This window comes from Nerophis lumbriciformis, linkage group LG15, assembly GCF_033978685.3.
Source record: "Nerophis lumbriciformis linkage group LG15, RoL_Nlum_v2.1, whole genome shotgun sequence".
NCBI lineage: Eukaryota > Metazoa > Chordata > Actinopteri > Syngnathiformes > Syngnathidae > Nerophis > Nerophis lumbriciformis.
In genome coordinates, this window is record NC_084562.2 from 34538395 (window position 1) to 34682573 (window position 144179).

Here is a 144179-nt window from a genome sequence, read left to right on the forward strand (position 1 = left end):
TTGGGTCTGGCATTCTGCATCTTCCTTTTCACAATACCCCACAGATTTTCTATGGGGCTAAGGTCAGGGGAGTTGGCGGGCCAATTTAGAACAGAAATACCATGGTCCGTAAACCAGGCACGGGTAGATTTTGCGCTGTGTGCAGGCGCCAAGTCCTGTTGGAACTTGAAATCTCCATCTCCATAGAGCAGGTCAGCAGCAGGAAGCATGAAGTGCTCTAAAACTTGCTGGTAGACGGCTGCGTTGACCCTGGATCTCAGGAAACAGAGTGGACCGACACCAGCAGATGACATGGCACCCCAAACCATCACCCAACCATGCAAATTTTGCATTTCCTTTGGAAATCGAGGTCCCAGAGTCTGGAGGAAGACAGGAGAGGCACAGGATCCACGTTGCCTGAAGTCTAGTGTAAAGTTTCCACCATCAGTGATGGTTTGGGGTGCCATGTCATCTGCTGGTGTCGGTCCACTCTGTTTCCTGAGATCCAGGGTCAACGCAGCCGTCACATCGGGAAGCAATCCGCCATTTTCTCAAACACATTACAAACACCGAGTCAAATCAGCTCTGTTATTTTCCGTTTTTTCGACTGTTTTCCGTACCTTGGAGACATCATGCCTCGTCGGTGTGTTGTCGGAGGGTGTAACAACACCAACAGGGACGGATTCAAGTTGCACCAGTGGCCCAAAGATGCGAAAGTGGCAAGAAATTGGACGTTTGTTCCGCACACTTTACCGACGAAAGCTATGCTACGACAGAGATGGCAAGAATGTGTGGATATCCTGCGACACTCAAAGCAGATGCATTTCCAACGATAAAGTCAAAGAAATCTGCCGCCAGACCCCCATTGAATCTGCCAGAGTGTGTGAGCAATTCAGGGACAAAGGAGCTCGGTAGCACGGCAAGCAATGGCGGCAGTTTGTTCCCGCAGACGAGCGAGCTAAACCCCCTGGATGTCTTGGCTTACACCGTCCCTTATGCCACCGAAGATGATCAAGAGAAGAATATCAACCCTCGCTTCCCTGGCCTGCTGACATCAACTCCAAAACTGGACAGATCAGCTTTCAGGAAAAGAGAGCGGATGAGGGTACGTCTACAGAATATATTAATTGATGAAAATTGGGCTGTCTGCACTCTCAAAGTGCATGTTGTTGCCAAATGTATTTCATATGCTGTAAACCTAGTTCATAGTTGTTAGTTTCCTTTAATGCCAAACAAACACATACCAATTCAAGAAAGCGGTTATTCATCCTCTGCTCAAAAGACCTAACCTTGATCCTGACCTCATGGTAAACTACCGACCGGTGTCCCACCTTCCCTTTATTTCGAAAATCCTCGAAAAAATTGTCGCACAGCAGCTAAATGAACACTTAGTGTCTAACAATCTCTGTGAACCTTTTCAATCCGGTTTCAGGGCAAATCACTCTACGGAGACAGCCCTCGCAAAAATGACTAATGATCTACTGCTAACGATGGATTCTGATGCGTCATCTATGTTGCTGCTTCTTGATCTTAGCGCTGCTTTCGATACCGTCGATCATAATATTTTATTAGAGCGTATCAAAACACGTATTGGTATGTCAGACTTAGCTTTGTCGTGGTTTAACTCTTATCTTACTGACAGGATGCAATGCGTCTCCCATAACAATGTGACCTCGGACTATGTTAAGGTAACGTGCGGAGTTCCTCAGGGTTCGGTTCTTGGCCCTGCACTCTTTAGTAATTACATGCTGCCGCTAGGCGACATCATACGCAAATACGGTGTTAGCTTTCATTGTTATGCTGATGACACCCAACTCTACATGCCCCTAAAGCTGACCAACACGCCGGATTGTAGTCAGCTGGAGGCGTGTCTTAATGAAATTAAACAATGGATGTCCGCTAACTTCTTGCAACTCAACGCCAAGAAAACGGAAATGCTGATTATCGGTCCTGCTAAACACCGACATTTATTTAATAATACCACCTTAACATTTGACAACCAAACAATTACACAAGGCGAATCAGTAAAGAATCTGGGTATTATCTTCCACCCAACTCTCTCGTTTGAGTCACACATTAAGAGTGTTACTAAAACGGCCTTCTTTCATCTCCGTAATATCGCTAAAATTCGTTCTATTTTATCCACTAGCGACGCTGAGATCATTATTCATGCGTTCGTTACGTCTCGTCTCGACTACTGTAACGTATTATTTTCGGGTCTCCCTATGTCTAGCATTAAAAGATTACAGTTGGTACAAAATGCGGCTGCTAGACTTTTGACAAGAACAAGAAAGTTTGATCATATTACGCCTATACTGGCTCACCTGCACTGGCCTGTGCACTTAAGATGTGACTTTAAGGTTTTACTACTTACGTATAAAATACTACACGGTCTAGCTCCGTCCTATCTTGTCGATTGTATTGTACCATATGTCCCGGCAAGAAATCTGCGTTCAAAGAACTCCGGCTTATTAGTGATTCCCAGAGCCCCAAAAAAGTCTGCGGGCTATAGAGCGTTTTCTATTCAGGCTCCAGTACTATGGAATGCCCTCCCGGTAACAATTAGAGATGCTACCTCAGTAGAAGCATTTAAGTCCCATCTTAAAACTCATTTGTATACTCTAGCCTTTAAATAGCCCCCCTGTTAGACCAGTTGATCTGCCGTTTCTTTTCTTTTCTCCTCTGCTCCCCTTTTCCTTGAGGGGGGGGGGGCACAGGTCCGGTGGCCATGGATGAAGTGCTGGCTGTCCAGAGTCGGGACCCGGGGTGGACCGCTCGCCTGTGCATCGGCTGGGAACATCTCTACGCTGCTGACCCGTCTCCGCTCGGGATGGTTTCCTGCTGACCCCACTGTGGACTGGACTCTTACTGTTATGCTGGATCCACTATGGACTGGACTCTCACAATATTATGTCAGACCCACTCGACATCCATTGCTTTCGGTCTCCCCTAGAGGGGGGGGGTTACCCACATATGCGGTCCTCTCCAAGGTTTCTCATAGTCATTCACATCGACGTCCCACTGGGGTGAGTTTTTCCTTGCCCTTATGTGGGCTATACCGAGGATGTCGTTGTGGCTTGTGCAGCCCTTTGAGACACTTGTGATTTAGGGCTATATAAATAAACATTGATTGATTGATTGATTGATAACTATACTTCTGCATAACATTGTAAGCTTATTGACAATGAAGGAAAGACACCGGTCTTTCCTCGTCTCCCACCGTGGTTACAGTGAATCCAAGTGCTACATACGCTTCATCATATTCTGGTACGGCAAACAAAACATGTTCCCCGAGGCCACACGGCCCGTTCCACTATTTGAGAAGGTATTGTACATATTACATGTTGTTATGAACGCGTGTGTTACTACTGAAGTGAATTAATTAACTCATATTATGTTTTGCATATGGTGACGGTTCATATTCACCTTGGAGAAAGCAAACCACCAAGTTGAAGTATGAAGTGGTATTTTAGTTTGAGCACAGAATAAGATAAGGCCCCTTCGTTTGACATTTGCAGGTGGATTGAATCACTTCTCGTAGGAAAGAGGCCCTAATTAGGACTTTGGAATGCAAAAGTGATAGCCCTATCCTTGAGAAGAGACTAATAAATTATACTAGCTCAGCGCCAACATTTAAGTTATGACTTAAAGCAATTGTTTTCTGGGCACTGACACACGAACATCTCCTTTTATGGTCAGGGTGTGCTCGCCTGACTTAGCACACACACAGAGACAGAAAGGAGGAATAAAAAACTGATGGCTTGGCTTCTCCAAGTTAGGAGTGCCTAATTTTTACGACTTGACCTCCTCTAGGTACTGCAGACCTGTATAATGACGCTCGCTCGTAATAAAGCAACTTTTGGTTCAGTATAGCGTCTCTGACGTCTCTTTTGATCCATCCGCACTGCCTTCTGTCCGGACGAGGATGACAAGACAATACGTTATTTATATACTTGCAGTGTGTGTATAAAACGTTGATGGAGGGTTTTGTAGTTGTTTTAGAGGGCTCTGAAATCCGATAGGGAACTCCCATTAGCTGCAATGTTAGCCCGCATTTTGCAAGCGTATTTTTGTAATTTTTAGAATCCAAAAAAAAAAGACATGTTTGTTCTTATCTCTCATAACGATTGTGAATGATAGACAAAATTCCCCCCAAAACATGCAGTTTTCCTTTAACAGACCAAAGGAAAATGTTTACCTTCAACACAAACCAATCGGATTCAGGAGGAACAGTGTGGTTTTCGTCCTGGTCGTGGAACTGTGGACCAGCTCTATACTCTCGGCAGGGTCCTTGAGGGTGCATGGGAGTTTGCCCAACCAGTCTACATGTGCTTTGTGGACTTGGAGAAGGCATTCGACCGTGTCCCTCGGGAAGTCCTGTGGGGAGTGCTCAGAGAGTATGGGGTTTCGGACTGTCTGATTGTGGCGGTCCGCTCCCTGTATGATCAGTGTCAGAGCTTGGTTCGCATTGCTGGCAGTAAGTCGGACACGTTTCCGGTGAGGGTTGGACTCCGCCAAGGCTGCCCTTTGTCACCGATTCTGTTCATAACTTTTATGGACAGAATTTCTAGGCGCAGTCAAGGCGTTGAGGGGATCCGGTTTGGTGGCTGCAGGATTAGGTCTCTGCTTTTTGCAGATGATTTGGTCCTGATGGCTTCATCTGGCCAGGATCTTCAGCTCTCACTGGATCGGTTCGCAGCTGAGTGTGAAGCGACTGGGATGAGAATCAGCACCTCCAAGTCCGAGTCCATGGTTCTCGCCCGGAAAAGGGTGGAGTGCCATCTCCGGGTTGGGGAGGAGATCTTGCCCCAAGTGGAGGAGTTCAAGTACCTTGGAGTCTTGTTCACGAGTGAGGGAAGAGTGGATCGTGAGATCGACAGGCGGATCGGTGCGGCGTCTTCAGTAATGCGGACGCTGTATCGATCCGTTGTGGTGAAGAAGGAGCTGAGCCGGAAGGCAAAGCTCTCAATTTACCGGTCGATCTACGTTCCCATCCTCACCTATGGTCATGAGCTTTGGGTTATGACCGAAAGGACAAGATCACGGGTACAAGCGGCCGAAATGAGTTTCCTCCGCCGGGTGGCGGGGCTCTCCCTTAGAGATAGGGTGAGAAGCTCTGTCATCCGGGAGGAGCTCAAAGTAAAGCCGCTGCTCCTCCACATCGAGAGGAGCCAGATGAGGTGGTTCGGGCATCTGGTCAGGATGCCACCCGAGCGCCTCCCTAAGGAGGTGTTTAGGGCATGTCCGACCGGTAGGAGGCCACGAGGAAGACCCAGGACACGTTGGGAAGACTATGTCTCCCGGCTGGCCTGGGAACGCCTCGGGATCCCCCGGGAGGAGCTGGACGAAGTGGCTGGGGAGAGGGAAGTCTGGGCTTCTCTGTTTAGGCTGCTGCCCCCGCGACCCGACCTCGGATAAGCGGAAGAAGATGGATGGATGGATGGACAAACCAATAGCAGTTGGATACGACCAATGCGGAGGCATCATATAAACAGTGGGGTTAGGGTTCACTTAGGTTGGTTAGGGGTTAATCCTAAACATTGCACGACACTATGCATCATGTAGTGATGTGCGATACCACTGATTTTCTTCCCGATCCGATTAGAGTCAAATTTAGGCTGGTATCGACGATACCGATTCAATACTGATACTTGATGCAAATAATCTAAATATGTCTGGTTCAATGTAATGTATGTCTTCAAACAATATCAAATCACAGGGCGGACCAAAGAAGGCTTTATTCTTTATTCTTATTTATAGTAAACTCTGTATGTACTGTCTCCAAATAGCCTTCAATAAAAAATACATACACTTGCTATTTTATAATTGACTTGACTTGACTTTATTAATTCATGCTTGCAGTGGAGCCAGGGCCCCACTGAAAAAACAGCTGAACTTTACAATGAATATCAAACAAACAAAAATAAAAAATAAATGAAAAGAACAGACAGTATTTTATATAAAAAACACATTTTCAGGGCAACAGTAGCATGGAAACTATTAGCATTCTGGTATATGACTGTATTACTTATTTAATTAGATAGTCTCATTATACAGTTTAATTGCAGTATGCAGGGTAGAGTTTTTAAGTCTCTTTGTCTTGGCTTTGGGCTCGGGTTTAGCCAGCTTATGTTGGTTCCTCAATGTCCTGGCAGTGCGGCTGCCTCGTGTTGGAGGTAGCAGGTCATGCAGAGGGTGTTGCTCATCATGCATATCCCTGACCAGCTTCACTGCAGCCTCCTCTCTCCTGGTCTGGAGTGATGATAGGGGTTGTGAGATGTTTCCAGCTCCCCTCGTAATGATTTTACAGGCACGTTTCTGGACTCGCTCTAGCTCTGCCTGTTGTTTTTTGGAGCAGCCCACTAAGAGCACTGAGCTACAGGTAAAAGCCAGTAAATTTGAATATTTTGAAAAACTTGATTTATTTCAGTAATTGCATTCAAAAGGTGTAACTTGTACATTATATTTATTCATTGCACACAGACTGATGCATTCAAATGTTTATTTCATTTAATTTTGATGATTTGAAGTGGCAACAAATGAAAATCCAAAATTCCGTGTGTCACAAAATTAGAATATTACTTAAGGCTAATACAAAAAAGGGATTTTTAGAAATGTTGGCCAACTGAAAAGTATGAAAATGAAAAATATGAGCATGTACAATACTCAATACTTGGTTGGAGCTCCTTTTGCCTCAATTACTGCGTTAATGCGGCGTGGCATGGAGTCGATGAGTTTCTGGCACTGCTCAGGTGTTATGAGAGCCCAGGTTGCTCTGATAGTGGCCTTCAACTCTTCTGCGTTTTTGGGTCTGGCATTCTGCATCTTCCTTTTCACAATACCCCACAGATTTTCTATGGGGCTAAGGTCAGGGGAGTTGCTGGTAGACGGCTGCGTTGACCCTGGATCTCAGGAAACAGAGTGGACCGACACCAGCAGATGACATGGCACCCCAAACCATCACCCAACCATGCAAATTTTGCATTTCCTTTGGAAATCGAGGTCCCAGAGTCTGGAGGAAGACAGGAGAGGCACAGGATCCACGTTGCCTGAAGTCTAGTGTAAAGTTTCCACCATCAGTGATGGTTTGGGGTGCCATGTCATCTGCTGGTGTCGGTCCACTCTGTTTCCTGAGATCCAGGGTCAACGCAGCCGTCTACCAGCAAGTTTTAGAGCACTTCATGCTTCCTGCTGCTGACCTGCTCTATGGAGATGGAGATTTCAAGTTCCAACAGGACTTGGCGCCTGCACACAGCGCAAAATCTACCCGTGCCTGGTTTACGGACCATGGTATTTCTGTTCTAAATTGGCCCGCCAACTCCCCTGACCTTAGCCCCATAGAAAATCTGTGGGGTATTGTGAAAAGGAAGATGCAGAATGCCAGACCCAAAAACGCAGAAGAGTTGAAGGCCACTATCAGAGCAACCTGGGCTCTCATAACACCTGAGCAGTGCCAGAAACTCATCGACTCCATGCCACGCCGCATTAACGCAGTAATTGAGGCAAAAGGAGCTCCAACCAAGTATTGAGTATTGTACATGCTCATATTTTTCATTTTCATACTTTTCAGTTGGCCAACATTTCTAAAAATCCCTTTTTTGTATTAGCCTTAAGTAATATTCTAATTTTGTGACACACGGAATTTTGGATTTTCATTTGTTGCCACTTCAAATCATCAAAATTAAATGAAATAAACATTTGAATGCATCAGTCTGTGTGCAATGAATAAATATAATGTACAAGTTACACCTTTTGAATGCAATTACTGAAATAAATCAAGTTTTTCAAAATATTCTAATTTACTGGCTTTTACCTGTATATATACACAAATATACACATACATATATACCTAAAATATATATATATATATATATATATATATATATGTATGTATATATTATGTATATATACATATATACATATATGTATTTATATACACGTTTGTGTATATGTAAAAGTACAAACCCCATTACCATATGAGTTGGGAAATTGTGTTAGATGTAAATATAAACGGAATACAATGATTTGCAAATCCTTTTCAACCCATATTCAATTGAATGCACTACAAAGACAAGATATTTGATGTTCAAACTCATAAACTTTTTTTTTTTTTGCAAATAATAATTAACTTAGAATTTCATGGCTGCAACACGTGCCAAAGTATTTGGGAAAGGGCATGTTCACCACTGTGTTACATCACCTTTTCTTTTAACAACACTCAATAAACGATTGGGAACTGAGGGAACTAATTGTTGAAGCTTTGAAAGTGGAATTCTTTCCAATTCTTGTTTTATGTAGAGCTTCAGTCGTTCAACAGTCCGGGGTCTCCGCTGTCGTATTTTACGCTTCACAATGCGTCACATATTTTCGATGGGAGACCGGTCTGGACTGCAGGCGGACCAGGAAAGTCACTCTTTTTTTTACGAAGCCACGCTGTTGTAACACGTGCTGAATGTGGTTTGGCATTGTCTTGCTGAAATAAGCAGGGGCGTCCATGAAAAAGACGGCGCTTAGATGGCAGCATATGTTGTTCCAAAACCTGTATGTACCTTTCAGCATTAATGGTGCCTTCACAGATGTGTAAGTTACCCATGTCTTGGGCACTAATGCACCCCCATACCATCACAGATGCTGGCTTTTGAACTTTGCATCGATAACAGTCTGGATGGTTCGCTTCCCCTTTGGTCCGGATGACACGATGTCGAATATTTCCAAAAACAATTTGAAATGTGGACTTGTCAGACCACAGAACACTTTTCCACTTTGCATGAGTCCATCTTAGATGATCTCGGGCCCAGAGAAGCCGGCGGCGTTTCTGGATGTTGTTGATAAATGGCTTTCGCTTTGCATAGTAGGGCTTTAACTTGCACTTACAGATGTAGCGACAAACTGTCTTTAGTGACAGTGGTTTTCTGAAGTGTTCCTGAGCCCATGTGGTGATATCCTTTAGAGATTGATGTCGGTTTTTGATACAGTGCCGTCTGAGGGATCGAAGGTCACGGTCATTCATTGTTGGTTTCCGGCGATGCCGCTTACGTGGAGTGATTTCTCCAGATTCTCTGAACCTTTTGATGATATTATGGACCGTAGATGTTGAAATCCCTAAATTTCTTGCAATTGCACTTTGAGAAACGTTGTTCTTAAACTGTTTGACTATTTGCTCACGCAGTTGTGGACAAAGGGGTGTACCTCGCCCCATCCTTTCTTGTGAAAGACTGAGCATTTTTTGGGAAGCTGTTTTTATACCCAATCATGGCACCCACCTGTTCCCAATTAGCCTGCACACCTGTGGGATGTTCCAAATGAGTGTTTGATGAGCATTCCTCAACTTTGTCAGTATTTATTGCCACCTTTCCCAACTTCTTTGTCACGTGTTGCTGGCATCAAATTCTAAAGTGAATGATTATTTGCAACAAAAAAAAAATGTTTATCAGTTTGAACATCAAATATGTTGTCTTTGTAGCATATTCAACTGAATATGGCTTGAAAATGATTTGCAAATCATTGTATTCCATTTATATTTACATCAAACACAATTTCCCAACTCATATGGAAACGGGGTTTGTATATACTGTATACACGTGTGTGTGTGTGTGTGTGTGTGTGTACATGTCTTATATATATATAATGTGTGTGTATATATATATATATATATATGTGTGTTTATATATATGAGTGTGTATATGTATGTGTGGAAATGTGTATATGTTTGTGTATATAAATGTGTATATGTGTTTATACATGTGTGTGTGTGTATATATACACATAAATGTGTATGTATACAGTACAAATATATTTGTATACACACACACACACATATGAGGCTATACAGCAAGACTGTGAGAGTTTGGACACAGTTAAAGCTTTTGGTAATCGGTGAAAATGAAACAGGGTCTATCTTCGCTTGTGAGTAATGTAGTGAAACGGATAACTCGCTCTGTGTCAGAGAGAACTGGTTTCCAATCACATCATCTCGGTTTGTTAATCGGATGTTTAAAAAGCCAAACCTGGTCAAGTGAAGGTGTTCACATGTGTCATATAAATCTTATTTCAAGCCAGTTCGTGCAACCGTTTGGTTTTCTTTGACGCATGTAAATGTACTGACTGTGTCGACTGCAGCTTTTAGTAAGAAGAAGGACTTCATGAGTTTGTTGATTTAGATCAGTGATTCTCAAACTGTGGTACATGTACCACTAGTGGTACACAGGCTCCATCTAGTGGTACACTAAAGAATTACTGAATAAATATTCGAACTGTGTAATGTTACAGTGGCCAATAATATTAAATATACATGTTAAATGAAACTTCTGCCTTGTTTTTATTCATATTTAGGCCTACTACGCGACTGTATTTTATATTTATGGTGGTTTTTGGAAAGCCAAGTATTGTCTGAGGTGGTACTTTATGCAAAAAGTTTGAGAAGCACTCATTTAGATCCATCCATTTCCTACCGCTTGTCCCTTACGGGGTCGGGGGGGTGGGCTGGAGCCTATCTCAGCTGCACGTTAAAAAAAATCAGCTTATCTTGATATTAACACTTTATTGACGCTGCTCTAAATGCCGACATAGACAAAAATGTATTTGAAACCTCTGACCATCCAGCCTCTTTACCGTCACGCTTATGAGAACATTTCAATCAATCTTTATTTATATAGCCCTAAATCACAAGTGTCTCAAAGGGCTGCACAAGCCACAACGACATCCTCGGTACAAAGCCCACATACGGGCAAGGAAAAACTCACCCCAGTGGGACGTCGATGTGAATGACTATGAGAAACCTTGGAGAGGACCGCATATGTGGGTAACCCCCCCCCCCCTCTAGGGGAGACCGAAAGCAATGGATGTCGAGTGGGTCTGACATAATATTGTGAGAGTCCAGTCCATAGTGGATCCAACATAATAGTAAGAGTCCAGTCCATAGTGGGGCCAGCAGGACACCATCCCGAGCGGAGACGGGTCAGCAGCGTAGAGATGTTCCCTGCCGATGCACAGGCGAGCGGTCCACCCCGGGTCCCGACTCTGGACAGCCAGCACTTCATCCGTGGCCACCGGACCTGTGCCCCCCCCCCACCCCCTCAAGGAAAAGGGGAGCAGAGGAGAAAAGAAAAGAAACGGCAGATCAACTGGTCCAACAGGGGGGCTATTTAAAGGCTAGAGTATACAAATGAGTTTTAACATTTAAGTTGTGTGAAGAGTAAACGTGTGTGCGTCTGAACTTTAACGGTTCTGTGGCTTCTCTGAAACTGATTTTTGTGTTTGTGTTACTTGACAGATGCTATATCATTACTGGAAACTAAAGGCCAGGGGTGTCCAAACTTGTTGACTGGGGAGGCGGCATTGGGCTTAAAAAATTCGGCTTGGGGGACGAAAGCGGATTGCATGCAAAGTAACTAACTTTTTATTGACATACAGTTGTGGTCAAAAGTTGACATACACTTGTAAAGAACATAATGTCATGGCTGTCTTGAGTTTCCAATCATTTCTACAACTCTTATTTTTTTGTGATAGAGTGATTGGAGCACATACTTGTTGGTGACAAAATACAGGTAAAAGCCAGTAAATTAGAATATTTTGAAAAACTTGATTTATTTCAGTAATTGCATTCAAAAGGTGTAACTTGTACATTATATTTATTCATTGCACACAGACTGATGCATTCAAATGTTTATTTCATTTAATTTTGATGATTTGAAGTGGCAACAAATGAAAATCCAAAATTCCGTGTGTCACAAAATTAGAATATTACTTAAGGCTAATACAAAAAAGGGATTTTTAGAAATGTTGGCCAACTGAAAAGTATGAAAATGAAAAATATGAGCATGTACAATACTCAATACTTGGTTGGAGCTCCTTTTGCCTCAATTACTGCGTTAATGCGGCGTGGCATGGAGTCGATGAGTTTCTGGCACTGCTCAGGTGTTATGAGAGCCCAGGTTGCTCTGATAGTGGCCTTCAACTCTTCTGCGTTTTTGGGTCTGGCATTCTGCATCTTCCTTTTCACAATACCCCACAGATTTTCTATGGGGCTAAGGTCAGGGGAGTTGGCGGGCCAATTTAGAACAGAAATACCATGGTCCGTAAACCAGGCACGGGTAGATTTTGCGCTGTGTGCAGGCGCCAAGTCCTTTTGGAACTTGAAATCTCCATCTCCATAGAGCAGGTCAGCAGCAGGAAGCATGAAGTGCTCTAAAACTTGCTGGTAGACGGCTGCGTTGACCTTGGATCTCAGGAAACAGAGTGGACCGACACCAGCAGATGACATGGCACCCCAAACCATCACCCAACCATGCAAATCTTGCATTTCCTTTGGAAATCGAGGTCCCAGAGTCTGGAGGAAGACAGGAGAGGCACAGGATCCACGTTGCCTGAAGTCTAGTGTAAAGTTTCCACCATCAGTGATGGTTTGGGGTGCCATGTCATCTGCTGGTGTCGGTCCACTCTGTTTCCTGAGATCCAGGGTCAACGCAGCCGTCTACCAGCAAGTTTTAGAGCACTTCATGCTTCCTGCTGCTGACCTGCTCTATGGAGATGGAGATTTCAAGTTCCAACAGGACTTGGCGCCTGCACACAGCGCAAAATCTACCCGTGCCTGGTTTACGGACCATGGTATTTCTGTTCTAAATTGGCCCGCCAACTCCCCTGACCTTAGCCCCATAGAAAATCTGTGGGGTATTGTGAAAAGGAAGATGCAGAATGCCAGACCCAAAAACGCAGAAGAGTTGAAGGCCACTATCAGAGCAACCTGGGCTCTCATAACACCTGAGCAGTGTCAGAAACTCATCGACTCCATGCCACGCCGCATTAACGCAGTAATTGAGGCAAAAGGAGCTCCAACCAAGTATTGAGTATTGTACATGCTCATATTTTTCATTTTCATACTTTTCAGTTGGCCAACATTTCTAAAAATCCCTTTTTTGTATTAGCCTTAAGTAATATTCTAATTTTGTGACACACGGAATTTTGGATTTTCATTTGTTGCCACTTCAAATCATCAAAATTAAATGAAATAAACATTTGAATGCATCAGTCTGTGTGCAATGAATAAATATAATGTACAAGTTACACCTTTTGAATGCAATTACTGAAATAAATCAAGTTTTTCAAAATATTCTTATTTACTGGCTTTTACCTGTACATTCATGAAGTTTGGTTCTTATATTAATTTATTATGGGTCTACTGAAAATGTGAGCAAATCTGCTGGGTCAAAAGTATACATACAGCAATGTTAATATTTGGTTACATGTCCCTTGGCATGTTCCTGGTGGACTTTTTGACCACTCATACAATAGAATGTAAAAGAACTACAGTAGTTTTATGAAATAATGTAATAATAATGTACAGTATTTACCTTAGTGAGTGGACTTCAACGGTATCTCCTTCCAGCTGCTTCTCCGTGAAACACACCATCAGCAGCTTCTCTATATTTTCATGGATAAATGTATGCCATTTACAAACACTGTTTCCATATGAGTTGGGAAATTGTGTTAGATGTAAATATAAACGGAATACAATGATTTGCAAATCCTTTTCAACCCATATTCAGTTGAATATGCTACAAAGACAACATATTTGATGTTCAAACTGATAAACATTTTTTTTTTTTGCAAATAATCATTCACTTTAGAATTTGATGCCAGCAACACGTGACAAAGAAGTTGGGAAAGGTGGCAATAAATACTGATACAGTTGAGGAATGCTAATCAAACACTTATTTGGAACATCCCACAGGTGAACAGGCAAATTGGGAACAGGTGGGTGCCATGATTGGGTATAAAAGTAGATTCCAGTCATTCACAAACAAGGTCACCACTTTGTCAACAAATGCGTGAGCAAATTGTTGAACAGTTTAAGAAAACTTTTCTCAACTAACTATTGCAAGGAATTTAGGGATTTCACCATCTACGGTCCGTAATATCATCAAAAGGTTCAGAGAATCTGGAGAAATCACTGCACGTAAGCAGCTAAGCCCGTGACCTTCGATCCCTCAGGCTGTATTGCATCAACAAGCGTGTAAAGGATATCACCACATGGGCTCAGGAACAATTCAGAAACCCACTGTCAGTAACTACAGTTGGTCGCTACATCTGTAAGTGCAAGTTAAAACTCTCCTATGCAAGGCGAAAACCGTTTATCAACAACACCCAGAAACGCCGCCGGCTTCGCTGGGCCTGAGTTCATCTAAGATGGACTGATACAAAGTGGAAAAGTGTTCTGTGGTCTGACGAGTCCACATTTCAAATTGTTTTTGGAAACTGTGGACGTCGTGTCCTCCGGACCAAAGAGAAAAAGAACCATCCGGATTGTTTTAGGCGCAAAGTTGAAAAGCCAGCATCTGTGATGGTATGGGGGTGTATTAGTGCCCAAGACATGGGTAACTTACACATCTGTGAAGGCGCCATTAATGCTGAAAGGTACATACAGGTTTTGGAGCAACATATGTTGCCATCCAAGCAACGTTACCATGGACGCCCATGCTTATTTCAGCAAGACAATGCCAAGCCACGTGTTACATCAACGTGGCTTCATAGTAAAAGAGTGCGGGTACTAGACTGGCCTGCCTGTAGTCCAGACCTGTCTCCCATTGAAAATGTGTGGCGCATTATGAAGCCTAAAATACCACAACGAAGACCCCCGGACTGTTGAACAACTTAAGCTGTACATCAAGCAAGAATGGGAAATAATTCCACCTGAGAAGCTTAAAAAATGTGTCTCCTCAGTTCCCAAACGTTTACTGAGTGTTGGTAAAAGGAAAGGCCATGTAACACAGTGGTGAACATGCCCTTTCCCAACTACTTTGGCGCGTGTTGCAGCCATGAAATTTTAAGTTAATTATTATTTGCAAAAAATGAGAATCAGCACCTCCAAGTACGAGTCCATGGTTCTCGCCCGGAAAAGGGTGGAGTGCCATCTCCGGGTTGGGGAGGAGATCTTGCCCCAAGTGGAGGAGTTCAAGTACCTCGGAGTCTTGTTCACGAGTGGGGGAAGAGTGGATCGTGAGATCGACAGGCGGATCGGTGCGGCGTCTTCAGTAATGCGGACGCTGTATCGATCCGTTGTGGTGAAGAAGGAGCTGAGCCGGAAGGCAAAGCTCTCAATTTACCGGTCGATCTACGTTCCCATCCTCACCTATGGTCATGAGCTTTGGGTTATGACCGAAAGGACAAGATCACGGGTACAAGCGGCCGAAATGAGTTTCCTCCGCCGGGTGGCGGGGCTCTCCCTTAGAGATAGGGTGAGAAGCTCTGTCATCCGGGGGGAGCTCAAAGTAAAGCCGCTGCTCCTCCACATCGAGAGGAGCCAGATGAGGTGGTTCGGGCATCTGGTCAGGATGCCACCCGAGCGCCTCCCTAGGGAGGTGTTTAGGGCATGTCCGACCAGTAGGAGGCCACGAGGAAGACCCAGGACACGTTGGGAAGACTATGTCTCCCGGCTGGCCTGGGAACGCCTCGGGATCCCCCGGGAGGAGCTGGACGAAGTGGCTGGGGAGAGGGAAGTCTGGGCTTCCCTGCTTAGGCTGCTGCCCCCGCGACCCGACCTCGGATAAGCGGAAGAAGATGGATGGATGGATTATTTGCAAAAGAAAATAACGTGTATGAGTTTGAACATCAAATATCTTGTCTTTGTAGTGCATTCAACTGAATATGGGTTGAAAAGGATTTGCAAATCATTGTATTCCGTTTATATTTACATCTAACACAATTTCCCAACTCATATGGAAACGGGGTTTGTAGATAATATTTTAACATTCGTAGCTGGCATTACACTCATGCTGCTTCAATATGGTGCGGACTAGCAGTTATGCGTTAAAATTTCTTCAACAAGCTGGCGACACACACGGTCATGTTTTTGATGACTTCTTTTTTTAATTCAATGAATATCATCCACTTCTTTTTCTTCTTTTTGACTTGGTCTGTCATTGTACCCTACTGTATCACTTAAAGAACTTCTGTTACCATGGTGATTGGTCAGCACACACAAGGCTATGTTTGACTAAGGTCTGTGGTCCAAGGGATCCTACAAACACAGTAGTAGTTACCCACCACTTACCAACTCAAGTCCTGGACTACCGTGTTCTTGCTGTGCAAGTTCCACTTAAGTGGTTTTGAGAGCCAAAGGTGATTTTTTTTTTTTATGAAAATTGTGTCCTTTTATGTCTACATGTGATGTAGTATTCTTAACTTTGTCATTATCGCGACAGCAACATAACTACTGTCACATTACACGGCAGTAAGCATTACAGACATCCTGTTAAATGCAAAGTAAGTTTCAAAATAAAAGCATGGCAGGAAGGAAGATTTATTGTCTATGTAGTCAAAATTGACAACAAAAGTACTCTTAAAGAAAGAGGAAACAGTGCCTGGGGGATCTGTGGTGGGCTCTCTTATTTCTGGGGCTGAGGTTGCCAAGGTAGTTAAAAAGCTGGGGATGGATGAGATCCGCCCGGAGATCCTGAAGGCTCTGGGTGCTGTCTTTTGTTGACAAGATGTGATGATCTGTTGCCTGGATCATGTTATGTTTAGTTTAGTATTTCCTTAGTTGTTGATTTACAAACCCCGTTTCCATATGAGTTGGGAAATTGTGTTAGATGTAAATATAAACGGAATACGATGATTTGCAAATCATTTTCAACCCATATTCAGTTGAATATGCTACAAAGACAACATATTTGATGTTCAAACTCATAAAAAAAAACAAATAATCATTAACTTTATAATTTGATGCCAGCAACACGTGACAAAGAAGTTGGGAAAGGTGGCAATAAATACTGATAAAGTTGAGGAATGCTCATCAAACACTCACAGGTGAACAGGCCAATTGGGAACAGGTGGGTGCCATGATTGGGTATAAAAGTAGATTCCATGAAATGCTCAGTCATTCACAAATGCGTGAGCAAATTGTTGAACAGTTTAAGAAAAACCTTTCTCAACCAGCTATTGGAAGGAATTTAGGGATTTCACCATCTACGGTCCGTAATATCATCAAAGGGTTCAGAGAATCTGGAGAAATCACTGCACGTAAGCAGCTAAGCCTGTGACCTTCGATCCTTCAGGCTGTACTGCATCAACAAGCGACATCAGTGTGTAAAGGATATCACCACATGGGCTCAGGAACACTTCAGAAACCCACTGTCAGTAACTAGAGTTGGTCGCTACATCTGTAAGTGCAAGTTAAAACTCTCCTATGCAAGGCGAAAACCGTTTATCAACAACACCCAGAAACGCCGTCGGCTTCGCTGGGCCTGAGCTCATCTAAGATGGACTGATACAAAGTGGAAAAGTGTTCTGTGGTCTGACGAGTCCACATTTCAAATTGTTTTTGGAATTTGTGGACGTCGTGTCCTCCGGACCAAAGAGGAAAAGAACCATCCGGATTGTTATAGGCGCAAAGTTGAAAAGCCAGCATCTGTGATGGTATGGGGGTGTATTAGTGCCCAAGACATGGGTAACTTACACATCTGTGAAGGCGCCATTAATGCTCATACAGGTTTTGGAGCAACATATGTTGCCATCCAAGCAACGTTACCATGGACGCCCCTGCTTATTTCAGCAAGAGAATGCAAAGCCACGTGTTACATCAACGTGGCTTCATAGTAAAAGAGTGCGGGTACTAGACCGGCCTGCCTGTAGTCCAGACCTGTCTCCCATTGAAAATGTGTGGCGCATTATGAAGCCTAAAATACCACAACAGAGGCCCCCGGACTGTACATCAAGCAAGAATGGGAAAGAATTCCACCTGAGAAGCTTAAAAAATGTGTCTCCTCAGATCCCAAACGTTTACTGAGTGTTGTTAAAAGGAAAGGCCATGTAACACAGTGGTGAACATGCCCTTTCCCAACTACTTTGGCACGTGTTGCAGCCATGAAATTCTAAGTTAATTATTATTTGCAAAAAAAAAAAAAAAGTTTATGAGTTTGAACATCAAATATCTTGTCTTTGTAGTGCATTCAATTGAATATGGGTTGAAAAGGATTTGCAAATCATTGTATTCCGTTTATATTTACATCTAACACAATTTCCCAACTCATATGGAAACAGGGTTTGTATTTACTACATTTGATACATCAAGTATCTCACAAAAGTGACAACACCTGTCCCATTTCAGCAGCCATTTTATTTTATTTTTTTATCAAAGGACACTACTATATACTACATGAAACATTGGTGTAACTTAGAGTAGTCAGTGTACAGCTTGTGAAGCAGCATAGATTTACTGTCAACACACCACCAGTATTGCCCAAGTAGCTAGTACCGTATTTTTCGGACTATAAGTCGCAGTTTTTTTCATAGTTTGGCCGGGCTCCAGTGCGATTTACATGTTTTTTCCTTCTTTATTATGCATTTTCGGCAGGTGCGACTTATACTCCGGTGCGATTTATACTCCGAAAGATACGGTAACACAAGTGAATACACTTCACAGTGAACATATTCAGCAAGTATGACTACTTAGCAGAGGTGTGGACTCGAGTCACATGACTTGGACTCGAGTCAGACTCGAGTCATGAATTTGATGACTTTAGACTCGACTTGACAAAATGTAAAAAGACTTGCAACTCGACTTAGACTTTAACATCAATGACTTGTGACTTCACTTGGACTTGAGCCTTTTGAATTGACATGACTTGACATGACTTGCTACTTTCCCCAAAACCCAAAGATGAAAAAGTTATTCGGGAGCGCTCCGTATTTTTCATTGTGTACTTGTCTATCAGCGTTGCGTGTGTCAGCTGGTGTGCTGTCAGTACAACAGCCAATCAAATTAGATCTACTTTGTTTTCATCACACAGCATTCATCCAATCAAATTGCAGGACAACCAACGAAGAAGACATGTCCAAACCACACGCCAGTGAACAAAAAATGATGCCTAAAATAATTTCGTTTGGGTATAAAAATTACGAGGTGGTCAACACAAAACGGTTTGCAGTATGCAACACATGCGGTTCCAAAATTACTGATGGAGAGGCAACAACTTCCAACTTCGTCCGGCATTTGAAGTTGCACAAAGAACGGTAAGTTTTGAATGTAAGATAACGTTTATTGGCTAAGTAACGTGACTTTTATTTGCTGTGTAGTTAAATCAGTGAGGCTGTAAACTCACTGCTAACGTTATAACGTTATTGCAAACACGGGAATCTGTTGCAGTTCACTACCTTATTCATACTTTTTGTTCAGTGATTTTTTTAAGCAGGGTTACGTTAGTCAATATATCACACGTAACGTTAGACGGCGGTCAGCAGCACCGCGTATTTTAGCCACCTAAAAAAAAGACAAAAATAGTAAAATAAAGGTCAGTTAAAATGTATACTATATTATGAATATGTGTACCGTTTTAGCTAGCTTTCTGACATACTGTTGGTTGTTTACCTCAGTGGTCCCCAACCACAAGATACACTTACAAGTAGTGCACCAACCCAAAACAACTCTCTCCCCCCTTTTGTTCTGGGCATTGAACATGAAGACTCTTCCTTCACTGTTCCGAGTGGCCATGAGAGTCTTGGCAGTGCCTGCCTCCAGTGCTCCAGTGGAGCGAGTTTTCAGCCATGGTGGCATCATACTACGCCCCCATCGTGCACAAATGACTGACAGACTCTTGGCTAATTTGCTCTTTTGCAAATGCAATGCAGCATAGGGCCCTGACATATAAAAAGTACAACTTTTTTGTTATGTTCACGTATATGTCATGTTTTTTCAATGTTAACACTTTTGTACAAATAAGTACATTTGCACTTTATTTTTCAATGTGTTTGTTCTGTAAAGGAATGAGTTAATGTTTAAAATGACTGGTTAATAGTGCTATTATAAAGTGCAATGTCAGCACAATTTTCTTTCCTGCAATTTAAAATGCACTTGTTTTAATAAATAAGTACAGCATTTGAAAAGCATACACAATCTGTGTTAATATATTAGTCTGTGGTTAAAAGGACTTGAAAGGACTCGAAACTCAAAATGCAGGACTTAGGACTTGACTTGAGACTTTCCAGTCTTGACTTTGGACTTGACTCGGGGCTTGCCTGTCTTGACTCGGGACTTGACTCGGACTTGAGGGCAAAGACTTGAGACTTACTTGTGACTTGCAAAACAATGACTTGGTCCCACCTCTGCTACTTAGTGTGAGCACCATTGTTATCTAACACTGCCTTAATCCTGTGGCCACACTATGAAAGAATTGTACCCAAAGCACCAAATTTGAACAGCTGTAATCTATGACACACGTTCAGTTGGTCCAGTCAAACAATGAGCATGACTAAACGACATGTACAGATTTTACATGGACTTAAGATGCTCTACTTTTGTCGCCAATTATTTTCAGTGGACAGTAAATGTATTATGGTTTACAAGCTGTACAATGACTACTCTAAGAGTCAGATATAAACCAGTTGCTGAAATATGAGGGGTGCACTCACTTTTTATTACTGTATTGTTCCTGCTGTGTATAATAAAAGAATTACATCTGTTTTACACTTATGTCACTCATGTCTTTCTTTTTCTCCATCCATCCATCCATCCATCTTCTTCCGCTTATCCGAGGTCGGGTCGCGGGGGCAGCAGCTTAAGCAGGGAAGCCCAGACTTCCCTCTCCCCAGCCACTTCGTCCAGCTCTTCCTGTGGCACCCCGAGGCGTTCCCAGGCCAGCCGGGAGACATAGTCTTCCCAACGTGTCCTGGGTCTTCCCCGCGGCCTCCTACCGGTGGGACGTGCCCTAAACACCTCCCTAGGGAGGCGTTCGGGTGGCATCCTGACCAGATGCCCGAACCACCTCATCTGGCTCCTCTCGATGTGGAGGAGCAGCGGCTTTACTTTGAGCTCCTCCCGGATGACAGAGCTTCTCACCCTATCTCTAAGGGAGAGCACCGCCACCCGGCGGAGGAAACTCATTTCGGCCGCTTGTACCCGAGATCTTGTCCTTTCGGTCATAACCCAAAGCTCATGACCATAGGTGAGGATGGGAACGTAGATCGACCGGTAAATTGAGAGCTTTGCCTTCCGGCTCAGCTCCTTCTTCACCACAACGGATCGATACAGCGTCCGCATTACTGAAGACGCCGCACCGATCCGCCTGTCGATCTCACGATCCACTCTTCCCCCACTCGTGAACAAGACTCCGAGGTACTTGAACTCCTCCACTTGGGGCAAGATCTCCTCCCCAACCCGGAGATGGCACTCCACCCTTTTCCGGGCGAGAACCATGGACTCGGACTTGGAGGTGCTGATTCTCATCCCAGTCGCTTCACACTCAGCTGCGAACCGATCCAGTGAGAGCTGAAGATCCTGGCCAGATGAAGCCATCAGGACCACATCATCTGCAAAAAGCAGAGACCTAATCCTGCAGCCACCAAACCAGATCCCCTCAACGCCTTGACTGCGCCTAGAAATTCTGTCCATAAAAGTTATGAACAGAATCGGTGACAAAGGGCAGCCTTGGCGGAGTCCAACCCTCACTGGAAACGTGTCCGACTTACTACCGGCAATGCGGACCAAGCTCTGGCACTGATCATACAGGGAGCGGACTGCCACAATCAGACAGTCCGATACCCCGTACTCTCTGAGCACTCCCCACAGGACTTCCCGAGGGACACGGTCGAATGCCTTCTCCAAGTCCACAAAACACATGTAGACTGGTTGGGCAAACTCCCATGCACCCTCAAGGACCCTGCCGAGAGTATAGAGCTGGTCCACAGTTCCACGACCAGGACGAAAACCACACTGTTCCTCCTGAATCCGAGGTTCGACTATCCGGCGTAGCCTCCTCTCCAGTACACCTGAATAGACCTTACCGGGAAGGCTGAGGAGTGTGATCCCACGATAGTTAGAACACACCCTCCGGTTCCCCTTCTTAAAGAGAGGAACCACCACCCCGGTCTGCCAATCCAGAGGTACCGCCCCCGATGTCCACGCGATGCTTTTTCTCAGTCAACAAATTAGGACGACCCTGATAAATGTGCATTGTTAGCACCAAACCAATGATTTTAGGTCTAGTCAAGCAAGTTACTGTAAAAAGTCATGGGTGAGCTGGAGCCTATCACGGCCGAGCCTCTGATTGCTCAGTCCTTCATTTTCTGGGTTAAATGGCGCATGCTCGTTTCTGTTTGTCAGCATGTCGCCATCATAAAGTTTGCAGAAACATTGATTGAACACCTAGGGATGGGTACCTGCTGAATTCCGTCTACAGAGTAAAAATGTTGATGCCTGGGTTGCACAAGACGTTACGTCTAGTTGCAGACTCGGCACTGGCTCACATTTTTTGGAGGGCAAAACAGGTCATATTCCAATTTTCCATGCTGTAGCGCTTGACCAGTCTTCCTCTCAGGGAATAAAACACACTGGTCACTCCCAAGTTCTTTTGGACGACATATATGTTGAGTAAAAAGGACCACTGAGACAGAATAGTTCTTGGCCAAGTTTTACTAAAGCTTTAGGAGACCAGCCCTTACAACGCAACCATAGCATCGCCAAGCAAGGTCTAAATTCAAACAAGAAGAGAAATGCAGCTGTTTCTTCAAAACAGATACGAAACTGGCCAAAACAGCTCTGTGAGCCGACAAACAGGAGCCCTTAAGACAAAACGAAGGGTTTACTAAATGATTTTTAATGATTTGGGGCATGATGTCTTGAAAGCTGCATGTGAGGGATTTAATGCTTGTGTGTTTGCCTATGGACAAACTGGATCAGGAAAATCCTACACAATGATGGGTCACACGGAGGAAAAAGGGTTAATTCCAAGGATCTGTGAAGGCTTGTTCTCCAAAATAGCTGAAAGAAGCATGCTCGATCATCATGTCTCATTTCGTACAGAAGTCAGCTTTAAGGAGATCTACAATGAACGTGTGCATGATCTACTCCAAAAGAAGAGCATGGCTACGGATGGTGGAGGTTTAAGAGTTCGAGAACACCCGAGGGATGGGCCATATGTTGAGCATCTATCTAAGCACTTGGTTCACAGCTACAGGAACATGGAAGAGTTGATAGCTGTTGGGAATGCCAAACGTATCACTGCCAGCACGGGGATGAATGACTGCAGTAGTCGCTCACACGCCATCTTTACCATCAACTTTACTCAGGCATGGTTTGATGCCGAGTTGCCATGTGAGATGCTGAGTAAGATCCACCTGGTCGACCTGGCTGGCAGCGAGAGGGCTGATGCAACTCGCACTTCAGGCGTCAGGCTGAAGGAGGGAGCCAACATTAACAAATCCCTCGTCACCCTCGGCACTGTCATCTCGGCATTGGCTGACCTCAGTGCGGTAGAGCGAACAAGCAAAAAGCAGAAGATCTTCATCCCATACAGAGATTCTGTGCTGACATGGCTGCTTAAAGACAGCCTGGGTGGAAACTCAAAGACCACCATGATTGCAACCATTTCCCCCGCTGATCTGCACTATGCAGAGACCTTGAGCACATTGCGATACGCTAGCCGTGCGCGAAACATCGTGAATTCCCCAACAGTGAATGAAGACAGTAGCGTCAAGTTGATCAGAGAGCTGCAGGCAGAGGTCACCAGGCTGAAGAATCTACTAGAAGGAACCAAACTGGTTTCTCATAAACAGCTGTCTTCCTCACTGAAGGTAGAGGAGGAGCTGCATCAGAATGAGGAAAAGATTTATACCCTAACCAAGGAGTGGACCTGCAGATGGGAGGAAACCCATAGTGTTCTGGAGTTGAGCCAACTCACCAGTTGGTGTTGCTGCAGCGCCAATAAACAGCCAGGCATGTTGGCAATGTTGAGTAGGACGGCGTGGCGCAGTGGAAGAGTGGCCGTGCGCGACCCGAGGGTCCCTGGTTCAATCCCCCACCTAGTACCAACCTTGTCATGTCCGTTGTGTCCTGAGCAAGACACTTCACCCTTGCTCCTGATGGGTGCTGGTAGCACCTTGCATGGCAGCTCCCTCCATCAGTGTGTGAGTGAGTGTGTGAATGGGTAAATGTGGAAGTAGTGTCAAAGCGCTTTGAGTACCTTGAAGGTAGAAAAGCGCTATACAAGTACAACCCATTTATTTATCATTTACTAGCGGACATAAGATAAAAGCAAGGAGGTCACGAGAAGACACACAATATGGGAAAATACTAGCTGCTTTACACTTAAAAATATCTCATTCTCACAATGCCAACAAAGAATGCCTGAGGACAAGCAATTGAAAATAAGGCTCCAATTTTTAAGCTAACGCAATGCTAATTTACATTGGATACTACATAAACATGCTCCTGATTAACATTGGCAATTTTACACTGCATTTGGCAATCAAAACCATTACTTAGATGCACCTTAAAATCAAACAGCAGGGGTGTAATATGTACAATACTTACAGTATAAACAATCTGTAGGACTCATCATAAAGCAAGACTGGCCCATTCAATTTAATAGCAATAGACTACTTTTTGGCTACTGCAACACACACAGGACAAACTGAAAGAAATGCATACTTGCAAATGAGACTGTGTATGTAAACAACTGGACAGCACAGTTATCATGATCAGCTCAGTGTTAAATGTCGAAGAATGTTTTTTATTTTATTATTCAATCAATCAATCAATGTTTATTTATATAGCCCTAAATCACAAGTGTCTCAAAGGGCTGCACAAGCCACAACGACATCCTCGGTATAGCCCACATAAGGGCAAGGAAAAACTCACCCCAGTGGGACGTCGATGTGAATGACTATGAGAAACCTTGGAGAGGACCGCATATGTGGGTAACCCCCCCCCCCCCCTCTAGGGAGACCGAATGCAATGGATGTCGAGTGGGTCTAACATAATATTGTGAGAGTCCAGTCCATAGTGGATCCAGCATAACAGTAAGAGTCCTGTCCACAGTGGGGTCAGCAGGAAACCATCCCGAGCGGAGACGGGTCAGCAGCGCAGAGATGTTCCCAACCGATATACAGGCGAGCGGTCCACCCCGGGTCCCGACCCCGGACAGCCAGCACCCCATCCATGGCCACCGGATCTGTGTGTCTTCCCCTCCACAAGGGATAGGGGGGAGCAGAGGAGAAAAGAAAAGAAACGGCAGATCAACTGGTCTAAAAAAAGGGGGGCTATTCAAAGGCTAGAGTATACAAATGAGTTTTGAGATGGGACTTAAATGTTTCTACTGAGGTAGCATCTCTAATTGTTACCGGGAGGGCATTCCATAGTGCTGGAGCCCGAATAGAAAACGCTCTATAGCCCGCTGACTTTTTTTGGGCTCTGGGAATCACTAATAAGCCGGAGTTCTTTGAACGCAGATTTCTTGCCGGGACATATGGTACAATACAATCGGTAAGATAGGCTGGAGCTAGACCGTGTAGTATTTTATACGTAAGTAGTAAAACCTTAAAGTCACATCTTAAGTGCACAGGAAGCCAGTGCAGGTGAGCCAGTATAGGCGTAATATGATCAAACTTTCTTGTTCTTGTCAAAAGTCTAGCAGCCGCATTTTGTACCAACTGTAATTTTTTAATGCTAGACATAGGGAGACCCGAAAATAATACGTTACAGTAATCGAGACGAGACGTAACGAACGCATGAATAATGATCTCAGCGTCGCTAGTGGACAAAATGGAACGAATTTTAGCGATATTACGGAGATGAAAGAAGGCCGTTTTAGTAACACTCTTAATGTGTGACTCAAAGGAGAGAGTTGGGTCGAAGATAATACCCAGATTCTTTACTGAGTCGCTTTGTGTAATTGTTTGGTTGTCAAATGTTAAGGTGGTATTATCAAATAAATGTCGGTGTTTAGCAGGACCGATAATCAGCATTTCCGTTTTCTTAGTGTTGAGTTGCAAGAAGTTAGCGGACATCCATTGTTTAATTTCATTAAGACACGCCTCCAGCTGACTACAATCCGGCGTGTTGGTCAGCTTTAGGGGCATGTATTATTAAACAAATTAACAATTATTACCACATAAACACACACAAAAGTACAGAAAATTGGTAGCAATTAGTACCGATACTGATTTCCAAGCACTGGAAATTGGTATATAGGTTCAAATAATAATAATAATAATAACTGGGATTTATATAGCGCTTTTCTAAGTACCCAAAGTCGCTTTACATGTAGAACCCATCATTCGTTCACACCTGGTGGTGTGTAAGCTATTTTCATAGCCACAGCTGCCCTGGGGTAGACTGACGGAAGCGTGGCTGCAATTTGCGCCAACGGCCCCTCCGACCACCACCTGTCATTCATCATTCAATTCGCCGGTGTGAGTGGCACCGGGGGCAAAGGGTGAAGTGTCCCGCCCAAGGACCCAATGGCAGCAATTTTTGGATGGTAAGAGGCGGGGAGCGAACCTGCAACCCTCAGGTTTCTGGCACGGTTGTTCTACCCACTACGCCATGCCGCCCCTATAAAAATGTGAAAGGTAACCACATACACGTGTTATGCCTTTAAAGTAAGTGTTATATTATTCTGCTTGCGAATAATAAACAATTTTACATACACTATGCTGCTAAATCATGAGAATATTAGTGGCCTGCATTGAAAAGATGCTTGAATAGAGAAGTCTCATTAAAGAGATTTTTCCATTACACAAGGTGAGGCACCTCTAGTTTTTTTTCCAGGTGCAGACAACAAACACACCTTTCACATTTTGTCTATGAGTTTTAACAAGCTCTGCTTTTTGAGGTGAAGAGAATGTATTATTGACTCAGAAGAAATATTAAAACAGTGTTGAAATTGTATAACGGCTGTTTTGCCTTGTGACTCAAGCATCCTTTCCACCCCACCCGCCACAAAGACCACGTCACTGTCTGCAACCAGCCTCCACAGAAACCGTCTTTATAGTCCCTAATCATCACAATGGAAAAAACAAGACATTTTCATAATTTGGGATTCAATTTTTTTTTTTTAGTAGAACAGGTCATCAAAGGGCACTAACGAAAACATTTTTCATTAACAAACACCAATGCAATATCATTTTGGGGAATATTCACACTACTTACAATATTTTCGGCCCACACCATGTTCTAAAAATAACATTAATTCATTATCAATGAGTAATGTGATTAGATTACACTAACTTGCTCTGTCACACATAACACAAAACAGAAATGTCAATATTTTTCTTCAGATGGCTTAACATATGTTGACTTAGCTAAACCTTGTGGTTGTGTCTCAAGTTGTGCACTTCATTACTTGTACTTAGCCTTTCGAGTGCTTGAAAGTTGTTCACACTGAGACATATGACAAAATGCAATGCGGCTGTTACGTTTCAGTGTTTGTCCGGACCACGGGATGCAGAGACGTCAGGCAAGTGCAGAAAAGAAGCCCTTTTTATAAGGGAAAACTCCATCCATCCATCCATCCATCCATCTTCTTCCGCTTATCCGAGGTCGGGTCGCGGGGGCAGCAGCCTAAGCAGGGAAGCCCAGACTTCCCTCTCCCCAGCCACTTCGTCCAGCTCCTCCCGGGGGATCCCGAGGCGTTCCCAGGCCAGCCGGGAGAGATAGTCTTCCCAGCGTGTCCTGGGTCTTCCCCGCGGCCTCCTACCGGTCGGACATGCCCTAAACACCTCCTTAGGGAGGCGCTCGGGTGGCATCCTGACCAGATGCCCGAACCACCTCATCTGGCTCCTCTCAATGTGGAGGAGCAGCGGCTTTACTTTGAGCTCCCCCCGAATGACAGAGCTTCTCACCCTATCTCTAAGGGAGAGCCCCGCCACCCGGCGGAGGAAACTCATTTCGGCCGCTTGTACCCGTGATCTTGTCCTTTCGGTCATAACCCAAACCTCATGACCATAGGTGAGGATGGGAACGTAGATCGACCGGTAAATTGAGAGCTTTGCCTTCCGGCTCAGCTCCTTCTTCACCACAACGGATCGATACAGCGTCCGCATTACTGAAGACGCCGCACCGATCCGCCTGTCGATCTCACGATCCACTCTTCCCTCACTCGTGAACAAGACTCTGAAGGGAAAACTCAAGTAACACAAAACACGAAGATGTGCACAAAGAAGAAACATGTATGAAGCGCAAAGCAAGCAAAGTATATGATCCAGCCAGGGCACGGCTGTCGTAAGATGCATCCTGATTGGCAACCAGGTACAGATGTGTCCTAAGTGCCAGATAAAGGCAAACAGGAAGTGGAATGAACAGTAAATGTGCTGGGACAGGAAATAATTAAAAATACAAGAAGCTAATCTCTGTCATGTGAAATCATGGCAGCAGCATCAGTACCCGGATTTTGCACTTAATGGAGCCTAACCAGGGGCAGCACGGTGGCAGAGGGGTTAGTGCGTCTGCCTCACAATACGAAGGTCCTGAGTAGTCGTGAGTTCAATCCCGGCCTCGGGATCTTTCTGTGTGGAGTTTGCATGTTCTCCCCGTGACTGCGTGGGTTCCCGCCGGGTACTCCGGCTTCCTCCCACCTCCAAAGACATGCACCTGGGGATAGGTTGATTGGCAACACTAAATTGGCCCTAGTGTGTGGATGTGAGTGTGAATGTTGTCTGTCTATCTGTGTTGGCCCTGCGATGAGGTGGCGACTTGTCCAGGGTGTACCCCGCCTTCCGCCCGATTGTAGCTGAGATAGGCTCCAGCGCCCCCCGCGACCCTAAAGGGAATAAGCGGTAGAAAATGGATGGATGGGAGCCTAACCACCCTTAATTATCACCATCTTGGCCTATAGCAGAAGGGAAGGGGTTAACTTTAAGAAGAAGCGGGAAGCAGGTAAATATTGCCATTATTAATGTAAGTAAAGACAGTAATAGATTTGGGACAGCACTAGGCTGTCAATTGTCACCCTCAGTAACTAAGTAGTATACTTATTAAAGCATACAGTACCAGAGGTGGGTAGAGTAGCCAGAAATTGTACTCAAGTAAGAGTACTGTTACTTTAGAGATTTATTACTCAAGTAAAAGTAAGGAGTAGTCACCCAAATATTTACTTGAGTAAAAGTAAAAAGTATATTGTGAAAAAACTACTCAAGTACTGAGTAACTGATGAGTAACATACACACACATATCATCTATATATATATATATATATATATATATATATATATATATATATATACACACACACACACACACATATATATATATATATATATATATATATATATATATATGTATGTGTGGGGAAAAAAATCACAAGACTATTTCATCTCTACAGGCCTGTTTCATGAGGGGGGGTACCCTCAATCATCAGGAGATTTTAATGGGAGCATTCGCATACCATAGTTTATATAGGGCACAGAGTGGGTGGGTACAGGCTGGCGTAGGGGCGTGGTGATTGGCTCATGTGTTACCTAGGAGGTGTTTCCGTCTATGGCGGCATGCTGTTACAATTTCGCTGCGCTTGTTGAGGGATGGCAGGTCTGGACGGTAAATAATAAACAGTTTCTCTTTCAAGCATAGGTTGCATCTTTTATTACCACTATTGTAAGGTGTGCTGGATGCAAGAATTTGCCATGTTATTGAATATTCAACATTATTGTCTTTGAGGTCCCAAATGTGTTTGCTGAGTTCTGTGGTATTTCGCAGGTTTTGGTTCCTGAAAGAAGCCTTGTGATTGTTCCATCTGGTTTTGAATTCTCCCTCGGTTAATCCTACATATGTGTCGGATGTGTTAATGTCCTTGCGTATTACCTTAGATTGGTAGACAACTGATGTTTGTAAGCACCCCCCGTTGAGAGGGCAATCAGGTTTCTTTCGACAGTTACAGCCTTTGTTGGTTTTGGAGTCGCTCTATTGAATATTCAATAACATGGCAAATTCTTGCATCCAGCACACCTTACAATAGTGGTAATAAAAGATGCAACCTATGCTTGAAAGAGAAACTGTTTATTATTTACCGTCCAGACCTGTCATCCCTCAACAAGCGCAGCGAAATTGTAACAGCATGCCGCCATAGACGGAAACACCTCCTAGGTAACACATGAGCCAATCACCACGCCCCTACGCCAGCCTGTACCCACCCACTCTGTGCCCTATATAAACTATGGTATGCGAATGCTCCCATTAAAATCTCCTGATGATTGAGGGTACCCCCCCTCATGAAACAGGCCTGTAGAGATGAAATAGTCTTGTGATTTTTTTTCCCACACATACATATATTGCGCTCTACTACGGTATCGAGCACTATTTTTTGGATAACCTTATTAAGACATATATATATATATATATATATATATATATATATATATATATACATACACACATATATATATATACACACACACATATATATATATATATATATATATATATATATATATATATATATATATATATACACACACATTTATATATATATATATACACATTTATATATATATATACAGTATATAATTTATATTTATTTATTTTGCCGTTTTTGTTTACATGTTAAAGGTGTTTTAATGAATATACATGCATGTTTAACACATATAGATTCCTTTCTTTCATGAAGACAAGAATATAAGTTGGTGTATTACCTGATTCTGATGACTTGCATTGATTGTAATCAGACAGTAGTGATGATAGCGTCCACGTTTTCAAATGGAGGAGAAAAAAAGTTCCTCCTTTCTGTCTAATACCACATGAAAGTGGTTGGTTTTTGGCATTTTATTTGTCCAGCTTCCATATTCGTTTTTATACACTTTACAAGAAATACATTGGCGGCAAATTCCGTAGCTTGCTAGCTTGTTTGCGCTGGCTTTCGGAGACTCTTATTTTGAAAGCGCAGGCGCGATGGAGCGGCACTTTTATTGTGAAGACAGGAACTGTGCAGTCAGTCTTCAGGCTTTTGACGGGATGTACGATTGAAATAAAAAGGGTCTTTTTTCCTTCACACTTTTGATTGATTGATTGAAACTTTTATTAGTAGATTGCACAGTACAGTACATATTCCGTACAACTGACCACTAAATGGTAACACCCCAATACGTTTTTCAACTTGTTTAAGTCAGGTCATGTGACCGCCTGGCTCTGTTTGATTGGTCCAACGTCACCAGTGACTGCATCTGATTGGTGGAACGGAGTGAACGTCACCAGTGACTGTATTTGCTGAAACGCAGGCACTATGAAGGTCTGTCTGACAGACCAAAACAAACAAAGCGTGCATTAACAGATCGATAAAAATTAGTAGCGAGTAGCGAGCTGAATGTAGATAAAAGTAGCGGAGTAAAAGTAGCGTTTCTTCTCTATAAATATACTCAAGTAAAAGTAAAAGTATGTTGCATTAAAACTACTCTTAGAAGTACAATTTATCCCAAAAGTTACTCAAGTAGATGTAACGGAGTAAATGTAGCGCGTTACTACCCACCTCTGTACAGTACTGACATAAGTAATTTGAAATGCTCTATAAAAGCAAGTTTAACACTAATATGTTTACATTATCGGAGAGTTTGACAGTCTTCTTGTTGGTGACAGTGGTGGTTATACTCATAACAGTCCACCATGTTGACAATGAGCTAAGCCCTCCAAAACCTCAATGATTAACACCTGTGGCATTCTTGTGGCATGTGTTGTACTTCATAATATTCCAACAATTAAGGGAGAGCAGCACCAAGATCGAAAAACGGGTAACCCTATTATTTCTCCAACTACAGGTAAAAGCCAGTAAATTTGAATATTTTGAAAAACTTGATTTATTTCAGTAATTGCATTCAAAAGGTGTAACTTGTACATTATATTCATTCATTGCACACAGACTGATGCATTCAAATGTTTATTTCATTTAATTTTGATGATTTGAAGTGGCAACAAATGAAAATCCAAAATTCCGTGTGTCACAAAATTAGAATATTACTTAAGGCTAATACAAAAAAGGGATTTTTAGAAATGTTGGCCAACTGAAAAGTATGAAAATGAAAAATATGAGCATGTACAATACTCAATACTTGGTTGGAGCTCCTTTTGCCTCAATTACTGCGTTAATGCGGCGTGGCATGGAGTCGATGAGTTTCTGGCACTGCTCAGGTGTTATGAGAGCCCAGGTTGCTCTGATAGTGGCCTTCAACTCTTCTGCGTTTTTGGGTCTGGCATTCTGCATCTTCCTTTTCACAATACCCCACAGATTTTCTATGGGGCTAAGGTCAGGGGAGTTGGCGGGCCAGTTTAGAACAGAAATACCATGGTCCGTAAACCAGGCACGGGTAGATTTTGCGCTGTGTGCAGGCGCCAAGTCCTGTTGGAACTTGAAATCTCCATCTCCATAGAGCAGGTCAGCAGCAGGAAGCATGAAGTGCTCTAAAACTTGCTGGTAGACGGCTGCGTTGACCCTGGATCTCAGGAAACAGAGTGGACCGACACCAGCAGATGACATGGCACCCCAAACCATCACTGATGGTGGAAACTTTACACTAGACTTCAGGCAACGTGGATCCTGTGCCTCTCCTGTCTTCCTCCAGACTCTGGGACCTCGATTTTCAAAGGAAATGCAAAATGTGCATGGTTGGGTGATGGTTTGGGGTGCCATGTCATCTGCTGGTGTCGGTCCACTCTGTTTCCTGAGATCCAGGGTCAACGCAGCCGTCTACCAGCAAGTTTTAGAGCACTTCATGCTTCCTGCTGCTGACCTGCTCTATGGAGATGGAGATTTCAAGTTCCAACAGGACTTGGCGCCTGCACACAGCGCAAAATCTACCCGTGCCTGGTTTACGGACCATGGTATTTCTGTTCTAAATTGGCCCGCCAACTCCCCTGACCTTAGCCCCATAGAAAATCTGTGGGGTATTGTGAAAAGGAAGATGCAGAATGCCAGACCCAAAAACGCAGAAGAGTTGAAGGCCACTATCAGAGCAACCTGGGCTCTCATAACACCTGAGCAGTGCCAGAAACTCATCGACTCCATGCCACGCCGCATTAACGCAGTAATTGAGGCAAAAGGAGCTCCAACCAAGTATTGAGTATTGTACATGCTCATATTTTTCATTTTCATACTTTTCAGTTGGCCAACATTTCTAAAAATCCCTTTTTTGTATTAGCCTTAAGTAATATTCTAATTTTGTGACACACGGAATTTTGGATTTTCATTTGTTGCCACTTCAAATCATCAAAATTAAATGAAATAAACATTTGAATGCATCAGTCTGTGTGCAATGAATAAATATAATGTACAAGTTACACCTTTTGAATGCAATTACTGAAATAAATCAAGTTTTTCAAAATATTCTAATTTACTGGCTTTTACCTGTATACAGCAATGTTTGTTGTGTCTGCGCTTCAGGCCCTCACCGAGAGCTGATGCATTGGTTTTGATGTGCCACTAGATGTCAGTGTTGTTCATAAGAATGAAGCCCAAACTTTCTGTTTAATCTTTTGGGGGCACAATTACAGGGACAGTATCAAAGTAGATCTTCGTCTGAGCGCTTCGGTAAGTCTGGAGACCAAATAAGTTTTTTTTGTATTTAAGTGAATTAAAAAAAAAAGTAATGAAATGACGATTTATTGTGGGCGGAACACTAAATAGGTGAGCACATTTCCAGTCGGACCAGTACTGATGAGGACTTCTAGTTGGATTTTTTTTTTCTCGCTGGATAACGAAAGCTTTTCCAGAGTTTAAATCGGAATAAATTAACCGGGTTCACCTCACCAGTTTGCTATGAAAGACAACAGACACATTCCAAGTATGTCCGTAATATTTTTTTTTATGTCACAAAAATAATGGAAGCATGTGTCTTTAGACTGTCTGTGTCAAGTTAGCTAGTCAACCCTTCTATTCTAAACAGCCCACCGGCGATATAATATACATACATGTGCCATATTGTCAAATACAGTAACAAGTAAAAGAAAACATGAAGATGCGACCGGTTCTTCGGAAACTCTTACTATGTTAGTGGCAGAGCCGTGTTGGGGTTGTTTTGGCTGGCCAGAAATGACCTTGCCCTGCGTTACATATTACTGTATTTTCGGTATTAACATCCATCCATCCATTTCTACCTTTTGTCCCTTTTGGGGTCGCGGGGGTGTATTTAGGGCCCGCATGGCCAACATAAGGACCTCTTGAATTTCTAAGGTTTTATTATTATTATACCGGCCGCCTCTTTGAGCTGCAATTTGACCCACTTAGCATGCTTCAAAACTCACCATATTTGACGCACACGTCAGGACCTGCGAAAATTGCCTTTAAAAAAAAAAAAACCAAACCCCAAAAATAAAAATTGCGCTCTAGCGCCCCCTAGGGAAAAAAAAAACTAGACTGCCTGTAACTCCCACTAGGAAGGTCGGAGAGACATGAAACAAAAACCTCTATGTAGGTCTGACTTACACCTACCTTTCATAATTGTACATTCTCGGGCTAAAATCAACAGGAAGTTGGCAATTCCCCCTTCAAGACAAAAAAGTACTAAAAACAGACACTTTTGCCTCTTTCAGCTGTAATTTGACCCCCTTAACATGCTTCAAAACTCACCAAACTGAACGCACACATCAGGACTAGCAAAAATTGTGATCTAATAAAAAAACCTAACCCCAAAAATAAAAATTGCGCTCTAGCGCCCCCTAGAAAAAAAAAAAACTAGACTGCCTGTAACTCCCACTAGGAAGGTCGGAGAGACATGAAACAAAAACCTCTATGTAGGTCTGACTTACACCTACCTTTCATAATTGTACATTCTCGGGCTAAAATCAACAGGAAGTTGGCAATTCCCCCTTCAAGACAAAAAAGTACTAATAACAGACACTTTTGCCTCTTTCAGCTGTAATTTGACCCCCTTAACATGCTTCAAAACTCACCAAACTGAACGCACACATCAGGACTAGCAAAAATTGTGATCTAATAAATTGCTCTAGCGCAATTTTTTAATAAAACGGAGAAAAAACTGCTCCTCGGAAGAAAAAAATTACACAACTGCCTGTAACTCCCACTGGGAAGGTCGTAGAGACATGAAACAAAATCCTCTCCGTAGGTCTCACTTAGACCTACATTTCATAAATTGACAACCCCCAGCAAAAATCTACAGGAAGTTTGCTATTCCCCCTTCAACACAACATTTTTGTAAAAACCGGTCACCTTTCTTCAAACATTATCTCCTCTGAGCGCGTTTGTTGTTTCGGATTCAAACTAACACAGGAGAGAGATTGAACCCTTCTGATTAAAAGTTGGCGTAGGTCTGACTTACACCTACCTTTCATAATTGTACATTCTCGGGCTAAAATCAACAGGAAGTTGGCAATTCCCCCTTCAAGACAAAAAAGTACTAAAAACAGACACTTGCCTCTTTCAGCTGTAATTTGACCCCCTTAACATGCTTCAAAACTCACCAAACTGAACGCACACATCAGGACTAGCAAAAATTGTGATCTAATAAAAGAACCTAACCCCAAATTAAAAAATTGCGCTCTAGCGCAATTTTTTAATAAAACGGAGAAAAAACTGCTCCTCGGAAGAAAAAAATTACACAACTGCCTGTAACTCCCACTGGGAAGGTCGTAGAGACATGAAACACAATCCTCTCCGTAGGTCTCACTTAGACCTACATTTCATAAATTGACAACCCCCAGCAAAAATCTACAGGAAGTTTGCTATTCCTCCTTCAATACAACATTTTTGTAAAAACCGGTCACCTTTCTTCAAACATTATCTCCTCTGAGCGCGTTTGTTGTTTCGGATTCAAACTAACACAGGAGAGAGATTGAACCCTTCTGATTAAAAGTTGGCGAAAGAGTTTTGATACCTGCTCCGGTTTTGATTTTATGACCCTTCAAAGAACCGCTGCGCTGATGCTGCTGCGCTGCTGTTTTTTTTAAGATGGCTGCTTAAAAGCAGGAAGCACCAGCGTGCCCACACAATGCAGACTAGGTAGGTACACTAGACAAAAGTCTTGGGACACTTATGACTATCACTGGACAAAAGTATTGGGACACTTAAGCCGAAAACTGGACAAAAGTATTGGGACACTTGGGACTACAACTTGACAAAAGTATTGGGACACTTACGACTAAAAGTAGACAACAGTATTGGGAAACTTAGGACTACCACTGGACAAAAGTATTGGGACACTTACACTGGACAAAAGTATTGGGACACTTGGGACTAAAACTTGACAAAAGTATTGGGACACTTAGGACTAGCACCTGCCAAATACGCGGGCCCGACCAATGCTGCTTGCAGCTTTAATTGTATTTATTTCTGTTGCAAGTACTGGTAGAGGAGAAACTGTTGATTCACAAAAAAGTAAACAGGAACATATTTTTTAAAAATACATATTTTTAAATGATAAGACTATGAAACTTTATCAAGGTACATTTTACACACATGTAAACATTTACATAAAATGTCACTATTTTAAATGTCTAAACAGTATAATGGGCATACAGTATAATTTTGAGCTATGAATGCCACCTGTGGTTTTAGAACAACCAGACCTCTACTGACCAAATGTGCTCTGAAAAATGTTAGTAAAATGTATTTATTTTACATACTACCGCTTTATTCACACTCACATTCACACACTATACTCTCGGCAGGGTCCTTGAGGGTGCATGGGAGTTTGCCCAACCAGTCTACATGTGCTTTGTGGACTTGGAGAAGGCATTCGACCGTGTCCCTCGGGAAGTCCTGTGGGGAGTGCTCAGAGAGTATGGGGTTTCGGACTGTCTGATTGTGGCGGTCCGCTCCCTGTATGATCAGTGTCAGAGCTTGGTTCGCATTGCCGGCAGTAAGTCGGACACGTTTCCAGTGAGGGTTGGACTCCGCCAAGGCTGCCCTTTGTCACCGATTCTGTTCATAACTTTTATGGACAGAATTTCTAGGCGCAGTCAAGGCGTTGAGGGGATCCGGTTTGGTGGCTGCAGGATTAGGTCTCTGCTTTTTGCAGATGATTTGGTCCTGATGGCTTCATCTGGCCAGGATCTTCAGCTCTCACTGGATCGGTTCGCAGCTGAGTGTGAAGCGACTGGGATGAGAATCAGCACCTCCAAGTCCGAGTCCATGGTTCTCGCCCGGAAAAGGGTGGAGTGCCATCTCCGGGTTGGGGAGGAGATCTTGCCCCAAGTGGAGGAGTTCAAGTACCTCGGAGTCTTGTTCACGAGTGAGGGAAGAGTGGATCGTGAGATCGACAGGCGGATCGGTGCGGCGTCTTCAGTAATGCGGACGCTGTATCGATCCGTTGTGGTGAAGAAGGAGCTGAGCCGGAAGGCAAAGCTCTCAATTTACCGGTCGATCTACGTTCCCATCCTCACCTACGGTCATGAGCTTTGGGTTATGACCGAAAGGACAAGATCACGGGTACAAGCGGCCGAAATGAGTTTCCTCCGCCGGGTGGCGGGGCTCTCCCTTAGAGATAGGGTGAGAAGCTCTGTCATCCGGGGGGAGCTCAAAGTAAAGCCGCTGCTCCTCCACATTGAGAGGAGCCAGATGAGGTGGTTCGGGCATCTGGTCAGGATGCCACCCGAGCGCCTCCCTAAGGAGGTGTTTAGGGCATGTCCGACCGGTAGGAGGCCACGAGGAAGACCCAGGACACGTTGGGAAGACTATGTCTCCCGGCTGTCCTGGGAACGCCTCGGGATCCCCCGGGAGGAGCTGGACGAAGTGGCTGGGGAGAGGGAAGTCTGGGCTTCCCTGCTTAGGCTGCTGCCCCCGCGACCCGACCTCGGATAAGCGGAAGAAGATGGATGGATGGATGGAACTACCGCTTTAACCTAGTCAAGTGCTCAAACACGGCTTTCTTGCAAAATGACGGGTTGTTAGGATTTAATATGTTTTGCTTCTCACTACTCCTTTTCAGACATAATATTTTGTGTAAGTGTAAAATGTAATGCTCCTCAATATAACTTGTGTATCAGAATAAGCCTTGCACAAAAATAATCTCCATTTGTACAATACAGCACTTTTTTCCTACAGTGAATGGATTCTATAGGAAACATAATAGATCACGTCTATTTCTTACAGAGTGATGGCTTGCCTTGCCCCACCAAGTCCGTCTGCTCTTGCCTCATTTCTCTGCACATTACTACCCAGGGGCTTTGCTGTGGGACCATCAATGTCCTGTGAGGGAAGACTTGGACTGTGGTGGGTTGGTCCATCATTGCCGGCTGGATCCCTACTCGAGAGGGGAGGTGACACAGAATGGGCAGAAAAGTTTCATACTGCAGGCATGCACTCTCATCAAGATGACATCATGACATTGGAGTCCAAAACAGACATTCTAAGCAGCACAAAAGGAGATAAGGTACATTTTACACACATGTAAACATTATCATTTACATAAAATGTCACTATTTTAAATGTCTATACAGTATAATTGGCAAATAGTATGTCTTTCTTTCTTCTCTAACGCGCTTTTGTGGTAATTTTATAGTTTGTCTTGATGACATTGAATAACTACAAATGACACATTTTGTACAAGTTCAAATCGTTTTCCCGGTTGCTAACAATCTTAAAAATAATAATTAATTAAACCTGCTCAGTGGCCTTGTGGTTAGAGTGTCCGCCCTGAGACTGGAAGGTCATGAGTTCAAACCCCGGCCGAGTCATACCAAAGACAATAAAAATGGGACCCATTGCCTCACTGCTTGGCACTCAGCATCAAGGGTTGGAATTGGGGGTTAAATCACCAAAATGATTCCCAAGCGCAGCCACTGCTGCTGCTCACTGCTCCCCTCACCTCCCAGGGGGTGAACATGGGTATAATGTGTGTGTGACTATCGTTGGGACTTTAATTTGATCTTAATAGGATGCATTTTGTTTGTTGCTGTGTGAGAAGAATCCAGGTTAACACTGGCATGCTTTTATTTTTAAGCTTACTTTGCAATGAACACAAAGTCATATTTTAATGCAGTTAAACGAGACAGTAACTATGTTGCTGTTGTTTAGCAACATTTAAGAAAGTTGATGCTTCAACACATCCCGACTGATTATTCATAGAAATTGGGTATTAAATGTTTTCTCGACAAAAGCAGTCGATCATGTACGTACAGTAGGGCTGGGCGATATGGCCTTTTATTAATATCTCAATATTTTGAAATAAATATTTTAATAAAGTGCACTTTTGTGCATGATGTCACACAAGATATTTCAATAAGTGTAAAATAAAAAAGAGCTGCATAATAGGAAATCAAAAAGTGTATGTCCTTCACTATGTGGTAGGTTCCTGCGGACGTTATCTCCTTCTGTTGTTGACTATTTTCTTTCATACGGTGTTGATGTGGAAATGGTTGCTTGGGCATTTTGTGGGTGTGGCACCGGCCGGAGATGTTGACATGCGGAGTTTCAAGCACTCTTCATTCTCTAGCGGGTGACTTTTCAAATGATGCTTCACATTAGCAGTGGTGCTACTTTTTGTAGCAACGCTTTTGCCGCATACTTGTTCACCATCTACCCGCTTGAAGCCAAACCACCGCCAGACTATGGACTCCCTGCTGTTTTTCTTGGGAATTAATTATTCCATCATTTGTTACCAGATTCGCACCTTCTTTCTCTCGTATTACCACTAGCACGACAGCTAACGTTACTATGCCGCTACCTGTCTGCTCTGCGAGGGTGTATGACGTTGCACGTGTGACAGTATGTGACGTATGTAAGAAGGTGCGCTTGTTTTACCTCTCTGTGAGAAGGAGAGACAAGAAAGAGTGAGAAACGCATGTAGTGTAATGCCCGCAGCTAAAAGCAACTGCGTGAGAACGTATACTCGAATATCAGACAAATCCGCGATATATCGAGTATATTCGATATATCGCCCAGCCCTAACATACATGTTGATCTCGACTTAAAGGAGGATTGCACATTTAAAAAAATGTTGCCTATCATTCACAATATGACAATCACACATACAGGTAAAAGCCAGTAAATTAGAATATTTTGAAAAACTTGATTTATTTCAGTAATTGCATTCAAAATGTGTAACTTGTACATTATATTTATTCATTGCACACAGACTGATGCATTCAAATGTTTATTTCATTTAATTTTGATGATTTGAAGTGGCAACAAATGAAAATCCAAAATTCCGTGTGTCACAAAATTAGAATATTACTTAAGGCTAATACAAAAAAGGGATTTTTAGAAATGTTGGCCAACTGAAAAGTATGAAAATGAAAAATATGAGCATGTACAATACTCAATACTTGGTTGGAGCTCCTTTTGCCTCAATTACTGCGTTAATGCGGCGTGGCATGGAGTCGATGAGTTTCTGGCACTGCTCAGGTGTTATGAGAGCCCAGGTTGCTCTGATAGTGGCCTTCAACTCTTCTGCGTTTTTGGGTCTGGCATTCTGCATCTTCCTTTTCACAATACCCCACAGATTTTCTATGGGGCTAAGGTCAGGGGAGTTGGCGGGCCAATTTAGAACAGAAATACCATGGTCCGTAAACCAGGCACGGGTAGATTTTGCGCTGTGTGCAGGCGCCAAGTCCTGTTGGAACTTGAAATCTCCATCTCCATAGAGCAGGTCAGCAGCAGGAAGCATGAAGTGCTCTAAAATTGCTGGTAGACGGCTGCGTTGACCCTGGATCTCAGGAAACAGAGTGGACTGACACCAGCAGATGACATGGCACCCCAAACCATCACTGATGGTGGAAACTTTACACTAGACTTCAGGCAACGTGGATCCTGTGCCTCTCCTGTCTTCCTCCAGACTCTGGGACCTCGATTTCCAAAGGAAATGCAAACCAAACCAACCCAAACCATCAGTGATGGTTTGGGGTGCCATGTCATCTGCTGGTGTCGGTCCACTCTGTTTCCTGAGATCCAGGGTCAACGCAGCCGTCTACCAGCAAGTTTTAGAGCACTTCATGCTTCCTGCTGCTGACCTGCTCTATGGAGATGGAGATTTCAAGTTCCAACAGGACTTGGCGCCTACACACAGCGCAAAATCTACCCGTGCCTGGTTTACGGACCATGGTATTTCTGTTCTAAATTGGCCCGCCAACTCCCCTGACCTTAGCCCCATAGAAAATCTGTGGGGTATTGTGAAAAGGAAGATGCAGAATGCCAGACCCAAAAACGCAGAAGAGTTGAAGGCCACTATCAGAGCAACCTGGGCTCTCATAACACCTGAGCAGTGCCAGAAACTCATCGACTCCATGCCACGCCGCATTAACGCAGTAATTGAGGCAAAAGGAGCTCCAACCAAGTATTGAGTATTGTACATGCTCATATTTTTCATTTTCATACTTTTCAGTTGGCCAACATTTCTAAAAATCCCTTTTTTGTATTAGCCTTAAGTAATATTCTAATTTTGTGACACACGGAATTTTGGATTTTCATTTGTTGCCACTTCAAATCATCAAAATTAAATGAAATAAACATTTGAATGCATCAGTCTGTGTGCAATGAATAAATATAATGTACAAGTTACACCTTTTGAATGCAATTACTGAAATAAATCAAGTTTTTCAAAATATTCTAATTTACTGGCTTTTACCTGTATGTAATGTACTAACAGGCACATTTATAATTACAATATTTACGTATTATGCTTATTTTAAATATGGCTGCTCATAAATTAAGTTTAAAAAACGTATCACGACGTTCGCTTTTCCCTTCGACAAGATCAATGATTACGAATCACTGCGGACATCATGGGAGCTAACAAACATAATTAGAACATCACTTACTGTAAAATGTCTGATGTTACTGGGATACCGACTGATGGGATGTTGATATATTTCTGTTTAGATGAAGAATGACTTATAATCCTCACAAAGAAAAAAGTGGGGTGTAATCAAGCGTCTTTTCATGTCTTTCCCGCCTGTTCCAGGTCTAACTTAAATGCCAAAGTTGACTAACTTGTCGGATTATGTCCTCATCCTACTATCAATGTGAGATGAGGACATTATTGCAGCACAAGTTACTTAGCTCTCAGTGATCATGGAACCGCTATAATAGTTAGTCTGCGTTAGCGCTTATAATAACATTATCAAAAATATTTGGTTAATACAAAATGTAAAGGGAGTATTGTTGGCGGTTTTTGGATGGTGGGATGGATAGTTGTTTAGAGGGCTGTATGGGCGTAATAGAGGACCTCCCATCGACTCCATTGTAAGCAGACTTTTACTTACGTTTATTTACGAGTTAGAATGCACTAAAAAAATACATCTATTTTCTTGCCTTATAATGATTGTAAATGATAGGCAAAATTAAAAAACAAATGACAGAAGTACTGTAACACAGAGGTGTGTGGTCTTAGGGAAATGTAAGTTCCAATAGCAGCAACTCCATATACAGCAGAGGTGTGGACTCGAGTCACATGACTTGGACTCGAGTCAGACTCGAGTCATGAATTTGATGACTTTAGACTCGACTTGACAAAATGTAAAAAGACTTGCAACTCGACTTAGACTTTAACATCAATGACTTGTGACTTCACTTGGACTTGAGCCTTTTGAATTGACATGACTTGACATGACTTGCTACTTTCCCCAAAACCCAAAGATGAAAAAGTTATTCGGGAGCGCTCCGTATTTTTCATTGTGTACTTGTCTATCAGCGTTGCGTGTGTCAGCTGGTGTGCTGTCAGTACAACAGCCAATCAAATTAGATCTACTTTGTTTTCATCACACAGCATTCATCCAATCAAATTGCAGGACAACCAACGAAGAAGACATGTCCAAACCACACGCCAGTGAACAAAAAATGATACCTAAAATAATTTTGTTTGGGTATAAAAATTACGAGGTGGTCAACACAAAACGGTTTGCAGTATGCAACACATGCGGTTCGAAAATTACTGATGGAGAGGCAACAACTTCGTCCGGCATTTGAAGTTGCACAAAGAACGGTAAGTTTTGAATGTAAGATAACGTTTATTGGCTAAGTAACGTGACTTTTATTTGCTGTGTAGTTAAATCAGTGAGGCTGTAAACTCACTGCTAACGTTATAACGTTATTGCAAACACGGGAATCTGTTGCAGTTCACTACCTTATTCATACTTTTTGTTCAGTGATTTTTTTTAAGCAGGGTTACGTTAGTCAATATATCACACGTAACGTTAGACGGCGGTCAGCAACAACGCGTATTTTAGCCACCTAAAAAAAGACAAAAATAGTCAAATAAAGGTCAGTTAAAATGTATACTATATTATGAATATGTGTACCGTTTTAGCTAGCTTTCTGACATACTGTTGGTTGTTTACCTCAGTGGTCCCCAACCACCGGGCCGCGGCCCGGTACTGGTCCGTGGATCGATTGGTATCGGGCCGCACAAGAAGTAATTTTTTTCTTTTTTCTTTTTTTAATTAAATCAACATAAAAAACACAAGATACACTTACAAGTAGTGCACCAACCCAAAACAACTCTCTCCCCCCTTTTGTTCTGGGCATTGAACATGAAGACTCTTCCTTCACTGTTCCGAGTGGCCATGAGAGTCTTGGCAGTGCCTGCCTCCAGTGCTCCAGTGGAGCGAGTTTTCAGCCATGGTGGCATCATACTACGCCCCCATCGTGCACAAATGACTGACAGACTCTTGGCTAATTTGGTCTTTTGCAAATGCAATGCAGCATAGGGCCCTGACATATAAAAAGTACAACTTTTTTGTTATGTTCACGTATATGTCATGTTTTTTCAATGTTAACACTTTTGTACAAATAAGTACATTTGCACTTTATTTTTCAATGTGTTTGTTCTGTAAAGGAATGAGTTAATGTTTAAAATGACTGGTTAATAGTGCTATTATAAAGTGCAATGTCAGCACAATTTTCTTTCCTGCAATTTAAAATGCACTTGTTTTAATAAATAAATACAGTGTTTGAAAAGCATACACAATCTGTGTTAATATATTAGTCTGTGGTTAAAAGGACTTGAAAGGACTCGAAACTCAAAATGCAGGACTTAGGACTTGACTTGAGACTTTCCAGTCTTGACTTTGGACTTGACTCGGGGCTTGCCTGTCTTGACTCGGGACTTGACTCGGACTTGAGGGCAAAGACTTGAGACTTACTTGTGACTTGCAAAACAATGACTTGGTCCCACCTCTGATATACAGTATACAAGACAAAAAGACATATTATTGCACATTGTCGCTGTGCACATCCTCATCTACTGTGATGACAGGGGAGTTTTTAAGTCTGTTAGTTTTGGTCCTGGGGAGGAACAGCCTGTCACTGACTAAACGACGGCGTGCAGAAGGTGACTTGCATCATCTGTGATGGCTAACAGTTTGTTCAGAGATCTTCTCTCTGCAATTGTCAACAGGGAGTGCCGCTCCGTGCCTTCCCAGGCTGAAGGAGTCCTTCTTTAAGGTGCTGCCGTCCCAGCACACTATAGTCTCATTTTTAATAGTCATTGTTATGGTGAGCATTGTGGTCTGAACTAGTGATTGACTGATATGTTTTTTTTCAGGGCCGATACCGAAACCGATTATTAGTCGTCAATGAGAACCAATATTTTGAGCTAATATTTATTTGCAGTAAAAGTTAGCTAAACATGAATAGTAGTATAGTATGATTTTTTTAGGACACATCGGACCAGTGGCGACAATAATGTTAAATGTGGCGCTAATGTTGTGGTTAATTTATCACTGAAAAACATCAGGGTATTTCACACACACGTTTATTACATGTGTCTAATGCTGCAGGGGAGAGGAGTGTCAGCATTTGCATTTCAATGCATTAGAAATCTTTTGGAAAAATTGGTGAAAATATGGGCTTTCTCTCCATCACAATAACTCGCAATCACTACCGTTCAAAAGTTTGGGGTCACCCAAACAATTTTGTGTTTTCCATGAAAAGTCACACTTATTCACCACCATACGTTGTGAAATGAATAGAAAATAGAGTCAAGACATTGACAAGGTTAGAAATAATGATTTGTATTTGAAATAAGATTTTTTTTACATCAAACTTTGCTTTCGTCAAAGAATCCTCCATTTGCAGCAATTACAGCATTGCAGACCTTTGGCATTCTCGCTGTTAATTTGTTGAGGTAATCTGGAGAAATTGCACCCCACACTTCTAGAAGCAGCTCCCACAAGCTGGATTGGTTGGATGGGCACTTCTTGCGTACCATACGGTCAAACTGCTCCCACAACAGCTCAATGGGGTTCAGATCTGGTGACTGCGCTGGCCACTCCATTACCGATAGAATACCAGCTGCCTGCTTCTTCTCTAAATAGTTCTTGCACAATTTGGAGGTGTGTTTTGGGTCATTGTCCTGTTGTAGGGTGAAATTGGCTCCAATCAAGCGCTGTCCACTGGGTATGGCATGGCGTTGCAAAATGGAGTGATAGCCTTCCTTATTCAGAATCCCTTTTACCCTGTACAAATCTCCCACCTTACCAGCACTAAAGCAACCCCAGACCATCACATGACCTCCACCATGCTTAACAGATGGCGTCAGGTATTCTTCCAGCATCTTTTCAGTTGTTCTGCGTCTCACAAACATTCTTCTTTGTGATCCAAACACCTCAAACTTCATTCGTCCACAACACTTTTTTCCAGTCTTCCTCTGTCCAATGTCTCTGTTCTTTTGCCCATCTTAATCTTTTTCTTTCATTGGCCAGTCTCAGATATGGCTTTTTCTTTGCCACTCTGCCTTGAAGCCCAGAATCCCGCAGCCGCCTCTTCACTGTAGATGTTGACACTGGTGTTTTGCGGGTACTATTTAATGAAGATGCCAGTTAGGGTCCTGTGAGGCGTCTGTTTCTCAAACTAGAGACTCTAATGTACTTATCTTCTTGCTCAGTTGTGCAACGCGGCCTTCCACTTCTTTTTCTACTCTGGTTAGAGCCTGTTTGTGCTGTCCTCTGAAGGGAGTAGTACACACCGTTGTAGGAAATCTTCAATTTCTTAGCAATTTCTCGCATGGAATAGCCTTCATTTCTAAGAACAAGAATAGACTGTCGAGTTTCAGATGAAAGTTCTCTTTTTCTGGCCATTTTGAGCGTTTAATTGACCTCACAAATGTGATGCTCCAGAAACTCAATCTGCTCAAAGGAAGGTCAGTTTTGTAGCTTTTGTAACAAGCTAAACTGTTTTCAGATGTGTGAACATGATTGCACAAGGGTTTTCTAATCATCAATTAGCCTTCTGAGCCAATGAGCAAACACATCGTACCATTAGAACACTGGAGTGATAGTTGCTGGAAATGGGCCTCTATACACCTATGTAGATATTGCACCAAAAACCAGACATTTGCAGCTGGAATAGTCATTTACCACATTAGCAATGTATAAAGTGTATTTCTTTAAAGTTAAGACTAGTTTAAAGTTATCTTCATTGAAGAGTACAGTGCTTTTCCTTCAAAAATAAGGACATTTCCATGTGACCCCAAACGTTAGAACGGTAGTGTACCTAATGTTATACAATTTACTAGCAGTTTATTAATTGTAAGGTTTCCACATGAGAAACCCTGAAATATTTCAAACATTTACATAAAAAACATTTTGGGCTCCTTCACGTAGCTTATAGTTGAGACATTTATCAAGCTGGCTGACATCATATCTTCCTCGATGTTACAGAAAGTATGAGAATGTCTGAGCTGCTGCCTGCTCTAATTTATTTATATAAAATGTCTTGTCTTTATCAAGATATTTACACAAAGTTTGGATTTTGTCAGAGATATATTTCTGTCGTCTTCATATTCATCCGTTTCTGTTGCGTTGTTTTTTGATTGAATCACGGAACCTGAAACTCTGCGCGCTCCTATAATGAGCCCACTCTGCAAATCCTGCAGTCGGAGACTTCACGAGTGACTCGGTCACTGCAGTAGTGAAAACAAATAAAGCAGGACCGGTAAGATGCCAGGAAAGGTCAATAAATGAATTAGACATTTTGACAGGTGAGCACAAGAGACGTACTGCAGGTGACCAGCACTCAAGGAGAGAGATTAAGGGGGAGCATGGACACGCGAGCGCAGCTAAGCAGACCGGAGAAGAATTCTCACAAGAACTCATATAAATATGCAGTCATATATCAAAACATATTTGCAGATAATTATTGCAGTGAGAGTAATTTTCATTCGTCAGTGAATTAAAAATAGGGACATTTTCTGGCTGTTGCTTGAGCAGTGGTTATTACTATCTACAGTACTTCACTAATTGTTATTTTTTAATTACTAAATACTAGTATTATATGTATATGTATTGTATCTGCTGATGTGTTCTGATGTAATTCTGTTGTATTAAAAAAAAAAAAGGCAGATCCCGGTCTATGTCAAAATGCAAAATATCGGCGCCGATAATCGGTCCAGCTGATAATCGGTCAATCTCTAGTCTGAACATATACTCCTGATGGAAACAAAGGTTATATTAAAACTGCTGTAAATTATGTCGTACATTTTCACTGATGTTCTTGGGGTTTAATTGATGTGTGTGCTTTTAAAATAAAATTGTTTAATTCTGAGAAAGAGAAACTATTCGCTGCAGTCAATTATGACTCTGACCCCGTATCTCAGCGACTCTGTCACAAACCTGGGGGTAAAGTTTGACTCAGATTTTAAATTCGAAAAACAAATCAGCAGCGTCGTTCAAAAAAGCTTTTATCAATTACGCCAAATAGCGAAAGTGAAACCGCTTCTATCAAGACATGATCTTGAGAAATTAATCCACGCTTTTATCTCGACTCGTCTTGATTATTGTAATGCCCTGTATGTTGGCATTAGCCAGGCCTCCCTCGCCCGCCTGCAGCTCGTGCAGAACTCTGCTGCTCGTCTGCTAACACAGACCCGCAGACGTGAGCACATCACCCCTATTTTAGCGTCCCTTCACTGGCTCCCTGTGCGTTACCGAATACATTTTAAACTCCTTTTATTTGTTTTCAAATGTCTAAACAACCTCGCGCCAACCTATCTCTCCGACCTCCTTCAGCCTTACTGCCCCACCCGATCCTTAAGATCAGCCGATCGGCTGCTGTTGACGGTCCCTGACACAAGGCTGAAGCTTAGAGGTGACAGAGCTTTCGCCGTTGCTGCTCCCAAGCTCTGGAACGACCTACCCCTGAGTGTTAGACAAGCCTCCTCTCTTCCTGTTTTTAAATCTCTCTTAAAAACATACTTTTATTCCATGGCTTTTAACACTGAGTGATATCCATCCTGCAATGGCGCCCCATAATACACCTGCTGTGATCCTGTTTTTATGTTTTTATTAATTCTATTTTAATTATTTATTTTTTATCGTGTTCTGTTTGTGTTGTGTTGTGTTTGCTCGGTACTCGTTTTATCTTTTAACCTGCTCATTGTACAGCACTTTGGCTACCCCTGTGGTAAATTTTAAATGTGCTCTATAAATAAAGTTGATTTGATTTGATTTGATGATCACTATTGACAGGTCTTGTCAAGACATTGTACTGTAAAAACTTTAGTTGCACTCATTGAAAAATACAGGTGAATGTATACTATGTATTTATTTAAGCATGTGCAGTAGGTATAATTTAGAACCCTGTGTGGATTAGAGAACATTCTAAATAAATTGTAACATGTGCGCGCGTTTCTTGTTTTAAAAAGATGTACCGTATTTTCCGCACTATAAGGCGCACCGGATTATTAGCCGCACCTTCAATGAATGGCATATTTCATAACTTTGTCCACCAATAAGCCGCCCCGGACTATAAGCCGCGCCTACGCTGCGCTAAAGGGAATGTCAAAAAAACAGTCAGATAGGTCAGTCAAACTTTAATAATATATTAAAAACCAGCGTTCTAACAACTCTGTTCACTCCCAAAATGTACGCAAATGTGCAATCACAAACATAGTAAAATTCAAAATAGTGCAGAGCAATAGCAACATAATGTTGCTCGAACGTTAATGTCACAACACACAAAATAAACATAGCGCTCACTTTCTGAAGTTATTCTTCATTCATAAATCCCTCGAATTTTTCTCCTTCGGTGTCCGAATTGAAAAGTTGGGCGAATGTCGTCCGGTGCTGCCTCTGTCTTAGTGAAGGTGTGTTCGCCTTCGGTCATCCATTGTTCCCACGCAGTTAGCAGTCTAGCTTCGAATGCCCTGTTGACACCAATATCTAGCGGCTGGAGGTCTTTTGTCAATCCACCCGGAATGACGGCGAGTATTGAATTAAGCGCGTAAGCGTGTCTCTCAATGTGATGTTATGAGCTAGCAAATATAACAACTACACTACCCAGCATGCAACGAGTGACGAGCATGCGCGGTAGCCCTGAGAAGCGTTGTTGTATGCTGGCAGTTAGAATGTGGTTATGAGCACGCTGTGAGTAAACGTTGAGAACTCAGTTAACACGCCTCGTCTGCATTATTTATAATTAGACAGACAACACACTTAATAGGAGCCATTTTGGGGTCTTTACATAAACACACAAATGGAAATGAAACGTCACATATCCCAGCATGCACCGCGTGCTTCTTCTTCTTCCGGGGCGGGTGGTTGCTTACAGTAGAAGAAGAAGCGCTTCCTGTTCTATGGGGGCGGGTGCTTACCTTGGCGGTTGCTTGCGTAGAAGAAGAAGCGCTTCCTGTTCTACCGGGAAAAAAGATGGCGGCTGTTTACCGAAGTTGCGAGATCGAAACTTTATGAAAATGAATCGTAATATTAATCCATATATAAAGCGCACCGGGTTAAAAGCCGCACTGTCAGCTTTTGAGTAAATTTGTGGTTTTTAGGTGCGGCTAATGGTGCGGAAAATACGGTATGTAGTATACTCATTCATTAGAATCCCCAAATTAATTGACATTCATGCCCGTGATGAGTGTAATGTACATTTCCAGCCACAGTTGTAGTTCCTCCATTTGTCAGATTTGGTTTCACAATGCTACAGAAGTGCTAAAGTGAATATGTTAAATAAATGGTCAAGGGAACCACACATATCTCTTTCTCATCTATTCACTTAACATCAGCCCTGTAGTTCTTCATCATGATTTCAAACCCACTTGCGGCGATGTCCTCACTTGAAAACCATTATGTCTTAATGGGAAAGTATTGAATGCATGATAAACCTTTTGCTAATTAAGAAATCGCCCTCTGAGTAGATAATGAGTCAGTCCTTTTCCTTCCCCTAAATAGTTTTTTTCCTGAAGAAATTAAGAAAGGCAGAGGTTGAGGGGAGCAAAGCAAACTAATACTATAGTTTGACCTAGATGAATGTGTAAGTCTCAATGCTAACTTTATTACTTGTCTATGTCTATTATACTAAATGGAACGGTACAAATGATTAAACTTTTTATTTTCAGCCAACATAAAACAGCATTAAGCACCAAAAAACACACTCCCTGTGTGCACTCGTGGCTGCCAAGAATGATTGTACTTTTATGGGTGTTTTGAGATTTCCAGATAACGTGCATGATTCTTTTGTTGGGTTTTCAAGGTACCAGTGGAAACAGGAGAAAACAATGACATTAAACGGCAAAATGCTGTCTGGATTGCGTAAGTTGGCCTGCTTCAATACATTCTTATGTATTATGAGAGTAACGTTGTACCTTTTTAAAGAAAAACTGCACGTTTTTTTACATTTTGCCCAACAGTGACTCACAATTATGACTTATGGGATGGTTGTATCTATTACCATTTGTGCTTTTCTTGAGCTGCTAAATTCAGAATAATCCTCACACCTCACTTAAAAAAATGCTCCGAGCAATATTGCGATGGTTAATGCTGCGTTCCGTTTATTGAGAGCCATATAGTATAAAGTTGGTAGCATGGGAATTTTAAAAGTGACCAACTTCCTGGCTTGATGACAAAATCTATTATACAAGTGAGTAGAGATGTAACAATAAACTATAACAATGATAACCGCAGTTAAACTCCAGATGGTTAGTATTCAACAAAATGACAAAAAAAACATGATAGATAACTGCACTTTGATAAACTCACAAACTGACTGGTGCCAGCTCACTGGCTTGAATGCTAACATGAAAACAAGAGACATTAACGTCTATTCGCATTAAGATATGACATAACCCAATATAAAATGATATAAACACATTGCTGTCTGAGCAACTACGCTATTAACTTGTGCACATTGCTACTACAAGTTGTGCTCTTTTAGACTGAGTGATCGTTTTATACTCACAGGAAAATAAGACTAAAAGTGTTTTTATGGTGCGTTCAAGTACCCAGAGGAGGATGCTACAAAGCTCGCCAGAAATAATGAATAATAATAGGTTGTATTTGTGACACACTTTACTTTTAAATAAATCTTAAAGTGCTACAGAACAAACCAATATTTAAAACAATAAAAGCTTAGTATTTAAAACAGGTCTAATACTAAGACTAAACACTATATGACAAAAGGACTGAACAATGCTTGAAGAATGAAGAATACATTATATAGAACATTTATGATATAAAGATCTACAGAGGCAGAAAACAAGTACAAAACATATAAGAACGAGCTAACTAGCATACTGCAAACACGGAGGAAAGAATATTGCAGTCAAACATTGGACCGGAACAAAAACAATATGAGAGCAACATGGGACATCCTAAATAGCATTATTAAAAATGGGGATAAGAAGGATTATCCTAAATACCTCTCAGATGGAAATGTAAAAAATGACAATATGAACAAAGTACTTTGTGAACATTGGACCAAATCTGGAGGAAAACTCCAGATCCCGATTCAGTTGAGGACTTGAATGACACTATAGACAGAAATCCTCACTCGATGTTCCTCGAAGGTGTGACAAAAGAGGAAATAATCAATATTGTGAAAAAAGGAAATCCACGACCACAACTGATTGTAATGGAATTGATATGGAAACGATAAAAAAGGTTATTGAAGAGATTTTTGAATTTGTAATATATATTAGCAGCCTATCATTTCAAACAGGCAAATTCCCAGATAAAATGAAAATAGCAAAAGTTATTTATAAGACTGGTGACAAACGCTAGCTTACAAACTACAGACCTGTTTCTCTACTTCCACAATTTTCTAAAATGATTGAAAAACTGTTTAACAACAGATTGGACACAACTCACAGACAACCGATACAGATATAGAGCCAATCAATCAATCAATGTTTATTTATATAGCCCTAAATCACAAGTGTCTCAAAGGGCTGCACAAGCCAAAACGACATCCTCGGTACAGAGCCAACCTTCATCAGTGGAGGGAATACTTTGAAGGCCTCCTCAATCCCACCAACACATCTTCCTATGAGGAAGCAGTGTCTGGGGAATCTGTGGTGGGCTGAGGTTGCCAAGGTAGTTCAAAAGCTCCTTGGTGGCAAGCCCCCTGGGGGGTGGTTGAGATCCACCCGGGTTTCAGGGAAGAGATCTTGCCCCAAGTGGAGGAGTTCAAGTACCTTGTAGTCTTGTTCACGTGTGAGGGGAGAGTGGGATTGTGAGATCGACAGGCGGATTGGTGCGGCGTCTTCAGTTATGCAGATGCTGTATCGATCTGTTGTGGTGAAGAAGGAGCTGAGCCGGAAGGCAAAGCTCTCAATTTCCCGGTCGATCTATGTTCCCATCCTCACCTATGGTCATGAGCTTTGGGTTATGACTGAAAGGACAAGATCACGGGTGCAAGCGGCCAAAATGAGTTTCCTCCGCCGGGTGGCGGGGCTCTTCGTTTAGAGATAGGGTGAGAATCTCTGTCATCTGGGAGGAGCTCAAAGTAAAGCCGCTGCTCCTCCACATCGAGAGGAGCCAGATGAGGTGGTTCAGGCATCTGGTCAGGATGCAACCCAAACGCCTCCCTAGGGAGGTGTTTAGGGCACGTCCAACCGGTAGGAGGCCACGAGAAGACCCAGGACACGTTGGAAGGATCCCCCGGGAGGATCTGGACGAAGTGGCTGGGGAGAGGGACGTCTGGGCTTCCCTGATTAGGCTGCTGCCCCCATGACCTGACCTCAGATAAGCGGAAGAAAATGGATAAATGGATGGATGGATGAAAGAAAAAAATCAGGCATATTTTTGTTTCCAATAGGCCAATATTGCAAAAAAGACTCTTGCTGTGTACAACTGAAAAACCCTACTGTGTGAGAGAAAGTGTACAGCTATGGTAGACAATAGCATACTTGCAGTAAAGTGCCATACAGGTGGTCATCGGTTTACGGACAAGTTCCATTTTTACGACCTGTTGTAAGTAGAATTTTAGTGTAAGTAGTAACTCATACCTAAATGAACACTTAAGTCACTCAGACACAAAACACATGAATGAGATAAAACACAGGTATAAAAACAAATAATACATTAATTAAATGAAACAATAATGATAAGAAAGAGAGAACATTTCCTGACCTTTATCCATTTTAAAATCTTAGCCAAAGAAACTTTTGCTGCTTTATCATCCCCCACACCCGACCAGCACCTAGTGATGAACCAAGTGTTAAATCAGCGTTGATCCTGATCTTACAGCCAAATAATTAGCAACCTTTCCATCTCAATAATGAGACCATAATGCTGCTTAGTTATTATTACTGTCGCTTTCATAAGAGCAGATCTTTTTTTTTAAGAGCAGAACTTTTAACATGCTTAAAGATACCACCTTTATCCTAACTGATGGTGGTGAGAGTCAAGCGGTTGAGACCAAAAGCTTATAGGGTTACCTCAGGATATAGAAACATGGTGCAGTCAGAAGGTTTTTAATCAGGGGAAAAAGGTACAAGAGAGTTGAATAACAAAAGACTGGCTAGGGAACTCAACTTATTGCTAACCATAAAGCAGATGGAATGCAAAAATCAAGAAGCTAATAAAGTCCATGGTCACACAACAGCAAAACCCCCACAAATGTAGAGACATTTTGAGCAAAAAACACACACTAAACAGGCAGCATCCATCCAACAACACTGGGCATATGAAACTCCATCATTAGTCACTGTCACAAACATTTCTGCCATGTTTGATCGAGTTACAATACTCACTGCTCATCACGGTAAAGGACCTGAAATGTATCACGATCATCGATCATCATCATATAATCACCCAGCCCTACCCTGAGTCGTAGTCAAATCAAATCGTGAGGGGCCTAAAATGGCATACTCCTATCATGCACTGTAACTAGTTCTACTTCAAGTCTCGCATTTCCGGAACAAAATTAAGTTTGAAATTTGTTTATGAGTGTGCATTTGTAGCCACGAAACGTCCTCACAAAAAATATTGTAAAACGAGGAACACCTGTAATCCCTCCATACCTCCTCTTAGTGCATATACAGGTAAAAGCCAGTAAATTAGAATATTTTGAAAAACTTGATTTATTTCAGTAATTGCATTCAAAAGGTGTAACTTGTACATTATATTTATTCATTGCACACAGACTGATGCATTCAAATGTTTATTTCATTTAATTTTGATGATTTGAAGTGGCAACAAATGAAAATCCAAAATTCCGTGTGTCACAAAATTAGAATAGCATGAAGTGCTCTAAAACTAGCTGGTAGACGGCTGCGTTGACCCTGGATCTCAGGAAACAGAGTGGACCGACACCAGCAGATGACATGGCACCCCAAACCATCACTGATGGTGGAAACTTTACACTAGACTTCAGGCAACGTGGATCCTGTGCCTCTCCTGTCTTCCTCCAGACTCTGGGACCTCGATTTCCAAAGGAAATGCAAAATTTGCATGGTTGGGTGATGGTTTGGGGTGCCATGTCATCTGCTGGTGTCGGTCCACTCTGTTTCCTGAGATCCAGGGTCAACGCAGCCGTCTACCAGCAAGTTTTAGAGCACTTCATGCTTCCTGCTGCTGACCTGCTCTATGGAGATGGAGATTTCAAGTTCCAACAGGACTTGGCGCCTGCACACAGCGCAAAATCTACCCGTGCCTGGTTTACGGACCATGGTATTTCTGTTCTAAATTGGCCCGCTAACTCCCCTGACCTTAGCCCCATAGAAAATCTGTGGGGTATTGTGAAAAGGAAGATGCAGAATGCCAGACCCAAAAACGCAGAAGAGTTGAAGGCCACTATCAGAGCAACCTGGGCTCTCATAACACCTGAGCAGTGCCAGAAACTCATCGACTCCATGCCACGCCGCATTAACGCAGTAATTGAGGCAAAAGGAGCTCCAACCAAGTATTGAGTATTGTACATGCTCATATTTTTCATTTTCATACTTTTCAGTTGGCCAACATTTCTAAAAATCCCTTTTTTGTATTAGCCTTAAGTAATATTCTAATTTTGTGACACACGGAATTTTGGATTTTCATTTGTTGCCACTTCAAATCATCAAAATTAAATGAAATAAACATTTGAATGCATCAGTCTGTGTGCAATGAATAAATATAATGTACAAGTTACACCTTTTGAATGCAATTACTGAAATAAATCAAGTTTTTCAAAATATTCTAATTTACTGGCTTTTACCTGTATAAGGTTATACTATATTGAGCATGTCTTGATTGTGTCACAGGTACTTTGGTTTTGGCCCAAGTGCTGTTTTTTTCTGCTAGATAAAGTAGAGATACAGTACAATGCCAGTGTTTCCAACTGCTTCAGGTTGTGTACGGAATAGAAGTTATTAAGCAATATATTTTGTTTTTGTCTGCGGATAGAAGTAAGTAGACTGTCTAGCTGTGATGGGCCACATGGTTACAGGTGACATTGACAAAGCAAGAATATTCAGAGTGCCAATAAAAAAATTTCTGTGGCATAACATTGTTCCTCCGGGCACAATTTGGAGACCTGAGCGTGCGTGCATCTAAGCATCCATCCATCCATCCATCTTCTTCCGCTTATCCGAGGTCGGGTCGCGGGGGCAGCAGCTTAAGCAGGGAAGCCCAGACTTCCCTCTCCCCAGCCACTTCGTCCAGCTCCTCCCGGGGGATCCCGAGGCGTTCCCAGGCCAGCCGGGAGAGATAGTCTTCCCAGCGTGTCCTGGGTCTTCCCCGTGGCCTCCTACCGGTCGGACGTGCCCGAAACACCTTCCTAGGGAGGCGTTCGGGTGGCATCCTGACCAGATGCCCGAACCACCTCATCTGGCTCCTCTCGATGTGGAGGAGCAGCGGCTTTACTTTGAGCTCCCCCCGAATGACAGAGCTTCTCACCCTATCTCTAAGGGAGAGCCCCGCCACTCGACGGAGGAAACTCATTTCGGCCGCTTGTACCCGTGATCTTGTCCTTTCGGTCATGACCCAAAGCTCATGACCATAGGTGAGGATGGGAACGTAGATCGACCGGTAAATCGAGAGCTTTGCCTTCTGGCTCAGCTCCTTCTTCACCACAACGGATCGATACAGCGTCCGCATTACTGAAGACGCCGCACTGATCCGCCTGTCGATCTCACGATCCACTCTTCCCCCACTCGTGAACAAGACTCCGAGGTACTTGAACTCCTCCACTTGGGGCAAGATCTCCTCCCCAACCCGGAGATGGCACTCCACCCTTTTCCGGGAGAGAACCATGGACTCGGACTTGGAGGTGCTGATTCTCATCCCAGTCGCTTCACACTCGGCTGCGAACCGATCCAGTGAGAGCTGAAGATTTTGGCCGGAGGAAGCCATCAGGACCACATCATCTGCAAATAGCAGTGACCTAATCCTGCAGCCACCAAACCAGATCCCCTCAACGCCCTGACTGTGCCTAGAAATTCTGTCCATAAAGGTTATGAACAGAATCGGTGACAAAGGACAGCCTTGGCGGAGTCCAACCCTCACTGGAAACGTGTCCGACTTACTGCCGGCAATGCGGACCAAGCTCTGACACTGATTATACAGGGAGCGAACTGCCACAATAAGACAGTCCGTTACCCCATACTCTCTGAGCACTCTCCACAGGACTTCCCGGGGTACACGGTCGAATGCCTTCTCCAAGTCCACAAAGCACATGTAGACTGGTTGGGCAAACTCCCATGCACCCTCAAGGACCCTGCCGAGAGTATAGAGCTGGTCCACAGTTCCACGACCGGGACGAAAACCACACTGTTCCTCCTGAATCCGAGGTTCGACTATCCGGCGAAGCCTCCTCTCCAGTACACCTGAATAGACCTTACCGGGAAGGCTAAGCACATGAAACCATTCTCTCTGTTTAAAATTTCTATTTCATACAGGTTCTCAAAATTGGTCCTATGGTTGCCCACTTTACATACTCCTACACAAGGCACATATTTTACATAAGAAAAATCTCACTCCACACCACCAAACAAAAATGTTGTAAGCATGGTAGGTGGTTTGGCAAGTAATTTTTACCTCCTGCCATCTAGTGGAAAAGGATTTGATTGTTCAGGAATTTTGCTAATCTCCCGCGACGCACTTGTTGACGTTTCACTATGTGCCACAGCACAGCGGTTGGGAATCACTCCTCTAACAAACAATCTCTTGCTTTTGTCTCACCCAGTTTTGCCTGCCAGGTGCAGGGAAAAGCTTTGCACAATGTGGCAGTTCAATGTATGTGTGGAGAGGTATGTGTGGGCAAGTGTGTGAGTGTATGTCTGCGTGTTTGTCGGGACATCCAGCCAGGAACAGAACTGCTGCTGGGTGGTGAAACTGCAAGGAGAAGTGATGTAAGAGACAGACCCAATGCACAGAACTTCTCTGAAAGTCAACACAGAGGTAACTAAACATAAAACAAATGTATTATTTTTAAATGGTTTCATTTAACCGTCATAGAAAATAATCTTATGTGTGATATGTATAATTGTGCTAATTTGCAATAAAACAACCACAAAAAATCAACAGCTCAACACATTACAAGGAGGAAAGAAGGAAGGAACTTTACTGTCATTGCTCAAGTACAAAAAAAGTTCATTTTCAGCAAACCCAGTTAAAAGAAGACACAGTACATTGTACAGGGAGACAGAACAGGAACGCTGATGGGTCGCCACTTACGGCGCCCCACAAAAAGTATGGTATTATGTGAACGCTGGAGATGAGGGGGGTTTGAGTAAAAAAAAAGGGAGCCAATGCTGGGCGCGAAAAAAAATTTGAGCGCCATGATAAGCACACATCCACATGTTACGACACAGGGACCATGAGACTTGCAACAGGATTTGCAGGGGGGGCTTCCGAATGTGGAGCTGCTGCCCTTCTGGCGCTGCTCCAGTCATTTGTCTCACCTAAAGGAGTTAGGCAAAGGCATGGTGTGGGGGTGAGGGTGTGTGTGCATATGTATCCATGGACCATGTTGTCTGTAGGCCTGGAGTTGCTATGCAGGAACAGAGTTCATCTCTCCAGGTGTTTTTGACAGGGAAGGATTTTGTTTTGTCTTTGCTGCACTGTCCTCGAGGGGAATCATTAAGCAACAACATTGCCACGTCGCAGCCGGTGAAAACAATTCAGATTAGAATGGTCGTATTTGAGCAACTTTTCACTCTAATTGTCTATTTCTGGTTTTCAAATTCATCCTGCAGGGCAGACGTCTGATGTTATCCAATTTGCGATTTATCAAAAATCACTAAAGTCTGAGTGCCCAGAGTTCTGCCCACATCCTCCAATCATTTGTGGCAGATTTGGGGTATCTTAAACAGCTGCCAGCATCTTCCAATTTGTCGATACACCTGGGCAATCTCCAATCAGCAGATGTCCTGTTTTCATGATCTTGAATAGGTAGATATCCAGGCATGCAGCACTTTGCTTCTCCCAAGAGTCAGTCGTGTGTCCAGCAACAACCATTCCAACAGGACAGGCAGGTTCCCCTGAAACTGAGATCTTGTCAATTTTATTGAGAGGCCAGTTGATAGGTTCTATTGCTTAGATTTTGAAGAGCAATGCAAAAAGAGGCTACAAGAAAGTCAAAAAAGAAAGGACGAGACAAAGAAGCGGAAAGGGGAAGGAGTGCCACTGCCTTGCATAGAATCATGAGAGAGAGAAAAACACTGTAGTCGCTATTTTTTGTAGTTGTCAATTATTGAAAGAATGTACATTTAGAAAATAAATTTAATTTGCAATGGAGGCTCAGTCTTCTTCAGGGCAACTCTAGGTGGCTGCACATACAGTTGTGGTCAAAAGTATACATACACTTGTGAAGGACATAATGTCATGGCTGTCTTGAGTTTCCAACAATTTCTACAACTCTTATTTTTTTGTGATAGAGTGATTGGAGCACATACTTGTTTGTCACAAAAAACATTCATGAAGTTTGGTTCTTTTATCATTTATTATGGGTCTACTGAAAATGTGACCAAAAGTATACATAGAGCAAAATACATGATCAATTTTGGTGATGTTTGGTGATGATGGACTGAGAGGCTACCATGCAAGAAGGAAGACCTTGCTCCAGAGGCGACACCTTATGGTTTGCTGCTGATCACATGGACAAAGATAAGACCTTCTGGAAGAAAATTCTGTGGTCAAATGAAACAAAAATTGAGCTGTTTGGCCACAATATCCAGAAATATGTTTGGAGGAGAAAAGGACTTCCGGTTGAGGACGCATGGCGTGAAGACGTATTAGCCTCTAGCTCCCGCTTTACTCTTCCTTTTAACATGCACCCCACCTGTATTTGAAGAGCATTTAACCGCTGGTAACTCTTTTCTACTACAACGACGCATAGCAACACGCTTGATGACTGACAATGCCTCCCAAATCTGCAAAGTCGCAAGAGAAGGCAGAGGCAGATGCTGCAGCCGTTAGCAAATCTGAGCTAATTGCTATATTATCGGACCACAGATCAACCTTGTTGACTGAGCTCAAAACATCCTTTAGCGAGGTGAACGAGAAGCTGGACGGACTTCAGGAGACTGTCAATAGACATAACTATAGATTGACTTCATTAGAGGAAAATGCCGAATCCCTACATCAGCGGTTGGAGCAGGTGGAGGCTGTTTGTGACATGCTACAGGCCGACAACCAGAAGCTAAAGGCTAAGCTCACCGACCTGGAGGGAAGGAGCAGGCGGAGTAATGCCCGGCTAGTTGGCTTACCTGAAGGGATAGAAGGCCCGCAACCTACCAAGTTTTTATCCTTGTTGCTGAAGGAAGTACTTGGTGAGGAAGTATTCGCCTCTCCACCTGAGCTGGACCGCGCTCATCGCAGCCTGGCCCCCAAGCCGGCACACGGGGACAAGCCCCGACCTATCCTGCTCTGTTTTCATCGCTTCCAGAGTAAAGAGCTGCTGATCCGGGAGGCTAGGAAGAAGGGTACGCTGCAATATCACGGGCACGCGTTCAGAGTGTACGAAGACTACTCTCCAGAGGTAGTGAATCAGCGGAGGGCTTACCGGACTGAGATGGCGTCTCTGTACAAGATGGGACTCAAACCCTCGCTACTTTACCCGGCCAGGCTACGCATCACACAGACGGACGGCACTCGCGTTTGGCTTGGATCAGTAGCCGAGGCAGCTAACTATATCAAGGCGTATAAAGACTCTTCATAACGGCCTCATCAACAAACTTTGTTTATGAGTTACAGTGAGTTTAAGACCTGGACTGTATAATCATATTACACGTTATACTTTCTACCTCAATCTATATGACTGTTTTTTTGTTTGTTTGTTTGTTTGTTTGTTTTTTGAAAAAGCATTTATTTTTTTTGATTATATATACATTTAATAGTTTACCCTGTTTTATTATATTTACATCTAATATATATCTTTGTACTCAGTTATTTCCCTGTATCAGGTGGGGTACTTAATAGGTTAATAATATGGGGGAGTAGAGGGTTTTTGGTTCTTTTTTAAGAAGTAATCTGGAAGTCTTTAAGTTAGTTAGGGAAGGTGTGCTGTTTTTTTTTTTAATAGCTGAATTCACCTTAGGGTTGGGGGGAGGTTGTTTTTGTTTTGCTGTCACTCAAGGCATAAAGGCTGGTCATTATTACTTGAGTACTTGGTCTAAACTTAATTGGCACCGTATCACCTGTTTGATGTTTAACTGTTTTTCCATATCATACATAGAAGCAGCATGAACTGTGACATCAACCTCGTTAGCTGGAATGTCAAGGGCCTGAATCACCCGGTAAAGAGGAAAAAAGCACTAGTACACCTCAAGCGTCTGAGGACGGGAATTGCCTTTCTGCAGGAGACCCACCTTCGAAGGTCAGATCACTCTCGTTTAAAATGTGGTTGGGTGGGTCAGCTCTTCCATTCTACTTTTCAGGCTAAGGCGAGAGGCGTTGCCATATTGATAAATAAGGATATATCTTTTACCCCCTCTGGTATCATAGCAGACTCAAACGGACGTTATATTATAGTTACTGGCCAACTCTATAACACCAAGGTTGTACTGGCTAACGTATATGCTCCGAATTTTGATGATGCCCAGTTTTTTGATCGTCTCATCAAATTACTTCCAGATCTAAACTCTCACCAGCTCATTATGGGAGGTGATTTTAATTTTTGTTTAGAACCTGGGATGGACAGATCAACAGCCAGAAAAGGTTATGTAGCATCTAAATCAGTTTCCTATATACAAACTTTTCTTTCGGAATTTGGCATATCCGATATATGGCGTTTTTTGCATCCAAAAAGTAGGGAATACTCCTTCTTTTCGCATGTGCACCACACATATAGCAGAATCGACTATTTTTTCACTGACAATAAATTAACTCCCTACATAAGTTCTTGTGAGTATCAAACTATACTAATATCTGACCATGCTCCCCTTTTATTGAAGCTGAATTTGCCTGAATCAAGGACAATTAGAAGAAATTGGAGGTTTAACTCTCTATTATTAGCAGATGAAAATTTTGTACTTTTTTTATCAGAACAAATCTCTCTATTTTTGGAAATAAACATGACCACAGATGTTTCAGTTGCGACTGTTTGGGAGGCCCTTAAGGCTTACTTAAGAGGGCAGATAATATCTTTCATGGCTAATAAGAGAAAGAACTCTGAAGCAAAACAACTAAGTCTGGACAAGCAAATAGCTGAAATTGATAAAATATATGCACAATTCCCATCTCCTGACTTATATAAAGAGCGTATGAAACTTAAAGCAGAATATGACCTTATTTCATCATTTTTCATTGAAAACCTTCTGCTCAGGAATAGGAGTGTTCTGTATGAACATGGTGAGAAGGCAGGGGAAATTCTGTCCAGACAATTGAAGGGGGTAAGAGCTAAACAAATTATCAATGGGGTGCTTTCTCAGGATGGTAGGGTCACTACAGACCAACAGGAAATAAATAATATTTTTAAAGATTACTATTGTAAACTGTATGCATCCAACAGTCCCTCCAATCCCAATGCCATACAGGACTTCTTTAAGGATCTGCGTATCCCATCCTTGCCACCAGATCAGGTCTTAAATCTAGATAAGCCAGTAACACAACAAGAAATATCGGAGGCCATTAAGTCTCTGCAAACTAAAAAATCACCTGGTTTGGATGGTCTGCCGTGTGAATTTTATGTGAAATTCTCTACACAGTTAGCTCCTATTTTGGCAGCCATGTATTCAGAATCACTAGTAGCGGGATTTCTCCCAACCACCCTAAATCAGGCATGCATAACATTACTGGCAAAAAAGAGCAAGGACCCCTTAGACTGCGGATCCTATAGACCCATATCTTTGTTAAACACAGACTATAAAATATTGGCCAAAGTATTAGCTTACCGTTTGGAAAACATTTTACCCAGTTTAATATCCCCAGACCAGACAGGTTTTGTTAAGCATAGACGCTCCTTTTTTAATACCCGACGCCTGTTTAACATAATGTACACTCCTTGTCAAGCTGCTTCAGAATGTCTTCTCTCCATGGATGCAGAGAAGGCATTCGATAGAGTAGAATGGGACTACCTCTTTGAAACGCTGGCAAAATTCGGATTTGGGGAAACATTCATCACATGGATAAAACTGTTATATTCCAGCCCTTCTGCTATGATTCTGACTAATAATTTGTATTCAAGTCCTTTTGATTTACACCGTGGAACTCGCCAGGGATGCCCCCTCAGTCCCCTTCTTTTTGTCCTGGCTATCGAACCCCTAGCTTTAGCCATTAGATCTAATCACTCTATAATGGGCATACATAGAGGAAACATAGAACATAAATTGTCCCTTTATGCTGACGATCTTCTCCTTTATGTGTCCAACGCAGAATCTGCAATTCCATTAATTCTTAGCCTGTTACAACAGTTTGGTGAAATCTCCGGTTATAAATTGAATTTAAATAAAAGTGAGCTACTGCCCTTGAATATGGACGTCTCAATACTAGAAAACATTGGGTTGCCCTTTAAGATCACTACAGACAGTTTTAATTACCTCGGAATTACTATTACAAAGAATTTTAAAGACCTCTTCAGGCAAAACTTTGGGAAGTTGTTTACACAAACCAAGCAAGATCTGGCTAATTGGACTCCCCTTTTCATTTCACTTATAGGCAGAGTCAATGTAATTAAGATGACTGTGCTTCCAAAATATTTGTATCTGTTTCAATGCTTACCTGTATTTATCCCTGGTACATTTTTCAAAAAATTAGACTCAATAATCTCATCTTATATTTGGAATGGCAAACAGCCACGTCTGCGCAAGGAGTTTTTACAAAGAGCAAAACATGATGGAGGTATGGCCCTTCCAAATTTCTGTATGTATTACTGGGCCACCAACTTGCATTGCATGTCATACTGGACATATTACCATCTACATAAGGAAAGTCCTACATGGGTGAAGCTGGAGACACATTCTAGTGGTTCTGCTTCTTTAGCAGCCCTAATGGGTGCAGCTTTGCCTCTATCAGTGAAGACAATTAATATTAATCCTGTAGTAAGTCACTCGCTCAAAATATACTGTCAATTTCGAAAACATTTTAACCTGCAAGGAATGAGCCTTTTCAGTCCAGTAGCATCAAATCACTGCTTTCCACCTTCAACACTTGACACAGCTTTTAATATGTGGCATCAAAGGGGTTTGAAATGCTTCAATGATCTTTTTATAGACAATATATTCTCCTCTTTTACGGAGTTGTCCAAGAAATTTAATCTACCCAGTTCCCATATATTTAGATATTTCCAGATAAGGGATTATGTTAAAACAGTTCTTCCGCAGTTCCCTAACAAACCCTCTAAATCAACCACAGATGAAATTATGTGTTTAAATCCAATAAAGAAGAGGGCAATATCATATATACTTAATTTACTCTCAGTATTAGAATGCACTTCCATGCTAAGAATCAGAACAGCATGGGAACAAGACCTCCAAACATCAATAGATGACGTAACCTGGGCAAACATTGAGAAAAGGGTTCACTCATCTTCAATGTGCGCACGACACTCACTGGTCCAATTTAAAGTGATACACCGGGTGCACTTCTCAAAAGCAAAATTAGCAAAAATATTTCCCCATATTAACCCATTATGTGATAGATGTAAACTAGATAACGCAACATTAATACACATGTTTTGGCTTTGTCCGAAGCTAAAGGGGTACTGGAAGTCCATCTTCGAAGCACTCTCTACGGTTTTAACAATTCAAATCGATCCAAACCCTTTCATTTCCGTATTTGGAATCATTCCTGAAGGGATGGAACTACCTGTCGGGGGTCACAAAATAGTTGCCTTCACCACCCTCCTCGCACGCCGCCTGATATTGTTGAAGTGGAAGGAGGCTGACCCACCCTTAGTCTCCCACTGGATAAGGGACGTACTAGCAAACCTGAAGCTGGAGAAAATAAGATACACATTACGGGGCTCTGAAAACAAGTTTTTTAAAGTGTGGAGACCTTTTTTTACTTTTTTTGACCAATCTTCTACACAAGTGCAGGAAGAGCCCTAGATATGTACCTAGATATGGCCTTGTCATGCTGCGTCTACATTATGTTTCAGTTTTCAATTACTGTGTTTTAGGTGCCTTGTACTGAACTTTATCTATTTATTTATTTTTTTACTCCGGGTACTTTTGTACTCTTACTTTTGTTTTTTTGTTTTTGTTTTGAGTGACAGCAGGGGTAGGGGATGAAGAGGGTTTGAATATTTTGTCAATGTGAATGTGAAATCAATAAAAAGAACTATGAAAGAAAAAATCACTAAAGTCTGAGTGCCCAGAGTTCTGCCCACATCCTCCAATCATTTGTGGCAGATTTGGGGTATCTTAAACAGCTGCCAGCATCTTCCAATTTGTCAATACACCTGGGCAATCTCCAATCAGCAGATGTCCTGTTATCATGATCTTGAATAGGTAGATATCCAGGCATGCAGCACTTTGCTTCTCCCAAGAGTCAGTCGTGTGTCCAGCAACAACCATTCCAACAGGACAGGCAGGTTCCCCTGAAACTGAGATCTTGTCAATTTTATCGAGAGGCCAGTTGATAGGTTCTATTGCTTAGATTTTGAAGAGCAATGCAAAAAGAGGCTACAAGAAAGTCAAAAAAGAAAGGGTGAGACAAAGAAGCGGAAAGGGGAAGGAGTGCCACTGCCTTGCATAGAATCATGAGAGAGAAAAAAACACTGTAGTCGCTATTTTTTGTAGTTGTCAATTATTGAAAGAATGTACATTTAGAAAATAAATTTAATTTGCAATGGAGGCTCAGTCTTCTTCAGGGCAACTCTAGGTGGCTGCACATACAGTTGTGGTCAAAAGTATACATACACTTGTGAAGGACATAATGTCATGGCTGTCTTGAGTTTCCAACAATTTCTACAACTCTTATTTTTTTGTGATAGAGTGATTGGAGCACATACTTGTTTGTCACAAAAAACATTCATGAAGTTTGGTTCTTTTATCATTTATTATGGGTCTACTGAAAATGTGACCAAAAGTATACATAGAGCAAAATACATGATCAATTTTGGTGATGTTTGGTGATGATGGACTGAGAGGCTACCATGCAAGAAGGAAGACCTTGCTCCAGAGGCGACACCTTATGGTTTGCTGCTGATCACATGGACAAAGATAAGACCTTCTGGAAGAAAATTCTGTGGTCAAATGAAACAAAAATTGAGCTGTTTGGCCACAATATCCAGAAATATGTTTGGAGGAGAAAAGGTGAGGCCTTTAATCCCAGGAACACCATACCTACCGTCAAGCATGGTGGTAGTAGTATTATGCCCTGTGCCTGTTTTGCTGCCAATGGAACTGGTGCTTTACAGAGAGTCAATGGGACAATAAGAAAGGAGGATTACCTCCAAATTCTTAAAGACAACCTAAAATCATCAGCCCGGAGGTTGGGTCTTGGGCACAGTTGGGTGTTCCAACAGGACAATGACCCCAAACAAGTGGTAAAGGAATGGCTAAATCGGCTAGAATTAAGGTTTTAGAATAGCCTTCCCAAAGTCCTGACTTAAACCCCATTGAGAACATGTGGGCAATGCTGAAGAAACAAGTCCATGTCAGAAAACCAACAAATTTAGCTGAACTGCACTAATTTTGTCAAGAGGAGTGGTCAAAAATTCAACCAGAAGCTTGTGGATGGCTACCAAAAGTGCCTTATTGAAGTGAAACCTGCCAAGGGACATGTAACCAAATATTAACATTGCTGTATGTATACTTTTGACCCAGCAGATTTGCTCACATTTTCAGTAGACCCATAATAAATTCATAAAAGAACCAAACTTCATGAATGTTTTTTGTGACGAAAAAGTATGTGCTCCAATCACTCTATCACAAAAAAAATAAGTTGTAAAAATGATTGGAAACTCAAGACAGCCATGACATTATGTTATTTACAAGTGTATGTAAACTTTTGACCACGACTGTAAGTATACAGCGGTACCTCGGGATACGAATTGCCATTTTTATGAGTTTTTTGGGATACTAGCTGTCTTTCGGCTAATTGTTATGCTTTAAGTTGCGAGCAAAAATTCGGGTTACGAGCCTCCTTATTGCTAGTTGGCATTGCGAATGCCACAGTGAACCTTGTAAGATCAGACCAAAACATTCAATCTTACTTTATCAATAGCTAATAGCTCGAGATCGACATAACTTTGTTTTTCCAACCATGGTGTTAGTTAAGGTGGTTTTGGTGTTATTTTATTCCGAACATGCATACAATTACAATATGATGCATCACATATTTACAGTTTCTTATTACTTAGACTTAGACAAACTTTAATGATCCACAAGGGAAATTGTTCACCACAGTAGCTCAGTTACAATGATGGAAAGTGTAAGGTTGGAAAGGACAATGCAGGTATAAATAGACTAAATATAGCAAAATAAAATATAACATATCTACGAATATATACATAATATGTGTACAGTATATTATATATACAGATATATTATATTATGTCTATAACGTATATACAATATATAGCAGTTACCATGTACAATATTACAGTATATGTGACAGCAGCAGCATAAAATAGAGAGTAGATCCAGCAGAATATAGAAAATATACATTAAAAACAAAGAGAAGTAGCTGACATAGAAGGTGTCAGGTAATAGGCAGATATCATCTATTGCTGTATGGCGAGTGATTATACAGCTGGATGGAGTGCGGAATGAAGGAGTTCTTGAATCGCACAGTGCGGGAAGGAAGCTGAAGGAGCCTGTTGGAGTTTGAACTCCGCTGTCCCTTAATTGTCAGGTGGAGTGGGTGGGCAGGATTGTCCATGATGGCCAGCAGTTTGTCCAGTGTCCTCCTGTCCCTCACTGACACAACCACCTCCAACTGCGTGCCAATAGTTTGGCCGGCTTTCCGGATCAGTTTATCAATCCGGTTTGAGTCTCTTTTGCTGGTGCTGCTCCCCCAACAAACCACTGCAAAGTACAGGGCACTGGCCACAACAGACTGATAAAATATCTCCAACAGCTTGCTGCACACATTAAAGGACCTAAGCTTCCTCAAGAAAAAGAGTCTGTTCATGCCCTTCTTGTAAACAGCTTTGCAGTTGTCCTTCCAGTCCAGTCTGCTGTTCAAATGGAATCCCAGGTACTTATACTGCCCCACTAGTGCCACCTCCCGGCCCTGGGTCTTGATGTGCTCCACCGGGGTCATTCTCTTCCTGAAGTCGATGACCAGCTCTTTTGGTCTTGTCCACATTAAGGACCAGATGGTTCGCCTGAGACCACTCTACAAAGTCAGCGATCAGTGTCCTGTACTCCAATTCATGTCCCTCTCTGATACACTCGACCACAGCAGAGTCGTCAGAGTATTTCTGCAGGTGGCAGGACCTGGAACTGTACTGGAAGTCTGAGGTGTACAGGGTGAACAGGAAAGGAGACAGGACGGTCCCCTGTGGAGCACCTACACCACTGACCACAGTATCCGACAGGGAGCTCTCCAGTCGCACAAACTGGGGCCTGTCAGACAAGTAATCAGTGATCCAGGAGACAATAGATGAACTGACACCCATCCTGAGAAACTTGTCACTCATCAGAATTGGCTGAATGGTGTTAAAAGCACTGGAGAAATCAAAGAACATGATCCTCACAGTGCCCTTCCCACCATCCAGGTGAGAGTGAGCATGATGCAGCAGGTAGATAACAGCATTATCTACTCCTACATGGGGCTGATATGCAAACTGTAGAGGATCCTGGGAAGGAGCCACCAGGGGTCTCAGCTGATCCAGCAAAAGTCTCTCGAGGACCTTCATGACCTGGGACGTCAGGGCAACAGGTCTGAAGTCGTTCAAGCCCGATGGGATGGGCTTCTTGGGCACCGGCACTATGCAGGATGTTTTCCATAGCACTGGTATCCGTTCTAGCTTCAGACTCAGGTTGAAGATGAAGTGCAGGATCTCAGTTAGCTGAGTAGCACAAGTCTTCAGGACCCAGGGGTTGACTCGGTCGGGGCCTGCTGACTTGGCTGGATTGACTCTCTCCAGCTGTCGTCTCCAGGTGTCAGACACACCGGGCTGGCTTTCTCAAAGGGGGGGAAAGAAACAGCGGTGCATTGCTAAATCTATTGAAGAACAAATTCAGCTCGTTGGCTCTATCTACACCCCCATCCAGCAGTTTGGCTTTGTTGTTGACACCTGTGATGGCTTTCAAGCCTTTCCACACATCACGAGTGTTGTTCTGTTGGAGTTTAGCCTCTAGCTTCCTCCTGTAGGCATCTTTCCCTTCTTGCAGCTGAACTTTAAGCTGCCACTGAATCCTCCTCAACTCGTCCCGATCACCGGATCTGAAGGCTAGCTTCTTTTTATTCAGCAGCACCTTTAGCTGGCTGGTGATCCAGGGCTAGTTATTTGGGTAACAATGGACAGTTTTTGTAGGGATGATGGAGTCCTCACAGAAATGTATGTAGACTGTGATGCAGTCTGTGATGCAGTCTGTGATGCTGTCAATATCTGTCCCGTGAGGCTTACAGAGTACTTCCCAGTCTGTAGTCTCAAAGCAGTCCTGCAAGGCAATGCATGCCTCCTGGCTCCTCCTCTGCACTGATTTTGTTGAGATGGGCTGCCTCCTCACAGCAGGAACATATTGAGGTGTTAAAAGCACCAGATTGTGATCAGACCGTCCCAGGGGGGCATGGCAGTGGCTCTGTATGCATCTTTTGAATTAGCATACAGTAGGGCGAGTTTTATTTTACCGTGTTGCACAGTGCACATATTGATGGAAAGTGGGTAAAATAGAGTCCAAAGAAACATGATTAAAGTCACCCGAAATGAGAATGAGGGCATCGGGATGTTTGGTCTGTTGCTTAGCAACAGCGGTGTGAATGGTGTCGCAAGCAACAGCTTCGTCAGCAGAAGGAGGGACATAAACTCCGATGAAGATAACAGAAGTAAACTCTCTTGGCAAATAACATGGTCGAATTCCAACAGCCAGAAGTTCAATGTCCGGCAGACAAACACACTCCTTAACAGTAATATGTCCAGGATTACACCACCTCTCGTTCACCAAGATGGCAATCCCGCCGCCTTTTTTCTTACCGCTCAGGAGTGTGTTTCTATCCGCCCGTGAGGCTGTGAAGCCGGGTAGAGACGCGCTGTGGTCCGGGAATTCCGCGTGTAGCCAAGTCTCCGTAAAGCACATGATGCTGCACACTGCGTACTCCTTTTGAGTTCGGACGAGCCCGAACAATTCATCCATTTTATTCGCCAAAGACCGCACGTTCCCCATGAGGACAGAGGGAATTGCAGGCTTAAATTTCCTTCTCCGCTCCCTCATCTTTATGCCGGCACGGCGTCCCCTGCGCTTTTTCCGTAGTTCCACGGGAAGGTCCGGCCGCGTTCCCCATAGCGCTGGTAAGGAGAGCGCAAACAGCTCCTCGAGGGCGTGTGTAAACAAAAGGCCTGCTGCTCCGTTGCTCAAAGCCAAACACAAAAACGGCCCGAAAAGAAAAAGAAAAGTACCGTATTTTCCGCACTATAAGGCGCACCTAAAAACCACAAATTTTCTCAAAAGCTGACAGTGCGCCTTATAACCCGGTGCGCTTTATTACGATTCATTTTCATAAAGTTTCGATCTCGCAACTTCGGTAAACAGCCGCCATCTTTTTTCCCGGTAGAACAGGAAGCGCTTCTTCTTCTACGCAAGCAACCGCCAAGGTAAGCACCCGCCCCCATAGAACAGGAAGCGCTTCTTCTTCTACTGTAAGCTACCACCCGCCCCCGGAAGAAAAAGAAGCGCGCGGATATTTCGTTTCATTTCCTTTGTGTGTTTACATCTGTAAAGACCAGACTACAAAATGGCTCCTACTAAGCGACACGCTTATAACGCAGAATTTAAACTTAAGGCAATAAGTCATGCCGAAGAACACGGAAATAGAGCAGCAGCAAGAGAATATAACATAAATGAATCAATGGTGCGTAGGTGGAGGAAGCAAGAAGATGACCTGCGCCAGGTAAAGAAGACAAAACAGAGTTTCCGAGGGAACAAAGCAAGATGGCAGCTGTTGGAGGACGAACTCGAACAGTGGGTTGTTGAGCAGAGAGCAGCAAGCAGAAGTGTCAGCACCATCACTATTCGAATGAAGGCAACAACGCTAGCAAGCGAACTTCACCTGGATGATTTTAAAGGTGGTGCTTCTTGGTGTTTCCGGTTTATGAAAAGACGCAATCTCTCCATCCGCACACGGACCACTATTTCACAGCAACTGCCTAACGACTTTAAAGAAAAGCTGGCTACTTTCCGTGCATATTGTAAAAACAAGATAGCGGAAAAAAAGATCCGGCCAGAGAACATTATCAACATGGACGAGGTTCCACTGACTTTTGATATTCCTGTGAACGGCACTGTTGATACAACGGGAGCACGTACGGTGAATATTCGCACCACAGGGAATGAGAAGTCGTCCTTCACTGTGGTTCTAGCTTGCCATGCTAATGGCCAGAAACTTCCTCCCATGGTGATATTCAAAAGGAAGACCTTGCCAAAAGAGACCTTTCCAGCCGGCGTCATCATAAAAGCTAACTCGAAGGGATGGATGGATGAAGAAAAGATGAGCGAGTGGTTAAGGGAAGTTTACGCGAAGAGGCCGGGTGGCTTTTTTCACACAGCTCCGTCCATGTTGATATACGACTCTATGCGCGCCCACATCACAGATGGTGTCAAAAAACAAGTGAAGCACACAAATACAACACTCGCCGTCATTCCGGGTGGATTAACCAAAGAACTCCAACCGCTGGATATTGGTGTCAACAGGGCATTCAAATCACGACTGCGAACGGCGTGGGAACAATGGATGACCGAAGGCGAACACACCTTCACTAAGACAGGCAGACAGCGCCGGACGACATACGCCAACATCTGCCAGTGGATCGTAAATGCCTGGGCAGATATTTCGGTCACAACTGTGGTCCGAGCTTTCCGGAAGGCAGGATTCACAGAACTACTGGACAACAACAGCGACACTGACTCCGATGACTTCGACGAGACGGAACCGGCCATTTTGGATCCCACGCTTGCGCAACTTTTCAATTCGGACACCGAAGACGAAGAATTCGAAGGATTTACGAATGAAGAATAACTTCAGAAAGTGAGCGCTATGTTTATTTTGTGTGTTGTGACATTAACGTTCGAGCAACATTATGTTGCTATTGCTCTACACCATTTTGAATTTTACTATGTTTGTGATTGCACATTTGTACATTTTGGGACAGAGTTGTTAGAACGCTGGTTTTCAATATATTATTAAAGTTTGACTGAACTATCTGACTGTTTTTTTGACATTCCCTTTAGCGCAGCGTAGGCGCGGCTTATAGTCCGGGGCGGCTTATTGGTGGACAAAGTTATGAAATATGTAATTCATTGAAGGTGCGGCTAATAATCCGGTGCGCCTTATAGTGCGGAAAATACGGTAACGAAAAGACACAAAAGTGCCCAAGAACCATAATTAGTGGTTTATGGAAAAGGTAAGAGATAAAAAAAAGCAAGAAAAGTTGAGAATAATACCAAGAATAAAGTAAAATAAAAGGAATTCAAAGGAGCTACTGTGATATGCTGCCACTCTTTCAGGCGCACCAAAGCTACACAGCATGTCCGCAGTAGTAGGAGGAAGCAGAGTTTATTTAATCTTACCCCTTTTCGTATCATAGCAACTTCTAACACATGTTACTACTCATTCTGTAACACAACAATAAATAAATCAGTAAATAAATAAATACAATGACAAATGAGTAAGTAAATAATTATTATATAAATAAAAAACAAAAAATAAAGTTCTCATGAATAAATAGTTAAGTAATATATAGTTCACAATATGAGATGAATAAGATTATCTTAATTTTTTAAGATGTTTATCAGGATTCTTCTTCCTTGTACTTTGTAAACACTTTGAGTTTGAACAGTTTCTTAAACTAGATCATATTAGTATATACTACATTGTTCGATTTCTTTACTTAATCCATTCCATAATTTAATTCCACATGGTAATAGGCTAAAGGTCTTAAGAATTGTACGTGTGTACACATGTTTTAAATTAAAATATTTCACTATGGGATTGTGTGTGTGAAGGAGATTGCTAAGAAGAAATTCAATGAATTAATCAAAACATGACCGAGCTATTACTGACTTGGTGAACGGGTCAAGCGTAGCACTTCTAATCTGCACCATACAGCAGACAGAGTTGATAACGCCAGCCAAGGAAGTTAAAATAATTTTAAAACGGAGGACATATATCCATGAAAATATGGAGAATATGATGATGGTTTAAAAGCAGCTGGAAAAAGTAGCTTGAAAGAGATACCGAAGTGGGGTGTGTGTGTGAGAGGGGACAGCATGTACCACAAAAGATGCACATTTTAAATTCATGTATGACATTATAACAGGGTTATTATTAATATATGTGCAGCTAAAACATTAAAAAAAAATCTACAATTTACTGTAACATGGGACAAGCGGTAGAAAATGGATGGACGGATGGATGTTTTCATCAAGCTTCATCGCAGACTCCCAACATCCAAGTAGTCATACAATCACATATTTTTCTTTCTTTCTTTCTTTCTTTCTTTAGTCCTCTTTCTTGCACATCAAGGCGCGTAGAGCCAACCGTGGCAACCAGGTCTCTCCATTTGGATCTATTGTGGGCAAAGAGTTGAGCTTGTGCCAGAGTCACGTTACAGGGTTTACAATCACATACAGTACATACAACAAAGAATACAGTATAAAAGGCATTATATCACATAATATTAAAAAAAGTGCTTGTGCATATTCAGTAAAAGGCATCTAATAAATAAGAGCAGCAAGAAAAATCAATGTTCTCTAGTTCAAAGTAGAATTATTGTTGGCTCAAAATGTGAACATTTCTACTGACACAGATAACAGTTTATAATATACCAATTTAGTAGCATTCAAATTAAACATTGATTTAATAGAGGTGGGGCGTCACGGTGGCAGAGGGGTTAGTGCATCTGCCTCACAATACGAAGGTCCTGAGTAGTCTTGGGTTCAAAACCGGGCTCGGGATCTTTCTGTGTGGAGTTTGCATGTTCTCCCCGTGACTGCGTGGGTTCCCTCCGGGTACTTCCTCCCACCTCCAAAGACATGCACCTGGGGATAGGTTGATTGGCAACACTAAATTGGCCCTAGTGTGTGAATGTGAGTGTGAATGTTGTCTGTCTATCTGTGTTGGCCCTGCGATGAGGTGGCGACTTGTCCAGGGTGTACCCCGCCTTCCGCCCGATTGTAGCTGAGATAGGCTCCAGCGACCCCAAAAGGGAATAAGCGGTAGAAAATGGATGGATGGATGGATGAATAGAGGTGTTCGGCTTCTTGTCGCACACAATAGTTTAATAATAATAATAATGTAATATTTTACAGTGTGGGACTGCCTATACTTTGAGTGCAGTCATGTGATTGCCAGGCTCCGTTTGATTGGTAAAACGGAGTCAAATGTCACTTTTGGATATGTGCAAAAGAGTCATGTTACCATCCCTGACAAGCAAAAACTAAATACACCTTTGCAAGCAGTTATCAATAGATTGAAATGAAAGTAGCGATCGAAAATACAAAATTCCCAAGTACAAGTTAAACCTATGTTGCATTAAAACTACTCTGACAAATACAATGTATCCAAAAAAGTTACCTAAGTAAATGTAATGTTTGATATGACTACAAATACATATATTCGTTATGCCCCTAATATTTATATTGTTTGCATTTTACAGTCAATTAAAATGTTCACTCTATATTTTCAGATGATCAGAGAATGAAAGTCACGAGGGATGCAGAAATGGTTGTGACAAGCCTACACAGTGTTAAGGAAGCCAAAGAAGTACATAACCAACTCAAGGATGAGGAAGGACGGAACAAGGACCTCTATAAACTCTCAAAGATTGCGTCAACCAAACTGAATGCTGGAGAAATCTTGTCTAAGAGAAATCCGAGCTTTGAGGGAAATGAGGACAGCAACAACTTTACGGCTCAAGTAGCCACTGCAACAGATGGACACTTGAACGGAGCCATGGCCACTGTGGACATCATGTCACAGTCTATCTCTGTAGACAAGCAGAGGAACTTAAGTGGTCAGGCGCCTTCTGTCCGGGTTAGTTCTCGGCTAGCTGCTAAACCACGTCGCTTTCACTGTCTGAACAGCCGGGTTAAGGAACTCCCTATTCATTCAGACAGACATACGGACGGGCTAATAGAGACTCTCACAGAGGCAGCCAAGTCCTCTGCAGATGAGCCGGTTTCCATGGCAACTTCAGATACTGATACAGCTGTCAACGCTCCCGAGGTGAGAGAGAGGCGTTACAGGTGTTCCAACTGCGGTAAAATGTTCTACCAGATTGGCCACTTAAAGAAACACCAGTTCAGTCACACAGAAAAGAAGCCTTTCACCTGCCAGGAGTGCGGCAAAAACTACACTTCTGCAGAGAGCTTCAAGGCCCACCAGGTAGGAGTGAGCTGATAGATTTGGAATATTTTGGGATTTTGTAAATGGACAGTGGTCAAGCAATTTAGAATTGTCAAACTATTCATAAGAATGCATTTCTTGAAATTTCATACCTCTAAAGCTTGCAGTACATCACATCAATAGGAGTGGCTTCCTTTTTTAAGTTTATAGAGTTGCCTCAGTTATTTAAATAGATCTTCTGGGAGCTTTAGGGCCTTTGACAACATAGATGTAATAGCTATAAGCGTTGCCTTGGGTCAGTTTTGGATTTTCTTTAAATACAACTGCACAACTAATCCCTTTATCTCCACATCAATGTTTAATATGTACAATGTATGGTGTTTATACAGGTAAAAGCCAGTAAATTAGAATATTTTGAAAAACTTGATTTATTTCAGTAATTGCATTCAAAAGGTGTAACTTGCACATTATATTTATTCATTGCACACAGACTGATGCATTCAAATGTTTATTTCATTTAATTTTGATGATTTGAAGTGGCAACAAATGAAAATCCAAAATTCCGTGTGTCACAAAATTAGAATATTACTTAAGGCTAATACAAAAAAGGGATTTTTAGAAATGTTGGCCAACTGAAAAGTATGAAGATGAAAAATATGAGCATGTACAATACTCAATACTTGGTTGGAGCTCCTTTTGCCTCAATTACTGCGTTAATGCGGCGTGGCATGGAGTCGATGAGTTTCTGGCACTGCTCAGGTGTTATGAGAGCCCAGGTTGCTCTGATAGTGGCCTTCAACTCTTCTGCGTTTTTGGGTCTGGCATTCTGCATCTTCCTCTTCACAATACCCCACAGATTTTCTATGGGGCTATGGTCAGGGGAGTTGGCGGGCCAATTTAGAACAGAAATACCATGGTCCGTAAACCAGGCACGGGTAGATTTTGCGCTGTGTGCAGGCGCCAAGTCCTGTTGGAACTTGAAATCTCCATCTCCATAGAGCAGGTCAGCAGCAGGAAGCATGAAGTGCTCTAAAACTTGCTGGTAGACGGCTGCGTTGACCCTGGATCTCAGGAAACAGAGTGGACCGACACCAGCAGATGACATGGCACCCCAAACCATCACCCAACCATGCAAATTTTGCATTTCCTTTGGAAATCGAGGTCCCAGAGTCTGGAGGAAGACAGGAGAGGCACAGGATCCACGTTGCCTGAAGTCTAGTGTAAAGTTTCCACCATCAGTGATGGTTTGGGGTGCCATGTCATCTGCTGGTGTCGGTCCACTCTGTTTCCTGAGATCCAGGGTCAACGCAGCCGTCTACCAGCAAGTTTTAGAGCACTTCATGCTTCCTGCTGCTGACCTGCTCTATGGAGATGGAGATTTCAAGTTCCAACAGGACTTGGCGCCTGCACACAGCGCAAAATCTACCCGTGCCTGGTTTACATACCATGGTATTTCTGTTCTAAATTGGCCCGCCAACTCCCCTGACCTTAGCCCCATAGAAAATCTGTGGGGTATTGTGAAAAGGAAGATGCAGAATGCCAGACCCAAAAACGCAGAAGAGTTGAAGGCCACTATCAGAGCAACCTGGGCTCTCATAACACCTGAGCAGTGCCAGAAACTCATCGACTCCATGCCACGCCGCATTAACGCAGTAATTGAGGCAAATGGAGCTCCAACCAAGTATTGAGTATTGTACATGCTCATATTTTTCATTTTCATACTTTTCAGTTGGCCAACATTTCTAAAAATCCCTTTTTTGTATTAGCCTTAAGTAATATTCTAATTTTGTGACACACGGAATTTTGGATTTTCATTTGTTGCCACTTCAAATCATCAAAATTAAATGAAATAAACATTTGAATGCATCAGTCTGTGTGCAATGAATAAATATAATGTACAAGTTACACCTTTTGAATGCAATTACTGAAATAAATCAAGTTTTTCAAAATATTCAAATTTACTGGCTTTTACCTGTACAGTTGGCAAATATGGTCAGGCAATGCTGCAAATTTTGGTATCAATCCATTACTAAGTAAATTCAGGGCCAGTATATTCAATACTGATCAGTGTTTCCCATATATTCATTTAATTGTGGTGGCCCCCCATGAATACATTTGGACCGCCACAAATAGATTTATGTAGAATAGAAATGTGATGACATCATAACTCTGCTTTTTAGCACACCTCATAAGCAGAAAATAAGTAGACGACTTAGCGACATGTTGACTATATTTAGTGAATATTCCGATTCCGATCCCTATTTATTGTCAAATCTGGGTCCTAAGCAGAGTTTTTTTTGGCGTGATAAATGTTATGCTATACCCCCACGACCAATTTTGAAGCACCAACAGGCGGATATGTCTTGCTCGTCTACGACAGAATGAAAACAGCACAGATAGATTGCAGTCATATGGGAAACACTGGTGTTACTGACGCCAATACTTTTTTCTAGACATTTTTAGAATCATTGAATGATTCTGTTTTTAATTTGAATGAACATTTTAATCTGAATAAACCACAAACAAGCTTTTAGGCAAACAAAAACAGTTATGAAACAAACTTATTTGTGAACGATTTACCATTATATAAATACAACAATAATGATTAAAAAAAAGTAACAATAACTAATAAAAACAGTAACGGGACAAGCGGTAGAAAATGGATGGATGGATGGATTATATAAAACTATTCCCTTTTATTACCGTATTTTCCGCACTATAAGGCGCACCGGATTATTAGCCGCACCTTCAATGAATGGCATATTTCAAAACTTTGTCCACCTATAAGCCGCCCCGGACTATAAGCCGCGCCTACGCTGCGCTAAAGGGAATGTCAAAAAAAACAGTCAGATAGGTCAGTCAAACTTTAATAATATATTAAAAACCAGCGTTCTAACAACTCTGTCCCAAAATGTACGCAAATGTGCAATCACAAACATAGTAAAATTCAAAATAGTGTAGAGCAATAGCAACATAATGTTGCTCGAACGTTAATGTCACAACACACAAAATAAACATAGCGCTCACCTTCTGAAGTTATTCTTCATTCGTAAATCCTTCGAATTCTTCGTCTTCGGTGTCCGAATTGAAAAGTTGGGCAAATGTGGGATCCAAAATGGCCGTTTCCGTCTCGTCGAAGTCATCGGAGTCAGTGTCACTGTTCAGCAGTTCTGTGAATCCTGCCTTCCGGAAAGCTCGGACCACAGTTGTGACCGAAATATCTGCCCAGGCATTTACGATCCACTGGCAAATGTTGGCGTATGTCGTCCGGCGCTGTCTGCCTGTCTTAGTGAAGGTGTGTTCGCCTTCGGTCATCCATTGTTCCCACGCCGTTCGCAGTCGTGATTTGAATGCCCTGTTGACACCAATATCCAGCGGTTGGAGTTCTTTGGTTAATCCACCCGGAATGACGGCGAGTGTTGTATTTGTGTGCTTCACTTGTTTTTTGACACCATCTGTGATGTGGGCGCGCATAGAGTCGTATGTCAACATGGACGGAGCTGTGTGAAAAAAGCCACCCGGCCTCTTCGCGTAAACTTCCCTTAACCACTCGCTCATCTTTTCTTCATCCATCCATCCCTTCGAGTTAGCTTTTATGATGACGCCGGCTGGAAAGGTCTCTTTTGGCAAGGTCTTCCTTTTGAATATCACCATGGGTGGAAGTTTCAGGCCATTAGCATGGCAAGCTAGAACCACAGTGAAGGACGACTTCTCATTCCCTGTGGTGCGAATATTCACCGTACGTGCTCCCGTTGTATCCACAGTATCCACAGTGCGGTTCACAGGAATATCAGTTGCTGTGAAATAGTAATCCGTGTGAGGATGGAGAGATTGCGTCTTTTCATGAACCGGATCCTTGTCGCTTAGTAGGAGCCATTTTGTGGTCTTTACAGATGTAAACAGGAAATGAAACGTACGGTAATATCCGCGCGCTTTTTCTTCTTCTACGCGGGCGGGTGGTTGCTTACAGTAGAAGAAGAAGCGCTTCCTGTTCTATGGGGGCGGGTGCTTACCTTGGCGGTTGCTTGCGTAGAAGAAGAAGCGCTTCCTGTTCTACCGGGAAAAAAGATGGCGGCTGTTTACCGTAGTTACGAGACCGAAACTTTATGAAAATGAATCTTAATATTTATCCATATATAAAGCGCACCGGGTTAAAAGCCGCACTGTCAGCTTTTGAGTAAATTTGTGGTTTTTAGGTGCGGCTAATGGTGCGGAAAATACGGTACTTACAATCGTTTGAGCAAAATAAGTAAATACTGTAAGAACAAAAACTACTCTTGGCTTTTTGCCCCCAAAGCTCTCTTGTTTTCAAGAACATATGCTCTGATTTTGTTTACATAAATAAAATATATATCCATCCATCCATACACTTTCTACCGCTTATACCTCTCGGAGTCGCTGGGGTTGCTGGAGCCTATCACAATATATACATATAATTCAATCAACAATGTAAGAATATAAACAACCTTTTTACACATAAACACACACACACAGCTATTTATGAAAATGAGGCCAGAAAAGAACTGAAAAATATCTTATCACGCTACTATCTGATACCATCCTTGGTGTCAATACCATCATTCCAAATAAAATATACTGTAAGTACGTTACTTTTACTACCCCAAAAAAGTTTTATTGTAGAAGTTACAATCTGCCCCCTATTTGTCCAATCTCCCCTTAACACTGCTGCTGTCTTCTGAAGCAATTTACTGCCTTCAGAGTTCTTATTTTACTGGTAAGGACAGCTAAATGGGCTCCTAAACAATAACTTTTTTTAGATGCTGTGTGGGTTTTGTCTGTTTTTTGTGGACTCGTCCCTTGATGACCACATGCTTAGTCATCAAATGGGCTCACTATTTACCCACTGAACAATTGCAGTTGAAATGATAATACATTGGTTCATCTGCACAACAGCATGATATTTATTTGCTGGCTAAGATAATGAACGATGTTCAGCTTTGTGTTAGGGTTCAAATCTGTAAATGTCTAGAAGGTAATAATGTAGCCTTTAATCTCATCGATTAGATCTCATGGTTGGTACATTGTATATACTACTATCAACAATAAGGGTTTACTCTCTCTCTAGTTGAGCCACCGTGGGGAACGTCCGTTTTCATGTCCTCACTGTGACAAGACCTATGGCCTAAAGCGAGACCTGAAAGAGCACTTGGTCCTCCACACTGGAAACAAGCCGTATGTGTGCGAGTACTGTGGTAATGCATTTGCACGTCGACCATCCCTGCGCATCCACCGCCTTCTCCACTGCAGCAGATTGATTTACTCACAGCCTCCAAAGGTGGGATGTTGTTTTTTTCATATAAGCTGACATTTTCAAATAAGCAACTCTCTCATTTCTACTTTCTACTTTCACTCAATGATAGTAAGGAATACATTTGTTTTGGTTTTCCTCTCACTATCATTATTAATAGCTTATTGCCAAATCTACATTCAGTGTTTATTTATGAATTATACCTTTCTGTCAGATGTTTACTTTCTTGTGTATGTTTCATTAAAATGTGTAGTGGCGTTACACCAGGGTTACAAGGACATACAGTAAGGGCAGGTCTGTTTGATAAAATATTTAAATAAATGCAGCACATACACAAAAAAATGTACATGATACACAAAGTACCTTGACAAAAATGTAATTAAACGGTGCAAAACAGGGTATAAAAATAGAAGACACTAAAGAAGTGGGCATGAAGGTATAGACTTGACAAAAGTCACAATTCCAAATAAGGGTCTTACAGCTCACAGGTGAGCAGTACGACTTCACGAGGAGGTAAGCATGGCACGGAGACATACAAAGGCAGCTCAAAGTCTTTACTAAAAAGTGGAGCGTAGGCATCACACAAAGAAAGCTTCAGAAGCTTTATCTCATGAGGAGCAACAGGAGGTGCCGCGATATTGAAAGCCGAGGGTTCCTTACAACACCAGCACAAGTAGCAAGAACACATGGGAACGAACAAGAAAAAATATTTGCAGACCCAGCTGACTTGAAAGTGCAGTTTGCAATGTTTTTTCAACCCAAAAATATTTATTTGTTAAATGCACAAAACAAACATTCAATCATAGTTTAAAAAGTCCACAATTAACTGTGCAGGGAAAAAACAATGAAGGGCTTAAATAACAGCCTCCACTCTAATACAAAAACATCACAACATTAAAGTTAAAGTTAAAGTTAAAGTACCAATGATTGTCACACACACACTAGGTGTGGCGAGATTATTCTCTGCATTTGACCCATCACCCTTGATCACCCCCTGGGAGGTGAGGGGAGCAGTGGGCAGCAGCGGTGGCCGCGCCCGGGAATCATTTTGGTGATTTAACCCCCAATTCCAACCCTTGATGCTGAGTGCCAAGCAGGGAGGTAATGGGTCCCACCAAACAAAAAAGAAAACAAGCAAACAGAAAGACAACAACGAAGACAAAGTGGCACCTCTGAGTATATTTAGCTTTTTTAGATAAATCACCTTTAATACAAACATATTGTTCTCTGTTACAAAGGTAACATCTTGTAGCCCATATCAGCGGATTTTTGAGAATAAGAAGAGAATTTAAGAACACCACCAACAGCCAGCATATGTTGTCAATTCAACAAAAAAAGTCTATTTCAATCAATCAATCAATCAATCTTTATTTATATAGCCCTAAATCACAAGTGTCTCAAAGGGCTGCACAAGCCACAACGACATCCTCGGTACAAAGCCCACATACGGGCAAGGAAAAACTCACCCCAGTGGGACGTCGATGTGAATGACTACGAGAAACCTTGGAGAGGACCGCATATGTGGGTAACCCCCCCCCCTCTAGGGGAGACCGAAAGCAATGGATGTCGAGTGGGTCTGACATAATATTGTGAGAGTCCAGTCCATAGTGGATCCAACATAATAGTAAGAGTCCAGTCCATAGTGGGGCCAGCAGGACACCATCCCGAGCGGAGACGGGTCAGCAGCGCAGAGATGTTCCCAGCCGATGCACAGGCGAGCGGTCCAACCCGGGTCCCGACTCTGGACAGCCAGCACTTCATCCATGGCCACCGGACCTGTGCCCCCCCCCCAAGGAAAAGGGGAGCAGAGGAGAAAAGAAAAGAAACGGCAGATCAACTGGTCTAACAGGGGGGCTATTTAAAGGCTAGAGTATACAAATGAGTTTTAAGATGGGACTTAAATGCTTCTACTGAGGTAGCATCTCTAATTGTTACCGGGAGGGCATTCCATAGTGCTGGAGCCCGAATAGAAAACGCTCTATAGCCCGCAGACTTTTTTTGGGCTCTGGGAATCACTAATAAGCCGGAGTTCTTTGAACGCAGATTTCTTGCCGGGACATATGGTACAATGCAATCGACAAGATAGGACGGAGCTAGACCGTGTAGTATTTTATACGTAAGTAGTAAAACCTTAAAGTCACATCTTAAGTGCACAGGAAGCCAGTGCAGGTGAGCCAGTATAGGCGTAATATGATCAAACTTTCTTGTTCTTGTCAAAAGTCTAGCAGCCACAATTAGGAGTTAAAACTGCAATTCGACCGAAATAAAATTACTAATGGTCATGGCTGTTAATCCCTCCTGTAATGGAGCCCCCACACTGGACATTTATAACGTGTTCCAAAGTGGTTGGTACAATGCATGTGACTATGCCAAATTTAGCTCATTCAAACTTCGACGAAATATGGTTATTAAACAGCTTATGATTGTTATTTTGGTTGTTGATTGTATTGTGTGTTCGGCCTTTTGTATGTAATGAACACAAATGTAATTGTCATTGCTGGCATAACAATATAGCAACTACAATTGAAATATATATTAACCATAACCCCATCTTTGCATTAATTAATTGATTAGATCCCATTATCTGTGATGAAAATATTCTACTGTCATGTCAGTGCGCTTTACTCCCGTTGTCGCCACGGGCGTTCTCCAACAGGGGCATTCCCCTACAGTGTCTGCAGCCTGCAGTTTGATCTACTTGCTGCTGAAGTCAAGATTGTACTAAAAACAACACAGGAATTAGTGCAACAAAATAAAAGCACAAAACAGGAAATATGTGAAAAATAAAGTAAAGTCATAACTTGTCAAGTATATGACATTCTCTCCAGTATTCACTAATTTGTTTATTCGTTGTTAATCTCTTTCCTCATTTGGATTTATCATTTTCAATTCATTATCAATTCAAACTTTTTCCAAAATCAAATCAAATCAAATCAACTTTATTTATAGAGCACATTTAAAATTTACCACAGGGGTAGCCAAAGTGCTGTACAATGAGCAGGTTAAAAGATAAAACGAGTACCGAGCAAACACAACACAACACAAACAGAACACGATAAAAAAAATAAAATAATAATAATTAAAATAGAATTAATAAAAACATAAAAACATAAAAACAGGATCACAGCAGGTGTATTATGGGGCGCCATTGCAGGATGGATATCACTCAGTGTTAAAAGCCATGGAATAAAAGTATGTTTTTAAGAGAGATTTAAAAACAGGAAGAGAGGAGGCTTGTCTAACACTCAGGGGTAGGTCGTTCCAGAGCTTGGGAGCAGCAACGGCGAAAGCTCTGTCACCTCTAAGCTTCAGCCTTGTGTCAGGGACCGTCAACAGCAGCTGATCGGCTGATCTTAAGGATCGGGTTGGGCAGTAAGGCTGAAGGAGGTCGGAGAGATAGGTTGGCGCGAGGTTGTTTAGACATTTAAAAACAAATAAAAGGAGTTTAAAATGTATTCTCTAACGCACAGGGAGCCAGTGAAGGGACGCTAAAATAGGGGTGATGTGCTCACGTCTGCGGGTCTGTGTTAGCAGACGTGAGTATTATAAGACTAAATGTATTTAGTCTTATAACTAACTTTAAAATTGTTTGGCACTTTTAATTTTTTAATTTTATTTTACTTTATCACTGCATAAGCTTGTCATTTTTTTATTTTCTCATGTGATTATTTTATATTTTTGATCCTGTCTTCTTATTTTTTTACTTGCTTGCATCACTGCCTAAGCAAACCTTTACCGCCAAAAGAGCCATTTTGCTACATCTACGAGGAGAGAAAAAAAAGTCCGAAACTGCAAAACAAAACAGCTTATGAACTTTGAAAAGTTTTAATCTTTTTTGTAATTTTACGGGCAAATAAATCTGTCCATACAGAATTTAACTCTATTTTCTTCTCAGATATTTATTATTTTGGATGTACTCATGGTTAGCTTACCTCGTTTAAAAGCACCATGTCTCTCCCGTGCAGATGTCTCATTGCGTGCACAAACACATACATAACAACCCTTTTCCTTGCCTTCCTTGCGCGTCTCCAATCACAAATCAGGCCTGTGCACTTTCACGGCCGCAAGGGTTATATAACTCTTTTCACAAAAATGCACATTTTCCTCTCTCTTGTGTTAGGAAAATCTTCTTAGAGGGGAGCTAAAACAAGTAGTTGGAAGGGCCTTTGGTTTAAGACATCAATGCTATTAATGCTACACAATTTGCTAATTAAAAAATATAAACATGAATTATTGAACGTGTCAACATGTAAAGCATATGGTGTGAATTAATTATCAGTACTCATTTTCCGACATGTTGAATTGTGCAAAGGTGATGTTGCTCAATTTAACATGTAAATCATGAAACAATTTCAGACATGAGTTCCAATATAATATAGGCTTGACTCTCAGTGCTGCTTGAATCTTTCATGTACCATCTCTACTCTAAATTTCCATTCCAGTCATGGATTCTCCCTGAAGTGTAGTTTAACACCAAGACTATAAAAAGAGGAAATAAAATAATTTGGGGTTTTCTCTCAGTTGCAGTGTAACCTCTGCCCCAAGCTGCTAGCAAACCCTGGTTCTCTGAGGAATCACATGAAGCTCCACACTGGAGAGAAACCTCACATCTGTCAACACTGTGGGAAACGTTTCAGTCAGAAAGGTAACATTGACACTGATGCCTGAGCCTGAAGGAACAACAATATATTCCATGTGTCATGAAGTAATGGAGGATTAATCTATACATACCTTTGCATTTGAAAAAAAGATAAACACCGGAAACATAACATTCTAGATTGTATGTTGTACATTCATAGTAGGGGGCATAGAGGTCGGGTGAAGTGTGAGCTGGGCGGCAGCCGAAGGCAGGGCCCTGGGCGGTACGATCCCCGGCTACATAAGCTAGCTCTTTGGACATGGAACGTACCTTGCTGGGAGGGATGGAGCCTGAGCTGGTGCACGAGGTGGAGAAGTTCTGGCTAGATTTAGTTGGACTTACTTTGACGCACATCAAGGGCTCTGTAACCAGTCCTCTCACGAGGGTCTGGACTCTCTTCTACCCAGCAGCTCAGAGCCTGTATGTTGGACTTTAACCCAGTAAACAAGAGCGTAGCTTCCCTGCGCCTAAGGGTGTAGGGGCGGGTCCTAACTGTTCTTTGCGCCTATGCACCAAACAGCAGTTCAGACTACCCGCCCTTTTTGGATTCAGAAGAGGGACTACTGGAGAGTGCTCCCCCAGGGGAGTCCCTTTTTCTGCTGGGGGATTTCAAAGCTCACATTGGCAACGACAGTGAAACCTGATGAGGCCTGATTGGGAGAAACGGCCGCTCGGATCTGAACCGGAGTGGTGTTTTGTTATTAGACTTTTGTGCTCGCAACAGATTATCTATAACGGACATCATGTTCAAAGATAAGGCACCAGGACATCCTAGGCCGCAATTCTATGATCGACTTTGTAGTTGTGTCATCGGATTTGCTGTCCCATGTTTTGGACATTCGGCAGAGCCTTCAACCAATTACCACCTGGTGTTGAGTTGGCTCTGATGGTGGGAGAGGATGCCAGTCAGACCTGGAAGACCCAAACGCATTGTGAGGGTCTGTTGGGAACATCTAGCAGAGTCTCCCGTCAAAAAGAGTTTCTATTCCCACCTCAGGAAGAACTTTGAACATGTCACGAGACAAGTGCTGGATATAGAGTCCGAATGGTAATCTCAATGAGAGATGCCATCATTCTGATTGGATCCTTTCGGCTCTTGGGACTCTGGAGGCAGCAAACAGGTACAGACAGGCCAAGCATTGTGCGGCTTTGGCAGTCGGAAAGGCAAAAACTCGGACATGGGATGAGTTTGGTGAAATCATGAAAAACGACTTCCAGACGGCTTTAAAGCGATTCTGGACTACCATCCGCCGCCTCAGGAGAGCTAAACAGTGCACTGTCAACACTGTATATGGTGGGAATGGTGCACTGCTGACCTCGACTCTGGATATTTTTGATCGGTAAAGGGAATACTTTTAAGACCTCCTCAATCCCAGCTACACGTCTCTCAATGAGGAAGTGATGCTGTGGTGGGCGCTCCCATTTCTGCGGCTGAGGTTGCCGAGGTAGTTCAAAAGCTCCGTGATGGAAGGGCCCCGAGGGTGGATGAGATCTGCCCGGAGTTCCTTAAGGCTCGGGATGCTGTGGGGCTATCTTGGTTGACGAGACTCTGTAGCATTGCTTGGACATCAGGGACGGTGCCTCTGGATTGGCAGACCTAAGAGGTGGTTCCTCTCTTCAAGAAGGGTAATTGGAGGGTGTGCTACAACTATCGTGGGATCACATTCCTCAACCTTTAAGTTGTACTGGAAAGAAGGCTCCACCGGATAGTCGAACCTCGGATTCAGGAGGAGCAGTGTAACTGTGGACCAGCTCTATACTCTCGGCAGGATCCTCAAGGGTGCATGGGAGTTTTCCCAACGAGTCTACATGTGCTTTAAGGAAAGCCTGTTTGGGAGTGCTCAGAGAATATGGGGTAGAGGACCGCCTGATTGTGGTGGTTCATTCCTTTTATGATCGGTGTCAGAGCTTGGTTGGCAGTAAGTTGAACCCATTTTCAGTGAGCGTTGTACTCCGCCAGGGCTGCCCTTTGTCACCGATTCTGTTCATAACATTTCTGGACATAATCTCCAGGCGCAGTCAGGGCATTGAGGGGATCTGGTTTGGTGGCAGCAGGATTAGGTCTTTGCATTTTGCAGATGATGTGGTCTTGCTGGTGTCATCTGGCCAGGATCTTCAGCTCTCACTGGACCTGTTCGCAGCCAAGTGTGAAGCAGGCGGATCGGTGCCGCATCTGCAATGATGCAGACCCTGTATTGATCCGCCGTGGTGAAATAGGAGCTGAGCGGGAAGGCAAACCTCTCAATTTACCGGTCAATCTACGTTCCTATCCTGACCTATTTCCACAAGCTTTGGGTTTTGACTAAAAGGACAAGATCACGGTTACAAGCAACCGAAATGAGTTTCCTCCGTCTGGTGACGGGTCTTTCTTTTAGAGATAGGGTGAGAAGCTTTGTCATTCGGGAGGAGCTCAGAGTAAAGTCACTGCTCCTCCACGTCCAGAGGAGCCAGATGAGGTGGTTAAGGCATCTGGTCAGGATGCCCCCCGGACACCTCCCTGGGGAGGTGTTTAGGGCATGTCCGGCTGGTAGGAGGCCACAGAGAAGACCCAGGACATGTTGGGTAGTCTCGAAGCTGGCCTAGGAAGGCCTTGGGATCCCCCGGGAGGAGCTGGGGAGAGGGAAGTCAGGGCTTTTCTGCTTAGGCTGCTGCCTCCCCGACCCGACTTTGGAAAAGCAGAAGAAAATGGATGGATGGATGAATAACCACTTTGGGTCTTAAATTTTATGTCGACGAAAGCGGCCAATCACGTATGTAAATTTTGACTTTAACAGGCACTTTTTAATGAAAAAAAGAAAACGATTCTTGATGCTGTTGACATAACCGGGAACAACTTTAATGGCTCCCACTGTATAGTGTAAAAACTACTGTGGTACCTTGATTTTTGTTGGTAACTGTTCCAAAAGGTCAAACGACAACCAAAGCAAAGAGATAATGTAAATCCAATTAATCTGTTCCAGACACTCAAAAATATGAACATAAAACACATTTTATAGAGAACAATTATAGTTGTATAAGACAATGTTACCGTATTTTTCGTAGTATAAGTCGCACCTGCCGAAAATGCATAGTAAAGAAGGAAAAAAACATATATAAGTCGCACTGGAGCCCGGCCAAACTATGAAAAAAACTGCGACTTATAGTCCGAAAAATACGGTAAATACACATAAATGATGAATGAACTGGATAAATTAACATTTAACATTACTTTTACCTAAATTGTAAGGCTTTTGTTGGAAATGACAGCGATGACCAGAGGAGGGAGGGTAGATCAACATAGACACCACCTTGTTAGATTTGTATTTGAATGTAATACTGTTTCTAACCTTCTCTATCAAAGTGCTTATACTCGCAGTTTTTGTTGGCCCCATAGTGGCTTTCAACTGTAACCCCCACCCCTTAACAAATTCAAATATGTTTAACCCACTATGTGTTTCTGAGCCTTTTAATTGTTTGTCTGTGTCATTCTCAGGGAACCTTGATAGCCATTTGCGAATTCACAATGGAGAAAGGCCATTTCCCTGCTCCGAATGTGACCTGAGTTTCTCTCAGAAAGCCGAACTTTGTCGCCACATGCTCTCCCACACCAGGGGCGGTTTCCTCTGTAGCTACTGTGGAAAATCTTTGAGAGACCCGCACACCCTCAAATCCCATGAAAGATTGCACACTGGTGACAGGCCCCATCGTTGCATTGTCTGCGGAAAAGGTTAGTAGAGTTGCCAAGTAAGCATGAAGCAAAACAAACAAGTCTTATCGTGTTAACAACAGTAGCACACTTAATTAATAGTTATTTCAAACTATTTAAAACTATTTTTAATGTGCTGGTTCAAATTTTACTATACAGTAGAACGTGTTTAAGTCAACTGTGTTGACTAACGTCAACAAAAGCGGTTGTTGACATAACCAAAATCGAAACTTTTTGTTGCACATTTACTTAAGCTAGATAAAACAATAAATATTTTAAATATGATTTATCACACTTTTGAATTTACTTGCATAATTTTGATGAACTTTGAAGAGACCCCAATAGGTTTGACACAAATGCAATTTTTTTGTCAGAATGTCATACATGAACATTTTTAATGTTTTACTTGAATGCACATTATTTAGTCCTGCAAATTTATCTGAAGTCCGATCAGTCCACTTATCTGTGCACTAGCGTATGCATTGACTTGATCACTGACCGTATAACAACCTGTGATGTCTTTCAGGTAACTTCCACGGTTAAGGTAAAGGAGCATGTGCGGTCAAAAATAATTGCCTGATTCCTGAATCTGCGTTTCCACATGATTCATACAATGCTTTTTTGTGATTAATCACATGCGATAACATGCAACTTTGACAGCCCTATATTTAATATTCTTATCTAATAGAAGTGCTATTGTAATAATTTGTATTGTGTTGTGTTTCTGTGGTGGAATACAAGTTTATACTGCCGTGCTTTTACTTTGAAGCTTACTTTGTACGAAACAGGAAGTCACCGTGCGTTTATTTTAATACCGTGTAACTCAGTGTCGCTCCTCTCTATATGCAGATCACGCTCTGTGTGTAGGGACCTGAAGTCTTTTGGCATTTCCTGTTTTTGCATGAATATGCAATTAATGAATGACAGGGCGCTTCATACAACATTTTACAGCAAACGTATCCCAAGCTCCCTACTGCTCCGTCACTAATAAGAATATAATTTATTATTTCGCACTAAAATGTAGGTTATTGAACAATTTTTTTCCATTTATTTGTTTTAGTACAAAAATATGTCAAGTTAGATTTTAAAAGTATGAAAATTGTTTCTCATAAATGAAAAATGCTGTTATGGGGTTTGGTGTGGGGAGTCAACATAAAATTCTGCTTAGGGCCCCAATTTAGCTAGGGTTGGCCCTGGTGTGACTAAACAGTATTTATTTTGCTGTTGTACTTTAATGATGCTTACCGATAATCAGGAAGTTAACAATACTACAACACATGTCAACATAAACTGACCCATTTTTCATAGAAATTACAGTTTTGGGTCCCAGATTTTATTTCGACATTAGCAATGGACCAGGTATGTGGATGTAGACTTAGCAGAGGTGTGGACTCGAGTCACATGACTTGGACTCGAGTCAGACTCGAGTCATGAATTTGATGACTTTAGACTCGACTTGACAAAATGTAAAAAGACTTGCAACTCGACTTAGACTTTAACATCAATGACTTGTGACTTCACTTGGACTTGAGCCTTTTGAATTGACATGACTTGACATGACTTGCTACTTTCCCCAAAACCCAAAGATGAAAAAGTTATTCGGGAGCGCTCCGTATTTTTCATTGTGTACTTGTCGATCAGCGTTGCGTGTGTCAGCTGGTGTGGTCTCAGTACAACAGCCAATCAAATTAGATCTACTTTGTTTTCATCACACAGCATTCATCCAATCAAATTGCAGGACAACCAACGAAGAAGACATGTCCAAACCACACGCCAGTGAACAAAAAATGATGCCTAAAATAATTTCGTTTGGGTATAAAAATTACGAGGTGGTCAACACAAAACGGTTTGCAGTATGCAACACATGCGGTTCGAAAATTACTGATGGAGAGGCAACAACTTCCAACTTCGTCCGGCATTTGAAGTTGCACAAAGAACAGTAAGTTTTGAAAGTAAGATAACGTTTATTGGCTAAGTAACGTGACTTTTATTTGCTGTGTAGTTAAATCAGTGAGGCTGTAAACTCACTGCTAACGTTATAACGTTATTGCAAACACGGGAATCTGTTGCAGTTCACTACCTTATTCATACTTTTTGTTCAGTGATTTTTTTAAGCAGGGTTACGTTAGTCAATATATCACACGTAACGTTAGACGGCGGTCAGCAGCACCGCGTATTTTAGCCACCTAAAAAAAAGACAAAAATAGTAAAATAAAGGTCAGTTGAAATGTATACTATATTATGAATATGTGTACCGTTTTAGCTAGCTTTCTGACATACTGTTGGTTGTTTACCTCAGTGGTCCCCAACCACCGGGCCGCGGCCCGGTATTGGTCCGTGGATCGATTGGTATCGGGCCGCACAAGAATTTTTTTTTTTTTTTTAATTAAATCAACATAAAAAACACAAGATACACTTACAAGTAGTGCACCAACCCAAAAAAACTCTCCCCCCCTTTTGTTCTGGGCATTGAACATGAAGACTCTTCCTTCACTGTTCCGAGTGGCCATGAGAGTCTTGGCAGTGCCTGCCTCCAGTGCTCCAGTGGAGCGAGTTTTCAGCCATGGTGGCATCATACTACGCCCCCATCGTGCACAAATGACTGACAGACTCTTGGCTAATTTGGTCTTTTGCAAATGCAATGCAGCATAGGGCCCTGACATATAAAAAGTACAACTTTTTTGTTATGTTCACGTATATGTCATGTTTTTTCAATGTTAACACTTTTGTACAAATAAGTACATTTGCACTTTATTTTTCAATGTGTTTGTTCTGTAAAGGAATGAGTTAATGTTTAAAATGACTGGTTAATAGTGCTATTATAAAGTGCAATGTCAGCACAATTTTCTTTCCTGCAATTTAAAATGCACTTGTTTTAATAAATAAATACAGCATTTGAAAAGCATACACAATCTGTGTTAATATATTAGTCTGTGGTTAAAAGGACTTGAAAGGACTCGAAACTCAAAATGCAGGACTTAGGACTTGACTTGAGACTTTCCAGTCTTGACTTTGGACTTGACTCGGGGCTTGCCTGTCTTGACTCGGGACTTGACTTGGACTTGAGGGCAAAGACTTGAGACTTACTTGTTACTTGCAAAACAATGACTTGGTCCCACCTCTGAGACTTAGGGGTCCTATAATGCAAAACCAACGTTTCTTACCTGTTGGTACCTGTTTTTGTGTATTTGGGATGTGCATAATTCCTTAAATTTTTAAATCAAACCATGGAGGCATGGCAGAGATACAGTATTTATAAAACACTCTTGCCTTCCTTTATACTTCCTCCAAATGAGCTGTTTGTAATTTTTGCCCAACTTGTGAGGTTTTTTTAATAGGGGACATGAGCGGATATCTCCATATATTGTAAAGTTTTACATGAAGAGCTTTTGCACAAGTATGCCATTGTAGTCCGACGTAGTCAATAAGTTCCTTCTTTTTCTCTATCCTCTTGCATCCTTTGCTGTTGCCATTCTAATACAAAGTAGCGAATAGTTCTAACTTATAGTATATCTGTCAGTAGACTCCACATGGAAGTCTAAAATTCAATAACCGTGTTACAAAAAAGGTCAGTTAGCAAAATACATGATGTTGAATATGGAGAACATACAAACCCTTTATTTATTAAATCAAAAATATTAAAATTCAACGATTTGGTGCATTTGCAAACAGCTATAAGTATGCACAAGCAAAGTATAATATGCTACCCAAGAATGTACAGCAATTCTTCTCAACAAAAGAAGAAAAATATCATCTTAGAGACAAAATTCATTCAAAACATTTGTATGCACGTACAACACTCAAAACCTTTAGTATATATATATTTTTTTTAGATATAATATAATGGAATGGCTTAAGGAAATTAAAGCTGCAAGCAGCGTTGGACGGGCCCGCGTATTTGGCAGGTGCTAGTCCTAAGTGTCCCAATACTTTTGTCTACTTGTAGTCTGAAGTGTCCCAAGACTTTTGTCTAGTGTACCTACCTTGTCTGCATTGTGTGGGCACGTTGGTGCTTCCTGCTTTTGAGCAGCCATCTTAAAAAAACAGCACCGCAGGAGCATCAGTGCAGCGGGTCTTTGAAGGGTCATAAAATCAAAACCGGAGCAGGTATTAAAAATCCCATCTATACTTTTAATCACAAGGGTTTTATCTCTCACCTGTGTTAGTTTGAAGGCGAAACGACAAACGCGCTCAGAGGAGATAGATTTTGAAGAAAGGTGACGGGTTTTTACAAAAATTGTGTTTTGAAGGGGGAATAGCAAAGTTCCTGTTGATTTTTGCTGGGGGTTGTCAATTTATGAAATGTAGGTCTAAGTGAGACCTACGGAGAGGTTTTTGTTTCATGTCTCTCCGACCTTCCCAGTGGGAGTTACAGGCAGTTTTGTAATCTTTTTCTTCCGAGGAGCAGTTTTTTATCAGTTTTATTCAAAAATTGCTGTAGAGGGCAATTTTTAAATTTGGGGTTAGGTTTCTTTATTAGATCGCAATTTTTGCCAGTCCTGATGTGTGCGTTGAGTTCGGTGAGTTTTGAAGCGTGTTAAGGGGGTCCAATTACAGCTCAAAGAGGCAAAAGTGACTGTTTTTAGTACTTTTTTGTCTTGAAGGGGGAATTGCCAACTTCCTGTTGATTTTTGCCCGAGGATATACAATTATGAAAACTAGGTCTAAGTCAAACCTACATACAGGTTTTTGTTTCATGTCTCTCCGATCTTCCTAGTGGGAGATATAGGCAGTCTAGTTTTTTTTTTCCCTAGGGGGCGCTAGAGCGCAATTTTGAGTTGTGGGGTTCGGTTTTTTAAAAAAAAGGTAATTTTCGCAGGTCCTGATGTGTGGGTCAAATATGGTGAGTTTTGAAGCATGTTAAGTGGGTCAAATTACAGTTTGTTGTGGCGGCGGAAGAATAAAGAATAATTAAAGCTGCAAGCAGCGTTGGTCGGGCCCGCGTATTTGGCAGGTGCTAGTCCTAAGTGTCCCAATACTTTTGTCTACTTTTAGTCTGAAGTGTCCCAAGACTTTTGTCTAGTGTACCTACCTTGTCTGCATTGTGTGGGCACGTTGGTGCTTCCTGCTTTTGAGCAGCCATCTTAAAAAACCAGCACCGCAGGAGCATCAGTGCAGCGGGTCTTTGAAGGGTCATAAAATAAAACCCGGAGCAGGTATCACAAAACGGTTGTGTTAATTTATGCACAAGGGTTTAATCTCTCTCCTGTGTTATTTTGAAGCCGAAAGGACAAACGCGCTCAGAGGAGATAGTTTTTGAAGGAAGGTGACCGGTTTTTATAAAAAAATTGTTTTGAAGGGGGAATAGCAAACTTCCTGTTGATTTTTGCTGGGGGTTGTCAATTTATGAAATGTAGGTCTAAGTGAGACCTACATAGAGGTTTTTGTTTCATGTCTCTCTGACCTTCCCAGTGGCAGTTACAGGCAGTTTTGTAGTTATTTTCTTGCGAGGAGCAGTTTTTTGTCCGTTTTATTAAAAAATTGCTGTAGAGCACAATTTTTAGATTTGGGGTTAGGTTTTTTCATTAGATCACAGTTTTAGCCAGTCCTGATGTGTGTGTAAAGTTTGGTGAGTTTTGAAGCATGTTAAGGGGGTCAAATTACAGCTCAAAGAGGCAAAAGTGACTGTTTTTAGTACTTTTTTGTCTTGAAGGGGGAATTGCCAACTTCCTGTAGATTTTAGCCCGAGAATGTACCATTATGAAAGTTAGGTCTGAGTCAGACCTACATAGAGGATTTTGTTTCATGTTTTTCCGACCTTCCTAGTGGGAGTTACAGGCAGTGTACTTTTTTTGTTTTTATAGGGGGCGCTAGAGCGCAATATTAATTTTTGAGGTTCGTTTGTTATAAAAAAGGCAATTTTCGCAGGTCCTGATGTGTGGGTCAAATTTGGTGAGTTTTGAAGCATGATAAGTGGGTCAAATTAGTGCTCAAAGAGGCGGCGGAAGAATAAATATAAAGAACAAGAACAAGACAGGCATCTATTTGTGGTGGTTTTGTCCCAATACTGTTGTCCAGTGATGGTCATAAGTGTCCCAATACTTTTGTCTACTTTTACTCTGAAGTGTCCCAAGACTTTTGTCTAGTGTACCTACCTTGTCTGCATTGTGTGGGCACGTTGGTGCTTCCTGCTTTTGAGCAGCCATCTTTAAAAAACAGCACCGCAGGAGCATCAGCGCAGCGGGTCTTTGAAGGGTCATAAAATCAAAACCGGAGCAGGTATTACAAATCCCATCTATACTTTTAAGCACAAGGGTTGTATCTCTCACCTGTGTTAATTTGAAGGCAAAACGACAAACGCGCTCAGAGGAGATAGATTTTGAAGGAAGGTGACCGGTTTTTACAAAAATGTTGTTTTGAAGGGGGAATAGCAAACTTCCTGTTGATTTTTGGTGGGGGTTGTCAGTTTATGAAATGTAGGTATAAGTGAGACCTACATAGAGGTTTTTGTTTCATGTCTCTCCGACCTTCCCAGTGGGAGTTACAGGCAGTTTTGTCTTTATTTTCTTCCGAGGAGCAGTTTTTTGTCGGTTTGATTAAAAAATTGCTGTAGAGCACAATTTTTGGATTTGGGGTTAGGTTTTTTCATTAGATCACAGTTTTAGCCAGTCCTGATGTGTGTGTTCAGTTTGGTGAGTTTTGAAGCATGTTAAGGGGGTCAAATAACATCTCAAAGATGCAAAAGTGACTGTTTTTAGTACTTTTTTGTCTTGAAGGGGGAATTGCCAACTTCCTGTTGATTTTAGGCCAAGAATGTACCATTATGAAAGTTAGGTCTGAGTCAGACCTACATAGAGAATTTTGTTTCATGTTTTTCCGACCTTCGTAGTGGGAGTTACAGGCAGTCTAGTTTTTTTTTTTTCCTAGGGGGCGCTAGAGCGCAATCTTGAGTTTTGAGGTTTGGTTTTTTGATAAAAAGTTTTGCCAAAAATTACTGATGTGTGTGTAAAATTTGGTGAGTTTTGAAGCATGTTAAGGGGGTCAAAGTAGTGCGCAAAGCTGCGGAAGAATAATAATAATAATAATAATAATAATAATAATAAAACCTTAGAAATTCAATAGGTCCTTATGTCCCATTGCATAAGGACTCCCTGTGGGAGTCCTTTTGCAATGGGCCGTGCGGGCCCTAATAATAAAACCTTAGAAAAACAATAGGTCCTTATGTCCCATTGCATAAGGACTCCCTGTGGGAGTCCTTTTGCAATGGGCCATTGCGGGCCCTAATAAATCAATTCATGTACAAATATGATCCAGTGTAGGAGGTTGGTCAAACAACAAGTGTTCACAAAGTACAAGGAAGAAGAATTATGATAAACTGTTACTGTTAGTAATTGCTATTAATTGGAAAAGGGCTCCGATAAGCCTTGCATCTTCCGACTCCTTTGTAAAGAAAAAATGAAAATATGTAAAATATGTGATGTATCATATTGATACTGTATAGATGTTTGAAATAAATTATAACCAACCAACTAAACGAGTTGATGTGGAGGCACGTAAATAAGACCACCACAAAACGGTGCATCCTAAAGAGACGGTCAGAATGCGGTTTGAAGATGATCTGTAAAACATAATTTATGCAAAATTTTGACCAAAGAACCACCTTTACATATTATGTTATTTTATGTTAGAAAAATCATAATATGACCCCTTTAAGGCAGCACTTTTTATTAATAAGAGAACACCGTGGACCAGGCAGGCCTTGGTGAGTTAGTCGACTCAGACGTGTGGACATGATTGGGATCGATTTAAACGGGTTCCACTGTAATATCCATCCATCCATCCATTTTCTACCGTTTGTCCTTTTCGGGGTCGCGGGGAGTGCTGGAGCCTATCTCAGCTGCATTCGGGCGGAAGGCGGGGTACATCCTGGACAAGTCGCTATCTATTCACAGGACCAACACAGATAGACAGACAACATTCTGTAATAGTAACACACAAATGATTGTGTCTGTATAGCATTTATATACCATCAACTCAATCCAATTTAACTTTTACATTTCCCATGCTGGTGAATTCCCCTCCAGCCATCCTTGTTTATCTCACTCAGTGAGCTGCAGATGGAAAGTTAAAAACAGATGATGAGCAGGCTGTCTGCGTAAACATTGAAACCGTGTAATCATTCAAAAAACCTGTTTGTATGGACAGATGTCTGATTAGAGTAAATATTGATCATTTAGGCTGGATTATTTTAAATGTACGTAAGGTTTAATAAAAAAAAACCCAGCAGAGATATAGTGAGATGACAGAATAATTCAAGCATTACAAATGAATACATTGTCAAATAAGCTACATAGGTCAGTAAGTAGTAGTATACTCTTAGGCAGACAATGATCCAAACTGACATAAACATATCGGTAGTTGGCAAGGTCAGACATGCAGAATGATTTTGTGAGCTAGAAAATGCAAGCGTACCTGATTAAAAAGATTGGCAAGATGCCGACATTGAACTGGCACGGTACTCAGTCACCCTTTGCAACATTGTGCTTCAAAGTTTGGGGCGTCATTCTATCATGGATTTTTTCAATGCATATTCTATGTAATTTTCCCCCAAATTAAGCATTTTCAAACATAAACATGGCTACGTAAACTAAAAATATCAATACTACAGTACTATAGGCCGCTAGATGAGCCCACGGCTACTAATGTCAGTACAGCATATGTACTATGTTCTATTATTATGTCTACTATAGTTAAAGTACCAATGATTGTCACGTGGATTAAACAAGTGTAAAAGTAACTATGTCTATGTTATTTCATGTCTACAGTGCTCTCAAAAATATAGCAATACAAATCTAAAATGCATAATTATTAATTCCTTCTTTGCAGAAATGAATTTCCCACGGTCAGGCCCAGAACCAGTTAACAGCGATATACAAAGGTTTACTGTAGTTGTTTGGGTATCACTTACATTTTAACCGATACTAATACCAATTTGGTACTTTTGAAACAGTGCCCAGATCAGTACTAAAAAAATGAGAAACATTTTTGTTAATAAAAAAACAATGTTATCTTTACAGATTTTTTTGACATACACTTTGAACAATCTAGTAATTTAAATACTTCAACATTATTGATAAAATAATAACTAATTAATGCATTCAAAAGTAAGAAATAATTAAAATCCACAACTAATTGTGACAATTATAGCTGCAAAACCAGGAGCAATGCAGAACACAAATAACATGCAAAAAAACAACATTCTTGGTAGTAGCGTCTGGTTTGTAGCAGAATCCAAGATCATTTCTTCATGCTGTCTGCTATTTAACATCAGCATTGCCATTAGACACGTAATATTTGTAATCTGTGCCAATATTACAGCGGACATCAGTTAAAACAAGTTGTAAGGATCCGAAAATCCTGGTGTGACGTCATAGGTCAACCTGAAAAGTAATTCAGTTATCTCCGTTTTATTGGCCAATTCTATGATTCCGTCAGCATTTACGTTATCGTCGAAGTCATATGCCTTATTTTTTTTGGTAAGTTTAGTGATTATTGATTAGTCATACTAGCGCTGTGTCAAATAAAAAGTAGCAACCATGGTAAGATCCCAAACTTCTCGTAGACATGGTGTTTTTTTCACTCATTCGCTCTTCATTCGTTTCACGCGCGGCCCATTAATCTTTTTTTTTAATTATTGTATTTTCATGGCTGTGAGGAGCCATAAAAATCTAAATTAGATTATTTGTCCAGCCCTATTCAAGGTTATCCCCAAGTAGTCCTGGACGATATAGACCAAAACTGATATTCCGGTATTTTCTGGCCGAATGGCGATATACCATACAGGTAAAAGCCAGTAAATTAGAATATTTTGAAAAACTTGATTTATTTCAGTAATTGCATTCAAAAGGTGTAACTTGTACATTATATTTATTCATTGCACACAGACTGATGCATTCAAATGTTTATTTCATTTAATTTTGATGATTTGAAGTGGCAACAAATGAAAATCCAAAATTCCGTGTGTCACAAAATTAGAATATTACTTAAGGCTAATACAAAAAAGGGATTTTTAGAAATGTTGGCCAACTGAAAAGTATGAAAATGAAAAATATGAGCATGTACAATACTCAATACTTGGTTGGAGCTCCTTTTGCCTCAGTTACTGCGTTAATGCGGCGTGGCATGGAGTCGATGAGTTTCTGGCACTGCTCAGGTGTTATGAGAGCCCAGGTTGCTCTGATAGTGGCCTTCAACTCTTCTGCGTTTTTGGGTCTGGCATTCTGCATCTTCCTTTTCACAATACCCCACAGATTTTCTATGGGGCTAAGGTCAGGGGAGTTGGCGGGCCAATTTAGAACAGAAATACCATGGTCCGTAAACCAGGCACGGGTAGATTTTGCGCTGTGTGCAGGCGCCAAGTTTCCCAAACCATCACCCAACCATGCAAATTTTGCATTTCCTTTGGAAATCGAGGTCCCAGAGTCTGGAGGAAGACAGGAGAGGCACAGGATCCACGTTGCCTGAAGTCTAGTGTAAAGTTTCCACCATCAGTGATGGTTTGGGGTGCCATGTCATCTGCTGGTGTCGGTCCACTCTGTTTCCTGAGATCCAGGGTCAACGCAGCCGTCTACCAGCAAGTTTTAGAGCACTTCATGCTTCCTGCTGCTGACCTGCTCTATGGAGATGGAGATTTCAAGTTCCAACAGGACTTGGCGCCTGCACACAGCGCAAAATCTACCCGTGCCTGGTTTACGGACCATGGTATTTCTGTTCTAAATTGACCCGCCAACTCCCCTGACCTTAGCACCATAGAAAATCTGTGGGGTATTGTGAAAAGGAAGATGCAGAATGCCAGACCCAAAAACGCAGAAGAGTTGAAGGCCACTATCAGAGCAACCTGGGCTCTCATAACACCTGAGCAGTGCCAGAAACTCATCGACTCCATGCCACGCCGCATTAACGCAGTAATTGAGGCAAAAGGAGCTCCAACCAAGTATTGAGTATTGTACATGCTCATATTTTTCATTTTCATACTTTTCAGTTGGCCAACATTTCTAAAAATCCCTTTTTTGTATTAGCCTTAAGTAATATTGTAATTTTGTGACACACGGAATTTTGGATTTTCATTTGTTGCCACTTCAAATCATCAAAATTAAATGAAATAAACATTTGAATGCATCAGTCTGTGTGCAATGAATAAATATAATGTACAAGTTACACCTTTTGAATGCAATTACTGAAATAAATCAAGTTTTTCAAAATATTCTAATTTACTGGCTTTTACCTGTATATGCCGGTATCTCAAACAAAACGAGCAAAGTGCTTAAAGTTGCCTCAGTGTTTTATGGCTAAATAACCAGTGTTAAGAGTAAATAAATGATAAATGGGTTATACTTGTATAGCGCTTTTCTACCTTCAAGGTACGTACTCAAAGCGCTTTGACAGTATTTCCACATTCACCCATTCACACACACATTCACACACTGATGGCGGGAGCTGCCATGCAAGGCGCTAACCAGCAGCCATCAGGAGCAAGGGGTGAAGTGTCTTGCCCAAGGACACAACGGACGTGACTAGGATGGTAGAAGGTGGGGATTGAACCCCAGTAACCAGCAACCCTCCGATTGCTGGCACGGCCACTCTACCAACTTCGCCACGCCGTCCCAGAGTACCCAGATTAGGTTTTGCTGTAAGTAACAACATATTGTGTTGCTTATTTTTATAAAGTAATTTGTTAGCCGTTATTATGTCAAATAGGTTTTCGTTAATTTGATTCATTAATGTTAGGGTTATAGCTTCATGCTTGTGCGCGGGGATCGATCACTGCGGTGAAAGCACCAGCAGTGTTGTACCTCAGGGCTGCTGTTGCCGTGTTCAGGTCAGCAATAAAGTTTAAAATGAAAATCTCTTTGTGCCTTTTTACAAGATGTTACTTGCACAATATCACCCTCAAGCATTTGCTCGAGTTGGCTGTTTTTCCGGGTTGGTTACTACAGATCCCTGCTGATGATGGTTGCTTTGCTTACCTGAAATGCTGCACTTAACTTAGAACACACTGTTTCAGCTTCCATATTGACTAAAACAGACATAGGGAAAAGCAGAGTTAAAGCAGAAGAAGAGCACAAGGGGATAATTAATTTGCATTCAAATGCCTTTGAAAGAAAAAAATCCCTGTCTGCATTCAAGATAAGAGACAACAAAGAAAAACAAAGCATTAGCTAAGCCCGGCCAAGTATTTAATTAACAACAACCAAACACAATAAGTGTTGTAAATGCGTCATCAGTTGGTATCATGCATCTTTGCCAAAGTGACAAATAATTGCTAAACTTTGAATATGACATTTGTTTAATACCTTGTTTAAATAGTAATTGTTACGGTCAGCTGATATTGAAAAAATTGGTATTGATCTGATAGCAAGTAAAAAAAAGCGCCCATACTAACATGAAATTATTTTGCCTTTTAATTTATTGATCAAGATTGTTGCCAGAATAAAACACAGGGCACATATTTAAGGGAAACAAAAACAATTAAAGCTGCAAGCAGCGTTGGACGGGCCCGCGTATTTGGCAGGTGCTAGTCCTAAGTGTCCCAATACTTTTGTCTACTTTTAGTCTGAAGTGTCCCAAGACTTTTGTGTAGTGTACCTACCTTGTCTGCATTGTGTGGGCACGTTGGTGCTTCCTGCTTTTGAGCAGCCATCTTAAAAAAACAGCACCGCAGGAGCATCAGTGCAGCGGGTCTTTGAAGGGTCATAAAATCAAAACCGGAGCAGGTATCACAACTCTTTCACCAACTTTTAATCAGAAGGGTTCAATCTCTCTCCTGTGTTAGTTTGAAGCCGAAACAACAAACGCGCTCAGAGGAGATAATGTTTGAAGAAAGGGGACGGGTTTTTACAAAAATGTTGTGTTGAAGGGGGAATAGCAAACTTCCTGTATATTTTTGCTGGGGGTTGTCAATTTATGAAATGTAGGTCTAAGTGAGCCCTACATGGAGGTTTTTGTTTCATCTCTCTCCGACCTTCCCAGTGGGAGTTACAGGCAGTTTTGTGAGATTTTTCATCGGAGGAGCAGTTTTTTGTGCGTTTTATAAAAAAAATTGCTGTAGAGCACAATTTTTAGATTTGGGGTTAGGTTTTTTCATTAGATCACAGTTTTAGCCAGTCCTGATGTGTGTGTTCAGTTTGGTGAGTTTTGAAGCATGTTAAGGGGGTCAAATTACAGCTCAAAGAGGCAAAAGTGACTGTTTTTAGTACTTTTTTGTCTTGAAGGGGGAATTGCCAACTTCCTGTAGATTTTAGCCCGATAATGTACCATTATGAAAGTTAGGTCTGAGTCAGACCTACATAGAGGTTTTTGTTTCATGTCTTTCCGACCTTCCTAGTGGGAGTTACAGGCAGTCTAGTTTTTGTTTTTCCTAGGGGGCGCTAGAGCGCAATTTTGATTTTTGCGGTTCAGTTTTTTTATTAAAAGACAATTTTCGCAGGTCCTGATGGGTGGGTCAAATATGGTGAGTTTTGAAGCATGTTAAGTGGGTCAAATTAGTGCTCAAAGAGGCGGCGGAAGAATAATAAAGAATTAAAGCTGCAAGCAGCGTTGTTCGGGCCCGCGTATTTGGCAGGTGCTAGTCCTAAGTGTCCCAATACTTTTGTCTACTTTTAGTCTGAAGTGTCCCAAGACTTTTGTCTAGTGTACCTACCTTGTCTGCATTGTGTGGGCACGTTGGTGCTTCCTGCTTTTGAGCAGCCATCTTAAAAAAACAGCACCGCAGGAGCATCAGTGCAGCGGGTCTTTGAAGGGTCATAAAATCAAAACCGGAGCAGGTATCACAACTCTTTCACCAACTTTTAATCAGAAGGGTTCAATCTCTCTCCTGTGTTAGTTTGAAGCCGAAACAACAAACGCGCTCAGAGGAGATAATGTTTGAAGAAAGGGGACAGGTTTTTACAAAAATGTTGTGTTGAAGGGGGAATAGCAAACTTCCTGTATATTTTTGCTGGGGGTTGTCAATTTATGAAATGTAGGTCTAAGTGAGACCTACATAGAGGTTTTTGTTTCATCTCTCTCCGACCTTCCCAGTGGGAGTTACAGGCAGTTTTGTAAGATTTTTCATCGGAGGAGCAGTTTTTTGTGCGTTGTATAAAAAAATTGCTGTAGAGCACAATTTTTAGATTTGGGGTTAGGTTTTTTCATTAGATCACATTTTTAGCCAGTCCTGATGTGTGTGTTCAGTTTGGTGAGTTTTGAAGCATGTTAAGGGGGTCAAATTACAGCTCAAAGAGGCAAAAGTGACTGTTTTTAGTACTTTTTTGTCTTGAAGGGGGAATTGCCAACTTCCTGTAGATTTTAGCCCGAGAATGTACCATTATGAAAGTTAGGTCTGAGTCAGACCTACATAGAGGTTTCTTCCTAGTGGGAGTTACAGGCAGTCTAGTTTTTTTTTTTCCTAGGGGGCGCTAGAGCGCAATTTTGATTTTTGCGGTTCAGTTTTTTTATTAAAAGACAATTTTCGCAGGTCCTGATGGGTGGGTCAAATATGGTGAGTTTTGAAGCATGTTAAGTGGGTCAAATTAGTGCTCAAAGAGGCGGCGGAAGAATAATAAAGAATAAAGAATAAAACGAACGAATAACAATAGGTCCTTATGTCCCATTGCATAAGGACTCCCTGTGGGAGTCCTTTTGCAATGGGCCATTGCGGGCCCTAATAAATACACTATTAATGCAACAATATGACACTATTAACAAAACAATACAAATATCCCCATGGATTATATATAATCATTAGGGTGAAATAAATAGAGAAAAAACAAAAACTACTATTGGCTGGCATTCAAACTCTCTATGCACCAAAGCCATAAACTCTAAATCATAACGACAACGAAAAAAATCCTCATGCTTGTATGGGCCTGATACTAATTTACCAGTTGTGCCTACCGCCCGAATGCAGCTGAGATAGGCTGCAGCACCCCCGCGACCCCGAAAGGGACAAGCGGTAGAAAATAGATGGATGGATGGCTCCAACCGTAATGTGCTGCTAAGCTGTTAGTATTCGGGACATGTGCCGAAACTCATTACCATAGATGCCAATTAGAGATGCGCGGATAGGCAATTTATTTCATCCGCAACCGCGTCAGAAAGTCGTCAACCATCCGCCATCCACCCGATGTAACGTTTGATCAGAACTGCACCCGCCCGCCATCCGCCCGCCATCCGCCCGATCTAATATAGATGATGCAAGGCATTAGTGAGCCTGCCAACTACTCCGGTTTTCCCGTAATTCGTACGGTTTTCATCAACCTATTCCGGGTTTTTCATTAATTAAAAAAAAAAAAAAGGGTGAAAACTACGCGAATTGCACCTTGTGCAGACAAGATTTTTCGATCGGACACGGAGGAATTAGGGATGTAAAAGACCACGTTGGGACAAAAAAACACAAGTCTAATGCCGTTGCTAGCGATACAAGTGGAAAACTTTCAACGTTTTTCGTCGCCCAAACAGATTCTTTGGATGTGATAAATGCCGAAGTTTTATTTACGGAGGCAATAATTGAGCATGGATTTCCAATCGCACTGGCTGATCACATGGGACAGTTAAATGTTTGTCATGCAACCTTTAAAAATCATTACGCGGTGATCGCGGTCCCAAAAATAAACTTTTCTTGCATGATAATGTCCAGAAAAATTCGCTTTATATTACTATAGAGTCCTTTTAACGAATGAGTTTGATGGTTTATCACAAACCTTAAATGAAAGAAGTCCTTTGTTCTCCTGCACCATGGCCTTGCTTCGTGTTTGGTGCGCACGCTTTATAACCTCACTGAGGTTATAAAGCTTTTGCCTGTTAAAGAAAGGAGACTGATCCAACGCAGCACAGACTTTCGCGTGCCACGCTGTCACGACCCAGACGCACACCAGTGCGCAATCATATGGGAGCCGCGCTAAGCGCACCTCCAAGCGCGTCTCGCTGCCGGCGACGGACGGGTATATGGGCCCGACGCTCCAGCGCCATCCATTTTCAGGGCTAGTTGATTCGGCAGGTGGGTTGTTACACACTCCTTAGCGGGTTCCGACTTCCATGGCCACCGTCCTGCTCTCTATATCAACCAGGGTGAGCCCCACCCCTTTCGTGAGCGCACTGCGCGCGGAGTGACCCCTGTTACGCGCCCCCCGGCAACAGGGGTGGCGGGCAGGTAAGCTGCGCGGGCGGAGCGCGCGGAGTGACCCCTGTTACGAGCCCCCGGCCACAGGGGTGGCGGGCAGGTAAGCTGCTTACCTGCTGCGCGTGACGCCGGCCGCGGCGAAGGCGGACGAGGCGGGGTGTCGGTGCGGTGGGCGCGGTAGTGACCCTGGACGTGCGTCGGGCCCTTCTCGCGGATCGCCTCAGCTACGGCTCCCGGTGGGGCCCTCTCGGGGGAAGGGGCCTCGGTCCCGGACCCCGGCGAGGCGTCCCTTCTCCGCTCCGTAAAAGTGTCCATCTCTTTTCTTTTTTTTTCTTCTGTTGTGGCATATGCAGCAGGTGCCTGCTCGTTTTTCGTATGTGGGTAACAACATTTAACTATGTATATATATTTCCGAATTGGTTTAACTGCCACCCGCAAAAAAAAAAAAAAAAAAAAAAAAAATATATATATATCTAATTAATCCACCCGACCCGACCCGCGCGCGGATAAAATCTTATTTTTTTTAATTTCATCCGCCCGATCCGCGGATAATCCGCGGACTCCGCGGTTGTGTCCGCAAACCGCGCATCTCTAATGCCAATGTAAACGGTAGTAACCAGACTGACAAGCTAGTACATTAATATTTATTTTTAATTTATAGTTACTATTATTTCAGTGGCACAGAAATGAGGTATACATTAAGTACAGACGAACCTCAACATACGAACTTAATTGGTTCTTGAAATATGGTTAATAAACAGAAAAGTTCATATATTGAAGCAACTTTGTCCGTAAGAAACAATGTAAACATGAATAATGAATTCCAGCCTCAAAAAAAGTCCATATTTTAGTAAAAGTTTGTACAGTTTGAACATAATATAAAGCTCTAAATAGTACTGTATATCAAACAAACATAACAAGAAGGAGGGTGGATCAAGGTTGTATTTAATAACAAAGCCAAAACAGCTAGCCCTGCCTACATAGACGCACACACACACAGTTTGAGATTGCACGCCTCCATTAACTTTAACAGCCGGGTCGCTACAATGATTAGAAATGAAAAATAAAATCCACTTTACCTTTTTGGTCAATCTTCTTTGCGTGCTGCGTAAGGGAGGTGGTGGGGCAGTGTCGACAACACTGTGGGTACTTCCTGAATGTTTCAAATGACACGCCGCTTGTTCATTGCTTTCTTTGGACTCATATTGAGCTCGCAAAACTAAAGAAAAAAGGCTGTAAAAATGCTAAAAAAAAATTTTAAAAAATTATACGTTGAAAGTCAGAGCATGGGTTGACGTCACAGTTAAGAACATTCCAGTTAGGAGGTTCGAAATCAAGATGGCCACATCCGCAAAAGCTATTATTGCACTATATACAGGTAAAAGCCAGTAAATTAGAATATTTTGAAAAACTTGATTTATTTCAGTAATTGCATTCAAAAGGTGTAACTTGTACATTATATTTATTCATTGCACACAGACTGATGCATTCAAATGTTTATTTCATTTAATTTTGATGATTTGAAGTGGCAACAAATGAAAATCCAAAGTTCCGTGTGTCACAAAATTAGAATATTACTTAAGGCTAATACAAAAAAGGGATTTTTAGAAATGTTGGCCAGCTGAAAAGTATGAAAATGAAAAATATGAGCATGTACAATACTCAATACTTGGTTGGAGCTCCTTTTGCCTCAATTACTGCGTTAATGCGGCGTGGCATGGAGTCGATGAGTTTCTGGCACTGCTCAGGTGTTATGAGAGCCCAGGTTGCTCTGATAGTGGCCTTCAACTCTTCTGCGTTTTTGGGTCTGGCATTCTGCATCTTCCTTTTCACAATACCCCACAGATTTTCTATGGGGCTAAGGTCAGGGGAGTTGGGGGGCCAATTTAGAACAGAAATACCATGGTCCGTAAACCAGGCACGGGTAGATTTTGCGCTGTGTGCAGGCGCCAAGTCCTGTTGGAACTTGAAATCTCCATCTCCATAGAGCAGGTCAGCAGCAGGAAGCATGAAGTGCTCTAAAACTTGCTGGTAGACGGCTGCGTTGACCCTGGATCTCAGGAAACAGAGTGGACCGTCCTGTCATGTTTTCTGACGAAAGCAAATTTTGCATTTCCTTTGGAAATCGAGGTCCCAGAGTCTGGAGGAAGACAGGAGAGGCACAGGATCCACGTTGCCTGAAGTCTAGTGTAAAGTTTCCACCATCAGTGATGGTTTGGGGTGCCATGTCATCTGCTGGTGTCGGTCCACTCTGTTTCCTGAGATCCAGGGTCAATGCAGCCGTCTACCAGCAAGTTTTAGAGCACTTCATGCTTCCTGCTGCTGACCTGCTCTATGGAGATGGAGATTTCAAGTTCCAACAGGACTTGGCGCCTGCACACAGCGCAAAATCTACCCGTGCTTGGTTTACGGACCATGGTATTTCTGTTCTAAATTGGCCCGCCAACTCCCCTGACCTTAGCACCATAGAAAATCTGTGGGGTATTGTGAAAAGGAAGATGCAGAATGCCAGACCCAAAAACGCAGAAGAGTTGAAGGCCACTATCAGAGCAACCTGGGCTCTCATAACACCTGAGCAGTGCCAGAAACTCATCGACTCCATGCCACGCCGCATTAACGCAGTAATTGAGGCAAAAGGAGCTCCAACCAAGTATTGAGTATTGTACATGCTCATATTTTTCATTTTCATACTTTTCAGTTGGCCAACATTTCTAAAAATCCCTTTTTTGTATTAGCCTTAAGTAATATTCTAATTTTGTGACACACGGAATTTTGGATTTTCATTTGTTGCCACTTCAAATCATCAAAATTAAATGAAATAAACATTTGAATGCATCAGTCTGTGTGCAATGAATAAATACAATGTACAAGTTACACCTTTTGAATGCAATTACTGAAATAAATCAAGTTTTTCAAAATATTCTAATTTACTGGCTTTTACCTGTATATATTATATATAAATATAAACAACTTATAGAAAATATGAACACCTTCTTAGTGGTGTGAAGATTCATTTTAACAACGATTTGATTTGATATATCGATTCAGTATTTTTTTTAGCAAAAAAATAAACTACTGGACACTGCAGGTTTCCTATATTTCTGTTATTTCTTGTATAGGGGAGTTAGATATAAATAAATGATGGATAAAAAAAGCAAGAAAACAACAATTAATGGCCAATGCATTCACATCTAATTTGAATAAAGTGCAACCAACATTTTAGGTTGAATCAACAAGAGGAAACGTTTTCTGCTGTCATTTTCAATAATTGAGCAATTTTCAATAAAAGTACAGTAATCATCATTTTAAAAATAGATTTAGTTCCCTGACCCGGCCATAGAGTATCTGTTCTCCCCCCTGGCGTCGCCGATGAAGGACAGCGTCCCAGGTATGCGGAGGCATGTATGCCACCTCATCCCTGTTGATGGTGTTGGTTTCCATAGCTTCCCTTCATCCATTTATTTTGTTTATTTGTTTCTCAAGAAATTACTTCTCTTTGTTTTCCGGAAGTTGGTGCGTCGCCGTAACTTGCTCCGCTGTCACTTCCATTGTGTCAGTCCCATCTTTTGTAGCTTAAAGTTGTGTTGTGTCATTTTATTTGTCGTGGCTTTTTGCAACCGCGCTGTAGCGGAAAGTTTTTGTGTTGTAATTTATGATATTGTCTTGTGGCATTTGCAATGACCTTTCGCGACCACCGTGGGGCATTTTTGTTTTGATGACTTAACGTTTAATGTTCTTATCATTAAATTGATAAAATCGATCGTTTCCTTTTTGAAACGATCTTGGATCGATACCTATCTTCCAGAAGGCAAACTTGCTGAGCACAGATTGATATACAAACCCTGTTTCCATATGAGTTGGGAAATTGTGTTAGATGTAAATATAAACGGAATACAATGATTTGCAAATCATTTTCAACCCATATTCAGGTGAATATGCTACAAAGACAACATATTTGATGTTCAAACTGATAAACATTTTTTTTTTTGCAAATAATCATTAACTTTAGAATTTGATGCCTGCAACACGTGACAAAGAAGTTGGGAACGGTGGCAATAAATACTGATAAAGTTGAGGAATGCTCATCAAACACTTATTTGGAACATCCCACAGGTGTGCAGGCTAATTGGGAACAGGTGGGTGCCATGATTGGGTATAAAAACAGCTTCCCAAAAAAAGCTCAGTCTTTCACAAGAAAGGATGGGGCGAGGTACACCCCGTTGTCCACAACTGCGTGAGGAAATAGTCAAACAGTTTGAGAACAACGTTTCTCAAAGTGCAATTGCAAGAAATTTAGGGATTTCAACATCTACGGTCCATAATATCATCAAAAGGTTCAGAGAATCTGGAGAAATCACTCCACGGAAACAGCATGGCCGGAAACCAACATTGAATGACCGTGACCTTCGATCCCTCAGACGGCACTGTATCAAAAACCGACATCAATCTCTAAAGGATATCACCACATGGGCTCAGGAACACTTCAGAAAACCACTGTCACTAAATACAGTTTGTCGCTACATCTGTAAGTGCAAGTTAAAGCTCTACTATGCAAAGCGAAAGCCATTTATCAACAACATCCAGAAACGCCGCCGGCTTCTCTGGGCCCGAGATCATCTAAGATGGACTCATGCAAAGTGGAAAAGTGTTCTGTGGTGTGACGAGTCCACATTTCAAATTGTTTTTGAAAATATTCGACATCGTGTCATCCGGACCAAAGGGGAAGCGAACCATCCAGACTGTTATCGACGCAAAGTTCAAAGGCCAGCATGTGTGATGGTATGGGTGTGCATTAGTGCCCAAGACATGGGTAACTTACACATCTGTGAAGGCACCATTAATGCTGAAAGGTACATACAGGTTTTGGAACAACATATGCTGCCATCTAAGCGCCGTCTTTTTCATAGACGCCCCTGCTTATTTCAGCAAGGCAATGCCAAGCCACATTCAGCACGTGTTACAACAGCGTGGCTTCGTTAAAAAAAGAGTGCGGGTACTTTCCTGGCCCGCCTGCAGTCCAGACCTGTCTCCCATCGAAAATGTGTGGCACATTATGAAGCGTAAAATACGACAGCGGAAACCCCGGACTGTTGAACGACTGAAGCTCTCCATAAAACAAGAATGGGAAAGAATTCCACTTTCAAAGCTTCAACAATTAGTTTCCTCAGTTCCCAATCGTTTATTGAGTGTTGTTAAAAGAAAAGGTGATGAATCACAGTGGTGAACATGCCCTTACCCAACTACTTTGGCACGTGTTGCAGCCATGAAATTCTAACTTAATTATTATTTGCCAAAAAAGTTTATGAGTTTGAACATCAAATATCTTGTCTTTGTAGTGCATTCAATTGAATATGGGTTGAAAAGGATTTTGCAAATCATTGTATTCCGTTTATATTTACATCTAACACAATTTTCCAACTCATATGGAAACAGGGTTTGTACTTGAAATTTAGGACTATAAATCAATATATCGATCAATCGCTACACCCCTACTCCTTCTGCAACCTACAAACACGGCGAATGAAGAGGAAACACACATGCTATTGCTAGCTAAGTAGAACATAAAAAACACATGACAAAAGTAATTTACACGACAGTAACATAGCCATATATAAATGTCCAACAATACATTCTATATGGCTGATTTAGTGCTACAGTAATAGTCAGAAGTGATAATAACGGATAATACAGAAGTTTCTATTATTGTTGGAGCCTTCCAGCTGAAATTTCCAACTATCAATCAATCAATCAATCTTTATTTATATAGCCCTAAATCACAAGTGTCTCAAAGGGCTGCACAAGCCACAACGACATCCTCGGTACAAAGCCCACATACGGGCAAGGAAAAACTCACCCCAGTGGGACGTCGATGTGAATGACTATGAGAAACCTTGGAGAGGACCGCATATGTGGGTAACCCCCCCCCTCTAGGGGAGACCGAAAGCAATGGATGTCGAGTGGGTCTGACATAATAATTGTGAGAGTCCAGTCCATAGTGGATCCAACATAATAGTAAGAGTCCAGTCCATAGTGGGGCCAGCAGGACACCATCCCGAGCGGAGACGGGTCAGCAGCGTAGAGATGTTCCCCCCCCCCCCCCTCAAGGAAAAGGGGAGCAGAGGAGAAAAGAAAAGAAACGGCAGATCAACTGGTCTAACAGGGGGGCTATTTAAAGGCTAGAGTATACAAATGAGTTTTAAGATGGGACTTAAATGTTTCTACTGAGGTAGCATCTCTAACTGTTACCGGGAGGGCATTCCATAGTACTGGAGCCCGAATAGAAAACGCTCTATAGCCCGCAGACTTTTTTTGGGCTCTGGGAATCACTAATAAGCCGGAGTTCTTTGAACGCAGATTTCTTGCCGGGACATATGGTACAATGCAATCGACAAGATAGGACGGAGCTAGACCGTGTAGTATTTTATACGTAAGTAGTAAAACCTTAAAGTCACTTCTTAAGTGCACAGGAAGCCAGTGCAGGTGAGCCAGTATAGGCGTAATATGATCAAACTTTCTTGTTCTTGTCAAAAGTCTAGCAGCCGCTAGGAACTGGAAATTCTGACTTCCCAGTACCAAGGCAACGCACCATAAAAGCAACCCAGTGCTGACTGAATGAGCACCGGCGATCGTTTAGGCCGCCCACAATGGCAATGCTCCCAGACACAAAATGGTTGGGCTGCGAGGCACACAATTGGTGGATGAAACGTCCGTACACGAAACAAGCTTTGTACACCGAAGCATATTTTTATTTGGTCTGGTTGTAAACTGAAAAGTTTGTTAAATGAGATGTTCGTAAAAACGAGGTTCCACTGTATAGTTCTCACCAAGTCTTTTTTATTCTACTAAATCTTTTTGTCATTGTCTTTTTGTCTGTTTTTCGGACTAGGCTACACAATGGCCACCAAACTGAGAAGACACATCAAATCTTCTCACTTGGCAGAGAAGCCACACAGCTGTCACTGCGGTGCCTCCTTCTCTCTAAGACAAAGTTTATTGAGGCACCAAGCGCAGCATCAGTCACACTGGAAAACACAGGAGGTGACAGAACCAGCTCGGAAAGAATTAACAGCGGTAAGTTTTACTCATCCAAAGCCAGTCAAAGGCAGACCCAAGAAAAACCCAGTCCCTCAAGGAGATGAACCGATGCAGAGAAAAGGACGGGGAAAGAAGAATGAAAATGACGCAGAGAATGTAGTGAGAAGATTTGAGATTTCAACAGCCGAGGGGCAAGATGGAGAGGCTTCAAGTGACACCCAGCACACAGTGTATGTTCACAAGGACCATGTGACTACACACAGCTACGATCCCCTGCTCCTCACATCAGACAGCTTGCATTCAGGAGCAGGACAGAAGCTGGTAAAGGTGGTAATATCAGAAGGTGTAGAGCAATGCATTGTGGTCCAAGAGCAGCAGACTGTAGAAGAGCTGATGATCATACAGGAGGAGGAACTCTGCTCTGTGGCCCAAACTGTTGAGATAAACACATTGTAGCCTGCATGTCAACCACATCTGGCGTTCATTAGGCCATCACAGGACACTAAACACCGTTGATTTGATCAAGTGTAACAGCCACTGAAAGTATCCGTTTTTGTCCCCATCATTATCAATTTTCAAAAAGTTGCAATCCTAAAGATCTTCATGCAGGACTCAGTTTGAAATAAATTGTGCTCTACTGATGCCCGTATTTTCCGCACTATAAGGCGCACCGGATTATTAGCCGCACCTTCAATGAATGGCATATTTCATAACTTTGTCCACCAATAAGCCGCCCCGGACTATAAGCCGCGCCTACGCTGCACTAAAGGGAATGTCAAAAAAACAGTCAGATAGGTCAGTCAAACTTTAATAATATATTAAAAACCAGCGTTCTAACAACTCTGTTCACTCCCAAAATGTACGCAAATGTGCAATCACAAACATAGTAAAATTCAAAATAGTGCAGAGCAATAGCAACATAATGTTGCTCGAACGTTAATGTCACAACACACAAAATAAACATAGCGCTCACTTTCTGAAGTTATTCTTCATTCGTAAATCCTTAGTCTTCGGTGTCCGAAGTGAAAAGTTGGGCAAATGTGGGATCCAAAATGGCCGGTTCCGTCTCGTCGAAGTCATCGGAGTCAGTGTCACTGTTATCCAGCAGTTCTGTGAATCCTGCCTTCCGGAAAGCTCGGACCACAGTTGTGACCGAAATATCTGCCCAGGCATTTACGATCCACTGGCAGATGTTGGCGTCGTCTGGCGCTGCCTCCCTGTCTTAGTGAAGGTGTGTTCGCCTTCTGTCATCCATTGTTCCCACGCAGTTAGCAGTCTAGCTTCGAATGCCCTGTTGACACCAATATCTAGCGGCTGGAGGTCTTTTGTCAATCCACCCGGAATGACGGCGAGTATTGAATTAAGCGCGTAAGCGTGTCTCTTAATGTGGTGTTATGAGCTAGCAAATATAACAACTACACTACCCAGCATGCAACGATAGTTACGAGCATGCGCGGTAGCCCTGAGAAGCGTTGTATGCTGGCAGTTAGAATGTGGTTATGAGCACGCTGTGAGTAAACGTTGAGAACTCAGTTAACACGCCTCGTCTGCATTATTTATAATTAGACAGACAACACACTTAATAGGAGCCATTTTGGGGTCTTTACATAAACACACAAATGGAAATGAAACGTCACATATCCCAGCATGCACCGCGCGCTTCTTCGTCATCCACTGTTCCCACGCAGTTAGCAGTCTAGCTTCGAATGCCCTGTTGACACCAATATCTAGCGGCTGGAGGTCTTTTGTCAATCCACCCGGAATGACGGCGAGTATTGAATTAAGCGCGTAAGTGTGTCTCTTAATGTGATGTTATGAGCTAGCAAATATAACAACTACACTACCCAGCATGCAACGATAGTTACGAGCATGCGCGGTAGCCCTGAGAAGCGTTGTATGCTGGCAGTTAGAATGTGGTTATGAGCACGCTGTGAGTAAACTCCGTTAACACGCCTCGTCTGCATTATTTATAATTAGACAGACAACACACTTAATAGGAGCCATTTTGGGGTCTTTACATAAACACACAAATGGAAATGAAACGTCACATATCCCAGCATGCACCGCGCCCTTCTTCTTCTTCCGGGGGCGGGTGGTTGCTTACAGTACAAGAAGAAGCGCTTCCTGTTCTATGGGGGCGGGTGCTTACCTTGGCGGTTGCTTGCGTAGAAGAAGAAGCGCTTCCTGCTCTACCGGGAAAAAAGATGGCGGCTGTTTACCGAAGTTGCGAGAACGAAACTTTATGAAAATGAATCTTAATATTTATCCATATATAAAGCGCACCGGGTTAAAAGCCGCACTGTCAGCTTTTGAGTAAATTTGTGGTTTTTAGGTGCGGCTAATGGTGCGGAAAATACGGTAAGTACATTTTCAGCAAAAGTTGGAACTTTCATTTAAATTGATGTCAGACAGGTAGACCAACCATGCGACTAATGTTGATTGGCGTTCATCCCCTTTTTGTTCTTTTTATAATCTCTAATGTCTGCGTAAAACGTTGGAAAATGAGGACCTCAGTTAAAAGTGTAATTGCCTCATTATGTTTTTATATTTATTAATACATTTGCCTTTTAAAACATTTTGAAATCCACAAATGGATTTGAGCTCGTGCCCACAATGCAGGTGCACTGATCTGCGCAGAGTCGGCACGATTCCATGTGCATGCACGCAATGTGTGAAAATAACTATAGAATGCGATCGCTCAAGCAAATTCTTCATGATAATTGACACAATTCATAATTAATCAAATGGAAAGACTCCAAACCATCTTAACATCAACATTTAATTAACCGCTGAAAGAAAATAATCCACAAAATCAGGGAAATGACAGTAATACATTGGTATAAAAATTCTTAGACAATAAAACGTGAGTAAGCCCTCATTCCGCACACACATGCCCAGCTGGACCCCCGTGGTGGTGCTCAAACACCCGGCCTTTTGCCTTGCGTGAGAAAAGTGCCCTCTTTCTTCATTGATAGAGAATACAAATTACTCTGTCAATTCCCCCCCCAATATGTTTTTACATTTGACGGTACACATATTTGAGTTATTGTGAAAATTCCCCTAAAATGTCTGTGCACGTGCATGTTCTACAGTGTGGAACACGTAAACTAAAATCCACCACAATCGGTTCCACGACAGATTACAGCACCTCCAATGTGTTCCAATTTCAAAATTATGATTGTAATAATTTGTATCGGTGTTAAAATATTGTCATCATTAACTCTTTAATAACTGTACAGGCTACACTTCAAGATGCTGGTCATTAAATAAAAGTGACATCAAATGACCTTTTTACAACATCTCATGTAGGCAGAACAAAACATGGCTTACTTTATTTACAAGTGTATAAATAAGTCAGCTCTTGTACAGTAAAACCAAGAAAGTATGTACTCATTAACGCATGACATGATTAAAAAACATGAAGCTGAAGGATTAGCTTGTGCCTAGGAGGTAAATCTCTTTTCAATCAATCAATCAATCAATCTTTATTTATATAGCCCTAAATCACAAGTGTCTCAAAGGGCTGCACAAGCCACAACGACATCCTCGGTACAAAGCCCACATACGGGCAAGGAAAAACTCACCCCAGTGGGACGTCGATGTGAATGACTATGAGAAACCTTGGAGAGGACCGCATATGTGGGTAACCCCCCCCCTCTAGGGGAGACCGAAAGCAATGGATGTCGAGTGGGTCTGACATAATATTGTGAGAGTCCAGTCCATAGTGGATCCAACATAATAGTAAGAGTCCAGTCCATAGTGGGGCCAGCAGGACACCATCCCGAGCGGAGACGGGTCAGCAGCGTAGAGATGTTCCCAGCCGATGCACAGGCGAGCGGTCCACCCCGGGTCCCGACTCTGGACAGCCAGCACTTCATCCATGGCCACCGGACCTGTGCCCCCCCCCCCCCCCCTCAAGGAAAAGGGGAGCAGAGGAGAAAAGAAAAGAAACGGCAGATCAACTGGTCTAACAGGGGGGCTATTTAAAGGCTAGAGTATACAAATGAGTTTTAAGATGGGACTTAAATGCTTCTACTGAGGTAGCATCTCTAATTGTTACCGGGAGGGCATTCCATAGTACTGGAGCCCGAATAGAAAACGCTCTATAGCCCGCAGACTTTTTTTGGGCTCTGGGAATCACTAATAAGCCGGAGTTCTTTGAACGCAGATTTCTTGCCGGGACATATGGTACAATGCAATCGACAAGATAGGACGGAGCTAGACCGTGTAGTATTTTATACGTAAGTAGTAAAACCTTAAAGTCACATCTTAAGTGCACAGGAAGCCAGTGCAGGTGAGCCAGTATAGGCGTAATATGATCAAACTTTCTTGTTCTTGTCAAAAGTCTAGCAGCCGCATTTTGTACCAACTGTAATTTTTTAATGCTAGACATAGGGAGACCCGAAAATAATACGTTACAGTAGTCGAGACGAGACGTAACGAACGCATGAATAATGATCTCAGCGTCGCTAGTGGATAAAATAGAACGAATTTTAGCGATATTACGGAGATGAAAGAAGGCCGTTTTAGTAACACTCTTAATGTGTGATTCAAACGAGAGAGTTGGGTTGAAGATAATACCCAGATTCTTTACTGATTCGCCTTGTGTAATTGTTTGGTTGTCAAATTTTACCATCTAAATAGAGCTGATTTTGCGATGTGCATTGTATTTTATACCTTTCAGTAATACAATATCAGACTGCAATATATTAATTTTAGCTTTACGGTCAGCATCACAGGTTACCCTTTTGCCATAACTGCTTGCTGACCTTGGTGAAGCGCCACACCCATGTCATTGCAAATATCAAAATACCACGACTGGTTTGTGCCATAAACAATTAAGTTTGTTTTGTTCAGGGTTTTTGTCATTTGAAAAAAAAAAACTATTAAAATATGTCAATTAAAACAGTCGTGCTATTGGAATTTTATTCAGTCTCTCCAGGATTTCACAGGCTTTTTTGTAATGGTCGCAGCCTAAAATGGCTGAATTTGCAGCAACATGCAACTCTCGGCAGGGTCATTGAGAGTGCATGGGAGTTTGCCCAACCAGTCCACATGTGCTTTGTGGACTTGGAGAAGGCATTCGACCGTGTACCCCGGGAAGTCCTGTGGGGAGTGCTCAGAGAGTATGGGGTAACGGACTGTCTTATTGTGGCAGTTCGCTCCCTGTATAATCAGTGTCAGAGCTTGGTCCGCATTGCCGGCAGTAAGTCGGACACGTTTCCAGTCAGGGTTGGACTCCGCCAAGGCTGCCCTTTGTCACCGATTCTGTTCATAACCTTTATGGACAGAATTTCTAGACGCAGTCAGGGCGTTGAGGCGATCTGGTTTGGTGGCTGCAGGATTAGGTCTCTGCTATTTGCAGATGATGTGGTCCTGATGGCTTCCTCTGGCCAAGATCTTCAGCTCTCGCTGGATCGGTTCGCAGCCGAGTGTGAAGCGACTGGGATGGGAATCAGCACCTCCAAGTCCGAGTCCATGGTTCTCTCCCGGAAAAGGGTGAAGTGCCATCTCCGAGTTGGGGAGGAGATCTTGCCCCAAGTGGAGGAGTTCAAGTACCTCGGAGTCTTGTTCACGAGTGGGGGAAGAGTGGATCGTGAGATCGACAGGCGGATCGGTGCGGCATCTTCAGTAATGCGGACGCTGTATCGATCCGTTGTGGTGAAGAAGGAGCTGAGCCGGAAGGCAAAGCTCTCGATTTACCGGTCGATCTACGTTCCCATCCTCACCTATGGTCATGAGCTTTGGGTCATGACCGAAAGGACAAATCAAATCAAATCAAATCAACTTTATTTATAAAGCACATTTAAAATTTACCACAGGGGTAGCCAAAGTGCTGTACAATGAGCAGGTTAAAAGATAAAACGAGTATCGAGCAAACACAACACAACACAAACAGAACATGATAAAAAATAAATAATTAAAATAGAATTAATAAAAACATAAAAACATAAAAACAGGATCACAGCAGGTGTATTATGGGGCGCCATTGCAGGATGGATATCACTCAGTGTTAAAAGCCATGGAATAAAAATATGTTTTTAAGAGAGATTTAAAAACAGGAAGAGAGGAGGCTTGTCTAACACTCAGGGGTAGGTCGTTCCAGAGCTTGGGAGCAGCAACGGCGAAAGCTCTGTCACCTCTAAGCTTCAGCCTTGTGTCAGGGACCGTCAACAGCAGCTGATCGGCTGATCTTAAGGATCGGGTGGGGCAGTAAGGCTGAAGGAGGTCGGAGAGATAGGTTGGCGCGAGGTTGTTTAGACATTTAAAAACAAATAAAAGGAGTTTAAAATGTATTCGGTAACGCACAGGGAGCCAGTGAAGGGACGCTAAAATAGGGGTGATGTGCTCACGTCTGCGGGTCTGTGTTAGCAGACGAGCAGCAGAGTTCTGCACGAGCTGCAGGCGGGCGAGGGAGGCCTGGCTAATGCCAACATACAGGGCATTACAGTAATCAAGACGAGTCGAGATAAAAGCGTGGATTAATTTCTCAAGATCATGTCTTGATAGAAGCGGTTTCACTTTCGCTATTTGGCGTAATTGATAAAAGCTTTTTTGAACGACGCTGCTGATTTGTTTTTCGAATTTAAAATCTGAGTCAAACTTTACCCCCAGGTTTGTGACAGAGTCGCTGAGATACGGGGTCAGAGTGCCGAGGTCAACGTTGGGGGAGGGAGAGCGACTTGGACTGAACAACATAACTTCTGTTTTGTCTTCATTTAGGCTCAGGAAGTTAGCTGAAAGCCAGACTTTGATGTCGTGCAGGCAGTCAATAAGATGTTGAACCGTGTTCAACATCAAAGATCACGGGTACAAGCGGCCGAAATGAGTTTCCTCCGCCGAGTGGCGGGGCTCTCCCTTAGAGATAGGGTGAGAAGCTCTGTCATTCGGGGGGAGCTCAAAGTAAAGCCGCTGCTCCTCCACATCGAGAGGAGCCAGATGAGGTGAACCACCTCATCTGGTGAACCGGGCATCTGGTCAGGATGCCACCCGAACGCCTCCCTAGGAAGGTGTTTCGGGCACGTCCGACCGGTAGGAGGCCACGGGGAAGACCCAGGACACGCTGGGAAGACTATCTCTCCCGGCTGGCCTGGGAACGCCTCGGGATCCCCCGGGAGGAGCTGGACGAAGTGGCTGGGGCGAGGGAAGTCTGGGCTTCCCTGCTTAGGCTGCTGCCCCCGCGACCCGACCTCGGATAAGCGGAAGAAGATGGATGGATGGATGGATTGCAGCAACATTTTCAGAGTTTAGAAACAACATTGTTAACAATGTTTTAAGTGTTCCTTGTACCTTAAACTCAAAAAGCACAGGAAAATTGCACAGCAAAAAGCCCCTTCATTGGATAACAATTTCTAATATTGATATTTTACTCATTTTGTACGACACACATTTTAAATGTAGACACTAGATGGCAGTAAAAGCATATACTCAGAGCTCATTGTCAACTCTCATTTTACTGTTTTATTTTCAATTATGATTAATTATAACTGATATAGCCATCCATACATTTTCTACCGCTTGTCCCTCTCGGAATCACGCGGGTGCTGGAGCCTATCCCAGTTTAATTCGGGCGGAAGGCAGGGTACACCCTGGACAAGTCGCCACTTCATTGCAGGGCCAACACAGATAGACAACATTCACATTCACACACTAGGGCCAATTTAGTTTTGCCAATCAACATATCCCCATGTGCATGTCTTTGGAGGTGGGAGGAAGCCGGAGGAAGCCCATGCAGTCACGGGGGAGAACATGCACATACAGATCAAACCCAGAACCTTCTTATTGTGAGGCACCAGCGCAGAATATATATAATGATTCATTATAATTACAGAAAGAAACACAACAAAAGGCTTCTTTTATGTCTGCTCTGTCGTTGCAGACATTCTCAGTGTATGTTTTACAGTTAAAACATGTTTGTCCATCTTAAACATTCATTTATGTTCCAATATACAGGTAAAAGCCAGTAAATTAGAATATTTTGAAAAACTTGATTTATTTCAGTAATTGCATTCAAAAGGTGTAACTTGTACATTATATTTATTCATTGCACACAGACTGATGCATTCAAATGTTTATTTCATTTATTTTTGATGATTTGAAGTGGCAACAAATGAAAATCCAAAATTCCGTGTGTCACAAAATTAGAATATTGCTTAAGGCTAATACAAAAAAGGGATTTTTAGAAATGTTGGCCAACTGAAAAGTATGAAAATGAAAAATATGAGCATGTACAATACTCAATACTTGGTTGGAGCTCCTTTTGCCTCAATTACTGCGTTAATGCGGCGTGGCATGGAGTCGATGAGTTTCTGGCACTGCTCAGGTGTTATGAGAGCCCAGGTTGCTCTGATAGTGGCCTTCAACTCTTCTGCGTTTTTGGGTCTGGCATTCTGCATCTTCCTTTTCACAATACCCCACAGATTTTCTATGGGGCTAAGGTCAGGGGAGTTGGCGGGCCAATTTAGAACAGAAATACCATGGTCCGTAAACCAGGCACGGGTAGATTTTGCGCTGTGTGCAGGCGCCAAGTCCTGTTGGAACTTGAAATCTCCATCTCCATAGAGCAGGTCAGCAGCAGGAAGCATGAAGTGCTCTAAAACTTGCTGGTAGACGGCTGCGTTGACCCTGGATCTCAGGAAACAGAGTGGACCGACACCAGCAGATGACATGGCACCCCAAACCATCACCCAACCATGCACATTTTGCATTTCCTTTGGAAATCGAGGTCCCAGAGTCTGGAGGAAGACAGGAGAGGCACAGGATCCACGTTGCCTGAAGTCTAGTGTAAAGTTTCCACCATCAGTGATGGTTTGGGGTGCCATGTCATCTGCTGGTGTCGGTCCACTCTGTTTCCTGAGATCCAGGGTCAACGCAGCAGTCTACCAGCAAGTTTTAGAGCACTTCATGCTTCCTGCTGCTGACCTGCTCTATGGAGATGGAGATTTCAAGTTCCAACAGGACTTGGCGCCTGCACACAGCGCAAAATCTACCCGTGCCTGGTTTACGGACCATGGTATTTCTGTTCTAAATTGGCCCGCCAACTCCCCTGACCTTAGCCCCATAGAAAATCTGTGGGGTATTGTGGAAAGGAAGATGCAGAATGCCAGACCCAAAAACGCAGAAGAGTTGAAGGCCACTATCAGAGCAACCTGGGCTCTCATAACACCTGAGCAGTGCCAGAAACTCATCGACTCCATGCCACGCCGCATTAACGCAGTAATTGAGGCAAAAGGAGCTCCAACCAAGTATTGAGTATTGTACATGCTCATATTTTTCATTTTCATACTTTTCAGTTGGCCAACATTTCTAAAAATCCCTTTTTTGTATTAGCCTTAAGTAATATTCTAATTTTGTGACACACGGAATTTTGGATTTTCATTTGTTGCCACTTCAAATCATCAAAATTAAATGAAATAAACATTTGAATGCATCAGTCTGTGTGCAATGAATAAATATAATGTACAAGTTACACCTTTTGAATGCAGTTACTGAAATAAATCAAGTTTTTCAAAATATTCTAATTTACTGGCTTTTACCTGTATATGCCCCTGTACGTTAAAAGCATTTGTGAACTGTTGAAAGTGATGTATAGCGGTAATTTTAACGTTTATATTCCACCTTACCCAGAAGGCTTAGCGCTTTATTTATATTGTTAACGGAAGTAGATCTAAGCTACGCGGAAAGATGACAATTGTTCCGTTTGATCAATGTAGAGGAACTATTGTATTACCCTTTGCTGTTCCAGCTTCATTAATAAAAGAAAAAAAACATAATATTTGATTAAACAGCATTTGAGCTCCCCTCAGAGACAAATTCAAATACGACGGTGCATTGGAGCTAAGTTGCGAGGCCGTGTATAATTTGCATGGGGTGGTTGAGTATGCGTGATTTGGCACAATTGCAAATTCTTGGAAGGGCTGTTTAATGTTATTAGAGCTTTTCATGTATGAAAAAATCCCGGTAAAAACATTACAACAAAACTGCACTCTTAGAATTTTGCCTATTGTTCATATGTATTTTTATTTTGTATTTGTTTGCTTTCTAATATGTAATTTTTTGGCTTGTTCTAGGATTCTCGCAATACAGCTAATAGGAGCGATCAATCAATCAATAAATCAATCAATCAATGTTTACTTACATTGCCCTTAATCACAAATGTCTCAAAGGGCTGCACAAGATCCCCCTTCAGGGCAAAAAAAACCTCAAACCATGGGAACAACAAGAAACCTTGGAATGGACCGCAGATATGCTTCTAATGAGGTAGCATCTCTGACTGTTACCCGGAGGGCATTCCAGAGTACTGGAGCCCGAATAGAAAACGCTCTATAGCCCGCAGACTTTTTTGGGGCTCTGGAATCACTAATAAGCCATAGTTCTCAGAACGCAGATTTCTTGCCGGGAAATATGGTACAATACAATCAGCAAAGCAAGGCCCCGGGGGTGGATGAGATCCGCCCGGAGTTCCTTAAGGCTCTGGATGCTGTAGGGCTGTCTTGGTTGACAAGACTCTGCAGCATCGCGTGGACATCGGGGGCAGTACCTCTGGATTGGCAGACCGGGGTGGTGGTTCCTCTCTTTAAAAAGGGGAACCGGAGGGTGTGTTCTAACTATCGTGGGATCACACTCCTCAGCCTTCCCGGTAAGGTCTATTCAGGTGTACTGGAGAGGAGGCTACGCCGGATAGTCGAACCTCGGATTCAAGAGGAACAGTGTGGTTTTCGTCCTGGTCGTGGAACTGTGGACCAGCTCTATACTCTCGGCAGGGTCCTTGAGGGTGCATGGGAGTTTGCCCAACCAGTCTACATGTGCTTTGTGGACTTGGAGAAGGCATTCGACCGTGTCCCCCGGGAAGTCCTGTGGGGAGTGCTCAGAGAGTATGGGGTTTCGGACTGTCTGATTGTGGCGGTCCGCTCCCTGTATGATCAGTGTCAGAGCTTGGTTCGCATTGCCGGCAGTAAGTCGGACACGTTTCCGGTGAGGGTTGGACTCCGCCAAGGCTGCCCTTTGTCACCGATTCTGTTCATAACTTTTATGGACAGAATTTCTAGGCGCAGTCAAGGCGTTGAGGGGATCCGGTTTGGTGACTGCAGGATTAGGTCTCTGCTTTTTGCAGATGATTTGGTCCTGATGGCTTCATCTGGCCAGGATCTTCAGCTCTCACTGGATCGGTTCGCAGCTGAGTGTGAAGCGACTGGGATGAGAATCAGCACCTCCAAGTCCGAGTCCATGGTTCTCGCCCGGAAAAGGGTGGAGTGCCATCTCCGGGTTGGGGAGGAGATCTTGCCCCAAGTGGAGGAGTTCAAGTACCTCGGAGTCTTGTTCACGAGTGAGGGAAGAGTGGATCGTGAGATCGACAGGCGTATCGGTGCGGCGTCTTCAGTAATGCGGACGCTGTATCGATCCGTTGTGGTGAAGAAGGAGCTGAGCCGGAAGGCAAAGCTCTCAATTTACCGGTCGATCTACGTTCCCATCCTCACCTATGGTCATGAGCTTTGGGTTATGACCGAAAGGACAAGATCACGGGTACAAGCGGCCGAAATGAGTTTCCTCCGCCGGGTGGCGGGGCTCTCCCTTAGAGATAGGGTGAGAAGCTCTGCCATCCGGGGGGAGCTCAAAGTAAAGCCGCTGCTCCTCCACATCGAGAGGAGCCAGATGAGGTGGTTCGGGCATCTGGTCAGGATGCCACCCGAGCGCCTCCCTAAGGAGGTGTTTAGGGCATGTCCGACCGGTAGGAGGCCACGAGGAAGACCCAGGACACGTTGGGAAGACTATGTCTCCCGGCCGGCCTGGGAACGCCTCGGGATCCCCCGGGAGGAGCTGGACGAAGTGGCTGGGGAGAGGGAAGTCTGGGCTTCCCTGCTTAGGCTGCTGCCCCCGCGACCCGACCTCGGATAAGCGGAAGAAGATGGATGGATGGATGGAATCAGCAAAGTAAAATTAAGCTAGACTGTTTAGTATTTTATACATAAATTATGTAAAATCTTAAAGTCGCATCCTAAATTGCATTCAGTCTCACACTGCAATGGCATTAGCAAGAGGAAAGCTAGCCTCTGTCTCAGCAGCTGAATGGCTTTTAAAGGGGAACATTATCACCAGACCTATGTAAGCGTCAATATATACCTTGATGTTGCAGAAAAAAAGACCATATATTTTTTTAACCGATTTCCGAACTCTAAATGGGTGAATTTTGGCGAATTAAACGCCTTTCTATTATTCGCTCTCGGAGCGATGACGTCACAATGTGACGTCACATCGGGAAGCAATCCGCCATTTTCTCAAACACATTACAAACACCGAGTCAAATCAGCTCTGTTATTTTCCGTTTTTTCGACTGTTTTCCGTACCTTGGAGACATCATGCCTCGTCGGTGTGTTGTCGGAGGGTGTAACAACACCAACAGGGACGGATTCAAGTTGCACCAGTGGCCCAAAGATGCGAAAGTGGCAAGAAATTGGACGTTTGTTCCGCACACTTTACCGACGAAAGCTATGCTACGACAGAGATGGCAAGAATGTGTGGATATCCTGCGACACTCAAAGCAGATGCATTTCCAACGATAAAGTCAAAGAAATCTGCCGCCAGACCCCCATTGAATCTGCCGGAGTGTGTGAGCAATTCAGGGACAAAGGGCCTCGGTAGCACGGCAAGCAATGGCGGCAGTTTGTTCCCGCAGACGAGCGAGCTAAACCCCCTGAATGTCTTGGCTCACACCGTCCCTTATGCCACCGAAGATGATCAAGAGAAGAATATCAACCCTCGCTTCCCTGGCCTGCTGACATCAACTCCAAAACTGGACAGATCAGCTTTCAGGAAAAGAGAGCGGATGAGGGTACGTCTACAGAATATATTAATTGATGAAAATTGGGCTGTCTGCACTCTCAAAGTGCATGTTGTTGCCAAATGTATTTCATATGCTGTAAACCTAGTTCATAGTTGTTAGTTTCCTTTAATGCCAAACAAACACATACCAATTCAAGAAAGCGGTTATTCATCCTCTGCTCAAAAGACCTAACCTTGATCCTGACCTCATGGTAAACTACCGACCGGTGTCCCACCTTCCCTTTATTTCGAAAATCCTCGAAAAAATTGTCGCACAGCAGCTAAATGAACACTTAGTGTCTAACAATCTCTGTGAACCTTTTCAATCCGGTTTCAGGGCAAATCACTCTACGGAGACAGCCCTCGCAAAAATGACTAATGATCTACTGCTGACGATGGATTCTGATGCGTCATCTATGTTGCTGCTTCTTGATCTTAGCGCTGCTTTCGATACCGTCGATCATAATATTTTATTAGAGCGTATCAAAACATGTATTGGTATGTCAGACTTAGCCTTGTCGTGGTTTAACTCTTATCTTACTGACAGGATGCAATGCGTCTCCCATAATAATGTGACCTCGGACTATGTTAAGGTAACGTGCGGAGTTCCTCAGGGTTCGGTTCTTGGCCCTGCACTCTTTAGTATTTACATGCTGCCGCTAGGCGACATCATACGCAAATACGGTGTTAGCTTTCATTGCTATGCTGATGACACCCAACTCTACATGCCCCTAAAGCTGACCAACACGCCGGATTGTAGTCAGCTGGAGGCGTGTCTTAATGAAATTAAACAATGGATGTCCGCTAACTTCTTGCAACTCAACGCCAAGAAAACGGAAATGCTGATTATCGGTCCTGCTAAACACCGACATTTATTTAATAATACCACCTTAACATTTGACAACCAAACAATTACACAAGGCGAATCAGTAAAGAATCTGGGTATTATCTTCCACCCAACTCTCTCCTTTAAATCACACATTAAGAGTGTTACTAAAACGGCCTTCTTTCATCTCCGTAATATCGCTAAAATTCGTTCTATTTTATCCACTAGCGACGCTGAGATCATTATTCATGCGTTCGTTACGTCTCGTCTCGACTACTGTAACGTATTATTTTCGGGTCCCCCTATGTCTAGCATTAAAAAATTACAGTTGGTACAAAATGCGGCTGCTAGACTTTTGACAAGAACAAGAAAGTTTGATCATATTACGCCTATACTGGCTCACCTGCACTGGCTTCCTGTGCACTTAAGATGTGACTTTAAGGTTTTACTACTTACGTATAAAATACTACACGGTCTAGCTCCGTCCTATCTTGTCGATTGCATTGTACCATATGTCCCGGCAAGAAATCTGCGCTGCGTTCAAAGAACTCCGGCTTATTAGTGATTCCCAGAGCCCCAAAAAAGTCTGCGGGCTATAGAGCGTTTTCTGTTCGGGCTCCAGTACTATGGAATGCCCTCCCGGTAACAATTAGAGATGCTACCTCAGTAGAAGCATTTAAGTCCCATCTTAAAACTCATTTGTATACTCTAGCCTTTAAATAGCCCCCCTGTTAGACCAGTTGATCTGCCGTTTCTTTTCTTTTCTCCTCTGCTCCCCTTTTCCTTGAGGGGGGGGGGGGCACAGGTCCGGTGGCCATGGATGAAGTGCTGGCTGTCCAGAGTCGGGACCCGGGGTGGACCGCTCGCCTGTGCATCGGCTGGGAACATCTCTACGCTGCTGACCCGTCTCCGCTCGGGATGGTGTCCTGCTGGCCCCACTATGGACTGGACTCTTACTATTATGTTGGATCCACTATGGACTGGACTCTCACAATATTATGTCAGACCCACTCGACATCCATTGCTTTCGGTCTCCCCTAGAGGGGGGGGGTTACCCACATATGCGGTCCTCTCCAAGGTTTCTCATAGTCATTCACATCGACGTCCCACTGGGGTGAGTTTTTCCTTGCCCGTATGTGGGCTTTGTACCGAGGATGTCGTTGTGGCTTGTGCAGCCCTTTGAGACACTTGTGATTTAGGGCTATATAAATAAACATTGATTGATTGATTGATTGATAACTATACTTCTGCATAACATTGTAAGCTTATTGACAATGAAGGAAAGACACCGGTCTTTCCTCGTCTCCCACCGTGGTTACAGTGAATCCAAGTGCTACATACGCTTCATCATATTCTGGTACGGCAAACAAAACATGTTCCCCGAGGCCACACGGCCCGTCCCACTATTTGAGAAGGTATTGTACATATTACATGTTGTTATGAACGCGTGTGTTACTACTGAAGTGAATTAATTAACTCATATTATGTTTTGCATATGGTGACTGTTCATATTCACCTTGGAGAAAGCAAGTTGAAGTATGAAGTGGTATTTTAGTTTGAGCACAGAATAAGATAAGGCCCCTTCGTTTGACATTTGCAGGTGGATTGAATCACTTCTCGTAGGAAAGAGGCCCTAATTAGGACTTTGGAATGCAAAAGTGATAGCCCTATCCTTGAGAAGAGACTAATAAATTATACTAGCTCAGCGCCAACATTTAAGTTATGACTTAAAGCAATTGTTTTCTGGGCACTGACACATGAACATCTCCTTTTATGGTCAGGATGTGCTCGCCTGACTTAGCACACACACAGAGACAGAAAGGAGGAATAAAAAAACTGATGGCTTGGCTTCTCCAAGTTAGGAGTGCCTAATTTTTTCGACTTGACTTCCTCTAGGTACTGCAGACCTGTATAATGACGCTCGCTCGTAATAAAGCAACTTTTGGTTCAGTATAGCGTCTCTGACGTCACTGCCGTGTCACCCTTCTGTCCGGACGAGGATGACAAGACAATACGTTATTTATATACTTGCAGTGTGTGTATAAAACGTTGATGGAGGGTTTTGTAGTTGTTTTAGAGGGCTCTGAAATCCGATAGGGAACTCCCATTAGCTGCAATGTTAGCCGCATTTTGCAAGCATATTTTTTTTAATTTTTAGAATCCAAAAAAAAAAGACATGTTTGTTCTTATCTCTCATAACGATTGTGAATGATAGACAAAATTCCCCCCAAAACATGCAGTTTTCCTTTAACAGACCAAAGGAAAATGTTTACCTTCAACACAAACCAATCGGATTCAGGAGGAACAGTGTGGTTTTCGTCCTGGTCGTGGAACTGTAGACCAGCTCTATACTCTCGGCAGGGTCCTTGAGGGTGCATGGGAGTTTGCCCAACCAGTCTACATGTGCTTTGTTGACTTGGAGAAGGCATTCGACCGTGTCCCTCGGGAAGTCCTGTGGGGAGTGCTCAGAGAGTATGGGGTTTCGGACTGTCTGATTGTGGCGGTCCGCTCCCTGTATGATCAGTGTCAGAGCTTGGTTCGCATTGCCGGCAGTAAGTCGGACACGTTTCCGGTGAGGGTTGGACTCCGCCAAGGCTGCCCTTTGTCACCGATTCTGTTCATAACTTTTATGGACAGAATTTCTAGGCGCAGTCAAGGCGTTGAGGGGATCCGGTTTGGTGGCTGCAGGATTAGGTCTCTGCTTTTTGCAGATGATTTGGTCCTGATGGCTTCATCTGGCCAGGATCTTCAGCTCTCACTGGATCGGTTCGCAGCTGAGTGTGAAGCGACTGGGATGAGAATCAGCACCTCCAAGTCCGAGTCCATGGTTCTCGCCCGGAAAAGGGTGGAGTGCCATCTCCGGGTTGGGGAGGAGATCTTGCCCCAAGTGGAGGAGTTCAAGTACCTTGGAGTCTTGTTCACGAGTGAGGGAAGAGTGGATCGTGAGATCGACAGGCGGATCGGTGCGGCGTCTTCAGTAATGCGGACGCTGTATCGATCCGTTGTAGTGAAGAAGGAGCTGAGCCGGAAGGCAAAGCTCTCAATTTACCGGTCGATCTACGTTCCCATCCTCACCTATGGTCATGAGCTTTGGGTTATGACCGAAAGGACAAGATCACGGGTACAAGCGGCCGAAATGAGTTTCCTCCGCCGGGTGGCGGGGCTCTCCCTTAGAGATAGGGTGAGAAGCTCTGTCATCCGGGGGGAGCTCAAAGTAAAGCCGCTGCTCCTCCACATCGAGAGGAGCCAGATGAGGTGGTTCGGGCATCTGGTCAGGATGCCACCCGAGCGCCTCCCTAAGGAGGTGTTTAGGGCATGTCCGACCGGTAGGAGGCCACGAGGAAGACCCAGGACACGTTGGGAAGACTATGTCTCCCGGCTGGCCTGGGAACGCCTCGGGATCCCCCGGGAGGAGCTGGACGAAGTGGCTGGGGAGAGGGAAGTCTGGGCTTCCCTGCTTAGGCTGCTGCCCCCGCGACCCGACCTCGGATAAGCGGAAGAAGATGGATGGATGGATGGACAAACCAATAGCAGTTGGATACGACCAATGCGGAGGCATCATATAAACAGTGGGGTTAGGGTTCACTTAGGTTGGTTAGGGGTTAATCCTAAACATTGCACGACACTATGCATCATGTAGTGATGTGCGATACCACTGATTTTCTTCCCGATCCGATTAGAGTAAAATTTAGGCTGGTATCGACGATACCGATTCAATACTGATACTTGATGCAAATAATCTAAATATGTCTGGTTCAATGTAATGTATGTCTTCAAACAATATCAAATCACAGGGCGGACCAAAGAAGGCTTTATTCTTTATTCTTATTTATAGTAAACTCTGTATGTACTGTCTCCAAATAGCCTTCAATAAAAAATACATACACTTGCTATTTTATAATTGACTTGACTTGACTTTATTAATTCATGCTTGCAGTGGAGCCAGGGCCCCACTGAAAAAACAGCTGAACTTTACAATGAATATCAAACAAACAAAAATTTTAAAAAAATGAAAAGAACAGACAGTATTTTATATAAAAAAAACATTTTCAGGGCAACAGTAGCATGGAAACTATTAGCATTCTGGTATATGACTGTATTACTTATTTAATTAGATAGTCTCATTATACAGTTTAATTGCAGTATGCAGGGTAGAGTTTTTAAGTCTCTTTGTCTTGGCTTTGGGCTCGGGTTTAGCCAGCGTATGTCGGTTCCTCAATGTCCTGGCAGTGCGGCTGCCTCGTGTTGGAGGTAGCAGGTCATGCAGAGGGTGTTGCTCATCATGCATATCCCTGACCAGCTTCACTGCAGCCTCCTCTCTCCTGGTCTGGAGTGATGATAGGGGTTGTGAGATGTTTCCAGCTCCCCTCGTAATGATTTTACAGGCACGTTTCTGGACTCGCTCTAGCGCTGCCTGTTGTTTTTTGGAGCAGCCCACTAAGAGCACTGAGCTATATTCCAGACACGGCCTGATGAGAGTGGTGTAGATGGTAACAAGGTCGTCTGCAGGTAGTCCATGTCTCGCCATGACTGTGAGGTAGTGCAGCCGCTTGGAGGCGGTTTTTATTGCCTTCTCGATGTGCACATCAATCAATCAATCTTTATTTATATAGCCCTAAATCACAAGTGTCTCAAAGGGCTGCACAAGCCACAACGACATCCTCGGTACAAAGCCCACATACGGGCAAGGAAAAACTCACCCCAGTGGGACGTCGATGTGAATGACTATGAGAAACCTTGGAGAGGACCGCATATGTGGGTAACCCCCCCCCCCCTCTAGGGGAGACCGAATGCAATGGATGTCGAGTGGGTCTGACATAATATTGTGAGAGTCCAGTCCATAGTGGATCCAACATAATAGTAAGAGTCCAGTCCATAGTGGGGCCAGCAGGACACCATCCCGAGCGGAGACGGGTCAGCAGCGCAGAGATGTTCCCAGCCGATGCACAGGCGAGCGGTCCACCCCGGGTCCCGACTCTGGACAGCCAGCACTTCATCCATGGCCACCGGACCTGTGCCCCCCCCCCCCTCAAGGAAAAGGGGAGCAGAGGAGAAAAGAAAAGAAACGGCAGATCAACTGGTCTAACAGGGGGGCTATTTAAAGGTTAGAGTATACAAATGAGTTTTAAGATGGGACTTAAATGCTTCTACTGAGGTAGCATCTCTAATTGTTACCGGGAGGGCATTCCATAGTACTGGAGCCCGAATAGAAAACGCTCTATAGCCCGCAGACTTTTTTTGGGCTCTGGGAATCACTAATAAGCCGGAGTTCTTTGAACGCAGATGTCTTGCCGGGACATATGGTACAATGCAATCGACAAGATAGGACGGAGCTAGACCGTGTAGTATTTTATACGTAAGTAGTAAAACCTTAAAGTCACTTCTTAAGTGCACAGGAAGCCAGTGCAGGTGAGCCAGTATAGGCGTAATATGATCAAACTTTCTTGTTCTTGTCAAAAGTCTAGCAGCCGCATTTTGTACCAACTGTAATTTTTTAATGCTAGACATAGGGAGACCCGAAAATAATACGTTACAGTAGTCGAGACGAGACGTAACGAACGCATGAATAATGATCTCAGCGTCGCTAGTGGATAAAATAGAACGAATTTTAGCGATATTACGGAGATGAAAGAAGGCCGTTTTAGTAACACTCTTAATGTGTGATTCAAAGGAGAGAGTTGGGTGGAAGATAATACCCAGATTCTTTACTGATTCGCCTTGTGTAATTGTTTGGTTGTCAAATGTTAAGGTGGTATTATTAAATAAATGTCGGTGTTTAGCAGGACCGATAATCAGCATTTCCGTTTTCTTGGCGTTGAGTTGCAAGAAGTTAGCGGACATCCATTGTTTAATTTCATTAAGACACGCCTCCAGCTGACTACAATCCGGCGTGTTGGTCAGCTTTAGGGGCATGTAGAGTTGGGTGTCATCAGCATAACAATGAAAGCTAACACCGTATTTGCGTATGATGTCGCCTAGCGGCAGCATGTAAATACTAAAGAGTGCAGGGCCAAGAACCGAACCCTGAAGAACTCCGCACGTTACCTTAACATAGTCCGAGGTCACATTATTATGGGAGACGCATTGCATCCTGTCAGTAAGATAAGAGTTAAACCACGACAAAGCTAAGTCTGACATACCAATACGTGTTTTGATACGCTCTAATAAAATATTATGATCGACGGTATCGAAAGCAGCGCTAAGATCAAGAAGCAGCAACATAGATGACGCATCAGAATCCATCGTTAGCAGTAGATCATTAGTCATTTTTGCGAGGGCTGTCTCCGTAGAGTGATTTGCCCTGAAACCGGATTGAAAAGGTTCACAGAGATTGTTAGACACTAAGTGTTCATTTAGCTGCTGTGCGACAATTTTTTCGAGGATTTTCGAAATAAAGGGAAGGTGGGACACCGGTCGGTAGTTTACCATGAGGTCAGGATCAAGTCACATCTCCAGTCAGGTTTTGATCGAGATGGTAACCCAGGTACTTTGTTGTTTCCACGACAGGGACCTCCTGTCCCCCCAACATCAGTGCAGGAGGTTGTGATGGATTTCGGCCAAAACATATCCGGAGTTCTACCGACTTTTTCCCGTTGAGTATAATTTTCTTATTTGCTGCCCATTCGTCCAGCCTTTGTGCCTCCTGGCACATTGTTGTGTCTGACATGATGCCGGATATGAGGATCGCTCTCAATAGCCCGATGTCGTCTGCATATCCGACATCAAGGGTGTCCTCAAACACAGCATCTGGGTGGCCATATAAAGGAGGAAGACAAATGGGGAGACAACACCCCCTTGTGGCACCCCAGATGTAACTTCAATCCAGGGGATGTGAGCTCCATTTGCCACCACTCTACGTCTCCTTCCTGTGATGTAACTATGTAGCCAGGCTGTCAGATATGGGCACAGTCCTAGGTCCAGTATGTTTTGCATCAGGATCCCATGGTCAATTACATCAAAAGCTCTCGACATATCTGCCAACAGTATCGTTGGTTTGGAGTCGGTTTCGGTAAGCCAGGTGTGCATTGCCCTGACTGGAGCCGTTGTAGTATTGTGCTTAGGCAGATATGCATATTGATTTTTACACACGTCAAGCACGGTTGGCATAAGCTTTTTCAACACAAAAAATTATATTGTTTTCCCCACAAAAGAAGTTAGTGAGATAGGACGCCAGTTTGAGATTGAGCCAGGGTCTTGGCCTTTGGGTATGGGAAAGACATTTGAGTCTTTCCATACATCGGGGACACACCCCTGTTGGAAAGAGCAGTTGGCCAGATGTGTGATGACCGGTGCCAGGTCCTCAGCATGTTCTTTCAGCAGCCAGGTGGGAATGCCATCCGGCCCACTTGCTTTCTGGGGGTCCAGCCGAGTGAGGGCTAGCTCATAATACTGAGTGACTCATTTTAATAGCCAGTCATTTTCTTGCTTGGACATGACTTACTTACCTGCGCAGAACACAAAGTAGTTCCCACCAATCGTTGTTCATTTAGACACGATCTTAATTATTTAGGTACTTTATGAGGTGGCGACCTGTCCAGGGTGTACCCTGCCTCCTGCCCGAATGCAGCTGAGATAAGACCTCAAAAGGGACAAGCGGTAGAAAATGGATGGATGGACACTGTGTTCCTGTTAATGATATACCTTATCTCAAAAAGCTAAAGTATTAAAAGTATTGCTATTTTGATTTTAGAATTGATACTCTACCATAAATATCTGGTATAGGCGGTACCAATACCTCAGTATCGATTTGCACATCACTACTGTTTGGCCTCTATGCTGTTTTTTTAATTTCTTGAGGCATTTTTCTACAAATTTTTGTTTGAATTAGAAATTGATACCAGATACATCCTACATTGTTTTTGCACGTTGCCGTCTCAAAGTTATTTTAATAGGAGACATGCTTATGATAAGGTACAGCAGTCAAAGCCATGATCCCAGCTAACTACAATTCTTTATTGCTGTGGTTCTCAAAGTTTTTTCACCAAGTACCAGAGGTGGGACCAAGTCATTGTTTTGCAAGTCACAAGTAAGTCTCAAGTCTTTGCCCTCAAGTCCGAGTCAAGTCCCGAGTCAAGACAGGCAAGCCCCGAGTCAAGTCCAAAGTCAAGACTGGAAAGTCTCAAGTCAAGTCCTAAGTCCTGCATTTTGAGTTTCGAGTCCTTTCAAGTCCTTTTAACCACAGACTAATATATTAACACAGATTGTGTATGCTTTTCAAACGCTGTATTTATTTATTAAAACAAGTGCATTTTAAATTGCAGGAAAGAAAATTGTGCTGACATTGCACTTTATAATAGCACTATTAACCAGTCATTTTAAACATTAACTCATTCCTTTACAGAACAAACACATTGAAAAATAAAGTGCAAATGTACTTATTTGTACAAAAGTGTTAACATTGAAAAAACATGACATATACGTGAACATAACAAAAAAGTTGTACTTTTTATATGTCAGGGCCCTATGCTGCATTGCATTTGCAAAAGACCAAATTAGCCAAGAGTCTGTCAGTCATTTGTGCACGATGGGGGCGTAGTATGATGCCACCATGGCTGAAAACTCGCTCCACTGGAGCACTGGAGGCAGGCACTGCCAAGACTCTCATGGCCACTCGGAACAGTGAAGGAAGAGTCTTCATGTTCAATGCCCAGAACAAAAGGGGGGAGAGAGTTGTTTTGGGTTGGTGCACTACTTGTAAGTGTATCTTGTGTTTTTTATGTTTATTTAATTAAAAAAAGAAAAAGAAAAAAAAATTATTTCTTGTGCGGCCCGATACCAATCGATCCACGGACCAGTACCGGGCCGCGGCCCGGTGGTTGGGGACCACTGAGGTAAACAACCAACAGTATGTCAGAAAGCTAGCTAAAACGGTACACATATTCATAATATAGTATACATTTTAACTGACCTTTATTTGACTATTTTTGTCTTTTTTTAGGTGGCTAAAATACGCGGTGCTGCTGACCGCCGTCTAACGTTACGTGTGATATATTGACTAACGTAACCCTGCTTAAAAAAAATCACTGAACAAAAAGTATGAATAAGGTAGTGAACTGCAACAGATTCCCGTGTTTGCAATAACGTTATAACGTTAGCAGTGAGTTTACAGCCTCACTGATTTAACTACACAGCAAATAAAAGTCACGTTACTTAGCCAATAAACGTTATCTTACATTCAAAACTTACCGTTATTTGTGCAACTTCAAATGCCGGACGAAGTTGGAAGTTGTTGCCTCTCCATCAGTAATTTTGGAACCGCATGTGTTGCATACTGCAAACCGTTTTGTGTTGACCACCTCGTAATTTTTATACCCAAACAAAATTATTTTAGGTATCATTTTTTGTTCACTGGCGTGTGGTTTGGACATGTCTTCTTCGTTGGTTGTCCTGCAATTTGATTGGATGAATGCTGTGTGATGAAAACAAAGTAGATCTAATTTGATTGGCTGTTGTACTGAGAGCACACCAGCTGACACACGCAACGCTGATAGACAAGTACACAATGAAAAATACGGAGCGCTCCCGAATAACTTTTTCATCTTTGGGTTTTGGGGAAAGTAGCAAGTCATGTCAAGTCATGTCAATTCAAAAGGCTCAAGTCCAAGTGAAGTCACAAGTCATTGATGTTAAAGTCTAAGTCGAGTTGCAAGTCTTTTTACATTTTGTCAAGTCGAGTCTAAAGTCATCAAATTCATGACTCGAGTCCAAGTCATGTGACTCGAGTCCACACCTCTGCCAAGTACCACATCAGAAAACACTTGGCTCTCCATGTACCACCATAATGACTAACATTAAAATACAATAGCATAGTAGGACTAAGTATTCATTAAAAAGAAGGTAGAAGTTTTATTTAACGAGTACATTTTGGCCACTGTAACATTACACACCGTTTGAACAGTAACACTGTGTTGGAGTATTGGAAAATAAAACACTAATCACTTTAATTAAGTAATTATTTGGCGTATCACTAGATGGAGCCCGTGTACCACTAGTGGTACCAGTACTACAGTTTGAGAATCGCTACTTTAGTGGATTCAATTTGGAATATTTTTAATAGGGTCTTGTTCACAGCGTCTTACAAATGAGTACCGTATTTTCCGCACCATAAGGCGCCCTGGGTTATAAGCCGCGCCTTCAATGAACGGCATATTTCAAAACTTTGTCCACCTATAAGCCGCCCCGTGTTATAAGCCGCATCTAACTGCGCTAAAGGGAATGTCAAAAAAACAGTCAGATAGGTCAGTCAAACTTTAATAATATATTAAAAACCAGCGTTCTAACAACTCTGTTCACTCCCAAAATGTACGGAAATGTGCAATCACAAACATAGTAAAATTCAAAATAGTGCAGAGCAATAACATCAATAACTTAATGTTGCTCGAACGTTAATGTCACAACACACAAAATAAACATAACGCTCACTTTCTGAAGTTATTCTTCATTCATAAATCCCTCGAATTCTTCTCCTTCGGTGTCCGAATTAAAAAGTTGGGCGAATACGGGATCCAAAATGGCCGGCTCCGTCTCGTCGAAGTCATTGCCTTCCGGAAAGCTCGGACCACAGTTGTGACCGAAATATCCGCCCAGGCATTTACGATCCACTGGCAGATGTTGGCGTATGTCGTCCGGCGCTGTCTCCCTGTCTTAGTGAAGGTGTGTTCGCCTTCGGTCATCCATTGTTCCCACACCGTTCGCAGTCGTGCTTTAAATGCCCTGTTGACACCAATATCGAGCGGTTGGAGTTCTTTGGTTAATCCACCCGGAATGACGGCGAGTGTTGTATTTGTGTGCTTCACTTGTTTTTTGACACCATCTGTGATGTGGGCGCGCATGGAGTCGTATATCAACATGGAACACACAAAGGAAATGAAACGTAATACCCGCGCGCTTCTTCTTCTACGGGGGCGGGTGGTTGCTTACCGTAGAAGAAGAAGCGCTTCCTCTTCTACGGGGGCGGGTGCTTACCTTGGCAGTTGCTTACCATAGAAGAAGAAGCGCTTCCTCTTCTACGGGGAAAAAAGATGGCGGCTGTTTACCGTAGTTGCGAGACCGAAACTTTATGAAAATAAATATTAATATTAATCCATATATAAGGCGCACCGGGTTATAAGCCGCACTGTCAGCTTTTGTGAAAATTTGTGGTTTTTAGGTGCGGCTTATAGTGCGGAAAATACGGTAAAGTTCCAATGTCATCGAGAGTTGATAACGTTAGCATAATGGCTTTGGCCTTTTCTGTATGTTTGCATTGAATATGTTTACTGCCTGGTTCGACTCGGTGCCTCGTCAATACAATCTGTATCCGTCTCTCTGCTAGCCTGTCTCACAGCTTTGCTTTTTCTCTTTTCATCAAAGTTAAAGACGTGACTCACTCAGAGGGTGCACAGACAACACGCCTCGATTCACACTTCAGGCTATTAAAAAAGCAAATCACTGCAGAGTGTTTTCTTTTCAGGCAGGTGCTGGCGTCTTATGAAGTAGCCGTGCATTGCTGTCAAATGTATTCTGGCTGCAATTTCTCTTCTATTTAGAATGCATTGATTCTAATATTCTGCAACTGTCTCCTACTGTTGTTTTTTTATTGATTCATTTTTATTTATACTACGTGCCCCATTTTAACATCACTATGAATTTAAACAGTCAACAGTTCCAGAACTGTCATAGTCCAAGCCTGCATCTAGCAATCATAACACCTTGGGGAGTTACTAAAACTACAAAACCCAAAACCAGTGAAATTGGCACGTTGTGTAAATTGTAAATAAAAACAGAATACAATGATTTGCTAATCCTTTTCAACCTATATTCAATTGAATAGACCACAAAGACAAGATACTTAACGTTCGGAATGGAAAACTTTGTTTTTTGCAAATATTAGCTCATTTGGAATTTGATGCCTGCAACATACAGTGGTGCAAAAAAGTATTTAGTCAGCCACCGATTGTGCAAGTTCTCCCACTTAAAATGATGACAGAGGTCTGTAATTTTCATCATAGGTACACTTCAACTGTGAGAGACAGAATGTGAAAGAAAAATCCAGGAATTCACATTGTAGGATTTTTAAAGAATTTATTTGTAAATTATGGTGGAAAATAAGTATTTGGTCAATAACAAAAATTCAACTCAATACTTTGTTATTGCCAACAAAGGTTATATTACAGAGGTCAAACGATTACTATAGGTCTTTACCAGGTTTGCACACACAGTAGCTGGTATTTTGGCCCATTCCTCCATGCAGATCTTCTCGAGAGCAGTGATGTTTTGGGGCTGTCGCCGAGCAACACGGACTTTCAACTCCCTCCACAGATTTTCTATGGGGTTGAGGTCTGGAGACTGGCTAGGCCACTCCAGGACTTTCAAATGCTTCTTACGGAGCCACTCCTTCGTTGCCCGGGCGGTGTGTTTGGGATCATTGTCATGCTGGAAGAGCCAGCCACATTTCATCTTCAAAGCTCTCACTGATGGAAGGAGGTTTTGGCTCAAAATCTCACGATACATGGCCCCATTCATTCTTTCCTTAACACGGATCAGTCGGCCTGTCCCCTTAGCAGAAAAACAGCCCCAAAGCAGGATGTTTCCACCCCCATGCTTCACAGTAGGTATGGTGTTCTTGGGATGCAACTCAGTATTCTTCTTCCTCCAAACACGACGAGTTGAGTTTATACCAAAAAGTTCTATTTTGGTTTCATCTGACCACATGACATTCTCCCAATCCTCTGCTGTATCATCCATGTGCTCTCTGGCAAACTTCAGACGGGCCTGGACATGCACTGGCTTAAGCAGGGGGACACGTCTGGCACTGCAGGATTTGATTCCCTGTCGGCGTAGTGTGTTACTGATGGTAACCTTTGTTACTTTGGTCCCAGCTCTCTGCAGGTCATTCACCAGGTCCCCCCGTGTGGTTCTGGGATTTTTGCTCACCGTTCTCATGATCATTTTGACCCCACGGGATGAGATCTTGCGTGGAGCCCCAGATCGAGGGAGATTATCAGTGATCTTGTATGTCTTCCATTTTCTGATAATTGCTCCCACAGTTGATTTTTTCACACCAAGCTGCTTGCCTATTGTAGATTCACTCTTCACAGTCTGGTGCAGGTCTACAATTCTTTTCCTGGTGTCCTTTGACAGCTCTTTGGTCTTGGCCATAGTGGAGTTTGGAGTCTGACTGTTTGAGGCTGTGGACAGGTGTCTTTTATACAGATAACGAGTTCAAACAGGTGCCATTAATACAGGTAACGAGTGGAGGACAGAAGAGCTTCTTAAAGAAGAAGTTACAGGTCTGTGAGAGCCAGAGATCTTTCTTGTTTGAAGTGACCAAATACTTATTTTCCACCATAATTTACAAATAAATTCTTTAAAATTCCTACAATGTGAATTCCTGGATTTTTTTTTCACAATCTGTCTCTCACAGTTGAAGTGTACCTATGATGAAAATTACAGACCTCTGTCATCATTTTAAGTGGGAGAACTTGCACAATCGGTGGCTGACTAAATACTTTTTTGCCCCACTGTATATCAAAAAAGCTGGCCCAAGTGGCAAAAAAGACTGAGGAAGTTGAGGAATGCTCATCAAACACTTATTTGGAACATCTCACAGGTGAACAGGTTAATTGGGAACAGGTGGGTGCCATGATTGGGTATCAAAGCAGCTTCCATGAAATGCTCAGTCGTTCACAAACAAGGATGGGGCGAGGGTGACCACTTTGTGAACAAATGTGTGAGCAAATTGTCGAACAGTTTGAGAACAACATTTCTCAATGAGCTATTGCAAGGAATGTAGGGGAGTTCACCATCTACGGTCTGTAATATCATCAAAAGGTTCAGAGAATCTGGAGAAATCACTGCACGTAAGCGGCTAAGTCCGTGACCTTCGATCCCTCAGGCGGCACTGCATCAAAAAGCAACATCGGTGTGTAAAGGATATCACCACATGGGCTCAGGAACAACTTCAGAAAACCACTGTCAGTAACTGCAGTTTGTCGCTACATCTGTAAGTGCAAGTCGAAACTCTACTATGCAAAGCGGAAGCCATTTATCAACAACACCCAGAAACGCCGCCGGCTTCGCTGGGCCCGAGCTCATCTAAGATGGACTGATGCAAAATGGAAAAGTCCACATTTGAAATTGTTTTTGGAAACTGTGCACGTCGTGTCCTTTGGAACAAAGAGGAAAAGAACCATCCGGATTGTTATAAGCGCCAAGTTGAAAAGCCAGCATCTGTGATGGTATGTGGGTGTATTAGTGCCCAAGGCATGGGTAATTTACACATCTGTGAAGGCGCCATTAATGCTGAAAGGTACATACAGGTTTTGGAGCAACATATGTTGCCATCCAAGCAACGTTATCATGGACGCCCCTGCTTATTTCAGCAAGACAATGCCAAGCCAAACAAAAAAAAAAAAAAAAAAAAAAAAAAAAAGTCTGCGGGCTATAGAGCGTTTTCTATTCGGGCTCCAGTACTATGGAATGCCCTCCCGGTAACAATTAGAGATGCTACCTCAGTAGAAGCATTTAAGTCCCATCTTAAAACTCATTTGTATACTCTAGCCTTTAAATAGCCCCCCTGTTAGACCAGTTGATCTGCCGTTTCTTTTCTTTTCTCCTCTGCTCCCCTTTTTCTTGAGGGGGGGGGGGGCACAGGTCCGGTGGCCATGGATGAAGTGCTGGCTGTCCAGAGTCGGGACCCGGGGTGGACCGCTCGCCTGTGCATCGGCTGGGAACATCTCTGCGCTGCTGACCCGTCTCCGCTCGGGATGGTGTCCTGCTGGCCCCACTATGGACTGGACTCTTACTATTATGTTGGATCCACTATGGACTGGACTCTCACAATATTATGTCAGACCCACTCGACATCCATTGCTTTCGGTCTCCCCTAGAGGGGGGGGGTTACCCACATATGCGGTCCTCTCCAAGGTTTCTCATAGTCATTCACATCGACGTCCCACTGGGGTGAGTTTTTCCTTGCCCGTATGTGGGCTTTGTACCGAGGATGTCGTTGTGGCTTGTGCAGCCCTTTGAGACACTTGTGATTTAGGGCTATATAAATAAAGATTGATTGATTGATTGAAGCCACATTCTGCACGTGTTACAACAGCGTGACTTCATAGTAAAAGAGTGCGGGTACTAGACTGGCCTGCCTGTAGTCCAGACCTGTCTCCCATTGAGCATGTGTGGCGCAATATGAAGCACAAAATACCACGACGTAGACCCCGGACTGTTGAACAACTTAAGCTGTACATCAAGCAAGAATGGGAAAAGGTTCAAAAATTGGTCTCCTCAGTTCCCAAACGTTCACTGACTGTTGTTAAAAGGAAAGGCCATGTAACACATTGGTAAAGATGCCTCTGTGCCAACTTTTTTGCAATGTATTGCTGCCAATCAATTCTAAGTTAATGATTATTTGCAAAAAAAAAAAAAGTTTCTCAGTTCTAACATTAAATATCTTGTCTTTGCAGTCTATTTAATTGAAAATAAATTGAAAAGGATTTGCAAATCATTGTATTTTGTTTTTATTTACAAATTACACAACGTCCTAACTTCACTAGTTTTGGATTTTGTACACAAATTGGGGTTAAGAACTATCCAATGCATTAAACAGCAGTGATGAGTGGTAACGAGCTACAAGTTGTGACGCTACATAGCTTAACTACATTTCCCAGTAGCCATTCATGCAACTTAGCTATTTTTAGGCCTATGTAACCACATAGCGTCCATAAAAGCTACAAACTACAAAGAGAGACAATGGAATACATCCATTCATTACTGTTCCTGGTTTGATCCCGAGCTTCTTGAGCAAGACTCTTCACCCTTGCTCCTGATGGGTCGTGGTTAGGGCCTTGCGTGGCAGCTCCCGCCATCAGTGTGTGAACGTGTGTGTGAATGTGGAAATAGTGTCAAAGCGCTTTGAGTACCTTGAAGGTAGAAAAGTGCTATACAAGTATAACCCATTTATAGATAAATACTTTAAAATGTAATATCGGAAATTATCGGCATCGGTTTCAACCTCCCGATTTTCCCGGGAGACTCCCGAATTTTAGTGCCCCTCCCGAAAATCTCCCGGGGCAACCATTCTCCCGATTTCCACCCGGACAACATTATTAGGGGCGTGTCTTAAAGGCACTGCCTTTAGCGTCCTCTACAACCGTCCGCTTTTCCTCCATACAAACAGCGTGCCAGCCCTGTCACATAATATATGCGGCTTTTACACACACATAAGTGAATGCAAGCATACTTGTTCAACAACCATACAGGTCACACCGAGGGTGGCCGTATAAACAACTTTAACACTGCTACAAATATGCGCCACACTGTGAACCCACACCAAAGAAGAATGACAAACACATTTCGGGAGAACATCCGCACCGTAACACGACATAAACACAACAGAACAAATACCCAGAACCCCTTGCAGCACTAACTCTTCCGGGAAGCTACAATATACACCCCCCGCTACTACCAAACCCCGCCGCCCCAACCCCGCCCACCTCAACTACGCCTCCTTAACCCCCCCCCATCTCCAAAATTGAAATTGGGAGGTCTCAAGCTTGGCAAGTACAGGTAAAAGCCAGTAAATTAGAATATTTTGAAAAACTTGATTTATTTCAGTAATTGCGTTCAAAAGGTGTAACTTGTACATTATATTTATTCATTGCACACAGACTGATGCATTCAAATGTTTATTTCTTTTAATTTTGATGATTTGAAGTGGCAACAAATGAAAATCCAAAATTCCGTGTGTCACAAAATTAGAATATTACTTAAGGCTAATACAAAAAAGGGATTTTTAGAAATGTTGGCCAACTGAAAAGTATGAAAATGAAAAATATGAGCATGTACAATACTCAATACTTGGTTGGAGCTCCTTTTGCCTCAATTACTGCGTTAATGCGGCGTGGCATGGAGTCGATGAGTTTCTGGCACTGCTCAGGTGTTATGAGAGCCCAGGTTGCTCTGATAGTGGCCTTCAACTCTTCTGCGTTTTTGGGTCTGGCATTCTGCATCTTCCTTTTCACAATACCCCACAGATTTTCTATGGGGCTAAGGTCAGGGGAGTTGGCGGGCCAATTTAGAACAGAAATACCATGGTCCGTAAACCAGGCACGGGTAGATTTTGCGCTGTGTGCAGGCGCCAAGTCCTGTTGGAACTTGAAATCTCCATCTCCATAGAGCAGGTCAGCAGCAGGAAGCATGAAGTGCTCTAAAACTTGCTGGTAGACGGCTGCGTTGACCCTGGATCTCAGGAAACAGAGTGGACCGACACCAGCAGATGACATGGCACCCCAAACCATCACTGATGGTGGAAACTTTACACTAGACTTCAGGCAACGTGGATCCTGTGCCTATCCTGTCTTCCTCCAGACTCTGGGACCTCGATTTCCAAAGGAAATGCAAAATTTGCATGGTTGGGTGATGGTTTGGGGTGCCATGTCATCTGCTGGTGTCGGTCCAGTCTGTTTCCTGAGATCCAGGGTCAACGCAGCCGTCTACCAGCAAGTTTTAGAGCACTTCATGCTTCCTGCTGCTGACCTGCTCTATGGAGATGGAGATTTCAAGTTCCAACAGGACTTGGCGCCTGCACACAGCGCAAAATCTACCCGTGCCTGGTTTACGGACCATGGTATTTCTGTTCTAAATTGGCCCGCCAACTCCCCTGACCTTAGCCCCATAGAAAATCTGTGGGGTATTGTGAAAAGGAAGATGCAGAATGCCAGACCCAAAAACGCAGAAGAGTTGAAGGCCACTATCAGAGCAACCTGGGCTCTCATAACACCTGAGCAGTGCCAGAAACTCATCGACTCCATGCCACGCCGCATTAACGCAGTAATTGAGGCAAAAGGAGCTCCAACCAAGTATTGAGTATTGTACATGCTCATATTTTTCATTTTCATACTTTTCAGTTGGCCAACATTTCTAAAAATCCCTTTTTTGTATTAGCCTTAAGTAATATTCTAATTTTGTGACACACGGAATTTTGGATTTTCATTTGTTGCCACTTCAAATCATCAAAATTAAATTAAATAAACATTTGAATGCATCAGTCTGTGTGCAATGAATAAATATAATGTACAAGTTACACCTTTTGAATGCAATTACTGAAATAAATCAAGTTTTTCAAAATATTCTAATTTACTGGCTTTTACCTGTATTTGTAAAAAAAAACAAAAAAAACCCACCAAATTATTTAGGGGGGCTTAAGAATATTTTAGGGGGGCTTGAGCAATCGTTTGGTTGCAGTGCAGGTTTTAAAGTACAGTAACAAGTAAAACGTAATGAAAAACAAAAAAATAGATTGCACTATGTATGGATAAACATTTAACAAAAACACTATCTTAACACCTGCATTGCACACCAGGAAGAAAAAAAATATCACAGTATCACATTTGTGCATTGTAAAGTCTTATAGAAAAGACCTGCGGTAGCGCTCCTTCTTGCACTGTGCAAAGTCTAATGCTGAAGGAGCTTCTCAGGGCCTCCGCAGTGTCGTGCATGGGGTGAGATGGATTGGACACTATGGATGTCAACTTGGTCAGCATCTTTTTGTCTGCCACTTCCCCAATGCTGTTTGAAAAGGAGTAGGAAGAAGCAGAGCATATTTAATTTTACTATTGATTTGAACAATATATGATTATAACGATGTAACAAGGGCTGTCTTGGTTGACAAGACTCTGCAGCATCGCGTGGACATCGGGGGCAGTACCTCTGGATTGGCAGACCGGGGTGGTGGTTCCTCTCTTTAAAAAGGGGAACCGGAGGGTGTGTTCTAACTATCGTGGGATCACACTCCTCAGCCTTCCCGGTAAGGTCTATTCAGGTGTACTGGAGAGGAGGCTACGCCGGATAGTCGAACCTCGGATTCAGGAGGAACAGTGTGGTTTTCGTCCTGGTCGTGGAACTGTGGACCAGCTCTATACTCTCGGCAGGGTCCTTGAGGGTGCATGGGAGTTTGCCCAACCAGTCTACATGTGCTTTGTGGACTTGGAGAAGGCATTCGACCGTGTCCCTCGGGAAGTCCTGTGGGGAGTGCTCAGAGAGTATGGGGTTTCGGATTGTCTGATTGTGGCGGTCCGCTCCCTGTATGATCAGTGTCAGAGCTTGGTTCGCAT

The 144179-nt window shown here is 42.7% G+C and overlaps 2 protein-coding genes across 2 annotated transcripts; both read left to right on the top strand.

The window, feature by feature from the left end:
* The first annotated feature begins 22557 nt into the window (after window positions 1–22557).
* On the top strand, window positions 22558–26741 carry LOC133615789 (kinesin-like protein KIF16B). Its single transcript, XM_061974560.1, has 2 exons — window positions 22558–23691; window positions 26667–26741. The coding sequence occupies exons 1-2, from the start codon at window positions 22558–22560 to the stop codon at window positions 26739–26741; spliced, it is 1209 nt and encodes a 402-aa protein (XP_061830544.1).
* A 6640-nt stretch (window positions 26742–33381) lies between these two features.
* On the top strand, window positions 33382–111911 carry LOC133616074 (uncharacterized). The gene is made up of 9 exons (XM_061975134.1): window positions 33382–33507; window positions 37773–38052; window positions 50091–50149; window positions 57000–57214; window positions 74052–74749; window positions 79797–80006; window positions 84501–84624; window positions 88091–88324; window positions 111289–111911. Exons 2-9 carry the CDS (start codon window positions 37777–37779, stop codon window positions 111891–111893), a joined length of 2421 nt encoding a protein of 806 aa, XP_061831118.1. The 5' UTR covers window positions 33382–33507; window positions 37773–37776; the 3' UTR covers window positions 111894–111911.
* Window positions 111912–144179: the final 32268 nt, after the last annotated feature.

Bases quoted from the DNA above. Each gene is read 5' to 3' on its own strand.
- LOC133615789 (XM_061974560.1), top strand. From the start codon at position 22,558: ATGATTTTTAATGATTTGGGGCATGATGTCTTGAAAGCTGCATGTGAG. The intron at 23,692-26,666 runs GCAATGTTGAGT...TTGTGACTCAAG, and splicing joins ATAAACAGCCAGGCATGTTG to CATCCTTTCCACCCCACCCG.
- LOC133616074 (XM_061975134.1), top strand. From the start codon at position 37,777: ATGGCTTGCCTTGCCCCACCAAGTCCGTCTGCTCTTGCCTCATTTCTC. The intron at 74,750-79,796 runs GTAGGAGTGAGC...CTCTCTCTCTAG, and splicing joins AGAGCTTCAAGGCCCACCAG to TTGAGCCACCGTGGGGAACG. The intron at 80,007-84,500 runs GTGGGATGTTGT...GTTTTCTCTCAG, and splicing joins TTTACTCACAGCCTCCAAAG to TTGCAGTGTAACCTCTGCCC.